Source organism: Astatotilapia calliptera, chromosome 17 (genome assembly GCF_964374335.1).
Source record: "Astatotilapia calliptera chromosome 17, fAstCal68.1, whole genome shotgun sequence".
NCBI classification, from domain to species: Eukaryota; Metazoa; Chordata; class Actinopteri; order Cichliformes; family Cichlidae; genus Astatotilapia; species Astatotilapia calliptera.
The window spans coordinates 11,471,082-11,615,260 of NC_137438.1; the positions used below are offsets into that span (position 1 = coordinate 11,471,082).

Below are 144,179 nucleotides of genomic sequence, written 5' to 3' on the forward strand. Positions count from 1 at the left end.
GAACGAGGGAAAAAATATGTGGTGAATGTTACGCCATGCATGATGTGATGTTGCTTTTAAATAAGGCGACAGGCTAATGGTTAGCCTGTCGCCTTATTGCATTATGAGAAGAACAGGAAAATCATTTGAAAAACACAAATGAGTGGCAGTTATTTAGATTGCAGATGCATTCATTTGTAAGTCTGATTTTTTTGTGTGTGTGCAGTATCAATGTGTAAATGATTGTCGAGTTGAAGTGATTGGCTTTTGCTCTCTGGCCAAAATGTTCTAATCCATTCTCCTAAGCTCCACTGTAATTGAAGTATTTAATTTGGGAAGATAGATAGGCCTATAAGGGTATTATGGTAATATAAAAAAATCGATTTCTCTGCATAAAGTTGGCAGTGCTGATTTTTGTAATATCGCCAGGGGGAAACGCCAGGTTATAGTTATTAATTTGTAATTTAATTTGTTTGTTTAATCAGGGGTCATAGACCACAGAAGAAAATTCATCAGTTCTACCCATGGTTTTGTGCACACTCTGTGATCGCAGAACCTCCTGTGAACACTTCTTTCTTTCTGCTTGCTGATTTTGGATACTTTTGTAGAATAACAATTGTTTTTCATTTAAAACACTGGAGTAGTTCAGCTCATATCAAGTGTCCATCCATCTATCTATCTATCTATCTATCTATCTATCTATCTATCTATCTATCTATCTATCTATCTATCTATCTATCTATCTATCCATCCATCCATCCATCCATCCATCCATCCATCCATCCATCCATCCATCCATCCATCCATCCATCCATCCATCCATCCATCCATCCATCCATCCCTTTGTCTATCCTTTAAACGGATAGACAAACATGCAGGAAAGCTTCCCCTTTGATTTTCCTGAAAACGTGCAAGCTGGAGATGGAGATTTTGAGATCTTTAATGACAGAGAGCTGGACAGACAGTACACCAGCCAGCTCAGCTCTGATGAATTAACTGTGGACAACCGAGTGCCAAACCCATCACTGCTCAGACAGTTTAAGTAGTGGTAGGTGTAAAATATGATTCAGAAGTCCCAAGAACTGGGGTGTCAATTTGTCCTCCAAACGCCCAACCAGCTCTCCCTACAGCCACCGAGCTTACAGATTTGTCTGAAACCAGCTGTAAATTTAATTTTAATGGTGCAACACCTTTCGCTGAGTCATGCACTTTCCCCTCCCCATCTCTCCTTTCCCCCACTCCTCTCTGCTTTTCCCAATGCTGTCACAAAACCGTCTTTCTCTCTGCCTTGTATTATCTCTGTCAGCAGAGAGCCCATGGATCTATCAGGGCAAGCTGGGAAATACAGATAGTGACAGGGGTAATGTGGACCAGGTCACTTCACATGCCTTAACTTGTCCCCTCTTTCAGTGCTCAATCTTCCGCAAACCACAGGTTGAGAATTTATCTGTATGACTTCCACTCAGCTTTGTGTCATTTGTTTACTCTTCTACCCAAAGCAAAAGGTGAGATTAGAAGAATGTACCATAAAAAAAAAGAGAACCACTTTATTTTCCAGCAGTCCTTTTTCTAACACCCAGAGCAGCCTTAAATCTCAAAGCAGAGCAGGGATAAGACGGTAGATTCATTCTGTCTGTCCAAATATACTGTACCTCAACAAAGGGAGTCAAAGGGAACCAAATATCTGCTCTCAGAAACTGATGAATCAAATACTTTTTTTCTTCTCATCTCTAAGACTGGCCCAAGGCATTCTGGTGGCATAACTAGACTCAATTCCCAACACCACATTAGGTATGTTATTACAGCGATGCAGGCCTAAGTATATGTCTTAAAAGAATGGAAACATTAAAAACTGAGATTTCTGGGAGTGTGAAAGTATTTCTGACACATTCACACATACCTCCTGACTATTTTAATGATTGCAATTTAACTATCTTTGTCTCTTATGCACCACTGTGGGTTTCAGTATCTTGCTGAAACACAAACAATAAACTGGATGGATGACCTAATCGACCTCCTCCATAGCCACCCACAAAGCTAAGCAGCTAATTGTAAAGAAGGACTCTGATATTTAGTGCAGGTTACGACCTATATATAATATCTGTAAACATATATCTGTATGTGAACATGAGTATCTGCAGATGTGAGAGCACAAGACTTTTGGCACTGGCAACTTTGAGATGCTGTGCACAAGGTAAATAATAACAAATTATAATGTTATGCAAATTCCTGCAGTTATCCAGCAGCAGCCCAAGTAACTGCTATCCCATGTTAGTCAGCGGTGTAACTATCGCTCAGTCTAGATCTTGTGTGAAAACTTACCTGCTTTTTCCTGTCTTCATAGTCGGCTCCTGGAGTGGGGTTCTCGCCTCAGTCGTCCCCATTCAGAGCAACATTCAGAAATGTGAACCCAGGAGTCAAATGGAAATCAGAGAACACATCCAACAGGTTTGGTATAACTTCTCAAATGGCATACAAGTTTCTTCTCTGTTACAGAAAGCCAGCGTCTTTTGGATCAATTGGCCTGAGTACACTTTTAGCAGTGGAGCTAGCTAACCTTGCTAAGCTGCTTGCACCAGCTGTTTCAAGCATACAACCATTGCAAAGTGCCCTTGCTAGCCCAGGCATGGAGCCATCAAATTCAGCCTTGATCCACATATCAGAGGCTCCTCCAGCAACCAGTGCAGAGACATGTTGTCTTTCTTTGTGTATTTGAAAATAGCACACGGCTTGACAACACCTTAATATAAAGGAGACGATGTTTTCAATTGCAAAGATCTAAAACAAGTTAAAAACAGAGAGAAATCCAAACTTTTCACCATTGCTCCTCCAGATACACCTTACAAAACTCAAACCTTTCCATGGTCTTCCATAGAAAGCAGTTGCATTGTTTGAAGGGCAGCTCAAAGGTCATTTATAGACAGAAGCCGAGTCAGCCTAGAACATCTGATCTCATCTGAGACTCTTGGCAGACCAATGAAGAAGTCCTCTTGCGATTCTTTACTTTCTTTGTACCCATTTTAAAACAATGAAGAATAAAAGCTTGCTCTCTTCCTTAACAAGGCTGGCTCTGTCAACTCCTGCCCTGTATCTGACAAGGGAGAGTAGATGATCTTTCTCTGCCCTTGTTTCTTCTCCAGGCCCCAAAAAATAAAGCGAGAGTGAACAAGAGCACCCTGTACTTTTGTGTCAGACTTTCTTCATTTTAAGGAGTTTAACATATCCTTGACTTCCTGTGGATTCACTCAATCGCTCAAGTTCCACAATATCAGACTCCAGATCTCCAACAGATCTGATGATGTTACGAGTAACAGTAAGCGTGTGCTGTTGACACAGGAGTTGACTGAACCTTCCTATGGTCACACCACTCACTCAAAGAAGAGAAGTCACTTTTTCTCTGTTTAAAACATGACCAATAAAACATAAAAGTCTCTCTAAAACATCTGTTAGCAGTCATAGTTGAATTAAAATGCCAGTAGGTACTTTTAGGTGAAATATTTGTAAAAGAAACATTGCATTCAACCAAAGAATGATCCATAAAACCAGCAGGTAGGAACTTGATCTTGAATGTTTTGGTGAGCCAAAGAAATTCTACTGTCTTTATGTTGAGACCATGTGTACTGTCTGCAGCCTGCGAGCATCCTTCTCCATACATCCAGGCGCTCCAGAGCACACTGGCAAATTAAAAGAGGTTCTGCATGATGATCTAAAAGCTCACTCTCAGTATAGTTAAATTCTAAAAAAATAAATAAGCAGTAACACTGCAATCTTTCAGTTTTTCATTAGGAAACATGTCTGCTCTGCTCCACCATTAGGAGCATAGAGATTTAAAAAAACAAACAACAACAACAATAACAACAATCAAACAAAAAACATTAAAAAGCTCAAAAACAGCAGTGACTAATAAAGTTCTGTGTTGGGCCACTGTCTCCACTCTTACAGATACTGGGGCAAATGCCTTGGAAAATAAAATCCCCACTCCTACACTAAGTGTTGTACCATGTTTTAAAAAGACCTTCCCTGCCCACTCTCTATTTCAGTCCACTTCATTGTTCAAATCACTGTGGGTTTCCTATACAAACAGGACATCTGTTTAAGGTTTGCAGTTTTAAAGAACACTGCTCTCTTTTTCTGTTTCATAGCGCCATTTACATTCAAACTGCCCACTTTGAAAATATTTACAAAGCCTTAAATATTAAAAAAAAAACCAGAAACAGTCAATAAACTAAGAAACAAAAGCCTAACTAGAACGGTGTCCATCATTGTCAAATCTGTTTCTTTATTTTGGCCAAAGTTTCCTTAACCTGTAAACTTCCTGGCTTGTTAGACCAGACTGAACTTTAGACAACCTGTATATCCTGAAAAAATGACTCTGAGTTCATCCTCTTTATGTTTTTGTTTCCTGTAATAACTTTTTAACAGCCACAGCAGGATACAACTTGTCTTTGGTTTCTGACCTCTGAGTACAAAACAAGTCACTCTGATCAGACAACATGCTCTCACTGTCACTGTCATCAGAAAGCCTGGTTCTTCTACCCAGCTGGCTGATTCTCTGTCTTCTAGTCTTAGCGCCAACTTCTGCACCAGCTTTATCCACATTTGTTTTCTTACTGTGCCGTTTTAATGGAGGTGCAGGATCCTCGTAGCATGGTCCACCTCACCAATCTGAACAACTCAAGCATCAATAATTTCATCATTTGGACTCACTTTTATCATATTTCCCTCTTCCTCACAGCCAAAGCACTTCATAACAGTGGACACTGCAAAAAAAATGTAATCATAATCTTCCAGTCTGACACGAAAGTGCAGCTTAAGCTCATCTGATTCATTGTGAAGAATCATAAACACCTGGTGTCTATAAGAGATGGAATGACTAAGTAAGGGTGATTTGCAACCAGACAAAACTTTCTTAATGGAAGACAAAACTTTCAACACAACACAAACGTCTTGAAAGCTCGCATCTCTGAAATTCATCGCTTATAAATGGGGGCACATTAGAAAGAGTGATCAAGTAGCAGGCTGTCCCAGCAGAACAACTGACACAAAAGCTCCCCCAACAGCGACCCCTTCCTCGACTAGCCTATTAATCCGATCTACCTTCTCAACAAACAGGACCACAGCTCTGTTCAGCGCCCACAGTCAAAGCAACCTCCTCCACCACACGCAGAAAACATTAACCCTGATGTCATGCTTTCGTGTCAGCATGGAAAAGCAACCTGTACTAACCATGGTGTTTAGACACCAAGTGGCCAAAAACTTTACTAAAAAACCCACAAAATAATGAAACAAAACCAACTGATGAGGAAAAAAAACAAATAAAAAAACTAGGAAAGAAGGAAGTATGGAAAAATACAGCTACACAGATCAGACACCCTCTTGCAGTTCAGACCTTTCAAAGTCAAAGTCAAAGTCAGCTTTACTGTCAAAAACCATATATACAGTTCATACACAGGAATCTGATATTGCAGTGCTCACATGGCCCTCAGTGTTACAGGCCATGAGATGTAAGATGTAAATAAGGTAGTCCAACAAGTGCCACTCTAGAAGTCTCCAGAAGTTTACTGGCTGGTCATAAAATGTCGGGGGAATGTCACAGTTGTAAATATGGTTCTATCACAACTTTTTTTGTTTTCCTGCAATCAAATTTAAAGTGACTTTACATTTTTTATATAAACTAAAGGTAGATTTTTTTCCCTTTTAATATTTGATGTGTTTTCTATGTTCAGTTGTGAATAAAACATTATTTTATGACATTTCCAGTTCATTGCATTCTGATTTAATTATTTTACACAGCATCCCCATTTTTTGGAATTGTGGTTGTATCAACCAATTCAGGCACCTGCAAGTAAACAGTCCTTGTGGATAATAAAAAGAGAGATTGAACTTTTTTGTAAATGCAATCTGGAATCTGCAGCTCTGCTGTTGATTGTGTTTTATTTATTTATTATTTATTTATTATATATTTATTATAAGCAACAACTGGGGAAAAGAACAAGACCACTTGGACCTAACTGTCACTTGCAGACTTGCTTCCATCCCATTCTTATAAAAGCGATCTCTGTGAGCAAATTTCCTAAAATCTGGCATAGTTCACTTAGAAGAAGAACCTATTAAAATTTGATGGTTGAAATTTAAAGTCACTGTGACCTCCAGAAAGCTGTTTTTCTCCCCCAAGGATAAGAAGCTCTAGATGACAAGATTTCAAACAAATATCTAATAGGATAAAACAATGATCTGATAACATTCTATATAATGTCAGTGGCTGACTTCACTGTGACATCATTACTCTCCACAGAAAGAAGAATCTGTGTCTGTTTTAATATTTTACATTTGATTGAATACTGGATTGGTGAGATTAATCTCTGATGCCAAGAGATCAAATTCCTTTAAAGTTTTCTTTAGGGTTGCCTGTGCTGACATGGATGCAGACTGCAACCCAAGGATTTGTTGGAGGCACACAACCCTAGGGAATAATTATTTAGTCAGACAACTGGTGTACAGAGTGGGGATACAATACCCAGGGCATATAAAGCAAATTTTGAAATAAACACACTGTGTCATAAGGAAAGGGAAAAAGCTTTAGTTATGACAGGCAGATATTAAAGAGAAAAAAATAAAGTACAATTAACATTTGATTCATAACTTCAACAATGGATTTAATAACCTAATCTAGGAAATATTATTTCCCAGGAAACCATTTACACCCTATGTTTATTTGAAAATAGTACATAGAGAACATATCAAATCCTTTTGTTACCTAGCCTGCAACACAGTGCCAAACATGCCCCAATTTCAACCTCACACCTATAATTTCAAGATCAGATCATTTAAGCCAATAAATAAGGTGTTGATTGCAACTTAAGGCAACTATTGGAAACAAAATCATTGGATGACACAACAGCAGCCACAAATGAAAACTATAAAACTGTCTCTGTAGTTTGGAAGAAAAAAAAATAGGAGCTTTTTGATCAGCAAGTGAAATTTTCAAAGGCCAAAAATCACACAATCTATTCTATTGTATTCTATTCTATATCACTAAGAGTTAAGGTAAGGGTCACTTACAGCTCAGAGTAATCTATGTGGAATCTATGCGATCACCTACAACAGAAGAGCAAAATTAGTGTTGATCAAATGACACTTTCTGGGATGCCACTACAGTTCACTTGGCTGAGCAGGCAATCCATGTGCCCAAAGGCTGTAGGGCCCGAGTTCAAATCTGCCTTGGCCCATTTCCTTTGTGTCATTCCCTCCTGCTCTCTACTGCCCTTGTCTAAAACCAATAAAGGCTGAAATAATAACAAATAAAGCTCCAAAGAAGTGACATCTTCCACACAGGTGCCTAAAATTCTAACAAATGATAATTAATGATGATAAGCAAGATGAGAATGAGCAAATCCTGAAGCAGCTACAAAAAATTCAGACTGATGCCACGCCCCCTGTCACAGGACACTTTGATTAGAAAATGCAAATATTTCAACATTTTAATGTGGGAATCTTGGAGTGCAGACACCATGCTGCTGTCCTACAGTATAACGGGAAATGTAAATATTAGGTCTGCCTCCTTCAGCACGCACTGTATTATGGCAGTGTGGGTTAAAAACGTAATTGGGGCATCGGTACTTCAGAGGGATCCGCTATTGCTGGGACATTAAGCAAAGTTTTTGCTGAGAGTCATGTTTTCCAGTGCGTTCTATTTCAAAAGACCAGCCACCTCTTGGAAAAGCCTTTTTCACCCACCGACTCGGCTTGACAATGCATCGCTTCATTGGTGCCACTGATTCCTGGATTTTTAAGTCCTCGAAATATGTCAAAAGATTTTACAAGACCTCGTGCTCATCGTTTATTTTCACTTAACTCAAAATACGGGCTCAGCTGCAGTCTGTTTACACGAGCCTGTGTGAAATAAAACCAGACGCTCTAGCGAAGATTCACCTCAGCGCTGTAGAGCGAGAACAGCCTTTTGACTTAACCTTCAAGCACTGATGTAGAGGCATGGGCCTTTCCATCCCAAGTGCGGAGACAAATTGTGAGTTTGTTCAGTTCTGTCAGTATACACACACCAACCCCCAACAAGTAATAGCGTTGATATGAATTCCCTTGTACAGAGACAAGCTCTGACTGTTGTATTGAAAAGAGGGGGCTGTGTACTCCGCGATGGCCATGGGGGAGTTTTTCGCTTTCATCAATGAGGTCAGCCTCTCAGCAAAAGCTTGTTGCTGCCTAGTAGTTTATCTGCAATACATCATAGGTGATGGATGGGTAATGGAGAAGCCATAGCTTTCTCATTCACAGCACTATATCATTTCAGATAAATCTTCAAGCTATCTGTTCATTGGGTTTCGGTGATATCCTCCACGGCACAGCCTAGTCCTGGTATAAAGGCGCACTGATCTATCCATATCTCTCAATTTTTCCAGCTTTCTTTCTTGAAATCTCTGTATTGCTAAGAATAAATATGACTACACAGATGGATTTAGCTGTGCTGCGGATCATGATGATTATTTTTGAGTCTTTTAATATTTCACCCTTGTTATTAAGTTTATTAGAAAAGAAAACATTACAGCAAAATCAAAGAGAAGCAGTGGGAGTTCTTTGTCAAATGTTTATTACAGCTCTGCTTTGCTGGCTAATGATTAGCTTAGCAGGGGTAGTGGTTCAGTTTTTAGCTAACCTAAGGGCACTCTGAGTGTGGGTTGGTTTGTTTTTTGTTTTTTGACCTTGTAGAGGGTTTTTTTTCATACAACTTTTCAAGTTTACGTCATTAACAGTGAACGGAAATACAATTTACATTTCATTTGCAATTTGTCTTTACTAAAGTCTCCAGTGTTTCTAGTAAGATGGCTGTCAGAAAAGAGCATTATCTGTATGAGATTATGAATGTGATCTGTGTTCACTAAAGGACAGAGAAAGCAGCTTACCTTAGTCCACAGCTTTATCAATCCCACAATCCAAACGAATTAGCAGCCACACAGTTGAGCACTGCCGCTGTCGTACAGTGATAAATATCTCCAATGCGAACACAGATCACTATCAGAGTGTTACTGTTCACAAGGTTATCTCACCTTTATTATACTACCTCTGGTGTCAGGTTAATTTCTCTCCTCACAGGGGTCAGCATTAACGCCTATGCCGGCCACTACACAGAGTGTTGCTAATTGCACAATAAGTCCAACAGAAAGAGAGATTTCATTGTCGCGCACTAAAAGCTAAACAACAATGATTCCAACTTACCTCCTTAAAAAGTCAAGGGGAAAAGCAGCAGTTTTCCTTTTGCGGAGAGAAGAAATGTTAAATATTCTCTCTGAGCCGTTTTAAAAGTTCCTTCTGTTCACGAACCTTTTGTCCTGGGTATGCAAAGATAAGCACATACCATAATAAACAGGGTATGATACTGCTGCCACTGGCTTATATTCTAATACCAAATCTGTAGTGCAGCAATAGATAGAAGGTAACACAAGATAGCTTGGGGTAATCTGTATGAAGCATGAGGTATATTCATGCCCCCTGCACCAAATAATCCTAGCTGTTTTAAATATAGAATAGATAACTGCTGCTCTGGTGGTATTCTGGGGGAGATGATAGACGGTGAAATGGAGCCAAAATGAATGGGCCCTTAGTTGAACAGGCCTAAATTCATTTCACAGACCCAGTGGAATGGAGTTATCTGAATCAACTGTCCTCCATGGCTGCCTGAGGGATATTGGAGACTGCTAAGGTCAAATTACAAGCGAGGATTCGACTTGTGTGTGACTGTGGAGAAATTACCTTAAGAGTTTGCAGGAGCCTGACAGGAGCCTGACAGTCAGCGTGTCTGCTACACTAAGATCCACTAAAACAAAAAGAAAGAAAAAACAACCCTTCCTGTTGTGTATTGAAGTCCCTATTGACAAAAGATGTAAAATCAAACAAGCGTTCACGCAAATTTAAAGGTTACATCTCTGATTCAGGAATGACTAAGCACTGACATGGATGTGAACCCCTTTTCTGAAGCGATCGCTGGCATTAGAAGATGAAGAATGACAGCGAAAAAGGCCAAATATCACACTCCTCTTCCTGCTAGAGGGACATCATCCAGACAGCAGTGGAGCTCGGATGAAATGTGACGCTCTCCAGACACCTCCAGGTCCTCTAATGAGATTGTGCTTAAGGTGTAAATTAGTTACACAGTCTTGCTCATCACAGACACTGGAGCAGCAAATCCACTGGGTTGTTCCAGTTCCACCAGCCATGATGGAGATCCATTTCATGAACATCGCTCATTAATATGGTAATGGAAGTCATTAATGCTTGATAGCGAAATTAATATAATTATAGTACTTGGTGGGTCATAGCCAGGAACAGTGAAAAGGAAGGGGCTTTGTTTCCAGTAGGAGCCATTTGCAGGAAGAAACATGTTTCTAGTGAGAGTGTTTAAACATCCAAAAATCAGTGAATATGTTTTGTATTTAACACTCACAGATACGAAATGACTAATCCAGTGAAATGTGGACGTGGTTTGTGTTTCAGCACTGGTGAGTGAGCAGAAGCAGAGAATTTTGAGCATCAGCCTCCTGGTAGCAGTCACCTTTGACCACTGCAATCATCTGCTTCTCATACGCACATGCACGTTGTCACGGTGGTTTATATATGCATCTAGTGTGTGATTATTTGAAAACCGATGCCACCAAGGGAGTGTGCTCTGTCTTAAATCTTCAGTTGACCAGTCGGCACGCATTAGAGATGAATGCACCAATCTAAATACTGATACTATTGATACCAGCACTGGTATTGGCATTGGATCGATACTAGTGCGATAGGATCGATACTTTGTTTCTATCCTCCAAGTAGAGCATGTAGCCCACTGCTTTATTTTGGACATGTTGATACAGTTTCTGCGAACACTAAAAATGATGAGGGAAATTCATTTGCAATTATTTTAGCCATTTAGCTTTACCTTTTCATCGAGGACAACCTTGTGAGCTGGACTACTGAATTACAGCTATCTCCCATAAAATGGGTAGTATAAAATTGAAGATCGCCTCTGGCTGAGTCTTTAAGTCTAGAAATGAGTGAGTGACGTCATGGTGTATGCAACAATATTGACTTCAGCACACAACAAAACATTTGAACTTTTATATACTGTCTAGCCCAGTGGTTTTCAAACATTTTACACAATAGGCACAACCTTCACATATGCACCCTGGCTTCTCTGCCAAGTGAGCTGCCATTGGCCTTTCTTTTAACTGTCTTGTTAGTTAAACAGCATCATCTGCATATTTATAAATATTTCTTTATAATTTTCCCTTCATTACCTTGTCCAACCTTTTCACATAGTCTAACACATAACCCTACTGTTTCTTGCATTCTTCGGCATTCTTTTGAGTTAAGCTGAAGGCCATACAACCTTTTACAAAGCTTTCCTTTTCTTTTTCCTTTACTTTGTGTTTTAGTTTGACCAGATGGACTTGCCCGTCATACGAGATTTGTCAGAAGACAAATCAGGATTATCAGAGTCTTGGTTGGTAAATAAATACTAACAGTTGTGGGCAGTAAATATATTGCATCCATTGTTTTTTGTTTGTTTGTTTGTTTGTTTGTTTGTTTGTTTGTTTGATGCAGCTGTATAATGTAATAATTGACTCAAAGTGCAAACTGTGTCTGCCTTCCTTCGGGATCTACTTGTTTACCCAACCAAGCATTGAAAGTTTTTAGCTGATCAGGAAGTTTAACCTCCACGATCCCTGTCATGGTCCTGGGTCGTGCGACCCAGTGTTTTGTGTTTAGTCTATTTTGATGTTTATTGATTGTTTAGGTTCTTTAAGGTAGTCCAGTCCTTTTGTAGTTATGTTACCCTTGTATCAAGCCTCCCTTGCCCTTCGTGTGTTTATGTCTGTGTGTCTTGTATTGTCAAGTTCATGCTGTCGCGTCTGTCACCTCCCCCTGTACTACGTCTCCCCGGTTCATGTCCCATGTTTCCTGTTTTACTTTGAAGGCCTGCATTCACTGTCAGTGTATTCAGTCTCACTCCTCCTGTCCTGTCGTTAAGTTCATGTATATCAGCTGCGTTCCCATGTGTGGCCACTTCCCCTGATCATCCCTCATGTGTATTTAGTCTCTGTGTTTCTTACAGTCTGTGTCGCGTTGTCTGTGTTCCCACCCTCCATGTTTCCATGCCCGGTCTGTTGTATTCATAGCCTTACCTTGGTTCATTCCCAGTTTAGGTTTCTGTTTAGTTATTGCTTTTGAGCTGCCCTTATTCTTGTTTGTTTCTCTTGCGTTACCAGCCACAATAAAAGGCTCGCTTTTGTTTAAAGTTTACTCCCGTGTCACTCGTGTCCGCACCTGAGTCCTCCACGCACTCTCCACACGGTCTGTCACAGCGGACCGTGACAATCCCAGGAGCTCAAAAGATCGTGGTTATTCTGCCCAAGGTCGGCACCCCACCCACAAGCTTATCACCAGTAACAACTACGCAGCCAGAGGCCTTTAATATGAATGACAAATGAGCCTGATAGTGGGACAACGCTGTCATCTTTGTACTTGCAGCATACAGATGGATGCACGCACTTAAGGAAATGCTTACATTAGACGCATTTTTCTAACAAGTTGTCACATTTTGCAGCACCGGTCTGATCGGAATTGACAGTTGGGGATATAAAAAAAATCAGAGTCTGTGTCACGCTGAATCTGCCACAAATCTCTGCTGGGACGCGACATAAATCAACTTCAGAACCACGGACAGCTCCAGTACGGTACGGCATACTAAAAGGAGGCTGGAACGCACGGGGAAACTGGGTTAATTAGCACCACACCGAGGATACTGTGCCCACAGAATTCCACACCCCGATTGCTCCCACGGATTAATTTCTGCTGTTTCTGGGTAGATTCGGGTGCCGACAGAATTATGAGATGGGGAACGGCCCGGGCACCCCCCGCTCCCCCAACACACACACACAAACACACACACAGAGACACACACAGAATTGTATATGTTGCAGTCTCATCATCAGCGTTTATCAGTGCATGCAATATGAAATCTCTGCAGTGAAGTATTTAGCATTCACTTTTTTTTGTTCTTGATGTTTTAGGAATTATGGGCTGCTCTCTGAGAGGATTCAAATTGCATTTCAGATGTAATTCGGGCACAGTGCGCACGCTTTCCCACCAGCCTGCATGTTAATTATTTCTGCAAAGTAGTAAGAGCCAATAAAAAGGAAACGGAATCCGCCTCCCTGACCAATTCACATCCTGCACGCTCTGGCGCCGCTTTTGATCAATGCAATCTGAAATGAAATCAGGTGCCCAGGCAGCATACAGTTGAACAGCGCTGATCCCTGTTGCTATAATGTGTGCTGTCACAGTCATTATGAAAATGCCAGCATCTATTCATTCACTCAGTTGCTGTATCTCTGCTGCATGGTGATTTTTATTTTTATTTTATTTTATTTTGAAGCAGAGCCGCCTTTGCAGTGCCATTTAATGACTCATGGTTCATGCATAGGCATGCTCCACAAGACAAAACCAAAGAGGATTAGGCATTATGCTCAACACCTTCTCCTCCTCTAACTAATGTGACAGCTCAGACACATAAGGACTTAAACACTGACGTCCTCTCTAGAGGGGCTTTTTTCTGGAGTTTGCAGCCAAGCAGTTATGAGGGATATTCAATGACTTCCGATGCTCGTGTCTTTAGAAATAGCTGCAGCATTAAAACAAGTATATTGGGGCATAAAGTTAATGGCAGGAATGCCATTTCGAGCATTTTGCGAAAAGGGCTTTTCATCTGAAGTGAGCGGGGGGAGAAAGCCACGCATTATTATTCTCGCCACGTCGGCTACCTTAGTCTACCCTCCTTTGGCAGCTATTACAGAGGGCTACTTGTGTCTTAAACATGTGACTAAGTGAGAGAGGGGCACAGGGGAGAGCCGAAGCGCCCATGCCTGTTATCTGCTGAGCGCCTATACCTTCAGTTTCCACAGGATCTGCGCTCCTCCACACAGCGCTGCGGAGTAGGCGGGTCAAGTAGGTGGAACAAAAAAAAAAGAAAAAAGAAAAAAGAAAAACGGTGCCGGGGCGGAATTCACAACGGGATATTTAACAATCTTCGTGGGGTGGCAGGTAGCCGCATTCCGTCGCATCTGTCCGAGGCTGGACCCCGCCGCTTTCTGGTAACTGCGCTAAGACAGCTTTTAATCTCCTGAACGTTAGCTCCTCTGCGCTCCTGGAGTCTTTCTCCTCCTCCTCCTCCTCCTGCTCGTTTCTCCGATTGACTACATCTCCTGCTGGATGATTTCATTTTGTAAAGTCATTATCCCCAGAAAGGTCAGAGCCTCTGCTTCCAGGAACGTTGAATTAACTGTGGGATAAGCCGGTTGTCAACCCCAAGCGCACCCCCGACTGCTTTTCTCAAAGTTTCTCACTGGTGTAGAACCGACCGTCGGATTTGTCCGGAGCAGCTTTACCTCTTTTTTTCTCGGAGTGTTTTTCTTTCTTTTTTTTTTTTTGAGTGGTGTTTTTTTTCCCTCCGTGGAGTTGCAGTTGAACCCTGACAAACTGTGAAATGAGTTTCTCCACAATCTGGGCAGCTGAGAGCCACCGGGATTCGGCGAGAGCATGGGACACACTGAGTTAAACTTTCTCTGTCGTCCTAAACCGCGGTGAGTTCTTGCAATTTAGCTTAATTTGTCGAATTTGTGCGAGTATAAAGTAAAAGAAAAACCCCACGCTACCTGTGGATGTTCACCCTCAGCACCGTGTTTGACCCGAATAGCTCTTTGCATCTGCTGTGACTGTGACATCAGTGAATTTCTTTGTTGCTTGACCACAGTACACTGTGAAACTCTCACGCACAGACGCATACACACAGTCTCACCCCTGCATGCATGCACACAAACTCCCGAACTGTATCTGCTGGCACTTTCAGGAGAGCATACACAATATTACTTTTCATGCCTTGTCAGTTTATACATGAGCACAATCAGACTCATCTCCTCCTCCTCATTTCTCATTGCCTGTCTCCTCCACCCACACACCCCCCCTCCTTCACCCACACTGCCACTCTTTATCTGCCTTAACAACAAACATTTCTAATCTATATTCCTCAGGGGTGTATTGGCATTCGCTCCTGTGGAGGATCAGATCTCTTACACTGATGTGTGGACAGAGTACTGCTCGCCAAGCTCCCAGCTCTGCTCTCAGGCTGGAAGAGTGAAAAAAATAAATAGTCCCACTGATTTCATAATTATACATTGCACCCTCAAGCCTCACCCTCAAAAAAGGCACATGAGTCAAAGGCAGCCTTATGGGATCAGTGGAGGCTGCGATAATGAGCCAAATACCCTCCAAGAAAACAAATAACATTTAAAATGCTATCATAGTGGCCCGAGGGCATGCTGGCATAGGTGCTATTTGCAGTATTTTAAATGTAACTTCATGTGAAAACCCCCAACTGCAGTGGCAGGAAGGTTTGTTTTATTGCAAAGCTTCACGGTAGGAAAAAAAAAGTCAGTGAATCACTGCTGTAATTCTCATTGCCACTTGCCAGTGTTAGGCACAAGTGCCAAAGCCTCAGACTGTTTATAGGGCCACAACAGGGCCACTGTTCAGCAGTGTCCTCATCTATCCTGGGAGACTGGTGAACTCAACCGTGTCCAGGCCTGAAAGGCACACTGTCTCCTCCTATGAAAAGAGAGATTTCTCTCCTTGCATCGGTCATCTGAGCAACAAAAACGGAAGGAGCTCAAAACCTTGTCTGATTCTTTTTTTTCTCTACTTCACTGCTGCGATGCCAATCGAGGCTGTATATGGCATGTAAGTCTAATTTTCTGTGTTCGTGTCTGTTTGCTTGTCCGTCAGAGTGACGATGACAGGACCATCTGTCTGTGATTGACGTGTACTTGAGAGGAAACAAATCGAGCTTGAACAGAACTTTTACAGGGCAACTGTGACTGAGCAGGAAACCAGCTATAGGCTTTTTAGACTGAGGCTAACAGGAGGCACTACATGCCTGAGAGGGCTCCTTGTTCTTACAGTTTAGTGGTGGGCAGGAGGCAGCTTCATTTGAAGGTGTGATGGCTGAAGAAGGGCGGATGTGGTGGGAGGAAGTGGGGGAAAAAAGAGCAGAAAGCACAGGAAAAAGGACGAGAAAAGCTCTGCGCAGAACATTAAGTTAATGCAACGTAAAGTAGTTTTCTGTTGCTGACTTCAGGAGGATCGGTGGATGAGGTTTAGAGGGTGGTACCAAGTGTTCAGCTTAAGAAACCCTGTAATTGATCATAATTGTTATTTTTAGGGGGCAAATTACAGTTGGCATGATGACACAATGACATAAGGAAGTAAAGTCATAAGCTAAAGAAGAAACGAGAAGAAGAAGAAAAACAAGAAGATCACCCCATCTTGGTTTAGGTGGTATTTCGAGGGTCGAGTTTTGCCGGGATCTGCTCAACATCTTCAGCCCATTAATTTATGATAATGAGCAAACTGACAAAGTTTCACTTCAGACAGAGAAGAGCCGCTGCAAGGAGAAGAGGGAAAAGTGGGAGAGATGAGAAGATGAGAGAAAAGCTAAAGAGGAGAAAATCAAAAAGTTTCATTGAGGGATTTGAGGCTGACTTTGGCGCTAAAGTAGAATCTCTCAGATTAAGACCGACGGGGGCATTAAGCCAAAAATCTCTCTCTGAGGCAACTGGTAATTGAATGTTGAGTCTGAGCATATTCTGTAGAGGCGCACAAACGGATGGACACAGGGCTGCTTTGAGAGCAAAATTGTACCATATTGCACATAATTCTTTACAGATCAAGGACAGACTTCCTGTCATTAAAACAGGCAGGTGTCACGCTGTCACCCTGCCCATAAATATGCACTGACAGAGGTGGCTGAGCATGTGACTGGATGACACATGAGGGGGGTTGCTTTTCAAATTTTAACTAGCTTACCTGATCAGTAGTGGAAGAATCATGCAGTGAATTTCCATTTACAGATATTCACAGAGTCAGAGTTGCAGCAGAATACCAGAAGAAAAAAGAGCCCAGAGTAAATAGTGAGGGAGGAATGTGTGCCTTTAATTTAAGAGCAACCTTTGAGTCTGTGTGTACAAGGCCACCAGCAGAAGAGGCCTATTTGTGTTCTCCAGTGATTTATAGAAGCTTCCTCTCTGTATGTTCTTGGCCACTCAGTGATATGCAGCCATATAAATGCTAGAAAGTGAGAAGTTTACAGTCTGAGGAGCAATCATTAAGACAGCTTTCCCCCTGTTTGCTTTCAGCTGAACTTTTACGCACGGCACCTTATAATGATTTACAATATTCTCGCGGATTAATCCTCACAGAGTTTTACTCGTTAAAACCTCCAACCTGCTTCACACGCCATCGATTGAGCTAAACGATTGATCTCACGTTGCCTCCACAGACAGCCACCGCAAGGAAAAGACGTATGCAGATACTGTACGCTGCCGGAGAAACACTCAGAATTTTTTCTGCCTGTGCTAACATAATTATATTGATAGTCAACACTCGGAAATCAAAGTTTGCTGTGGATTGATTTGGAGGAGCTTGAAGTGTTGCGAGCTAACTTTCTTTGCATAGTGATGTGAAATGTTGATGTCAGTGTGTGAGCTGACTGGGCGCGCCGCTATTCATCTTTCATAATGAATTGTCGCTGTAGTAAATGAATGGTGCTGGGGGGGTGCTGTTTTTTGTTATCAGTTTATTGCTTCCTCCAGCCAAATTTTCCGTCCTGCGTTTGCGAGGAGAAGGATTTGTCGGACTGATCTATTTCCATGTTGGCCTAGAAGACGTCTGCTGTCGAGTCTCTCCGCCTTAATAAGCTACTGTCTCATTTTGTAAATAGTCACAGAAAGATTAAATTGGATTTTTTTTAATACAAAGACATAGAGTCTTATGTGGCACATGCCTATGCCTGTTAAACAGAACTACACACTGTTTCACTGTAAAGTCCCACCGTGCATTTGTGACAATAACACGGGCTGGGTTATTGGGTTATATGCTGCCTGGCTCCACTGTTGCACAGCTGCATTCATTTCATATGGAGAACAAAGAGTTTTTGTTTTTGCTGTATGACAGTAGCATCCACACTGAGCAAATGCATCATTAGTACACAGTATATTGCCTTCGCCATACTTAACTCTAATGCATTGTTTTTGGGGTCTAGTTGCTCCAGACCCTCGTAGAGGTAGGAGATACCAACCAAACAAACAAAAAACATTGTCTTTCAAAAAAAATCATCTTAATGTTTGCTGAGTTTTAGACATGTTGTTACAATTGCTGTTTAGCGAGATTTGATTTGAATAAATTCACCTGATTTCTTGTGTGTCACAGATCCATGACTTGCACGGTTACATGATCTGTTTTTTAAAATATATAAATTGCTTACTCTAGTAGCACCATTCCAAAATAAGTAAATATTTCTGCTTAAACATGCTCGTAATATGTTTAATCTTCAGTTCGAGGATCTATCCATATCAAAAACAACAAATAATTATCAACATTTATAGGATATATTGTACTTTTTTGTCACCTCATTTATGAAACCAGCTGTATATTAAACTATATACTCTTATTCTTCTGCTATATTGTTTTTATTATCATATATATTATAAATTTTAATCATGAAAATGTTTCCTGAGTGTCATGAATCTACATAAAAGAAGCATGGAAGTAAGTAAGATTAAACATGAGCCTGACTATGATGCTATTGTGTTTTGTTGATGATTAAAGTATCACAGGGTCACAATTTTGTCTCTATTTTGGTCTTGAAATGATACTAGTGTGCTGTAATACACAATTCAATCAAACAAACAGAAGTTTTAACATGTATTTGTCCTTCTGTATTGTTGAAAAATAAATGTTTCGTAAGCCACAGAAAAAGATTGGCTGAGTAAATGTCATTTTGTTTGCATGATTTGTTTGTTGCACTCCTTTTTACGTAAAATGATTGGAAAACACAACTATTACGTTGGAGCATTTGTCATAAATAAAGAAAGCAGCCTAGGTATGATAATCAGAGCCATTAATAGAGTAATTTAAAATAGAATGGGGCCATAAATCATCCCACTCTGTCATTTTATTTGCTAAAATAGCTTGGTTGCTTTAGAGTTAAAAATACATGAATATACAGTAGTATATATGATTATAGCAGCACCAGCCAGTTTAAATAGGAAATGTAAATAAGTTTCCATTTTTTCTATGAGTAGACCGGAATGTATTTGCATACAAAGAGGATTAGTAAAGATAAAGAAAACTGCAGAAAATCACAAAGTCTGATAGCTTTACAGGGATAAAATGAGTTTAAAAGAGCAGTTTAATGTAAAACATGAAATTAGGGCTCGTTGTCTTCTCTTATTAATTCAGATTTTAGTATCCGAGAGCATCCTGGTGGGTGTTTTTTTTTTTAAACATTCCATCATTAAATTGGATCACCAGCATCTTCAGAAGTCTCAGAAGTAAATTTGAGAGTCCACAGAAAAACACCTACACAACAGTTTGTACAGGGAAAAAAAGCACTCAGTCACACACCCACACTGCCTACACACTTCCACTGACCTTCCCCGCAGCAGCTTAGCGTTGCTATTCATGTATTATTGTTTTGGGTTTTCATGTCTAAAGTTTTTAAATGCATGTTTGTAGATCTGTAAATATGTGTGTTCATGGCTGGGCATGTAAGCACTTTGATAGTGACATTTTTATTTATTTATTTATTTATTTGTTTATTTATTTTTTGGTCTTTGATGTCTTTTTCCCAGGACACCATGGGAGCTGATCCTTTTTATTTGTTTGTAAGACAGCCGGATGAGTGCAACTGGCAGTCATATTATAATTTCACAAAGGCTGTGTTTTACCCGTGGCACTGGTATGAGAGGCATTGTTGACAGTTGTAGCGGGGAAGATAACTAGGTTAATTAGGGCCAAAAACCTCATTAGTCAGCACGGAGGGGAAGATGTAAAGTTTATCAGTTCCTGTTTCCCTACTTTGAGGATGGTTTCAGGGTTGGCTTGCAGACAAGTTACAAAGTGGATCCTGTTGAAGAAATTCTAATGAAATGTTTTAATCAAATCCTCCCCCCTGCAAAGCGCATGCCTCCCCTCCATCTATTTTTCTACTATTGTTTTCCTTCAAATGTGTTCAAATTGTGAGATATCACAAAAAGAGACTTGTTTCAATTTGCATATTTGCTGTGCCAAGAAAGTAGATCTGCTGTGTGTGTGTGTTCCAGACATGGATATGGGGACACTTTGTGAGAACACACATACATACATTTACACTTAAACACACACATACACACACAGCTCAGGCAGGTGACCATTACAGCTCTGGCATTCTTCAATAAGTGAGCAGATGTTCGGGGGCTGGAAGCTCAGTTCTGTCCCAATCTCCGACTAGAACGGCTGCTGAAATTCTCAAGAAAGATTAGGCTTGGGAGTTCCCTCGTCTCATCAAGCTTACTGTATCCTCCAAAAGACGGGGTGAGAGTCAAGATCCAACACTGCAGTCGGTAGCCAGCCCTATATCTCTGGAGGAAACATGTAATTTTGGCTGTTACACAAAGTTACTGGAAGAGCTGCAGCGCAGCCTGAAAGAAAAAAAAAATTGTGCAGACAGATACATCTATTCATCACAAATGGAGCAGATTGGTAGGCAAGGCGAAATAAATGAGCTGTTTAGAATATTCTGTTTAACAAAATCAATTGAGATATTAACTCAAAGTGGAACACTGCTAATTTTGTTAATTTAGCTCAAGAAGCCTGTGAATCAATCACCCGCTTTCAAAACGAGCAACGAATAATGTCGAGGATATCGGCAATCAGGCTTCTATGAAATCATTTCTTTGACCGAATGAGGAATTTGCAAACATTTTATTTCATCCCAGGGCTGCTAATCTGTGAGATTTTACAGCTGTACCATCTGAGGGCATTACAAATAATGGTTTTTATTGAATCTTTCAGTGTTTTCTGGGAAAAACGGGAAAAACAAAACAAAGAGAGCTGTCGTTTTCACGCAGATGCTCCAAATAGCTGGAGGAAATGCTGGCTCCGCACTGTGCACGTCATACCTTTAATGTAACCACCAGTAGTTCTTGTGATGAAAAATGCTTTGACTCAGTGTCTCATCTTTTCATTGACTTTTTTGCCTCAGGGAAGAACATTTTGAGAGATGACTAAGTTATGGACATGTGTTTCATTTTTGCTTGACTGGTGTTCTCGCAAAAATAAAAATAAAACAGCCAACCCTGCTTTCCAATCTGAAGTTATGTTCCGAGAAAAAACGGTAATTCTTTCATTGTGAAATGACTGCACGTCCCGCAGCGTGTCATTATTGCAGTTGAGATATGGCATTTAATAGTCCGATAAATGTAATATCTAACAGAAGTCCACAGTAATACACATGCAATTTAGAATGGATGATACACCTGCATTAGAAGTGTTAGGGACTGAAATCACTGATTTGAATCTGAAAATTCATTCAAAAGATTAAATGGCTCTACTTGTGTTGGGCTCTCAATATTTGTAAGTCACTAATTTATCGTTAGGAGCTCAAATTCTTGACCCACATTAAGGAAATAAAAATATCTAAACAGCAAATTAAATATTTGCTTTTTTGGGTATTTTAAAGAAAACCCTACGGCAATACTGGATGAGACCTGCAAGGGATTTTGTAGAGCTTTTTTTTCTGCCATCCAACTGCTATCAACTTAATGGCTAATAACGTCGTGGCTCAGACACGGCTGTATATGTGGAGACAGGAAGAGAGATTGAGAGACAGTTAGGGAGGAACAGAGAGAGAGACTGGGGAGTTTATTTCTCAATTCCACCATTAAGCAAAAGTAATGCATTAACATTATACACATTCCAGAGCACACAGAATCATATTTAGCCTCAGCAAGCCTGTCTTGGTTGATGGTATCAAATCATAAAAGTCTTCAGGTTCTTCCCTTTGTCATATTTCTTTTTTCCAAATTACCTTTAATACGCTTGATGAGATACAGCAGCAAACCCAACGGTTGTATCTTTAGCCTGAAAAGAAGAAAATAGTGTGGTCTTTTATATCACCGCCATATGCTGAAGGTTAAGGATTCTGATCATATAATTGCATTTTTGTTCATTTATAGGACACAAGGTTTTCTTTAGTGCTGCACATACAAGCACTTTTATAGATGTTGGCAGTCGATGTCAATAAGTACAATCTGTACCTTAGTGTGACTACCTGGATTTTAAGATTAAGAAAGAAAAAACTAGAAGGAAACCTGAGTTTTGAGATGATATTTTACAAATCCAGATGAGAAAATGTTGTCTGAAAGTATACTGCAGAAACTCTTTGCTCCTTTCAGACTTTATTGAGCACACACCATGTTGTCTGTGTTTTTATGTTCCTTCTACCTGCGTACTCCTCAACCGGTCGCAGCAGATGCCGACCCTTCCCTGAGCTTGCTTCTGCCAGATGCCCTTCCTTCCTGTTAAAAGGGAGTTCCTCCTCCCCCTTGTTGCCAGGTGCTTTCTCAGAGGGGATTATTGCAACATTGGGGTTCTCTGTGCAGCAGTGTAGGGTCTTTATCTTAGATTATCAAGTGCCTTAGAATGAATGTTTGAATGTTGTTGTGATCTAACTCTATATAAATGAAAATGAGGCGAAGGGAATTTTCTGTGATTGCAGAGAATGGTTTAAACCCCAAGAGATGAAATGTATTTGGAAATAACTTGACAAATGTTTTATTCAGAATTTGAATAAGATGAGAAAGATGTATCACAGAGTTACGCATCACTTTTTTCTTTTTTTTTTTGCTGTGCCATCGACGTACGTGGCCTTTAGGTCACGTAATGACAAGAAATTAAACCTTGCATATGATGAGAGTCATCAAAGATGACTTGTTAAGTATTTTTTCAGCTGAAATATTTGATGTTCAGCGGTGCTTACTGAATATAGCCTGCCATTATGATGAGCAGTGGGCGTAAAAATGTTGTAGTTTGATCCACTGTTGGCTGTGCTTCAGTGGAATGGCCATTTGTTTAACACCCTCCTCTCTCTATTGAAGTAGCAGGACAAAAAAAGGAAAGCATTTCCAAATGGATATTTCTTCCCCACAGAAATAAACAGGACCTTGTCATAGGTGTCATTTCAAAGATAAATTGCAATCTCTGAGTGTTCCCGCTGCTCAAAGAAACATTATGTTTCCTCTGCAAATGTCTTGGACAATTTTTTTTCTTTTACATGAAAAACAATCATGTGTCACATGACAAGGCTGAAGTGATTGTGCATGGGGGCACGTGCTGACTGTCCATTTCGTCAGAGAGCTGCTGGAAACCTTGAGAGCACAATGACAGGTGTTTACAAATCTAGGAAAAAAGGTTTATGGAATATTATGTTTTACTTTTTTCAGATTGTAAATTGAAATTATAATTACCTCAGTCCTCATAGAATAAGCCCAGCAGCCTTTTTTGAGACTTACAAAAAGATTATGAAAAGAGTGGAACAACAATAGTCACTTGATTGTTCACATAAACATGGATTTGCTATATGATGCCACATCTCGCCTCCTTTCAATATTGTTCTTGGTATTTGCCAATCCGGAGGACGCAACTCTTCATTAAATTCATGTGTGGGAAAATGTGGTCCCCCATCATTTGCACTCCCGTCACAATTCCGCTGAGAGGACCTCACATGAACAAACAGTGCTTTTATTTTATACAGAGGTTCCAAACAGCCTCGAGCTAACTGCTGGCCCACGTCGTGCAAAATCATATTGGAGTGGATCTGCTGGAGCTCCGGTTGCTTCCTTACTGCTTCACATGAAAATTCCTTCCATCTTCTATCTCCCATTTGTTTTGTTGTTTCTAGATTATACAGGGGACTCAAGGACGAGTGCTTTTAACACGGCTTCATGAAATGCACTGAGTGCACAAGTTGAATATTATAGCATAATCTAGAGGTAAAGTAAGAAAAAAAAAGAGAAAAGCATTTGTCTGAAAATAGCAAATGTCCGTATGTCATTAGCGATTTGATGCAAAGTTGGCTTTTAGAGGTAATTGAGGCAGATGAGGATGAGAGTGGGTTGTGTGAGGAAGGTGAGACAAAAGAAGTATGGTGGGGTGAAAAAGAGAGAAAGCGAGGCGAAGAGATTCGAGAGAGGCCCATGTTCTCCTGCATCAGCGTTTTGGACAGCTGCCTGTTAGATGATAGGATTAAAAAGTCTTTAAATGTGACCTCTGAGCTGTATTTTGATATTAACATGCCAGAAACTGCCCTCTGAGCAAGGTCACTTTATACACAACATGCACAATGTAAAGTAGAAAAAAACAAAGCATTTCATCTGTGTTATGAGAGGCTGGAGGTAGGTGTGGATTCATCTAACGGAGCTGCACTAGCAGCTTATTTTTGGGGCCATTTTACTGCAGCAGAGGCACACTGTCAGTACAAAGCAACTTGTTCTCAAACTTCACACTATAGGATAGTAACCCGTAACTTTGGTGTCAGATTTTTGACAAAACACACACAAAGCATAACTGCTCACTGTGTGGCAGCGTCTCTGCTGAAGGAATAGGGACGGAGAAAGAAAAGTGAAACGCTCAAGCTCAAACGGAGAGCGTGGCAGACGATAACAGAAATGCTGGGAAGACAGAGGTCTCTCTGTCACAGTCCAATAAACTATTCAGCGCTGCTGGAATGTGAGGAGAAATTGCTGAAGGAAACACTCACAGTTTAACTGCATCAACAACAAAGAAGTTGAAAGAGATACGGGGGAGGATTTGCCCTGTTTCAGCACCGGGTAACACCGTTCTCGGCCCTGTTTCATTAAAATTGTACCACGTTTCTGCCTACTGCATGTTATACAAGACCTTAAGGTAATGTGTACTTATCAAAACTGCAGACTTGTGGGTGTAGTCTTTGACCTGACCTGATCAGTTAGTTTTTCCATTTGATCAAGTCTTTCCCAGTTAGATTATCATAAAGATGATTTTTCAACAATCGGCAAAAAAAAATAATAATAAAAATGTTATGCAAATGATAAAGCAGTGGGCTGCTATGAGAGCAAATAATTTTTCCGATCCAGTTCATCAGGTTTCAGTGCAGGGTCACAGCTGGGCAAAGTTCACCTCAGTCTCATAAAGCGCTGTCTCCATCGGCTGTCCCTGCAGAGTTCTTCCCCTCCCACATCCAGCTTTTCATCGCCTCATCCAAGTCTGGCTTTCCCCTTTGTGTCTGTGGCTCTACAATGTAAAGCTGTAACATACATTAGCAGTACATCTTTTTCTTTCTGTTTGTCTGTCTTTTTTTGTAAAAGGTGGGATTTCAGGGGCTGGATGCATCCCAACTCCAGTCACTGAGTCAGATGTCCCACCCTTCAGCTGTTAACACCGAGGAACCCTGGCATGTTAGGAGGAGTCTAACAGACAGGGAGTCTGCTCTTTGCAGGTTTTAATAAACTTAAGGTCTATTCCCAGCGGTAGAATCAAAGACTTGACTGCTCCGGACTGCTCTGAAATGTGACTTTTTGACTCACCTCCCTGAAGTCTTGAGCTCACAGAAGATTTGAAAGTAAAATAACTCAAGACCCAAGTCAGGCTAGAGACTAATTTCTTCAATTTTGGCAATGTACTTTAAGCACCATGCAGCAGCTGTGAAAGAAAAATGTTCCACAAAATACTCGAACAGCTTGGATTATGACTCAGTTTAATACTTATAACCCAACTTGGACATTTGAGTTTAGATTTGAGACCTGCATTGGTGCAATTGAGACTTAACTGCCTGTTGGAGATCTGAATATACATGTCTTTTAAAAAACAACAACACATTTTGCATAGTTCAATGATGTCATGCAAAAACCAAATTGCATGTACAGGCATTAGCATGTGCTTTCTGTTAATTAAAAGCACACTAAACCATAAAGCTGGTTATACAGATGTTTACATAAACACAAGTGAGAATGGACACACACACCAGGGCTTGACAAACTGAGTCTGGGGAGTGCTGACAGCGATGTCAGACTGAAATCAATTTCCAAATTGCCAGCTCATCTCATCTCATTAAAATGACTAAATGAAAGTCCTCCTGCATGTTTAACTTTCAATAATTAACCCTGTAGATGAATATATCATCGTATTTGATAGCAATTTTGTTCTTTTTCTTTCTTCCCTTTACCCACCTCAAGCTGTGGTGTGTTCTTCCAGTGCTATCGCCTGCATTGTCTGAGAGCAGTGGGGGTTTTTTTAAACCTTCACACCCCCGGTCATATGGCTGACTTAACTTGACAGATTGTCATCACAATACTGTAATGGGACTGACCCCCCCACCCCCAATACCCCAACACACATACATGCACACACACTGCAGGGGAGATGATTGACAGAACTCAAAATGGTGATAGAGACTAATGCGAGCTCTGGACAACAGTCTGAACAGCAGGTAGTCTGATAAATCACAGCAGCCAAGACTTTTTATCTTAAAGTGTGTCTGTGCATGAAACTGCAGCTCTTAATAGATGTGTTGCGGTGTGACAGTAAAGTGTTCGAGTATGACGGGGATAGTTTTAAAAACAGCAGCAAAGCAATTATTCACCAAGTTAAAGAGATGAATTTATAATTAAAATCATGCCAGTTTAGACTTTTTTCTTCCTGGTGGAACTTCTACATCCGAATATTTCTGCAAATCACAGCACCAGGCTGCAGTAGAAGTGTGTAAAATTAGTAATCAAGTCTTTTCAGTTCAAATTATTTTCTTTTGGATGGAAATCCCAGCTCACATGGAGCAGTGAATGCGGCGAATTGTAACAAAAGTTAAATACACTTTTTTTGGGTGGGGGGCTAAATGGTTTTGTGTCTCTCTAAAGTAAGATGGATTCACAGCACTTTATTGCTAGAGATGGCACGATACCACTTTTTTTATGTCCGATACCAATACTGATATCATAAATTTGGATATTTGCAGATACCGATATGAATATGAATATGTATTTTTTAATGAATAAAACTGTTTTTTTTTAAAAATACATCTTGCTGCATTTTGTATAAGTTCACACTCGAGTTTTAAAACACAAAACACCAAAGATATTCTGTTATACCTGTAGGCAAAAAATACACTGCACCCAAAATATTACATAGTTCAGCAATACTGATCTATCTAATTTACTCAAACCTACACCATCCTCCCTATTCCGGTATTTTAAAGAGTACTTAGCAGAAATATTAAGCAACCTAAATAATAGGGCTGCCAACTCCCAGCAAAAAAAAAAAAAGGCAACCACCCCCCACCCTGTGATGCTTGATCAACGCAATCAACTTAAATTCAATGCATGTGTAAAAAAATCAATTATTTTTCTACAATAATTAAATAGATTCAACATCTTTCTTCGACAGAATTGCAGACTGCACAGATGGTACCTTCCCAAAGGAAAAAGTACTATAGCTTACTAGGGTATATTAGACTTAATAGTTACTATATACAGTAATGGATTTCTATACATTTTACATCCGATTAAAACTTTGGGTGTAAGATTAAGATAATTATTTATGAAAATCTAGACATTTTAAATGAGAATAAGAAAGAAAAGTATGTCTTTGTGCCCCCTTTTCCCTGTTAATGCCTGTTATAGCCCCCTGGCTAAACTTTGCTAGATCCGGCCCTGCACAGTTACCAGCTGTCAGCTACGTAGAAAAGGATCCTGGTGTAGAAAGTAATATTAAATAAATTTTAATTGTTGTTTCTGTTGTTTAGCTGCTGATTTCCTCTTTCTGGTGCAAAGTGGGCCAAAAACAAACAAGAGAGACGGCAGTCGCAACAGAAAAGCCGTTGTTAAGCTTAACATGGGATATATATATATATATATATATATATATATATATATATATATATATATATTTTTTTTTTTTTTTTTTTTTTTTTTTTTTTTCCCAGCACGCCCCTGCGGGCGGTTTATCCTTCAAGCTCGGGTCCTCTACCAGAGGCCTGGGAGCTTGAGGGTCCTGCGCAGTATCTTAGCTGTTCCCAGGACTGCGCTCTTCTGGACAGAGATCTCCGATGTTATTCCCGGGATCTGCTGGAGCCACTCGCCTAGCTTGGGAGTCACCGCACCTAGTGTATATATATATATATATATATATATATATATATATATATGCTTTACAAACATTCAGAGATGAACTTACACACTTGCTTTACTTCTCTTTGGGATAACTTTCTCAGAGATGAAATGCCGGTTTGGTAGAGCGTGGCTCCAAATGCTGAACCACACCGCCGACAGGTCTGGCACACCACATCCGCTCTATCACGTGTCGCATACTGCTCCGACGTGCTAAGGTTGTGAGCCGAGTTACGCCATGTCGCAAGTTTTGGGAGATGCTGTCGTGATATTTAATGGATCGGATTACATTTTTTATTTCCCTCCGATATCTGATCCAGTAATTTAGTTCAGTATCAGACCGATGCGGATACATAATATCGGATCGGTCCATCCCTAATTATTGCTGGGTGTTTTTGCTTTCAAATACTGCAATTAAACTATGTTACTGCTTTCTCATCATGCTCCAGAAAAATTATTTTTCTTTATTTGTGTAAAGTAGGGTTATAATTAATGATTGGGTGTGTTTAATTATTGGCAATCTCTTTTTTTTGTGTGCATTTGCATTATCAAAGTAATCATGTCTGAAAAAACCTGTAAAACACAGAATGGATATTTTGTAGCTGCTTTTGATTTTAGTTTTAGTTTGTTGACCATTTTATTTATTTATTTAAAATAGCATGACATTTTGAAGTCCCTTGTTTTGTACAGTTTTTTATAGTCTGATGTTTTCAGTATTTTCAGATATATTGCAGACATTTTAACAGTTTGCTGTAAAATGCATAATAATTATACAGTAACGTTTATTTTTTTCACTTTAAGACAGCAAACTACTGTTACATTTAAATTCAGATTTCATTTAGAGATGCTGTAATGGTTCCTTCGGATTAGGCTTTGGTTGCTGTGGATCAGTGATGTGTTTTCCTGTGCTTCTGGGAGTGAGAAGGTTTGAACTAGAACTGGGACACCACGATAGAGGCTTTAGTGGCTACTTCCATTAGGCCAGGTTTCATAATGTTCCATATCTGTGTGATAAAAGAAGAATGGAAACTTGGAGGAAAAAGAAAATGCTTAAATAGGGCACAGGTGTAGACATTTTACAGTAAAACAATGAAGCAACAGTATAATGGCAACCAAACAGTTGACAGTATTCTACTGCAGATCTTATATTCTATACATTACAGTGCATCATTTCTTTTACAGTAAGAAACTGTTTTTATAGATTACAGTAAACACACTGTAAAATGACTTGTCATTATTTTACAGTAAAGTAACATGAAATTTTACTGAAGCAGCACCATTAAAGCAACAGGCGCTCACAAGCTGAAATTAGCAGGTGTCATTTTTACATTTATTAATTCAAGTTCCACATAATGAACCTGATTCAAACAGCATTCCCACACCGTACTTATTACTCTGCATTATCACAGAATCCCTGGAGAGGCTTCTGTCAGCTGCAACATATTCTGAGGATTTATTTTTTGTTTATTTCTGTCTTTGTAGCCAAGTTTCTTCCTTGCTGGTTGTGGGTGTTTGTTTGTTTGCTGAACTGTGTGTTTGTGCTTTTGCCTTAGGTGTTCGGGGGGCATTGAGGCGATGCAGGTCCCTCGGTCATCCCAGTGGAGGAGCCAGCTAATGACAAGTATCTTTGGCTGCTGAACGTCCCCCACCACCACCACCATCACCACCACCCTCATCCCTCCTACCCTCCATCCATCTCTGATGGCTCTATGGGGCATTCTCAGCCTCAGCCTTCACTGCTGGGTGTGTTTATGGTCCAGTGTAACAGCAACAGCAACATCAGCCAGCCTCCCAAATGACAAACCCGGGGGACCCCTGGACTGGCTCCTGTCTGATAAGGGGCCCTTCCACCACTCCCCAGAGTACATCGACTTTGTGGAAAAGAACCGACAAGGTTTCTCCACCAGATACAAGATATACAGGTGAGTTGTGACTGCAGCACGAGGAGATGCTTTTACACTGTATTTACTACTGCCAAATCGCTACCCTATTATATGCATGACAGATCTCACAGCAGTCGCATCAAATAGTCTCTGTGGTTGTCCTTTGAAAGATCAGCTGTGTGTAAATAAGGCCACATGATATCGATGTTAATGTGTTTACATTTTGAGGTTAGTCACAGTCTCAGCATTTTGTTAACTCCAGGCTTCTGTGTACAGTCAGTATGCACATGCTAAACACTTTAACCGCTAACAGAGAAAGGCTGACACCAAACTTATTTAGCTTGTGAATATATTGCACCTATTATTACAATTTAAAAGTCTTAAAATATATTAAAAAATCAGCTTATTTTGATTCAATGCAGTTAGCAACCAACAATCTAGCAAAAGACACAGTTACAGTAGGCAATACATTCATTGTGTGGCCTATGCACTGATTTTGGGACTGTTCAAAGAAAGAGACATTGACAGTGACTATTTCCTGTAGGTACCACCGGGCGATTATCAGTCTGCTGTTTGTGGTGTGTAATAAGAAAGATTTACACATGTACTCTTCATAATTAATGTGAAATGTGAATTTCGGCAACCTGAGAGCTAAATAAAAGTCCTTTACTGACCCACATAAAGCACTGTAGTGAAAATGATAATGCTTGCAATGAAATGAAGCCGCTTCATGTAAATGAAGTGATGGAGATGAGGAAGGAAAGGAGTAAACATTTATCTGCCATGGTTGGAAAAGCTTTTAAAAGCATGCTCATACATCTGTTGTAGAATGCACGTAAGGGACAAGTCAAAGTTAAAGAGAAAGATATTGCAGGGGGATTTTATTCTGAAAATACACGTTTCAGGGTACCAAGGGTTTTTAGGGCATCTTCCATTCCTTGTTTTCTATTTTTACAACGTGTATGGGAGGAGAGAGAATTTAACATAACTGTAGAGCATTTGGTGGGCAGTATGCTTTATGAAATCCCTGTTCATGGCTCTTTAATACACAGACTGTATTATTTGGCTTGCATTGTCATGCATTAAAGCATCCTCACAGCACAGTGCTCACAGGATAATTGACACGCCTAGACAGAATCATGATGTATTACATGCACGCACGCTGCTATCAGCTGGTTCTATATCACATTCTGCTGCTCTCCAAACCCTCGGGGAGTCACCTGATCAGGTGGTCAAATGAGATCTGTTGATTAGCACTGTAAAAGAAGAAAGATTTGTCATGACAGCACAGTCAGAGGTATCGCCACGCGACCAAATTAGTGGAGATTGTGTCATGAATCATATCCGTCGTCGTTTAGGAGGATGTTGTCCAGGCTTCTGGAAATGGACAGACGGGATTCCTGTCATCTACGGATCGTTGTAAGGATGCTTTATGGCTTCTGTGATCGGTTGCTGCGTTCGAGCTTTTTAATATTTCCTTCCCCGGCAAAAGGCAGTGGTCTGCTGGAGCTGAGCTGCATGGGCGGCAAGATTAATAGTCTTATCATGTGGCCAAGTGATTAGTGAGCTCTTAGTACTTATTACTCTGCATTATCACAGAATCCCTGGAGAGGCTTCTGTCAGCTGCAAGGTTGTGTTTGAGGCCCTCTAGATTACTACAATGCGGCATTGATTAATAGTGATTATATTAAAAGGAAAAACCAACCTAAAAAGTAAATAGCCTGTAAATCTTCCCAAATTGAATTCACTTGGATTCAGTCCCATTTGATTTCAGTAACCGACACAGACATTGGCGGATACAGCTGCGTGTTTTTGTTCTAGCAAAAAAACCCCAAAAAAACAACAACTTCCTTTTCAGTCCCAGTGTTGGGGGGGTGAAGTGTAGTGATGAGTTTGGGCACACACACCTGGACATAGCTCATAAAAAATTCAGGGAGGATTGTTTTATTAAAGAAATGTGGGCCCGCTGCAGTTTTCTCCCAAGGGGGTCAAACCACATGGTTATGCCCCTGTTGTGTTACAAATGTCCTTAAATTTCCAGTCAGGCTATTTCTGTACTACAAGAACAGATCGCTATGCACTGTTAAGGTAGTCACTGACCCTTTTTTGGCCTGCGAAAGATTAAATGAATCCTACTTACTACTCCTCAAAACCAAAAGATAGCGAGCACATCTTCAAAGACTGATGTTTGCATTTATTTAAATAAAAGGGACCTAAATAGGTGTGGTGTTGATTGGTTGATTGGTTTTGATTCAGCTTTTTTATTAGTAATTGAGCTGGGTATTTCCTCAAAAGTTACAATCCTGTCTAAACTTTAAATTGCATTTAAACAGAATACAATTATTGAAATTTCATGAACCCATATTTTATTCATAATAGAACATTGAAAATTTATTAAGTGCTTTCACTGAGAAAATGTACCATTTAAGAAATAATAAGCTTGTTTTGAATTCAGCATCTCAGAAAGGTTCGGTTATGGCAACAAAAAAATTGAGAAAAGTCAATGGTATAGGTCAGTAACATGATTGGGGGTAAAAGGAGCATCTTAGTGAGACAGTTTCTCAGATGTAAAGATGGGCAGAGGTTCACCAATGTGCAAAAATCTCCCTAAAGACTTGTTTAAAAAAAGAGGGGATGCTACACAGTGGTAAACATGGTCCTGTTCCAATCTTTTGAGACATGTTCCTGCCATCACGTTCATGATCGTATTTTCTTTTTCAGTTCTTATTTTTTTGCACTATGTCACTAAAACATGTTTTTATTTACATTTTACACAATGTTTTTGGAACTGTGGCTGTATAATAGTAATTTACTTTATTTCTTATATCCATAATGCAATGTTGGAATATTGTCCACTAGCAGCTACACAAGGTAATGTTTAATTTGTATGGCAACATAGTTTTGTGATTTAGAAAAATCTGACCACATTATATATACAATCAATCTAATAAAAATTTACTGAGGAATTACAGATTTCTTTATTTTATTTTTAAATTAGACTGTATTTAAAAGTTGGAACTACCACCCTGCGGTTAGAGATTTACCACTGTGTAGCCTAGAGTATTAAACTTTTTGTTATTGTGACTCGTAGGAGGGAAAACCTGACTATTAAATTGCTTACTGGCTGTAGAAGTATAACTGGCCAATCCTTAGTATTTTCATTATGACTTTAAGTGATAATTGAACCAGTAACCAGTATAAATTTGGTCAGCTGGTCATTCCTTCTTCTATATGAAGTCATTTTGTAACCTGAAGAGTCATCATTGCTGACAATTAAATATAATACAAGTTTAAGCACATGGTTTCACTCTTCAGACACACCACCACCAAGCAGTTACATATTTTGCCAGTATACATTGGTGTTTTCTGGTTCAGTATATATATATATATATATTTCGGAACTGCTCGGCATTATTTTGCTACCCCATTAGTGTTTGTTCTGGAAGTTGCTGAGCTGAAGCTCTGGTCATCCTACACCGCCTTGTCACTTGAATACATTTAAATGACTTTTGTGTGGAGATAAATATTCCTGGCTTATCTAACACAAACCTTGCAGTACCTCTCACGATGAGACAAGCCCAAAGGTGCTTTTACTGTAATATTTGTCACTACAAGCAAATTGCCTTTCAGCTCAATCATTATCTGCTGCCTATTATCATTATTATTAGTAGCATTAGCAGATAAAACCAATGGATTCCTTATAGCGTATTATATTATAGCTGTGTTTATTCAATGCTCATTGTTTTAAGAATTGCACTAAATTCCAGATAAAATCCTTTTTGCTGTATGAAGGGATTTGGGAGCTATTAAAACTGTTTTGCACTAAGTTTGCCATCGACATGCAAAAACATTTTTTTTTAATATTCTGTAATATGCTCAGTGATATGTGAAGTGATCTTGGTGATCCCATAGTGTGCAGATTAAATAATATTGTTGTTCCTCCTTTTATTTGGTGCGAGATTTTGTAGATGTGTCTTGGTAGTAGGATGCTTCATTTTGATGAACGTTTTTATTTTATTAAATGTCACATGTAACTCATCTGTCTGCCTATGCAGAGAGCAGTTCTGCATAAGCCCTTTAAATTGGGTTGTGGTGGGTTACCAGATTTTGTGACAGATGAGTTCAAAGTATGCGTATTATGTGGAGTGTGTTAGATTAGAAAGGTTAGCTGGCAATTACACACACACACAAAATAGAATTCGACTTAAGTTGTGAAAGTAATAACAGATAGTTTTGAAATAATAGAGAACCTCTGGAAACACAGAGGTGTTGGCAAGTATTACCAGAACATTATGTATGCTGTGATTTCTGATTGAATCCCAGTATTAAAAGATCCATTCCTTAGTCTCTTCCTCAAAATGAGGACTTTATGCATAAATTAATAAGCTAGAGTAACATCAAACCTACCATAAACATCTCTCTCTTACTCCGTAAAATAAAATGTAGCTAATAAACACATCCAAGAATATAATCTGCTCCCAGTTTGAGTGCATCTCTCTCACATACACAAACATGCCACATGTGGAAGTTAGCTGAACAAAAGACAGGTGGAGTAAAATAGGAGCATCAACATCACCGACTTACTGACATGTTATGTTACAGTAAGCAATAGACCGAACACCAAGAGCTGGAGTGAGAGAGAGAGAGAGAGAGAGAAATGCATTGTCATCATAGGATGATTTCAGGCGTGTCAACTCACTTGACTTGAAATTTGCTGTTAAATGAAAAACTTTTGCAACATACAAAATAAAGTTGCTGGTGTAGCCTGAATATCCTGACTGCTGACTAATAATAGGTGCAATATATTCACTTTCTGTTCTTCTAGTATGTTGCAAGCTACTGCTAACATGTAGGGGCCCTTAGATTGATTTGCTCATGAGTCCGGATTGGACCAACATTTGATCCAAAGATGTGTGTCCATATTACGCATAGGTTTCCTGTACATGTCGAGGACCAAGATGTTTGACAAAAGCGGAAGAAGAAAATTAATGGACAGGATTTTTGTTCCTAATAACAACAGTAGAAAAAGGTTTTAGTTAACCATTTTAACAGTGATAAGTATGAGGCTGCTTAGTTTTCAGTTAAGTTAACAGTGCTCACCAGGTGGTTGCCAATTTATAGTTACATACCCAGCTTATTATACCAGCTGGGTGTCTGATGACAAGTAGAGTGTATGTATTCTATTTTATTTTATTATTATTATTATTTTATTCTATTCTTACTACTGAGCTGGGTGACCTTCCTGCATCCTCATTTTCTAGCATTTGTCCCCCTTCAGTGTGGGTTATTCCTTTCTTTTTTCATTCAACTACATTTATTCACTCCAACACATCCCGATTCCCTTGCTGTGGATCCTGGTGATGTGGATCAGTGAGTAAATTTTTTTAGTCACTCTTGACTTAACTTGATGTCTCCAATGTGCAGGTGGTGGCTGATCATCATTCCACTTGTAATTATATCCACTCTTTGTGATGAGCTGGTTTAGAGGATTAAGGCCTATGCAGAACAGCAGTGGGAACAGTGCATCACTTTGATCTTTTTTGCACTTGGTGATCACTGACTTGGAGTTGGTCTACAGCTCCTCTCCTTTCCCACTGAGTTGCTGATGAAGGTAATGGTCATCTGTGACACTCCCCATGTGCATTAATAAGCCTTGGTCGCCCGTGACCCCGTCACTGGTCACTGTTCGTTCTTTGGATCACGTTTGATAGATACTGACCACTGCAGACCGGGCATGCACCACAAGAGCTGCCATTTTGGAGAATCTCTGAGCCAGTCGTCTGGCCATCATGCTTTTGCTTTTGTCAAAGTTGCCCAAATTCGTATGATTGCCCAGTTTTCCTGCTTCTAAGACATCAACTTTCTCATATTTCAGCTGTGATAGACTTATGGGTCTGTTTCTGTGCTGCCACAATCAGAGCCTCTCTGCTGTCATTTAAGTGGGCCTTTTCTAGCCACTGGCAAGATTTCTTGATGTCAGCCCCTTCCTCTATTTGTTGATCGTACATCCCAGGTGCATTGGTCACTCAGTCTGTCTTCAGCTAGCTTGGGCATTCTTGAAGCAGCTCATCTCAGGGTAGGGGGCATCTTCCTGATCTATTTTTTCGGATTGTTGATTGTCACGCTGACACTCACTAAACCTTGCACTCCCTCTTTCTGTTGCTCATAGAGCCTCAGGGTCCTGGACTTTCTGTGGCCTGCTTGTTATTCCAACAAGGTATCCGATGACTGGTACACTGCAAAACATCAAAATCTTACCAAGTATATTTGTCTTATTTCTAGTCAAAATGATCTCATTACACTTAAAATAAGACACAGTCAGCTACAGGGCAACATTTCAGTAAGCTAAAGGAATTTGTTTCAAGACAGTGAATCTTGAAACTAGAGAAAATTAGAGATTTTTCACTTGTTCCACTGGCAGATTTTTTTCACTTATTTCAAGCTAAAATACCTCGTATTAAGTAAAAAAAAATCTGCCAGTGGAACAAGTGAAAAATCTCTAGTTTTAAGATTCACTGTCTTGAAACAAGTTCCTTTAGTTTACTGAAATGTTGCCCTGTAGCTCACTGTCTTATTTTAAGTGTAATGAGATAATTCTGACTAGAAATAAGACAAATATACTGGGTAAGATTTTGAGTTTTTGCAGTGTAGGGTGTATGTATTGATGGCTTGGATCTTATTCTTATTGTTGAGATGGCTTACCTTTTTAGAGGTGTTTTGCTGGCTGACCTTCTTGTGTCTTTATCATGGTTCCCATTGGCCTGTGGGATATCAGGTACTTTCCTGTTTGTCTCCTATTCTGCCATCTGGCAACTCCAACTCAATCCCAGTCCGGATCACCTTCCCTCTCTTTCGTCTGTCTTTCTGTCTGCTGCTCTCTCTTTATATGTATGTGTGTGTTTATGTGTTTTTGTTTTATATCAGAGATTAGATGTAACAGGACTCAAACCTTCCAAAAACCTCAACTCTTGAGTGATCAATCCACAGACAATTTTCCCAAATGTCTCATGGATCATCAAGACATTTTTGGCTAATGCGAAATTAACCTTTGTTGTTCATATAGGCTCAGACAGATTTAGAAAGCTTTTTTTCTTTTCTGTAATAAGTGAATCATCATTTAAAAATTTCATTTTTGGTTATTATGGGTATCTTTGTCTAATAAAAAAGTAGGCAATCTGAAACATGTAAATGTGACATGTTAAAAGATCAAACCTTTAAAAATAAACTCCAGTCTTTCAACATGCTGAAGTCAATTTAGTCTACCACTCCTAAAGCTGCTGTCAACATAGATATTGAAGTCATCAACAACACATAATTGCTTCACACTTTAAATTAAGGACACATAATTAAACTACTACAACAGTTTTCAGTGGAATTAATTAGAGCACAGATAGCATCAATGTGTCTTTGAGCGCCACTGTATATTAACGAATAGTAGACTAAAACAATGGGATTCTTCTAATTATTCCTAATTTATTTATTCAACATGCCAGAGTACTTATGATGCACCCATTCTTTGTGTTCAACTTGATCACAACAAAGCGGCTTACGGTTTGATATAAGAGGCACTTCAGCTACAATGAACAACAGCAGAGTTCCTAAACCACAAGGGAGACTGCAGGTGCTCTGAAGAGGGTTGAGGTGAGTGTTTTAGAGCAAACTCCCTCAGCGCTGCTTCTCAACATCCCACTGCTACATTCTAACTGATGTTCTCTGTCTTATCTCCTCTCCTGAAATCCCCTTAGAGGTTTTGACAACTCCAAGTTCTCCCATGAGGTAAATAATCTGGTAAAAGAACCATAATAAATAGTAGGCCTTTAAAGACTCTTCCCTTTGATTGTCTTGGAAAAAGTGTTGCTCTCTTGGCACTTGGTTGTTTTGGAAGTGAAATAAAAAACATTTCACAATTATATAAATCAGTAGAAATCGTAAAAGTATTAAAGAGACAATGATCCCACTGTAAATGGACAAAATACAGGCTCATTTGCTTTAATTCTTTTTCTCATTGTCATTGTCATTCCTTTAGTGCCATCATGACTTTGACGTTTACAGTTTCGAGTGAAATATCTCTGTGACTTACAGCTGGCTTGTCAGATATTTTATTCAGATTGCTTGGTTCCAGCCGCAGTTTGTTTTAGGCTAATTTGCAATGAACACACAGCACTGTGGCACTTGACATGTGTTACACCTGCTAAATAGAAACGTAGGTTATTAGCATCAGCGCTGACATTACCATTTAGCTCAAAGCAGTGTGAGAACAGCACAGCCTCACCCAACCATTGCAGTCACAGCATCAGACTATAAGTCCTGTTGAAATAAATTCACCCTGATTGTGTTGCTATGTCACATTAAAGTTATGTTTTCTTGGATGCATTTAAAAAATTATAGAAGATAGTGAAGAGCCACAGTATGTTCTAATGTATTGATACATTAATCACAATACAACACTGTCTCACCTGTTTCTCTTTTGAATATTGGAAACTGTCCTCTATCATGTGAGAAGCTTTCACCAGTAAGTGTTTTTCACCATCGTGCTACATTCGTAAGTAAATGTGGCTTTCGCTTGTGTTTGTTGCCAGTGATAATTTTTGACAGTCCTTTTTTAGTTGAAAGACACGCTGCTTAGCGCCGACTGCTGGGCAGAGGTGATTGAAAGTGACAATATTATTTTCTGGTCTGCTCTTCCACATGTGTAGTTCAGATTTCTGCTAAATCCTAATAAATGCTCAATGACAGGAGAAGATGAATTACCAGAATCGGTGGCTCGAGTTACAGTGTTTGAGCTGGCTCAGCAGTGATGGAGTAATGAATTCACACCACGTTATGCCTCTACTCAATTTCCCACTTTTCTTACTGATTGAATTTGAAAGATTTTTTAACAAGTTCTGCAAAGGAAATGAAAGAGGCTTTGTGTTTTTGTGGGTGTGCAAGTGTGTGTGATTGTTTGCTTTGGGGATTCACTGGAGAGCATCCCCACTGCTTCCAATGCAAACACAATGTGGGCCTTCTGCCTTAGCCACCTGTTCATGGCGAACACTGCCAAGAGGAAAGCTGCCAAATTCACCAGGGTGAAGGTAGGAGTGCTGACATGCATTTGGCCTTACTCTGAACCTCTTGCGTCTAGAAAATCCATGCGGTTATTTTTTGTGTTTTAAGATTTCAATAAAATTACAATTTAACTGTGAATTGATTGAATTGATTATGCTGATTAAAGGTTGTAAAACCACTTACACTCATGAAAAAAGCCCACCTTTCTTAAATCCTAAAGGTTTATGTTTCAGGACAATAAAAACAGTCTGGTCCTTTCGGCAGCTTCCTGGTCTGGAGTATTCAGGTGTTTGTTAGCTCAATGCCACAGACAAAAGCAATTGTCGCCGGCCATCAAGGCGAGGGATATAGGATCATTTTCAAACAGTTGGAAGTCCATTATTCTATAGAGAGGAAGATTATCCAGAAGTGGAAAACTTTCAAAACAGTTGGCAATCTTCCCAGAAGTGAACATTCTAACAAATTCACCCCAAGGTCAGACTTTATAATGCTGAGAGAAACTGCAAAAACCCAAGAGCTACAGCTCAGACTCTGCAGACCTCAGTTAGCATGTTTATGACAGTGATATTAGAACAAGACTGAACAAGTATGGCTTGTTTGGAAGGGTTGCAGGAGAAAGCCTCTTCTTACTAAAAAGCCTCTTCTTACTGGCAGCACAGCTTATGTTAAGTTGTTAACAAACCACAAGGCTTCTAGAACAATGTCCTCCGAAAAGATGAGACAAAAGTGGAGCTGTTTTGCTAAAATGCACAGTATAACATTTGACAAAAACCAAACACCACATGATCTTGGCACCTTTCAGTCATTGGGGCAACAGTGTAAACCAAAATATTCAGTAGTCTAATGTAATACAAGGTCAACTCTCTAAAAGCTAAAGCTTGGTCAAAAAAAAAGCAAACCTACAATAGAATGACCGAAAAAGAAAATATTCAAGGTGCTGCAATGGTCAAAGTAAAGACCTGAAACTGATTGAAATGCTGTGGCTGTTTCTTAAGAGAGCTGTGCATAAATGAATGCTTGCACACCTCAAAGAACCTAACACTGAAAGATGAGTGGCCCAAAATTACTCCACACTACTGTGAGAAACTGATAAATTCATATGGGAACGTTATTGCAGTTATTAGTTATTATTACTAGACCTATTGCTGCTGAAGGTGCCTCTATAAACTATTAAATGATGGGGTATATTAAGCTTCACACAATGCTTCTGGATTTTGGCTTAGGGTTTTTTTTTTTTTGTGTGTGTGAAGTAATGACATGGTGTGATATGTCATGTTAGGCTGTTCGTCTCAGGTTGTATTTACCTAATTGTAAGACCTGGTAGGGATGTTACTGAACTGCAGTTTTGTGTAGCTGATATTTGACATTTTTGTGTTCTTTTTAAGTCTGGGGTGGTTTAGAAGTTGGAGTGCAATCATCCCTCTAATTTGTAGTTGAGCAGTACAAAATTAACAACACATGGAAGTATTTTAGTTAGAGATGGACCGATCCGATATTACGTATCGGTATCGGTCCGATACTGACCTAAATTACTGGATCGGATATCGGAGAAAAATAAAAAATGTAATCCGATCCATTAAATATCACGAAAGCACCTCACAAAACTTGCAACACGCCGTAACTCACCTCAGAACGTATGCATCACGTGATAGAGCGGCTGTGGCATGCGGGACCTGTCGGTGGTCTGGATAGCATGTGGAGCTTCGCTAGCAACCCGGCATTTCATCTCCGACAAAGTTATCCCCGAGAGAAGTAAAGCAAGTGTGTAAGTCCATCTCTGAATGTTTGTAAAGCATTCCCACGTTAAGCTTAACAAACGACTGCCTCTTGCTCTCCGGCTGCTACTTCAATCTGAAACTGCTTAAATCAGCTGATCGGCTTTTCTGTCGCGAGTCTGTCTCTCGTTTGCTTTTGGCCCACTTTGCACCAGAAAGAGCAAACCAGCGGCTGAACAACAGCAGCACGTTTAAGCTTGATAAGCTGTTGTTAGAATTTATTTAATATTACTTTCTACACCAGGATCTTTTTCTACGTAGCTGACGCTGGTAACTGTGCAGGGGCGGATCTAGCAAAGTTTAGCCAGGGGGGCCGATAGGGCATTAACTGGGAAAAGGGGGCACAAAGACATACTTTTCTTTCTTATTCTCATTTAAAATGTCTAGCTTTTAATAAATAATTATCTGACACCCAAAGTTTTAATTTGATGTAAAATGAATAGAAGTCAATTACTGTATATAGTAACTATTAAGTCTAATATATATACCCTAGTAAGCTATAGTACTTTTTACTTTGGGAAGGTACCATCTGTGCAGTCTGCAATTTTGTTGAAGAAAGATGTTGAATCTATTTAATATTTCTTGAAAAATAATTGATTTCTGTGCATTTTTTTTCACACTGCATCAAATTAAGGTTGATTACGTCGATTAAGCATCATGAGGTGGCGCGTGAGGGGTGGTTCCCTATTTTTTATTTATTAAATTTTGTTGTTGCTGGGAGTTGGAACCCTATTAGTTAGGTTGCTTAATATTTACACTAAGTACTCTTTAAAATACCAGAATAGGGAGGATGGTGTAGGTCTAAGTTTATTAGATTGATCAGTATTGCTGAACTATGAAATATTTTTTTTGTATACAGGTATAACAGAATAGCTTTAGTGTAGTTGTTGTTTTAAACTTGAGTATGAACTTGCAGACTTGCAAAATGCAGCAAGATATTTTAAAAAACAGTTTTGTTGATTAAAAAACACTATATCGGATACATATCGGTATCGGCAGATATCCAAATTTATGATATCGGTATCGGTATCGGACATAAAAAAGTGGTATCGTGCCATCTCTAATTTTAGTTTAGTAAAAGTGCATCAGTTGTTGAGTCCTTTATATTTATCCAGGACTTCAGAGTAGACTGAATGTTTATGAACTCAAAATATCATTTTGGATTGCCTCATCAAATATCCTCACACAAAGACAACAAAAAAAAGAAAATATCAACAAAAACAGAAATGTACACATGCCCTGAGAAAAAACACACTTTAATTATTCCACTTACCCACTCAGTGGAGATAAAAGAGAGAATAATATTCATATGAAGGCAGAGTAATAATGATTCTTCTAGTTTAAACAGCTAATAGCTGAAGGGACAAAAGATCTCAAGTATTGGTTAACTGTAGGCATGCATATCCTGCATGCTGATTAAAGTAAAAGAAATATCATGTGCAAAGGCAGTAGCGGCTTGTATAAAGTTATCTTAGTGGCTTTTACCCTAAAACGATGGTCAGGAACATTCAGATTACTGCCAGTGATCTTCTGACAGACTCACTGTCCATTTTGTTAACCATACTAAGGCTATTGAGGCAACAGACGAGCACAAAGGAATGTAGCACAATGGTGAAAAACACTTACTGGTGAAAGCTCCTGACATGATAGAGGACAGTTTCCAATATTCAAAAGAGAAACAGGTGAGACAGTGTTGTATTGTGATTATTGTATCAATACATTAGAACATACTGTGGCTCTTCACTATCTTCTATAATTTTTTAAATGCATCCAAGAAAACATAACTTTAATGTGACATAGCAACACAATCAGGGTGAATTTATTTCAACAGGACTTATAGTCTGATGCTGTGACTGCAATGGTTGGGTGAGGCTGTGCTGTTCTCACACTGCTTTGAGCTAAATGGTAATGTCAGCGCTGATGCTAATAACCTACGTTTCTATTTAGCAGGTGTAACGCATGTCAAGTGCCACAGTGCTGTGTGTTCATTGCAAATTAGCCTAAAACAAACTGCGGCTGGAACCAAGCAATCTGAATAAAATATCTGACAAGCCAGCTGTAAGTCACAGAGATATTTCACTCGAAACTGTAAACGTCAAAGTCATGATGGCACTAAAGGAATGACAATGAGAAAAAAATTAAAGCAACACTTAACTCACAGCCTTTCCACAGCAGCTAACAATATCATCTACAACCGGACAATGTTTCATCGCCATATCACTGAAGATCTACGGTATCCATACGAACATCAGAATGCAGAGATGGTCCAGCTGAAACAGGACCTTTTGGCGTTTGAAAGGAGGAAAAAAAAATCAACAACTTGGCAGTAATGGTGTTAAGAGAGTTGAAACTGATGAAACTGATGTACCCCTGCAAAAAGAAGAAATGAAATTGATAATAATAATGACTTAGCTGGGTGTAGAGAGGACTGCAGCCCCTAAAATCAACTCTGTAGTGAAACCCATTTCATTTTATCCTTTCCCTGCAGGATGAACCATTTGGCCTATTGGGGGTTTAAGATAAGACAGGCCTAGCTTATCACAGTCAACGATAACTGAAGAAACGAATAACAGCGGGGGATTTTCGAATACTCTTCCTGTACCTGTAACTCCCCCCGCCTCCCCCCTTTCTATTTCTCTTTTTTTTGGTCCCACAGAACGTGCTGTGGCTTTGAAGTAGTGCTTTCACACTGCAAAGTGGAACTCAAGAGACATAGTGTCCCATTTGAAGAGGTCATTTATTTGTACGGCATGAAATGAGGTGAAGATTAATAGCTACACTAGATATATCTGAGCAAGAGATTAGTCAAAGCCTTTGTCTGAATACTACAGTGTCAGCAAAAAGGTCAACTGGTACCACATATCCATTTAACATCATTATGTTTACTTCGCACACTGCCCTCAATTTCTGCTTAATTTTGTGCGAATCAGTCTCGCTTTATAGTTCTATAACAGAAAAGGAAAATGATATGAGTTGTTTATAATCTGTGTCACCAGCTTGCTCTAACTTTTGTATGCAGCAGCCTGAGTTCTTGGCGATTTACTCTTTGTATCATTTAAACATCTGTGTGTTGGAGCTTTCCTCATTACTCCTGGTTTAATGTGATATATACCCTTTCAAAAGGCCACACTCCCTCCATCCATCATCTGCAGCCAAGGTTGTTCAACCCATTCTGATTACAGCAGTCAAGCTTTTACTCAGAAGACAGAAAAGTGCAACATTTGACTGATTGGACAATGCAGCTCACAAACATTTACTAAATGTTTGTTATTTCCTGCCACACAGTGAAGTCTGACAAAAATAATCCATCACTCGGGACAGTCGCATTCATTTCTGCATGGCTCATTTGTGCTTTTGATGCTCACGCTGCATCAGGATGTAACCCATCATAAAAAAGTTTTAAATGAATAGAGTGCTCTCCAAAACAGGCAGAAGGGTTTTTTTGAAGAACATTTTTCCCGTTACTTTCTTCTCACATGAGCGTGATTATGTGAGTAAATTGGGAGCAGCGCCAAGCAGAAATTGGCACCACACTCTGGTACCCTCCAAGAGAAATTTCAAAGTAATCATAGTCTATCTGTTATAATTACAGCTGTGATATCTGTCTGTGACTTCATAAATGTCTCTTTAGAAATTCATTGCAATGTAGATTTGCAAGGAAAGAGCGAAAAAAATCTATCTTCAGCAGTTCTTGGCTTAATAACTAAGTTTTACATTTTTTTTAAACATCAAAAACATTGAACGGCTTTAAAAAGGAAACAGCCTTAATTTAGCAAAATGGCAAACTAGGTTATTTCTCTGTAGGCGGGATGTCTTTTTCATGTTTATCTGTTCTTTTTTTATCTATGTCATGATAATATTAATACAAGTCCAATCATAAATTAAATATCTGTGTTTTATACTTAATCTAACTGTCAGGAAAACTGTAACAGAAAAAAGTTTTTGTTTTTTTTAAAAAGCCTTCAAATTGAAAATGTCAAAATGCTGCTCTGCTTCCTGAAGCTGATTTGTTTGTCATAAACAGAAAGTAAAAGATAAAGTAAATTAAAGTAATATTGATTTTGTGAAGTTATGGAAAAATATATTAATGTGGGGTGGACAGCAATTGAACAAGAAAAAGCATCCATCCATTTTCTTCCGCTTATCCGGGGCTGGGTCACAGTTGCAGCAGCCTAAGCAGCCTCCTCCAGCTTGTTTTGGGGACCACCAAGGCGTTCCCAGGCCAGCCGAGAGATATAATCTCTTCAGCCTGTCCTGGGTCTGCTCTGGTGCCTCCTCCAGGTAGGACATGCCCAGAACACCTGACCCAGGAGGCGCCCAGGAGGTATCCTTGTCAGATGCCTTGACCATCTCAACTGGCTCCTTTTGATGTGAAGGAGCAGCGGCTCTACTCTGAGCCCTTCCCGGATGGCCATACTTCTCACCCTATCTCTAAGGGAGAGGCCAGCCACCCTTCGGAGGAAGCCCATTTCCGCCGCTGGTATCCGCGATTTCGTTCTTTCGGTCACTATAGGTGAGGGTAGGGACGTAGATCGACTGGTAAATTCATTCAAAAAGTCATGCATGTTGCTGTTGATGTTAACCCCACAACTGCCACTGCTTTTAAAGAAAACAATGAAGGAGCATCCACTGCAGTTTAATCTCTCTGATTAGACAGTTTCCACAATAAAAGAAGAACAACATAACAGCAAAATCAAATCAACAACAGCTAACAAAACAGCTGTCAGGTATTGTTGGATAGATTTTATAGTAACACCTTTTTCAACATTTAGCTTGTTGAGTTGTCAGTGGATTTTATAAGCAGTTCTCTTAAAAAATCCCAACACAAAATGAAAGGTAACTAAGATTATCATCTAAATTTTACAAAATCTGATTGGTAGGTGGAAAGAAATAATAATAATTTTCATGAAGTCCCAGAACATTTAATGTGAGCAGCACCAGCATAGATACTGAAGTTGGTTGAAGTAACTGTTGCCACCCTCGTGTTATATCTTTTGGGCCTTTAAACATCGATACAGATTAGGAATCCCTGAGCTCAGCACTCACTTCTAAGCGCTTCTTTCCTGTATAGTGACCCTGTGTTTTGATCTTCGGCTACCTTAGTCGCATGGAGTTAGGCCACGGGTTCTCTTATCCTGTTTGTTATGACAGCAGGGTAGCAATGGTCAGAGTACAACTTGAAGCCTTGCCTGAAAGTCTGCAAGTAGCAGTGCTTTTATCAAAGTTAGCAGACTTTTTTCTCCCTGTTGGAGATACTGAAATAAAAAACCTTCCACCTGAGCTCAGTGGGTACACAGCATATGTTGCAACAGTACCCTATAGGTTTGAGAGCGTGAACCCGCAGACACACTTTTCTATTGATACTTTGAACAAAAGACCGAGTCAATATATGGTGAATGAGTGCGTATAAGCAAAGTTTTTTATTTGTTGTTCACCCATGTGTGCAGTCAGCTTTTCAGTCATTTCCTGTGCCATGCTTTAGTTTACGAGCCGTGAATGTTGTGTATTGTAGGCTTTGGGCTTTTTATGTCAGAGCACAAGCCTGTGAGGAGCCTCAGAAGTTATTTAGTTTTATCTCTTTGGTTTCTTTGGTGATTAACTTCACATTTGTGAGGCTTTTTCAAAGCAGTAAATAGTGTCTTGGGTCAAAACCACACTGATAAGAAAAACTTTGTGCTATCAGTTAGACTGATATTGGCAGCCGACATTTGTATTTCAGTTTTGGCAGTTGCCATCATGTTGATGAGGGGGAAAAAAAGAAATAGTGGATTACAAATTTTACATACTGCATTTGTATGTGCTTTAGTGACTTGATTGATATATTTCTTTATTCTTACTGCTTTTTACACTTCTATACAAGGTGACCGTGAGTACTTTGAAAGGTGCCTAAAATAAAATGCATGATTATTATCACTTTATGTTTTGTTATGACTTGGTTCTTAATCAAAACAAATATATTGGGTAGCAAAATTAAAATGCATTATAGCAAAACTCCAAGGAGATCTTTTTACACGAAGGATACCATGCGAAGTTCTCTTCTCACAACACAGTGTTCTCAGCCAGTACTTTTTTGCCACATGCTAGACAAACAAAGCACACAAGAGGCTACATTTGATTCACTGAGGCTCACTCTGTTGAGAAAAGTGTGTAAGTGCAACTAACGTAAACAGTACTATGTGTGAAGGACGCTTCATGTGGAAATTTATCATCCTTGAACTTTATGGTAACAGAATAACTTTGTGTGAAGTCAAAGCACTGCCAAATGGAATCCCAGTACAAAGAGCTGTGCCTCGGGCAAATGTTGCACACAAATACTTGGAAAATGCATGCAGGGTGCAAGGTTGGTCTTTATTGATTGAACATCTGTATCCTTTAGTTGGTTGCGTCTCACTCCGCTTCAGTTTATCGTGCTGTCTTTGACATACGGTATCTATTTTTCCTCTCGTGATGTCCTTGCTGTGTTTTCACATGGAAGTCGATGAAGTCTCTGCAGCATATAGGCTGTATGGAGGAGAGAGGTGGTAAGATGGTTCTGCTTTATAGTATTATTCATTTTTCTTTCTTGAATTATTATCGTCTGTCAAGTGCAATCCTACACGAATATGTTCATACATATTCTAGTAAATAACAAGTATTAATGTACAGTAAATGCATCACATAAGCTACACTTGACGTGAAAATAAATTGAAGGAAATGACAGGGAGGAAGAATCTGAAGACGTAACAAAGGCTCAGAGTCTTTTCTTTAGGCTCATCTCACTTTGTTTTCTTTTTCAATATAGAAAACATCCATTATTGTTTCTTTTACTGCCTTGTACCTTGTCCATTTTGATGTATATCTCTGTAATGATAGGGTTATTAAAGAAAACAGCTGGAAGCTGCGTAGTTGGAGCACATTTTTATCCCATGTGGCAGTCGTGGTTTCAGTTGATAGCAGATTTTTCTCTGGATGTTATTTCTAAAGAAATTCTTGTGAATTCATTCATTCTTTTGTTTCTCACTCTTTCTCTGAGCTGCACCTTAATTCAGGCTGCGTCAGCATGGTCGAGAGGTTTTGAACACTGTCATAGCACACAACATAATAACGTAAATGCAATGCACTACTCTTTCTTTCACTATTTCTCTGTCTTTGCTGTTTCTGTCTCTTCGTGTAATTTATTCAGCTCAGTTTTAGGCAGAAGATCTATCTGTATGATGTCACTGTATCTCTAATATGCAAACGTGGTCAACTCTTTTACCTTAGAAGAAGTGATGCCATAATGACTACTTTAAGCCATGTTTTTCCACTCCTAATTGTTTATTCTATAATGTTGCTGTGACGTTTTGGATCAACTGAAGGCTTTTCAAGGAGTTTTATAGCATGAAGTTTCCATATATCACATTGCTAAGTGTAGCAACAGTTCAAATCAAAGCAATTCAATTTGCCATTATGTAAAAAGGCCAGAATACAGAGAAAATACTAAAGAACCTGTAATAAGTGATTATGACATATTTTAGCTGCATAAATGATTGAAAGTCATGTGAACTTTTCTTTTAAATGAAGATTACTTTTACATGTAGTGTTAATCAACAAAATATAATCTGTCTATACTCTTCTATATGTGCTTTTTTCTTTCTCTTTGCTAAGCTGCTGTCTTCTTCTTTGCTGGTGCATTTCTGCATATCTTGGCACATTATTTTCATCTGTTAATCGGTGTGAACCAGTGAGCACGTCTGCTTCAGAACTACAAGCTGTTTGCTATAAGTCTAAAGTTGCGCAAATCTTGTTTTCATTTGTTTTCAGGTAATCTTATTTTCTCTTATCACTTAGAAACCCTAATCTAGTGGATATTAATAATAATCACTTCTCATTTTCCAGGGAGTTTGGAAGATGGAAGGTGAACAACTTGGCGGTGGAAAGGAGAGATTTTCTGGAGTCTCCGTTACCTCTTACTCCTGAGTTCATCAGGAACATCCGACTCTTGGGCCGCAGGCCCACCACCCAGATGATCACTGACAGCCTGATCAGGAAGTATGGGACTCACTTCCTGTTGTCAGCTACCCTGGGAGGTAACAATTATTAACCATCCTCTATCGATTGTTTTACGATTCACTGTTGTTTCCTTGGGCAGTTCAGGACCACCATGTAGCTGCTGTTTTTAGATTAGATCACACTTTGGAAGAACTGTTGAAACTATGTGTATGTGCACATTTCCATTTTTGCCATGAACTTCAGACAAAATAAGAAATAAAATTGAAGTTGAAGGGTCAAAATGACACACTGGAGCAAAACAGATTTAACAGATGAAATTACAGTTTTTGGTAAGCGTTCTTCTATGAAATCTGTTGCTGGCAGATCTTATCAGCAGTAACTACCTATTTAGATATTCAGCTAGGCAGTTTTGCTCAAGTCACAGCTCTGATCCTGATTTTCATATCTCTGACATGCTTTCAGAGCTAAATAATGAATGATGCAAAAAGACTTTGGTCCCAGGTCAGCACCTGCAAATGACTAACAGAAATAAAAGAGCAATGTTGCTACTCCAGCGTAGAACTACTTAGCCCATATATTACAGCTTAGAATAAACAGGGAAATGTGCTTTAAGGAACTAGTTCTCACTCAGGTGATCTGGGGTTAAATAAAGTATGCAATTTGTGGTAAAAGCTTTTAAAATTTGGTTTTCCAGGTGGTCTGTATGGAAAACAGATGGACGGGACATAATAATGCAATACACTCAGAGTAACCGAAAAACACATCACAGTGGAATTATATGCCACTAGCAGCTCAGAAAATTGGTCTCCAGAGATGTATGAATACATGTAAAAGCCTGTGTATCGTGAACCTGCCACTCCCACTCCCAGTCACAGCCACGGTACTTTTGATTTTCTACCGGCTGATGAATGGATAAGCACTAATAGTTCTCTGACTCAAGAGACGAAAAAAAAAAAAGTCATTTAAGATGCTGGAGAGTCCCGGGCAAGTCTTGAAAAGCACATTTGCTTTTTACAAAACAACACATGTCAATTACTTTAGACGCAACTCCTGGCTTTGAAAAGGTCGCTGTTGTGAGTAGATGCATAAAATGCAACCCTCCCAGCTACCAGAGCTGATGCAGCCCTGCACTCTGGCTCTCAGCCAGGACTGAGTGGTATGAAGAGAGGAGAATGAGGAGTTTGCCTTGGATCTTTGCCAGTGATATGCCTCTGTGGTTCTGAATGGATAGCCTCTGTGTTCGGAAACATATGGACTTAATGAAATTAATAAATAGATTGCAATATTAAGAGCTTGCCCTTCAGCAGCTGAGTAAGAAAGGCAGTGGGCAGAAAATGGCCCTGAAGCATTAGCACTGCATTATGATGAGAAATATGATGTGCAGTGTCTTGGGAACTCTCAGAGCTCCAAGTGTGCTGCATCACAGCTCCTAGACTTATGAAGTCCTGATTGCAGTGATCAGTGCCGTCTGATTCGGGGTGACGTGACTTATCCTAATTATGGTCAAGTGTCTTTATGCTTCAGAGGCGCCTGCTGTCGCTGTGCTCACAACCACCTGGAGTTTGGTGCATGTATCTCTCAGCAGGTTTTAAAGTACCCTATCAATTGAAAGACCATTTGCATCAATGCTAGCTAATAAAGCAATCATGAAAGGATTAGCTGAGGTACAAGATCAGCTCCTAAAGTTTGAATGAAGTAGTTGACCTCAGTGACACTTAATGCATTTAGCTACATATGTGGAAGAGCTTGCACATGATCTTCATCTGTATTTGCAGGCATGCTTGCTTTAGCTTACATGCGCTTGAAGAAAGGCAGCACTGGGTGGATTTTATTCAAACAATCATTTATTCTTGGTGTTTTTGATAATATTTGTCCAGAGTTCTTTACACAGAGGTTATTAGAGGCAACAGAGAGGTTTGGGGAAGGTCTCATTTTGAAGCTCTGCTGCAAAATATTGTGACACTAGAAATAAATGCCTTCGGGAAAAGTTGAATCCTAGAATGCATTTATTTATTTCATGTTCTAAGTGTCTTTTAAAGACCACCTATGTAACATCTATAACATTCTAGTTCTATATGCTTCAAATGCTGCTGACATTTTCCCCTTTTCAAAATTTCAAATAATGTCAACTTTAGGTTGTTTAGTGGTGCTGGTTTAGCTCACCTGGTGGATGTGTGTTCTTTCTGTCTACCGAGCCTGTCCTGTCCTAATGAAGGCTAAAAATCCCTCAAAATACTTTATGGGAAATTTTCTTTTTTCAGTTAATTAAAAAAAATCTATTAACATGCATAATGAGCTTTGGTCAGGTATGACAAAATGCAAGTGAAAAGATCTGAGCTCCACGATAAAGAAAAGCAACTAAAAAAAAAAACCCAAACAAGTAAGGGTCAGAGCTACTGACCCTGACTTTATGTTAAAAAAAAAATTGAAGGGCCTTAATTTCAATAAGCAATGTGAACTCTCTATTCCCTTTTCTAAAACTCCGAGCGCCATTTGAAAACAATTAAATTTGATTATCTTTTAATTGCAGGAGAAGAGGCCTTAACCATATTTGTGGATAAGCGAAAACTGAGTAAGAAAGCAGAGGTGAGCGATTACTCGGGCAACTCTTCCACTGTGACTCTGGAAGCTCTGCACCAGCTGGCTGCCTCCTACTTCATCGACAGGGAGAGCACTCTGCGCAAGCTGCACCACATCCAGATCGCCTCCACTGCAATCAAGGTATCTTTGTGTGCTTGTTATGAGTTATATAGGGACATATTTAACTTTACACATTATTAAAGCTTCTATCTAGTTCAGTTTTTATCCATCAGTCAAATCACAATGACAGTAAACTGACATGGTTATACTATAATCTAAGGCTAGAACACTTGTGCTCTCAGTAGATCACTCTCTCTCCTTCTCAACTTGGAACATTATTTCACTTCTGCTGCATACTTGGAGCTAAATCAGACTCCTCTTATATATAGTGCCTAAAAATGTATTAGAGCCCCACCCAATGTAAGATTTATGCCAAAGCTGCACTAAAATAACACACTTGGTAATTACCAAAATAATATTTCTCGTGTCTGTAATGGTTCATCCATTAGCATGAGTAAGTTCTTTAATCAAAATAATATTTCTGATGCTAAACTACAATTAGTGTTGTTATTCATGAATTTTCAAGTTTTGCAAACAATGAGAAACAATACTAAAGTACATCATCATTTTGTGATAAACCTGTCAAATTACAGTTATTTATTTTCAACAGATAAAAAAAAATCACCAGTTGAATGATTTCATTTTTTATATCAAATTTGGGTATAAAAATATGAATTCAGTTCAGTGAATTGAGTAATTTTTGTGTTAATACTACGACAGACAGACAGACAGACAAGGATTGTTTTCTCATTGCATCAAACTATGTCCAACAAACCTTCCTTTGTATTGCTTCTGCATTACAAGGTTCATTTTCATGAAAACACAGGTAGAAGTGGGTGGGAATACTGTTGCCATTTAGCACTAGAACCCACTGGAACCACCATGGGGGTCATTTTAACCACCTGCCGCAGCAGTGTCAAAACTGGACATAAAAGGAATTTAAGATTCATTTCATGTGATTGAATTATGTTGCAGTTGCTTTAGACTTTCATGAGGAATGGGAAATGCAGAAATTCAAAACTTCTACTTCAACAAACAAGATAATTAACACATACCAGTCTTTTAATTGTTGTAACTGATGAGTGTGTAAAACTTTAAAATGAAAATGGGTTTTTAGCAATGAGTGCTAGCTTTTTACTGAATAGACTGAACATGACACACATATTAAAATTCATCAAGAAAGTAACTAATGCTTTCTAATTGTTTGAAGAAGAACACTAAGAGTTGCACCACTGCCACACACTTTCCCATCCACAGCTTCCAGCTCTTCAGCTTTGCTCCTCATGGCTATGATTCCCACACAAATCAACTACACTATATGTTTCCACCCTCTGGGAACTATGCTTGGGTCAGCTATAGCTTTGCCCTGAAACTTGACACTGATTCAAAACTCACCAGCAAGACTATCTCTGAATGGCTCAAAAAAAAAAAAAAAAAAACTAGCCTAATCAAATACCAGAAAAAAATCTGAGATGTTTTGACATAAACTTAACCACACTCAACAGCCCTCCAATGCAGCTGAATTAAAACAAACACTTTTTCATAGCTCCGTATTATCTATTAATCAAATCAAGCTCTTTTTGGCTCATAGTTTTAAATTGTGTCTAAACAACTACAGTTGCTAGGCAACAAGACAAGACAATTGTTAACATAGGAAATGATTATACATGATAATACATCTAATATGCGCGATAGCAAAAAGTAGGTTTATTCCTGCAATTCTCAAAAAGATAAACATAAAAACATCTCGTAAATTTTAAAGACCAGTACTTAATGAAAAGCATTAAAAATATATTGCCTAGTTGCATATAACTGTTATTATTCTATAAATGATGAATAAAAGTTTTCCTCTTATGAGCTATCAGAGATCTATAATTTTTAATTTCAACCTTTTAGCTTTTGAAAACTGGTAAAAATGGTTGTGGGTGCAGTACTGTTTCCTTTGTTAACGCTTTCCCTTGTTAAAACACGGCGATAACGCCAATGAAAATAAAGCAGAAGATTATACTTTTTATCCTCCCGCTTGTGATGAGATACGATCTTCAGCTGCAAGCACATCCGAGTCTGGAGGAAGCTCCGTGATGAGCACATATGGTGAGGGAAAGATAAATGAGCCTTGTGAAACACGCCTCACGACAGTTTTCTGCCTCCAGTTGTCACCTTCAGGTAGCATGGGGTTAATAGGGTGACAGAGGGAGGGATGACCCTTCTTTTCTACCTTTTTCATTTCTCGGTACACAGCGGCGGTGGTCCTGTGAAGTGACGCTTTCTTTGCTGTAGCAGAACATGAATCAGATCCCCCCTACTTATATCAAAGCTCTGTCCTCTCGCTACATTGTGTTCGGGGAGGATTGGATATTTCTTTCTGCAGATCAGGCAGGCACATGTGAGTTGGAGAGGCAGAAACTTTTGTCTGTTTCATTTCTTGGGAATCAGGGCTTTTTTCAGTTTTTTTTTTCTTCTGAAGCTACAGACGCGAAGAGAAGACGAGAGAGTGTTGCTTTCATGCTCCAAAGGCAGTCATCTGGTGTAACTGACAGGTGGGAAGTAGTATGAGGAGACATTCACCTCCAACGCTGGTGGGAAGAGAGTCAAAGGAGCGACAGATTCCTCCACACTTGCGCATCATTTCCACAGGGTGTTGACCCGTACAGTAGCAGAACAGACCTGCATGAATTGAACTTGAGGAATGAATGAGAGGGTTGCAGGTGAGGCAAAGGCCCCCTCCGGCGGTCTCCATGCAAAGAGAAATTTGAAGCTCATTTCGAAGAAAAAGCACTTTGCTGTGGTTTGCCGGGGGGGACGACTTTGGAAATCTGGGCTTTATTCAAGAAGTCACAGTGCAGAGGAGAGTCTGATTGGACCAGCTTGTTTGTACAATGAGTAATGACTGCAGTTGTTAGAGAACAGAGGGGAGCAGTTTTGCTACAATTTGAGAATTTCCTAGACTGAATCAATGGTCAGTTCCCCACCTGACTCACACCATATTTGCCAGCCCATCTAAACACAGTGTGCCGGTCACGAAGTAGAAAACAGCAGGATCGTCTGGTTTTGATATTTCCTTCTTGTGGACAGTCAATTTATTGGGCTTTGTGGCTCACATTTGAGTGCGCCCAGTCTTGTGACTCGATCGATTGGTGGCTGAACTATCACAGAGCAGATAGGCAGCTGCTGTGGTCATTTATGATTTCCTTCAAACTAGTTTTTTCTCACAGGATATGTCTAGCATGAAGATACCAAGGAGAAAAATAATAAATCAGTCATAGACATACTGCACACACAGAGCCACAAATTGACACACTCATAAGGGCAGTTGGAGGCAATTGAGAAGGCTGGTTTTTGTTGTTTTTTAGCCCGCACATTTCTGCTGTCTGCAGCGCAGCGGTCACTTCTCTCTCTCTCTCTCTCTCTTGTTAGGAAAATTTGCATGTATCTCTATTCCTGTTAGGGAATGGATCAATTTATGAAGAGTAGCTTTAGAAAACAGAATTTCTGAGATAAAGTTTGTAATTTTTTAGGATTTGTCAAAAACTAAACAGGAAGTGAGAATGGACCTGAAATCCATCAGGTTAACAGAAACAGCAACTATGAAACAGAGACATCATTTCATAACAGCCAGTCACTAATGCTAACTTAGTCAGATATTAGCTCAGGTTCATGTCATATGTGTGAGTCAGAGTTTTCACACTTTTATTATAATTATTGCCAATAATTATGTGGTAACTGTCATTTTACATCTTAATCAAAAATAATAATTTGCTTTATTATTTTTCTGCTTTTTTTTTAAAATAAAACTGACATTTGAAAAATGATGAATAACACCAATAATTATATTTTATGAAAAAGTATGCTTGCGTTTACTAATGGATTAACAATGACAGAAACATACGAAATGATTTTGATTATTACTAATGCCGGTCATTTAGGACAGCTTTGGCACAAACCTTGATCTAAGAAATGTGTTAAGCACTGTGTGTGAGGCGGTCCGTCACCGGTCCACGCTGAGAACACTGAAAATTGGCCAATTCAGTTTCCCGGCTGGTCGATCTCCACCATAAATAGCCCTTAAGTGAGCTAAAAACTGGGAAGTCACAGAGATCGGTTCGATGAAATGACAACACTACAGATTAGATCATGCACGGTTAGTGTTTGTGGCCCATGTCACGGAAAATACATAAAACAAATATCAGGATTTGAAAAGGATACTGCAAAAGCAGCATTTTTTAATGCATCCTGCACAGCCGTGTGCAGCTATGTGGCAGAATGTAAGTAGCTACTAGAGGAATCTGAATGCACATGTATTGTTTCCGTTATATTGTTCTGTTTTTCTGGCACACGCCCAAACTCCCACACTCCCTCACTCCTCCACAGACACCTTGCATAAAAGATAAAAACAAAAATGGAAGGCCTGTTCCTTTTTTTACGTTTGCAGAGACGGTGTCTGCAGCATGCTCACACAACACACACACGCTTATCATTACCTCTCGCGTCTCATGTATCTATTGTAATTGACTTTAGTGGAAGCATTCGTGTACCTGTGGGGTGTCAATTTTCCTCATCTTTAAAAGCGTGTGCCAGCCTGGTCAGCCAGACCACTGCACTAAGGTTATAATTTTAGTTCCTCGCTCCCCCAAAGACGTTTTTGTCAATCACTCCTAAGCTCACACTTCTTGCTGGACGCTTTAAGGCTAAATGAACAGTTTTCTGGGAGGGTTTTGCAGAATGTTTGTGAATACTGCCACTGGACTATAATTTGAGATGGTAAAGAAAATGGCCAGACAAAGACACACATTTTCCACTTTCATCTTCCACATTTGCTTCCATCCCTCATGTAGTCTTGCGCTGAGGTACAGGTGGCCAATAATGTCCTATTAAGTATTTTTAATATACCAGAATGTATCTACAGTGAATAGCAGCTGCTAAGCAAAGCGGAAATTGAATGCTCTGCTCATCACTCAGTGTTTTGCCATATGGCATATCATATGGCATATCAAATAATTCCTTATATGGATTCAATATTCATGGGGTCTGAAAGCCAGCATTGTATCTCATTTCCTCACAGTCATATCGGCATTAAAATCCCTCATAAGGGAAACAAGGGATTTATAATGTGATATAAATATTATAGTCAGAGAATTGCACTCAAATTATCTTCCATTTTCCTTTTCCCATTCACAGAGGATATTTATTCTTCCTTCCGAATCTTTCTTCTGGATTAGGCTTTTGATTAAAGAGCCCCGTACTGAGTTTTCACTTCTCTCCAGCACCGGCCTGATATTAGTTCCCAAGCCCTTCAGCCCTCTGTGATGGCGCTACCGATCGTCTGACCCTTATTGTCTTGCCTCATCCATCTGTCACTTTACACCAACTGTCCTCTGACAAGCCTGACCAGGACAAATCACTGAACAAAATATGGTGTCCCGCAACCACAAAGAGAGAAAAATGAGAAAGTGTTAGGTGCTCCTCACTATGTCATGGAAAGAAAAAAGGAGAGAGCTGAAATAGGATCTTGTCTTGCAAATGAAGTGAAAACAGAGTCTCTGTTGGAGAGGCTTTGTGACAAAGGTCAATCGAAACATCTTCAATCAGTGGCTGGGGTTGGGGAAAAAAAGGAAAAGTCGACTTCTTGCATAGAAATAAGTGCAACAAAGCACTCTTACAGCAATTTAGAGGAATCAAAATGAGCTTAACCTCGTTTCCATTCCTTTCACATTCACTAGTGCAATCGATTATGGAGGAACTACTTTATTTAATCAGAGGCGAGACAGCCATTTATGTTGCATAAGGTACATTTTCTGTGACCTACTATGCCCCATTTGTGCCTGAAATGTAGAAGTACCTTTAAGCATATTTTTCTATAAAGAAATCTAACTTAATCATGCACTTGTCCTAAAATGGATGCAGTTGGGAATTTATAAATGAGCCTTTTATTTGTTGTTGCCCAGGTGACAGAGACCCGCACAGGTCCTCTTGGATGCAGTAACTATGACAACCTTGATTCTGTGAGCTCGGTGCTGGTTCAGAGCCCTGAAAATAAAGTCCAGCTGCAAGGTTTGTTGAATTTCTACCACTTTTATTGTGACTGTCATGACATTATATATTTTATCTGAAAAGACAGAAATATGGGGATTTCTAGATTGCATTAAGTGTGTTACACACTCTGGCAGCAGACTGACTCTCCAAGGTCTCAGTTTGATGACAAAACTAAACCCAGCTTTGTTTTACAGGCTTGCAAGTGATCCTTCCAGACTACTTGAGAGAGAGTTTTGTACAGGCGGCTCTCAGCTACATAGCCTGCAATGGAGAGGGTGAGTTTGTCTGCAAGGACAGTGACTGCTGGTGCAGCTGTGACCCCAAGTTCCCAGAGTGCAACTGCCCCTACATGGACATTCAAGCCATGGAGGAGAGCCTGGAAAGAGTCACCGAGACATGGGGCATGCTGTATAAGGAATTTGAAGAATCAGGTGAGGAGGGCCTCTTGATAAAAATGCATTATTGGAGCCTTTCACGTCGCAATCCTCATTTAAATTCAGGAAAATCAGACAGTTTGAATATAAATCATTTATACGAGTGAAAGTAGGGATGATTTCAGCTGTTTTATCTGCACCATTAAATCTGAGTGAGAATTCTCTATGTATGTCCCTCCCTATTCTATGATTTATAGGTAAACTATTATAGTTGACTGAGCACTGGGGATCCTGGCATCCTGTCTGGATATAGCAAATTAACAACGCAACATGACCAGATTAGAAAAAAAAAAAAATCAACAGCTTTCGGCTCAGGTAGTTTACAATATGTCTGGAGCAGATTAAGCAGCTATAAAACCCATTTATTCTCCGTCCAGCTTTTCATATCACCAGTGAAACAGAGTTTGAATGGAACCTCTAAGCATAATGTTTGGTTATTATTGCTGTGCTCGGTCACCAAGCCTTGGTGATTATTACTCAGATGAAATCAAAATTGATGGGTTTTTTTTTTCTTCCAGTCTTGAGATTTGCCTGAAATATCCCTAAGTGCAATTACTTTCAAACTTTATGTTCTAGTAGCTGGCTGTGAAGCTAGGGCAGGAGCGTGCCCAGAATATAGACACCCACAGGTGTCATAAATGTGTCCTTTAGCAGGGGAAAGTGCCGATTTTTAGCTCGCTGCTTTATCAGCAGAAGCAGAAGTCATAAAGGCTGGCTGTGGCACAGGTGGAAGAGCGGGTTGTCCAATAATTGCAGGTTTGGCAGATTGATCCCCAGCCTCTTCATTTGCTGAAGTGTCCTTCAAAAAGACTGAATGCCAAGAGGAGCACATTGCATGGCAGCTGAGTATATGAAGCGTAACTGACAGGCATTGTAACGAGCTTTAGAACATGCCTAAATAACTATATAAGTGCAGAACATTTACCATCTAAATCCAACCAAGAATAAAGACTCCTAATTCTGAAACAACAGGTGATAAAAGGATACATTATATATCTATTCTTCTATAACTGCTGGCCTCAGATGATCTTAATTCACATAGTATATGTGCAATTTTGCTGATAACGAGACATTTCTTAACACCAATAAGGCTGTTTACATCATAATTGTTTAATTACAATGCTTTCAGCATCAAATAAAAACTGTTTTTGTCGCAATGCTTTTTCAGATTTTGCTTTCTCAAATTTGAGCCATGATCCACAGAGAGAGAAATATATCTTTCTGCTCCAAAGTGCACCCAATTTTTTTTTGGGCTTTACTGAAAATGATGAAAGGGTGAGAAGTGACTCTGCATAGCACCAGCTGCCAGATGCCGTCCCTATTCAGGTACTCCAAAGTCTACATTTGTAGTCAAAACAGACAAGGCCGCCAAAATGTGTCGACATTAAAAGGCTCCTTGTTTGTTTGCCTCAAACTGCGGAACCAATAGATAAATATCCTACACGAACTAGCCACTGCAGGAAGTCAATTATGGCAGGAAGCCATAAAGGTTTTCCTTGTTAGCATCCTACACATTATGGACAGAAAACTCACAGTAAGGTCATGCAGAATTTTTTTCATCCAAGCTGTTAATCTGTGTGAAAGTAAAATCCCACAGCTGATACCATACAGTTTTTAGACTTCTCCCACTTAATGGCAACATATCCTTATATTACAGTTTAGGTAAGGCTAACATACAGCCCTGTTTAATACATAGAACCTATATCCATTTAATATAGTCATGATTCTCTAGTAGAAGTCAGTGAGTATACTTAGAAGTACTTCCAAAAGTAGCTGTTAGCAAACACGGTTTGCAGCATCTACAAATGCAAGTTTAAAAAAAACAAACAGACAAAACTAACATAGAAGATAAATATACACACATTCCAGAAATTCTGCTAGCAAGATCTCACTCACAGAGTCTGAAGAAAATTACTGCAGTCTGATCAATACAAGTATGAAATTACTTTTGGAAATCGTGGATGTAATTGTGGATGTGTATTCATTACACAAAAGAGGACAGAGGAAACTAACTTTAAGCATATGCTTTAAATTTCAGTATCCATGATGGCATAGGGATGCATTATAAATGGTAACTGGAACGGTACTAGTTTTTTTCTCTTTTAAACATGTTTTGGCCAACAAATTATATATCTCTAAAATAACCAAAACAAAACAAAAAAACAATAAAATGTCAAAGGTAAAGACAATATGCACCATCTCATTTTTTTCCCCATTTTTCACAGTTGTAATAGATGCACGACAGACCGGACCACGTTTCCATGCTCTTCAGCATACTTTTATTCACCAGTTGCTGTTGTCACACACACACACACACATACACACACACACACACGCACACACACACACACAGACAGAGCAGCAGGTTTTCAGCTCTCAGCTGAACTCTTCCACAACAACAACAACAACAGTACAGGATCTAGTTCAGCCTTTAAGCCGACGAGGCATGAGTGCGGATGCCACTCAGGTGCGTCCGCCTCCCCTGCAGCGGCACCGCAGACCACACCCCGCCACAACAGTCTTGACACAATTTTTTGAAAAGAAGAGTGTAAATGAAAAGTTACTTTCAAATACATAATGATTTGATCTACTACTGACCATCTTAGTACAATAAAATATAAATCAGATATCTAGCAGTGTAGCAATAAACTTAGTAAAATGTGTTTTAATGGGTGGCTGTAGCTCAGGTGGCAGAGCAGGTCAGCCACTAATCAGAAGGTCGGTGGTTCGATCCCAGGTCGGTGGTTCGATCCCATGCCATATATCCTTGGGCAAGATACTAACCCCATGTTTGCCTACTGGTGGTGGTCAGAGGGCCCGTTGGCGCCAGTGTCCGGCAGCCTCGCCTCTGTCAGTGCGCCCCAGGGCAGCTGTGGCTACAATGTAGCTTGCCATCACCAGTGTGTGTGAATGACTGAATGTAGTGTGAAGCACTTTGGGGTCCTTAGGGACTAGAAAAGCACTATACAAATACAGGCCATTTAATGTGACTGGTTTTGTCTTTCGCTTCATCTCTTGATTTGTTTTTGTACGACACTTTGGGCAAACTTAAAAATTAAATGCACTAAAAATTGAATTCAATTCATTTTTAGTTATCTAGCCCTAATTCACAACAACAGTCATCTCAAGGCACTTTATATATTGTAAAAAAACCAAAAAAAAAAACAGCATACAATATTAGTGAGAAAACCCCAACAATCAGACAAACCCCTGTGAACAAGCACTTGAGCAGCACAGTGGGAAGGAAAAACTCCCTTTTAACAGGAAGAAACCTCCTGCAGAACCAGGCTCAGGGAGGGGTGGCCATCTGCTGCATTCGGGTGGGGGGTGAGGACACAGAGAACAAGTGAGGGAGACAGGAGAAAATACAAACGATGGTAGAGCGAAGACACAGTTTAATGACATGCATTAATTGTCAAGGAACCAAACCAGATCTGGACTCGTGAGACCATGACAGTAATGGTGTATAATCACATGGGGATGGAAGAGACGGGAGTGTAGCACAAGCAAGCCTGCAGTCTGAGAGCAAGATGCTCTGTTGGGATGATAATAATGCTCAATGTCTTAAAGATATGATGTGGCCTGATGTTTTCTGAAATAAAATTAAATATTAATTTGCATGTATAAGGTTTAATTTTATTATATTTTCCACATTCTCCTTTTATTTCAGTGTATTGCTTGTAATGTGCAATTTATTTATGTTTTGATTTTGGGAGAAAAGTCTCATGAAGTCTCACGAATACGATACTCTTGGAGTTACAGGGTCACCAAAGGTATTGCAGGATTGTTTCAAAGATCTTTTTAATACATTTTGACTAAAATAACTTAAATACATGGATGGTTTTACTTTTCCCAACAGTGGTGCCTCCTAAATAAATAATTGCACTACATAGGGTACAGTTAACACCTTTATTATGGACTGCTGTGAACACTGGCTAGGTCTTTGATTTTCTGATTTGGCCCATTTCTTTTGTCTGTACACTTGACTAAAATCTTCAATATATACTGAAATAACTTGGTCATGTTTCATGTTGAAGTAGCAGCTTTTGTTGTTCTTTTCATTTTGCTGTCTTTGTCCTTAATAGTTGAGCTGCATGGCTTAAAAAAAAGGGAGGGGCCTGTCAACCACTAGTGTGGGTCTGTTATCATAACCAAAATATTGTGATCATGTGCTGTCCAACAGTCAATGATTGGTTGTGGATGAAATGAGGATTGAGAGATTTAAATTTTGTGTGTTAAGATAAGCCAGCTTCATAGCGGGCTGACTGCATAATTCAGTCATGACAGTTTTGCTCATTGACCTGAACAAAACTGGTTATTATTTCAGTTATATTTTCATATCCCAGTCCTATTGCCAAGATAAATTCTTAATATTTCTACTTACTTAGTAAGACTGCAATAGTGGTGATGAGTTATGCCTTTTACCTCTTTCTCCTATGTCTGTTGTTGCAGATGAATTCAAGGCCTTCTATGCAAGGCTGCCCCAAAACTATTTCCTGAACATGTCAACCATACAGCACATGTGGTCCCTGGATAGCCTGTTCCAGTGGCGATATGAGCAGCTGGAGAACAGCATGCGGGTCCTCTCCAGACGTGCTGAGAGAGTCATCTTCAAACTCTTCAGTCTCAGTAAAAGATGTCACAGACAGCCCCAAGTACGCATACCAAGAGAACGGTGAGCACAACCACAGTAACACGCATTCTCATGCTCACCATTATTATGTTCACATTAAATCTCAATAATTCTGCACAGCTTCAAAATGTTCTCATAACACAACTCTATATACTGTGGCCTTTTACATTAAAGCGGTGTCTTTTGGTGCAGTGTTCTTGTTTGAGGTTTTCCTCATAGAGGTTGCACATCACAAGTTTACCCTATAGACTAATCCAGACACATTGATTAAAGTAAACAAGTTGCCATTGTAGTTCTGGCATTTAGCCTGTGTACCCTTGCAATTACGTTTTGAATAGGGGGAGATTATGGAATAGATTTTTCTGTGGAATCACTCTTGCACCTGCATTTGCTAAGAATTTTTGTACATCTTGTTGCAGTCATTGAAATGTTGTTAAAACAGATCAGGCATTTTTAAATAGCTTAAATTTTTTATCCAAGGTTTTTACAGCTGCATTTCAAAAGAAAGGAGTTCACATAGCATACATTACTGTAGCATTAAGCTCCTAACTCTGAATCCCCCTGCAATGTTTTTGAAACCAGAGTTTCTTGACTTGTTTCATGTCTGAATGTTGAAAATCTTCATAAAAAATGAATAAAAATCCCTAATTTGTCTAAATACAAAGACAGAATTATGAGGTATAAAGCCTTTTGTTAATTAAAACTTAATTAATGAATTGATTAATTAGCAAGTTAAGCTAATTAAGTGACAACATTACACTTACACATCAGTGTTAAATTTGGTTTTAGGCAAATTAAGTAACACATTCCAAGACTTATTAACGCATTTATTATACATAAATGCTTGTGTGGCAATATTTCGTTAAAAATATAACTATCACTACATTTGTTCCAGAATGTTTTCTGATGTGTGACTTCTGTGGTTCAGTTTAACCTACTTGAATTATTGAGTGATGTGCAAAAGGCACCTGCATTTTTTGAAACAATTACAGACACACACACATAGGTGGATAGCTATGACAACCTAGCATCCACCATCTATGTAGAGATGGGCAAGTAAATGTATATTCCTGTATCCACTATTTGCTTTCAGAGTTGTTTGAGAGTTGTCTTATTTTTGGAGGGAAGCACTTTTTTTTAATTACGTAATATTTTGATGTTTTAATTGTCCAGATTTAGTCACCTAGCTCAGAAGAATGCTATAATGTGTGTTGATTTGACTGTCACTAGCTAATATTTGCTGCGGAGATGCTGTTTTTTGTCTCCTTAATATGAGTTACTTTATAGTTGAAGACTTGGAAGGACAAGCACAGTACACACATAATATATATGTACTTTTGTAGCACAAATACCAAAGTCCCTTTATTCCCTTTAGTTTTTTGAAGCTATGAAGATTTCCCACTCACACAACCACATATTCAGTCATTTAATAGCATGTTTTTCCAAGCAGTTTGTAAAAATCTAAAAGTTTGTTAAAAAATTAATCCTTTAATTTAAAAAAATAACGCATTGGCAAACCCTAACATCATGCACCTTAACCATTTGCTGCTGAGAGAGGAAGGTTTTTATTTCTATGGCTTGAGTGTGACAGTCACGGGGGACGAGGCACCAAGCGCAGGACACACAGAGGTAGGATAAGATCCAAAATCTAGTCTTCAGTTCAGACAGCTAGTGAAGGCAGGCAAAAGGTCTCTACAGAGAAAAGTAACAGCAAACACAATTTAATACAAAAGGAAAAAGTACACAGGAAAATATAGATCCACCCAGCGAACACCAGAAGGCTAGAGTACAAGTCATAATGAGGCAGTAACAAGCCACTCAACACTTTTCAAAAAATACAGAGGTGTGTGATTGGCTAATTGGAAACAGGTGTGAGAGATATCACAGGGGAGACCAATTAGGGCAGGGCATATAGTCACAGAGGAGGGAAAACTAACACAGGCTGGAAGTTAAACTGATAATGGTGTAAACAGACCAAAAATTACAAAAGGAAACAGGAAGTTACTCAACAGAAACCCAAAATGAGAATAAAAAGGTAATTTGTCAGTAAAACGTACAGATCTGCCCTTGTAAGTGTTTGAGCTTTTTCTTGGAGGAGACAAATCACACACTAGTCTTTTAAGATTGAAAGAAATCCACATTTGTAATGGGTACCTTTTACCTGCCAGAAGAGGCAATTGGAGAAGGTGACGAATCTAGCAATCACTGTCAGTCACACTACGCTCACCTCGATTCAACCGCCACGGTAATGCTGCAGAAATGGCGACATAAATCAACACATAAATCAACTTTCAGATTAATCTATTAGAGTTTGCTCTGTTTAATGTCCAGCCCATGTCTCTGTTGTTCTTTCTTTTCTGTTTCTCAGTGCACCCTCTTCTTAATCAATGTTATTCTCTTCACCACATTGCCAAAACACACATTAATCACTGATCTATGCAGCTGATATTCCCACAAGTTTGCCAGGAAGTGTCATCGCACTCGTCCAGGCACTGTTTATCTACGTTATTATTGGCACATCAACTGTGAAGCCTTCCCTTTCTTTTCTGTCTTCATAGAAATCTCCATACTTAGTAGAAAGAGACTTGGAAAGGGGTGTGCGTCAGCTGGCTTTGGAGAGAAAGGGAAGCTCTTGAAAACCACCCTTAGTCTCTCTTTAACATCCTGTTCGTAGGACTTGCGATAGAAGGGAGATGTGTGATTGATTTTGCTTCCTGCGGGCTAGTTTTCCACTGCGCTGACAATTATGAGCAAATAAGCCAGTGGAAGCAGCAGTCGGCTCAGCTTTTGTTCAGCAGCTAATGATGAGACAGCACAGTACTCTTTGTGCTCAAACTTTGGCCATTATGAATAATGCTCCACATTGCCATTCAAGTGATGCTTTTAGTACTTATGCTTTAATCAGGTTAGAAAATACCTTTCTTATGCATAGATCTCTCCCATATAAAGGTGCTGATTTTTCCTTTTCTATGTACACTTTTGAATGTTTCTCTGGTGGAGTCCTCTCCTCTTTGACTTCTTCCAGAGTGTAATTAAGATTTGACTTGAAAAGTGTTGAATAGCTTTTTAATGACCCTTTCAAGGCATTTGGTAGATTTGACAACTTTGTCTTTAAAATCATAGTGTTTAATGGACATTCATTTGTACAGATAAAAAAAATGGCCCAAGTGCAATTATTGCACTTCATGACTCTGGTGACTTCTTTATGTTCTTCATATTGATTGTTCTTGATGGCTTGGTCTGTTACTGGCTGACTAATAATATACAGTGCCTCTAGCAGAAGATAAATATGATGAAATGTTCTGAAAATAAGTAGCACTGTGCTCCTCTGAGGAGCCTGTACTGCAAATCCAACAATAGAACATTAGCAGTAGAAATAGTATTTCAAGCGCAGTGTTATTATTGTAAAATACCACAGTGATAATAATGATTTGATTCAGTCTTGGGGTACCTGCAGAACCCAGAGGTTTTTTTTGTTTTTTTTATAAATCCGTTTTATGCTACTATTACAATTCACCATTATTTTGTTCTTATGTTTGTTCCCTAAAGACTCAATATATAATCTCCTCCTGCTTTTGTTTTCAGTGCATTTTAAAAAAATTCACTGTACACAACCCAATGTACAGGGATGATCAGTGACATCAGCTAAATCCGCCAAATCCCATGTGTACATCTTGTGCAAATACATACACGGTTTACTGATTTCTTGCTTGCACAAAGTTCTGACCTCAGCTCCATCCAACACCTTTGAGATAAATTGGAACTGAGCCGGTCCTTATCGTCTAAAATCATTATTGAATCTCACTAATGCTCTTATGACTGAAAGGTAGCAAATCCCTGCACCCATGTTCCAAAACCTTCCTTCCTTCCCAGAAGACTAGAAATCTGATTAATGGCAATGGAATCAGAATAATAAGTTCAATTATCACATTTGTATATAATGTGCAAGTCACCATATGTTGCACAGTATTTTACTTGAAGCTTGACTATAATATTTTATGTACTTTATCTATAGAATTAAATGACTCACACAGCTCTGCATTTGCTTGATTGTATTATCAAAGCTCAGTGTTGCTGGCTCCTCGCAGCGCAAAACTCTGCGATTTACAGCAGCGGTTTGGAGAAAGAGTTGTGGGGAGCACAAAGCCTGTACATAATCACAACCGCAATCTTCTATTGGTGACTGCTTTGCTGTGCTGAAGCTGTCAGAGGTGAAATGCCTTACCCACAGGTAGCGGTTGATGGAAAGGAAGAGTCCTTTCGGTTCATTTCCCATGACCGCATTTTCCATTAGAGGGTTTTGATATTCAAATCAGTGATTTTCCGAGCTCCGGCTTGCTTGCCACTGTCAAGCACACAATAACAGCAGAGTACAGAGGAAAATACCCTAAATGTAATCCAGCAAACATTTTCAGATTAGCATAAAGTTTCCTTCAATGCATCCTCATCAAAGAAGCCTTTTTTCTACAAGTGAAGCCAGCGGTATAGAGTGAGCATTGCATTCATAAAGCAAAGAGGATAAAAGCCATAAAGTCCTACAGAAGGGAATCAAACTCAAGTGCTCATGGGGGAATTATATGTATGTCTGAGATTAAACTCCCCCTACAACTGCTGTGCACTTCCAGTATTTATGTCACTAACTCATCAAAGACAGTTTCTCTTGCTCTCTATTCAGGTTCTCACGCTTTACCTTCCAGAACTGCTTGTACCCGCAGTCTCCGCATGCATAACCTACATCATAAAATATTAAAGTGTAGTAAAGCAAACTAATACGAGCGACTCAGGTACTTCTATAAGTATTTTGTTTAAGTGTTAACATGTCTACATATCTACACATTACCAAAGAAAATATAAAAATATCATTATTTTGTGTGCTTTATACTAGAAAACATAGAACAACAAATCTTTTCAGTATAAAGCACAAAAATATCAAACTATTGGGACATGGAGATTTTATAACTAGCCGAGATATTTATTTTGATTCAGTCAACACAGGTAAAGTTTCACAGTTTTGCTGGCTACTGACCAAATGGCATTATGTAAGAATGCTCAGAATGATAATCTCTCTCTGGAACAATGATGGGTTGTAAACTCACGGGCATGTGATTATTGCCTTATTGGTGAATTTTATGCTTTTAAGAGCTTTTATCTACATGCCAAAAAAGTTAAAAGAGTTAATGGTCGTTATACGCCTACTATAAGTGTTAACCTATTGTTAGATCCAGTAGTGTTTGGTCTAACAGTTCGGGATTCTGTACCCTTCAGTACAAAATACCAGTTCTTAGTGTTGTTTGCTCAGGAATGAATTCATTTTCATATTTGTCTTTTTATGTACCATATTTGTGTTACGAAAATTCTTTGTCATCCTCAGGCTGTCAAACAAGCTGGAACTTTCATATTGACCTTAAGAAACCCTTATGAATTGTTCTGTTTTAGTTTACCATCCCATTGGGGAAAATAATGAAAAGGACTGACAAAGAACCGACAGTCCTTTGGTGACACTGGGACGACTGTGTTGTACTCATTTTAGTCAAACAGTAGTTGGTTCCACTTGATCTAGGTTAGAACAAAGTTAAATCAAAATATTCCACAACTTTCAGCCATCTCTTGTGAACCTTTCTTTTGGCTGATGGAGTTTGATCATTTGTCACTATCGCATAACCTAATTAATGAAAAAAAAAGTCTTTGGACGTTTTGCTTTTCTAAGTAGTAAATACAAAGTCAGTGACAACAAAGTGTCAAAACCTCTTGAAATAAAGATTTCGTAAAAAAATAAACTTTTTGCACAAGTCTTTTGACCTGTAAATGACCTAAATGATCACTAAAATTATGTCAGGTCTTTCTTTCTTTTATTTTTTAACAAGCAAGCTGTCTGCAGACCCAGACAAGTGTCCTGGGCTTAATAAAACACTTCCCTATTAAAATGGCTCATCCTTAAAGCTAGTTCAATAACCAGTCCCTCTTTGCCTTTATCTCTTTGTCTTCTTTTTTTCCCCACCAGGCCTCAGTCCTACTGGCTGAGTCATTTCCAGTCACTCCTATATTGCTCAGAGAACAACCAGCTTGGTGCATTCTCAGAGGAGCTCCACAGCTGCAGCTGCCGATATGAACACAGCTCCTGTCAGCTGCCTCCACCCTGCTCTGTTGGAGAAGGCTTGGCCTGTGCGGCCTGTGCACCAGACAACCAAACCCGCTGTGGGAGCTGCAACCCAGGCTTTGCCCTGACACAAGGGACCTGCAGGCCTATGGTGGCAGACTCTACAGAGAACTATCTGGGGTTCGAGACAGACCTTCAGGATTTGGAGCTGGGCTACCTACTGCAGAGAGCTGACCGCAGGCTTGAGGTAGTTTTCTTTTGGCCTTTGTGTAATCATGTCAGGCTCAGTGAGAGCTGAGCTGTCTTTTCCCAGCAGTAGTCTTGGAAAGACACATGTAAAAAAATCTCACCCTCTTGGTGACTGAAACCCTTTAGTTTCACCACTTTTTCTTTTATACCATTTATTGTCCTACCACACAGAAAGTTTGTGGTTTCTTTTTATTTTACTTACTTTTGCTAGAAATGGGAATGAAAAAGTGACCTGGAGGAGTCACTCTAGAACAGGGTCTCAAACTTAAATGAGCTGTGGGCCACTGCTGGCACTGTCATCTCATGTGAGGGCCGCTTTAGCGTTCAAGTAGTACAAAAATCAAACAAGAAAACACCCACAAATATTTCTGAAAATGTAATGTTTTGTTTGTTTTTTAAAACAAGATATTGTATAACAAGTCAAAACTGCAAACATGAACACATTTTTTTCTTCTCACTCTTAACTAACTGAAGCCTTTCATTGAACTACCACATAAACAAATTGGTGCTCTCTTTCTGGCCAGACATGTGGCAGCACTCCTGCTATAATTTTGTTCATATTTAACAAAATATAAATGCAGACATAAGTGTACACATTAGTTTTTGGCTGCTAGTGAAAATTGTTTTCTTTACAAATAACTCTCTGACTGAACTAACACAGCCAATCCCTCAACATGTTTGTACTCTCTGCTTCCTACTCTTGCCATCCTATTAATGTTATATTAAACTTAATTTAACATTGCACTCAACAACAAACACATCCTCCATCCCCGAGAAAAAAAAAGTAACTTCAAGGGCCAAATTGCATTATATTCCCTCATGTCAATATAGGAAGTGGCGTGGGCTGCAGATGGCCCCCGGACCACAAGTTTGAGACCCCTGCTCTAGAAACTACAGTATGATGCCCTTCACGGCCTTCCTTTGTGATGTTGATGTTGTCAAAAAGGATTGCAGACTGACTCTATCCAAAGGCCACGGTATAGTTTTAACCCATCCTTTATGCCCTAATCGGGTTCATTCAGCTCTATTAAATGACAGTGGACAGTGGATTAAATGACAGATTTTGGCATGTGGATGCGTAAAAAACAAACAAACAACATTTTCCAAGATGGTTTCCATAGTGCCAAAAAAAGTCCATGAAGGATCTTACATTTTGGTCTTAAGATACAGTGAAAACAGAGGACAATTTTCCATCTGAGCATGTCACAATTTCTAATATCTTAATATCATGTGTAAACCATAAATACATTGTGCCTTCTTCAATTCAAACCAGGCTCTTTTGCCTTGTAATATGCCTTTTATAAAGTTGCCTAAAAAGGCAGCTCATAGTTTTTAGAATACTCCACACCTTATTTGGCTATCACTTTAAAAGTAATGCACATAAAGTCATGTTGTTCTCCAATAAATATAGAATTTCTCCAGTAGACATGGAGGTGAAGTGAAAGCCTCGCCTCCACAGATTACCAGAACGTATGAGTAACATTAGTACCATCAAAAATCTGTTTTAATCGAATTTTTATTTTTAGCACTGCATCTTATTTTACTGAAAGTATGTATTTACTTTGTCTGACAGGTCCATGCAATCTTCATCAGCAATGACATGCGACTCAACAGCTGGTTTGATCCATCATGGAGGAAGAGGATGCTGCTGACGCTTAAGAGCAACAAGTATAAGACCAACATGGTCCACATGCTGCTGGGAATATCCCTTCAGATCTGCCTTACAAAGAATAGCACCCTGGAGCCTGCCCTTACACTCTATATCAATCCTTTTGGCGGGAGCCACTCAGAGAGCTGGTACATCACTGTCAACGAGAATAATTTTCCAGACTGGCAGGCCACCAAACTGGACCTGCCCTTTGACTGCTACAACTGGACTCTGACATTGGGCAACAAGTGGAAGACATTCTTTGAAACCATCCACATCTACCTTCGTAGCAGGATAAAGACTCAGGATGGACTGAATGACAGCATTTATTATGAGCCTTTAGAAATGGCAGATCCTGCTCGGAACCTGGGCTACATGAAGATAAACAGTATCCAGGTCTTTGGCTACAGCATGCATTTTGACCCGGAGGCAATCCGTGACTTGATTCTGCAACTGGACTACCCATACACTCAAGGGTCCCAGGACACAGCTATGCTCCAGCTCTTGGAAATACGAGACCGGGTCAACCGGCTGTCCCCTCCCGGTCAACAGAGATTGGACCTGTTTGCCTGCCTTCTCCGGCACAGACTCAAACTGACTGCCAGCGAGGTGGTTCGCATCCATGCTTCCTTACAGGCCTTCAGCTCACGTCTGCCCAATTCAGTGGATTACGAGACCACCAAGCTGTGCAGTTAACAGCTGCTTGAAAGGAAATACAGTCTGTAAATGGCTAGAAGGAGAACTCATGGACATAGGATTTGTGCCCATTGTGATACAGATGCTTATATTTGTGCTCATTGTCTATGGATTACCAGACTCTACAATTAATCAGGAGTTGATTGGCTGTGGACAGCTGAAGAATGTACTGTACTGGTTGTTCTGGGTTTTTTTTGTGGCAACTACCTTCAGTGCTATAGTATAATGAATGGGAAGGATCAGTAAGGAAATACACAACTCTCCAGAACAAAAACTCTTTACAAAAGATGTCTACAGTAGAAATTCAGATATCGCTTCATAAAGTTGAACCATCCTGTTTCGAAATGACTCTGCTCATTTATACTGTAAGTACCAATGACAAATGATTTATGTTAAAAATGGTACAGTCTGTTTGTTTGTAATTTTTATATGTTCCTTTGCTTTAGTGACAGTGCACTTTCCATGGAAACCAGAACACAGTGGTGTCAGTCAAGATTTTGTAGATAAATTGATATTAAAACATCACGTTATAACACATTCCAGCTGTCAGAAGAATTCTTGGGTCCCTTTCGTATTAAGGAATTGCATCACAGACTTTTTGTAAGCATGGTTCAAATTTTCGGGGGGTGATCAGGATGACAGTCAAGAGTACAGAGTACCATGTATTTAGGGATTTGTACAACCAGTTTGACCAGACAGTTGTTAGTCTGCACCAAGAACCTTAGTCAGTTAAATTAATCATTACTTTTTTCATAATGCACAACACCAGTTAAATGTTGATTTCTATGATATTACAGACAACAGTCGCCATCCATTTAGGCAAATTGTAAGTAAGCAGGTTAAAAAGTACAGCTAATGACAGGTGCACTAACCAGCGCAACTCTGCAGTACTTGGATTACAAAATTAAGTGTTGTTTAGGCTGTTACTTGATATTAAGGAGAATGGAAGAATACATTACAGCAGGTCCTGTCTGAAGTTCAAATCTTACACTGGGCTTCATAAATGACTTTCTATGTCAGCTTTCCAGATAAGGAAACACAGCATGTCTATGCCATATCTACAAGCAGGTGGGCTGCAGGTGGGCTGTCCTTGTGGTCCACTGTACAAACCATTCAGCAGTCTCAGTAGACTTACCTTTGTTCAGGCTGTTTCTCAGGTGAGTGAGACCTCATTAAACAGAGCGGTTAACCCCAAGAACTCGATTACAGTGCATAACGTCGTCCTACACAAGATGTTAATTTGTAAGGACACAAGGTGGTACTAGCACTGGATATGTCAGTAACACTCAGCAAATTAATTTGACATTGTGTGCAATGTTATGCATGGTGCAATGTGCCACACCTGTGATATGTTTATATTAGAATGTTATTTACTCTTTCAAGGGGCTCTTAAATATACTTGTAAAAATGTTCCATTTGTCTCAGATATTCTTTCCTCTTTAAAAATAATTCATGCAGGGCATGCTGTGGGGATAACGTTATGTGAATTAAGGGTAGCCCCCTTAGCACCCACAGCTGTGTATTTGGTATAGCCTGTAAAAATAATTTTATAATTCTTTCACCTATATTGTGACCTATAACCTGTAAAATTCAATTGAAAAACAGATTAAAACCTTGAGAGTGTATCAACATGGAGCAATTTGGATTAGGGCAGTGTTATTTATAAAAACATCCCAAATATCTCAAATTTGGGTCATCTTGGTACAGTCCTCAGGTCACCTCAACCCTGGATTCAGGTCTGTGCAATTGCCAAGTTATTCCAAAACTTGTTCTGGTGGAGCCTTTGGGTTTTTTGGTTAGTTGATGTGCTGATAGGTGAAACATCTCTTTGTCTTAAGTTTTTCAGCAGATTTTGTCTCAGAACTAACTATGACTTGGAACTGTCAGCAAATGTCAGAAAAATCTAACTAATTAAACTAGAACATCTGAAATATATTTGATTTAAATCTGTAACTTTGACTGATTGGTTACATGTCGTAACTAGTGGATTTGAATGGGACTGGTTAGTTTTGACAAACACTGACATATGAGGGATATGCAAACATTATTCAACACCATAAAAGATGATTATAAAACTGAATTATACAAGTTATAGGTAAGATGAAAGAAGTTCTGAAAAGTGTGCAGAAGTGTTATGTCCATTGTAGTAGTTTAAAAAGTAATAATGTAAGAACATATACAGAAAATACAATCTACACACAAACAAAAGAGCTGGCCAGTGGCTCACAGGAAACAACATTTATGCATTAAATTATCTGTTACCTCTGAAAAATTCCCTTTGTGTTTGCTTGTTTGCAAATCATATCTAGTGGATGTTATTGCTACAAAGTACATGCATATTATATAAATACAGTATTACACAACAGCAGCTCTTTACTTTTTTGCCAGCGGCTGTGGGTTGAGACGTTGATTCTGATGATGCACTGATTTTGCTATCTGTGAATTAAATGAGAAACTTAATAATCACCTTTGGCATTTCTAGTACACTTAAGTGCCTGCTTACAACTGAGGACACTTTGGTCAGGGACGTTACTTGAACTAAACAACCCATGATCCACCATTAAAGAATAAAGACTCACTCACTTATAATTAAATAAATACATGCAATATATCCATCCATTTTCTCCCACTTATCCAATTCAGAGTCATGGGAAGGGGCTGGAGCCTATCCCAGCTGCCATAGGTCAAGTGGCAGACTGACAACCAGGACTGGTCGCCAGTCTGTTGCAGGGCTAACACTGAAAGATAGATAGCGATTCACACCTAAGGCCAATTTAGAATCAACACTTAATCTAACCCCACTAACTGCGTGTCTTTGGACTGTGAGAGGAAGCTGCAGTACCAGGAGAGAACCCACAAAGACATGGAAAAAAAATGCAAAAGCCACATAGACAGGCAAGATGGCGGATTCGAATCCAGGCCCTTCTTGCTAAAACACAACTGAAAATGTAAAAAGAGAGAAAAAAAAACTGCAATTTTTCTTTCAGCTGTCAATTAGTAGAGATGCAGGCCCTCAATAATTCCCCCAGAGTGTGCTGCATGGACTTCAGCACCTGTGATTCCCACGGTTTTGGGTTTAAATGTCTAGGAACACTTGTTAAGCCTTCAATTGTGATTAGAACACCCAAGCTACTTGCCAAGGTGGTTTGTAAATGCTAATGTATTTTTGCCAAAATGAAAGTAGTCAATAATAATAATAATAATAATAATACATTTTATTTATAGACGCCTTTCAGACCCTCAAGGTCACCTTACAGTAGCATGTAAACATACCATAAAAAACATAAGAAAAATGACAGAGCATGAGCAGAGAGTGACAAGAGCATTGACAAGTATGGCGGTACTGTGTGGTGTGAGTGAGGGATGAAGATGGTTAATATTACGGAGATGAAAGTAGGAAGACCGAGTGATATTATTTATATGTGCTGTGAAGGACAGAGTGCTATCGAGAATGACACCAAGAGTCTTAACCTGAGGGGAGGGTGTGACAACAGAGTTATCAATGGATAACGAAAGACTGGTTGGAATTGTAGTCAGTTTTGATCTGGTGCCTATTAAAATGAATTATGTTTTATTGCCACTAAGTTTAAGAAAGTTATGAGTAAACCAGAGCTTGATTTCACTTAAACAGTCAGAAATGGATGTGGGTGGGAGAGTAGCTGTGGGTTTGGAGGAGAGCTGGGTGTCATCTGCGTAGCAGTGAAACTGGATGTTATGCTTCCTAAAAATATTACATAGGGGTAGGAGATAGATGATAAAAAGTAAAGGACCCAGGACAGAGCCTTGGGGTACACCGGAATTAACTGGAGTAGATACTGATCTGTGAGGGAGTAATTGAACAAACTGTGAGCGGCCAGAGAGATGACCATCACCCGGGAACCTTAGCGTGACGCATAGTAGCAGGGCTGAACGGTGACATGTGACTTGAGCACCAGAACACAAGAAAGAAAGTAGAAAGCCAAGAGTGTGCCACACATTTATGTCTGTTTATTTATTTCAAGGTTTTGAAACCACTTCATTTAACAGAAAACTAAAGCTCAGAGACATGAGAAATGCGCTCCACATCTGATTACATCTGCTGCATTTACTAGCATTATAGTATTATTTCAAACAAATAAGTTAAAAGGTGATACATATAGTTACTTTGTTTTTTAGATTGCTTGCTGTCACTTGTCTAGTAGGGTTTTCCAAGACCATGCTGGATGTGTTCCCTTTTATTTTATTTGTGTAGGTAAATCTGCAGAAGTTAAACAGTACATTTTCTCTGAACAATATTTGGTTGGTTTGGAAGAAAATCCCTTATTTACTTTCTCTTTAAACAACAGCGTGTGTTAAAAAAACACAAAACAAGGGGGAACAGTGTGAAATTGAAATGAAGAGGTTCAAGTTGCAGAAAGGAATTGTGTGTTTAGTCACTCGCAATTTTGTGCACGTAGACCTGCTGAGCTGATTTCCTGAAAAACAGGAGTGGTAGATGCAGAGACGCACAATCAACACTGGAACTCACAGGTGAGTCAAGGGCAGAGGGCCACTGCAGTATTTGACTAAAGCCCGAGGGCCAGATATATAAACAATGCATGTGCCTTTCCATGTGCATAAACTGCTATTTACAAGTGTGATAAAAATGTGCCGGCCGCACATATATTTCAGTACACATATACGCTCGTTAACATAAACAGAAGTTAAAACAGAACAAATGATTTATACTGAGACAGTTATTACTGTGATATTATCCCTATTTTCCTGCTTTTCAACCTACAATTTTTTTACCAGGTCGTGTTGTATCAATTCTTATAAGGTGACTAATTATGGGTCTATATTTTATCTGTATTTTCTGCTGAAATGGAAATGATGATCATTTTTTGGCTAAAGGGAAGAGTAGCAATGATGTGCATATGTGTAAAACAATGACTAAGCTTTATAAAGAGTGGATTCGTAGCTTTGTTTAATCATCCAGTGTCAGGTGCCGGGTTTAGGAACATAAATATTTCAGTGTGTTTGGTTTTTCAGAAATATGTCAATCTCTCTCTCGCCTGTAGAAGATAACATCCCATCAGCAATGGATGTGTGAGTTTAACGTTCCAGTCTCTCCTCCTGTCTCTGTGATTGATATGGATGGATGGGTGGATGGATGGGATGTGAGGTACACTATACCTATGCAGCTGGCTACACCAGCTGTGTAGTGGCCTCCCTCCTGCTTTACACATTTAACTGCAAGCTGAAGCCTTTGTCAACACTTTCAGGCCTCTTAAACAAACAGATATGCTTGTGTGTTGGGCTTTGAGCTCTGTCAAATAAGTCTTGAGTGCACAGCGGTGCACTGTTGTCGAACAGATCCAGTGTAGACCCTAACAGAGGATAGCAGATGCTGCTATTGTGATGTTGACATGCTGCTTCCGCTGTGTGGCCGCTTTAGACAAGGTGATGGGACGAAATACCAATTAGCTCAGGCAGCAGACAGCACTTTCTGTTCAACTAAAGTGCATAGCAAAACCATCATTAAAATGGTGCCTGCAAGAAATGCCTGTGTGGGGTTGTGTCAGTGTGTCAGGGCAAAGGGGGAGAAAACAAGAGCTTTACTTTTAACATCAGGGGCCATTTTGTACAGACAGCGCTCAAAAATATTTAAGTACAACCTCAATCTTTTCATGACCTTTAGTGAATTAGAGGTACACTCGTCAAAGTGAAATGTACTCATCATCATCTGCTCTTTTCAGTTCAAAAGAGAATTGCAGAATCCCAGTGCTGCCTGATGAGACAAAGCAAACCACTATGCTGGGTACATTCTGGTCTAAGCAACTAATAGCTGGAATTAAAGGGGTGGCCGCTCTGATGCAAAATTAGAACCTGTCTATTTAAACACCGAATGCAATCTTGCTAGTGAGCAAGTGAACTATCCGGCTGGCAGTTTACTGTTGCTCAATGAGAGACTGTCTCTTTAGAGCATGTGTAAAATGATGGTAGGAGGCTGTCAACACGACAGCAGCAGGTAGCCATTTGTGTTTTAATCAACAAAAGTTCAGTTAAGCTGGGAACACTCTACCGGAAACAGTCTAAGATTTCACACATTTACTACAACATGTTTTTTTCTACATGGTCTTTGCTAGTATTTTCTCCTCTGTGAGAGAGGAGGACAAACTTATAATAAATCACACCTAAAACGACTGTTAGCAATGACCTGATGTTAAAAAACAAAAAGAAAGAAGATTCTATTCAGATCAGTTCATAGATAGATAGATAGATAGATAGATAGATAGATAGATAGATAGATAGATAGATAGTGCCAGCCACCAGCAGCCAAGGCAAAATTTTGTGTTATATTTTTGCCACACGCTCAGTGTTGGAGGGCCTTCAGTCTGGGCATCTTTGTTTTTCAATACCAGACATCACAGATGTGGGGGAAGATTTGACTATGAAACAGTGGACACTGCACGCTGAATGACAAGTAGCTAAGTGACCATGCCATTTATTTCTCTCTATTTTGACACTAATTGGGGATTATAATTCGCAAAATTAGTATGAATATGAAACTACCTATTGAGTGCACATATAAATATGCCATAGAAGCGTTTCCCATAAACCTTTCACAACTCCCTTCAACAGTTTTCCAACCAGGAATCTGCATCATTTATATGCGCTGCACACAAAACTAACTGGACCCAGAGGCACTGAACATTAATCCTGGAATAATGCACAAATAGTAAAACTCTTCTGGCTTTTAAAAAACCGAGGCCATAATTTGCAGACACTATATAGTGCATGACCTCATTTGGTTCAGTCAACCGTCACCTGTCAGGTTAATAGTAAATGCTGAACTACACCTGCTTCTGAAAAAATGCGTACATGCAGACAGTGAGCATGAAAAAAAACTACAGAGTTAAGAAAGTCAAATATCACTTGATGTGTGATGAAAGCATGCTGTAAATTTAATGTTACATTAGCTATGAGTTTAAACTTTAATTGTAGGCAGCCAAGCTTCACTGTGTAGGTTGTGTTTCACACATGAGTGGACTCGGGCTTTTTACTTTTCCTCACATTAATTAATTACTAATGTCTCCCGTTTAGGTGGGATTAAATAATGCTAAAGAGATAAATAAACATATGAGCTTTACGTTTAGCTGCTGATTAAATCCTGTTATGCGTCTGTAGTCTAGGTCAAAGATCCTGCCTGCATTATTAATCTCAGGTGCAAGATGTCATCTCTGATCTGTTCAAATGTACGTGCGTCAGTGACACCGCACACCAAAGGGAAGTCAAGCACCTGTGAAGGTTAACAGTCATCACCTCAATTTGTCTGCTCCTCCCATCAACTCCAACTCGTGTCAAAAGCTACGGTGGATGAGGACTACATGGATGAGTAGCGTTTGATGAGATGTGAGTGGTGGAATGTATTACCAAATGTCAGCATGTCTTTTCCTGGATACAGCCGTGTCAATTACACACAGGAAATGAGCGCTTACCACTGCACGGAATATGCAGCTCGGAAAGATTGAAAGACATCACCTCTGGTTATGACATAGTTTCAACTTTGAGGTCGTTGAATGTCCAAAAACCGACTCAACTGAGTAGGCAATCCTGAAGTTGTTAAATAGGTTGTAACCCAGTGTACAGGAGGGAAAGGCATTACAACATTTCCCCCATCTTCACCAAACTAAAGAAAAAGAAATACATAAAATAGCAACAAGATATTCACACAGCCTGAGTAATTAGGGATTTGGAGGGTGATTTTCAAAGAAAAATGGAAATGGAGGAGTGAAAATAATTCTGCCCTACGGTACATATTCCTCCTCCAGCAAAATGAAAAGATCCCAAGGTAGTACGCCCATAATTATGATGTTTAACAGCACTCTGCTCATTGTGCAATTACTACACTCGGTTCTAAAAACTCATCCAGCAGAGGCAGCTATAGCCATAATTCATTACCTCAAGCTTGTAAATAGCTCTCTCTCTCTCTTTTTTTTTTCATTCCACAGATGACTCTAGCCTCCCATGTGACAGTGTGAGTGGGTGGCAAGAAGAGCGCTTTGATTAGAGAAGCTTTGACCTTTAGTAATCTGTCAGTCAGAGGCATCAGAGGCTAGAAAAGCGTGTCTAATTCACTGTAAAGCGTCTTGATTAAAGCCTCCATCTGAAGTTTCCTGAAGATGTTTGCTTCACCTTTATTTGTGCATTCATTTTCTGTTTTGAATTTGAAGAGAAATTTGCCCAAAGGCAGAACAGTTATGCAGATGATGACCTTGGACATTTAAAATAAACCTTTAAAAAAATAAATCACTCAAAACAAGAAACCAGACAAGACGGGTAAGGTAATTTGTAGAGGCTTTCAGTTGACTAAAAGCAATTGCAAACACATTTTGAGCATACTGAATGGATAAAAGAGAACTTTTTTTCTTACCATATGTGTTGCTGTACTTCTCTGGACACCTGAGAGATCTCTGCTATCTATCCTCAGAGGTCTGGTGGGTCAATATCCCTGTGCAATGTCTGATTTGTATTTCCTTGCCTAAACCACTTAGAGTAGTGATTTATAAGGAGCGGTTTTATTTTAAAATCAATTTTTGACAGAATGAACCCCAGAGCAAATATTTGAGAACTGGAGCGATGAGAACTTTATTAGAGACACGGTGCTCTTATTGAGCTACATCTGAGGTGTCTGAGTTGATTTTCACAAAGATGTGAGAAAATCTCATTACTATAGATAAAAGTTTTTAGTATATTTCAGTAGTTTTTCTACAAAATCTGCTTCTACAAAATTGCTTGATTCTGGCTATAAACTGAAGTGGTTATTTGTGAGGTGAATTTTAGGTATGAAGTCAGGACTACACTAAATCTCAGATTCTATCAACGTGATGAGCAAACATTGTTAAATAATTTTTCTAGGCTGAAAAATGAAAAATCAGAACTCTAAAAAGTTCTGATCAACATCATTATTTTTGTGTTTTTGCTACTATTAAAATAAACTCTAGCAGCAGTGGCAGAATAAAATTAACTACAAGGGAAGATCATGGTCTCGGTTAAGGGTACCTTGTTGAGTTTTGTTGTAAACAAACCAAATTTATGCTAGCATTCAGGGTTCTTTGGTAAACATCCTTGAGCTTTAACAAACACATTGAATAGATTTCCATCTATTCATCTAAAGGTTTTTACAAAAACACAGTTAAGCCTTTTTTGTTTGCATGCTTGTTTACTCCAAAGAGCAACCTCTGGTTAATGTGAAACACAGTTCCTCTAATGGCCACTTGAGGCTGACTTCAAAATCAAGTCAGGCCCCACTGGCGTTTTACATGCCCATTCAAGTTTCAAATCCCAACTTCTGACTTATTCAGGGGTGCACATTATATTCCAGAAAAAGTGATAGGAATATTGCTTAATACTTATAGACAGAGCTCTCCGTATGACTTAATGAGTCAATAGTGGAAGTATAGATTAAAGGTTTACAGTTTTACTGCTGCTTACTTTTGGTATGTTGGACTTTCCGAGCGGAAAATCCGACTTGAGGGAGCGGTCCCTAAAAAAAATCTGATAGGGAACTTGAAATTTCCGACTCCCACTGTATTTACAAACCCACCATAAGATGGCTAACTACAGAGGTGCAAAAACCAGTTTGTTTCCTCCCTTCATAACAACTACATGATGGCTGTGGGAAATGCAAATACCCATTCTGGAGTTATACTAGAATGAATTTAAGTTATTGTGTTGTGTGGTAGTGACCATCCAAGAAATAGTTTCAGCTTTTGAGAGTGAATGTCATGTACTGAGCTGGTTATACAGTACTAATATATGTATGTGTCCACAGTTAGATCCGTACGTTTTTTTCCTTGAGTTTTACTGTACACCAGTTTTGTTCTGTACACCAGCACAGATGATTTAAAATATTTTTTATACACCCATTATTAAGACAAAACCTATAGATGGGAAGTTGTGACACTATAGTTTTATTAATGATTAAGACATGCATATTGTAATATAATGTTCCCTTTCTCATCTACAAATTCAAATAAACCTTTAAAAAGTAAAAAGTTGTGCAACTAATTGACGTATTATCCCCCCCCCCCCCTTTTTTTTAAATCCCTGCTAGAGCAGATCACCTGAATAGAGAATCCTATGGTATGTGATTTATCATTTGAGAGACTCAGAATCAACAAACATATTTGTACACTTCTGTCTAACATCCTTTCCAGAAAAATCTACTTGTTCAAATCAATATCCCTTCCATTGTATTTTTGCAGACTTTAAATCTCAATGTCAGTGTGGATGTGCATTTACTGTAGCATAGTGTAAGACTTCAGCTTCTGTAAAGACCAAACTTTTCCTCCCTGGAGATCCGACACTGGAATGAAACAGAGAACAGGAGGAGAAGGCAAAAGGTAACTGTCGCCCGCCAATAAATCAATACGCTGCTTTATTACTTCAGAGAACAAAAGGCTCTGCACTGAGATCGATTGCACCTCTGAGGAGCCTCCGATAAGAAAAAAATATAAATAAATAAAACTCTCCTGGCATTTGGCTGCTCCGTCCCTACGACCAGATCAGCATCAATTTATTACTGATGTGATGGTTTCCGCCTGATGTGTTTTTGTATAAGCACAAATCAATCCCGAGTTTATTAGCCACTATGATGCATTGTAAAATGACATTACTCAGGGTGCTAGATGAATGCCATTCATTAGGAGGTGAGGCTGCATCGACCGTGGATGTGCAGAGAATGAGAGCGAGTGAGTGAAAGACATAGGCAAGTGAAAGAAAACAGTTCTGGAGTTTGGGCTGAATTTATCTGTACTGGGGATGAAATAAGTGTTAAGCTAGATTACAAGGCGTAGAAGAGGACAATATTAATTTGAAGATTAACCCCTTAACTGGTATTTGATCAGTTTTTTAGACTTTTACATCATCATTGCAATTCTCCCCTAATTATATGCAAATTAATAAAAAAAAATTACTCCAGTTTCGAAAATCTGAATTTTTCGTGATTCAGGCTTTTAAGTTTAACATTTAAGCTGGACAGAAGAAAATCAATGTAGTGTAACATACCGGTATATGTTTCAAAGAAAGATTGTCATAACGCATTCTGCAGGGTTTATGCAGCAGGAGGGAAATAACTTATTTATGACTATTCATGTAGGCTTATTAAAAGTCAATCAGGTGCTTTCATTTTAGAATTTGAGCCTTTGAGCAGTACTACTTTACTACACTGGGTTATGTAAAAAAGCTACATTCAAAATTTCACTAAAAAGTGTTTAATCCAATATGTAATTCATGTATATGATTAAAATACTGTACTTAGGGATCACGCGTAAAAGCACTGGGCGGCACAACACACGATATGAGAAGAACGACTTGGCTGGTTATTGGAATCATTAACAGCAGTCCAAGAAGACGGAGCTCAAGGAGTCAGACACAGCTGTAGGAATGGCCTATTCAAAATGTTATGGCATTATATGCACCCTACACAGTATATATTGTACTACAGCACTATTTCTGACACATTAATAATAAATTGAATTGGCATAGTCACACTGCAAACAAGGCAGAAACAGTCCACAACTGCAAAAAAATGCTGTTAATTATTCAGCTCGGCTCAAAATCAATTATTTATTTATTTATTTATTTTTTGGTCCAGTATATTAACACATTTCTTTTCCCAAAGTAAGCTGGATACTGTGTGTACTCGAGAAATCACCAGAATGATGTGTCCTTGTCACATCACACAGAGTGGAGAAAACAGCATGAAATCGTCAGCATGGAGGATGAGAGACAGGGCCGGACGTTGCTTCTACTTTTATTATGGAAATATTCTTTCAAACGTCACACGCAGCACCACAGCAACTGTGCAGATGCACCCAACAGAACACAAATGTACTATGCTTGAATAGAAATGCTGCTCGCACGGCACCAAAAGCACATTGTGAACTCATTTTAGGGTGTTATCATAATTGTCAGATTGTTGCAGCATATGTTGCATAGTGCTGCTTGTAAGGACCACTGGTTTTAGTGCTGTATTCATACAGGCTTTATCATAATCTCTATTTTTTGCACAGTAAGCTAATATTAGGCATGTGGTGGCTGCAACGCCCGTGCAGAATGCAGCCGCATGTTTCGCAGGATTATACGTCTGCGTATACAAACAAATATACGTTTGCTTGTTTCTCTGCATCTGTTGAGATGAAGGGGAATCAACAGAGCACGCATCTGATTAGGCTTGATGAACCCTGTTGGATTGAAGAGAAAGTGGAACACCAGTCCCCGGAGTCTGCATGGCATCGAATGCAAAAAAATAAAATAAAACAACAGAGATGAGACGGAAAGCCGAAGATAAAAAGAGACAAAAAGAAGGACTGCTCTCACCAATACCCTAATACGCTCCCATAAATTCCAGCAACTTGTTTGTGTTTGTTTTCACTGCTGTTCATTATTCCAGGTGATCAGACTTCAGAATGAACACGCGTATCGTTCTGGTCAGCAAAGCGCACATTTACAGATGAGATGAAAGAAACACGGCGGGACACACAAGAATGCGATCGGCTTTAATGGGATAATTGGATGTGAAACTGTCATTCCACCTGGTGAGGGACTGCTTGTGTGAGGCAAGCGGCTAGACGGCAACAAAAAACCAACCTAATCAGCCAGGCCCACTGAGAGCCATTTTATGCTGCAACATCAATTACAAAAGAATTGCTTTAGGGATACTCTGTCCAGGCTTTCCAATGCATCACTTATTAGACAATCCTTTGCTCTGACATGTACTCATCAGAGGATTGAGGCACCAGTGCTAGACAAGGTCATTTATGAATTATTTGGATTTGTGTCACTGTTTTTTCTTGTGTGTGTGTGGTTTGTTTTTTACAAATAGACTGCTCCACAGTCAATGTCTGAGTCTGTCTGTGTGTAAAGGGACCAGGGTGTGTAATCAGTACTATTTCTTCCCTGGATAACTGAGACACTGTAGTCTGACAGTTAAAATATTTCTTACTTATTTCTTTAACGTTAGACTGGCCCTTATAATTATGTCTAATTGGGGTCATTTAAATTGGGATTCATTTTGTAGTTTTTCCTGGAGGTACTGCAAATGGATAGAAGTACCATAAGAGAAAATCAGCTGTGAAAAAAGCTTTGGTGAAAATGAAAAGGGTTCTTTTGTGATACCTCTACATTAGCTATAGCTCCTACAGAGTGCTTCACTGCCATTGATAATTGGATGTCTTTAAATTTCTTCCATCTCAATCCAGGCAAAAAGGGGGTTCATGTCTTCAGGTCCCATTAACTTCTCTAAGGAGGTCAGTCATTACACAGGCAACTCTTCCTTCTCCTCCCCAAAGTCAAAACACCTGCTAAGAATCTTGGCATTATTTCTCACCAACATTTACATTTTGAAACTCGCATCCCTAAAGCTCATCCATCGCAAAACTTTTATTGGCTCCCGATAACTTTAACTTTCTCCAGTCTTGATTGTTGTAGCTCACTTTTCACATCTATCTCCCAGTCCTCCATAGTCTGTCTTCAGATGGTTAAGAATGTAGCAGCTAGGCTGTTCACACATCGCCCTTATTCCTGATGCCCTTCACTGGCTTTCAATGAAATTCAAAATACATTAAAAAAAAGATTAATGGCATATAAAGCCCTCTATGGCTGGCCTTCTGTATATATGGCAGACCTGCTCAGACCTGATTTCAGCAGTTGGAGTCTCTGATCACCTGACTGGTGTGGTCCATGTGGTTATTTTGAAACAACTGCTGAGTTTTTTTTTCTTTAATTTTTTTGACTTCTTGTATACAGAAGTGTGCATGCAGGAATGAATGTAAAACTGTATGTATGTGTTTATATATTTTGACATGTACACTTATCTTTAACGTGTGGTTTTATGCAAACTGTAACAGTGTGTTTAGAACATGTTATACAAATAAAGTTATCGTTCATGAAAAAGGTGCTTTTTATATGGAATGGCCCAATGTGGGTAGTCAGTTGATACATTATATTGAAAAAGTCATGAAAGTTGTAAGACAATTATTTGTCCAGTGGATTGTTAGCATGGGTCGGGGTCCCATTAATTGTGGAGTACTTCAGAAGTGCTCACTTTGAGATGAGAAGTTCAGAGAATGGAGGACAAAGGAGCTTGGAAAGAAAACGACTGGACATCTTTAAGTTTCGTGAAGATCTTTCAGTTCTCATCCAAGAGGCTTTGTCAGTTCCAAGTATGATAATTTACCTAATTAAGAATTTTCAGGTGTTACCCACATGCTAGCATTCATGCTTTCTTGTGTATAAAAATCATTACTGTGATAGCTACTGTATCTAGGAAACAATTGGTATTATGATTCTTATAGAGATGCTGCTTTGCTTATGAACTATGACGGCTAATGCTGTATGTGATTACAACATTAGAAGAGTTATCTCTCCTATGCTCTTCATTTGGCACTGATTTAATTGAAGACCTATAAAAATCAGTAGCATAAGTTCCAAGAATAAATAAGATGACTGTATCATTGCATTAGGTTTTGTTTTCCTTGCATCATAAATCTAATGAAGTAAAATAATATCAGCCACTATTTTTGTTTTAGTGAGTGTATTATATCTCTCAGTTGCTGTATATTTGACATGTAAATGGCCTGTATTTGTATAGTGCTTTACTTAGTCCCTAAGGACCCCAAAGCGCTTTACACAGGTAAGGTTTTGTTTATTACTTCACAACATAATGTAAATAAAAAACGGGTAATTCAATCACTTCACACTCAAAAAAGGAGCTCATCATCTTTAAGAATAATGATTCAAGAAAAGGCGCGTTCAAGAAACTGCGTGACTTGTGTTCGTTAAAAAAGAAAAGAAGCTTCCATTACACACAGACACACACACAGACACACACACACTCCAAATCAAATTCTGAGCAGCCTGAAGTGCTGGGAAATGATCATTAGGAGCCTCAGTGGCACTTGAGACGTTGCAGTTGACGTGCGGAGGATGCTGCTCCCCGCAACCTCATGGTGATATGCGTCAGCAATCAGAGGGAGAAGATGTGTACCAAACAGCCGGGATAATTAAGGTTGAGCCAACAAACATAATCAACGCCGAATCAGGCTGCATTGTGGCAAGCTACGTTGCCTGAAGAAGCCCATGTTAATTTTCTGCTTCTACATAAAGTGGCTGCTGGTGAGAACATAAGATATCTCTGTTTGAATAGGCATTTATTACCAGAGAAAAAAACAAGTTTAAAGGTTTTACCATGAAATTTACTAAATGAAGCAATTTTCTTATTGCATACCTGGTGCTGTGTATGTTGTGGCGTTTGCATGTTCTCTTTGTTCCTGTGTCAGTTACTACCGTCTAAAGACATCCACGTAAGGTTAACTGGTGATTCTAATGTTTGTATGTGTTTGCCAAATCACAAGTTGGTTTCTGTTGTGACATTACACTTACTGTAATGCAAGGAGACCATTTCCTACTTTACAGAAGTTTACTTTTACTATAAATCGTCTGATTAGCAGTTGTTACACCTACAGCGGCTGTCACTGGGTCTGTTACAAGCCTGTGTGGGCAGCCAAGGTTGTATGCCTGCATATGGCCCACAGCGGTTTTTGCCTTTTTGAGTGAATGTTTTATTGTGGGCTACTTTAACCCCATAGTAATTTTAACAATTTTCTGTGGGCAAGTTATATTGAGTTTACCAAATGAAGTTAACAGGCTTGGCGGAAAAAAAAAGTAAACTTTTTGTTTAGTTGTTACTGAAGTTTACATCAGCACAGAGTACTCTGTAGTTAAAGCAAAGAACAAATACTGGTGATCTTAAATTTCTAAATTAAATGAAATTAAAAAGACTTTACATGTCTGTGATAATACTTAGATAAATTATTATTTATAGATAAATAATCAGTGGTAGCTGAAGCCTCTAGTTTGTCCAGAGAAATGTGCACTATAACTATACCAGCTTTCCTCACTTAAGAAAATGAGTGAAGTGGCTGTTAATTTTTAGAAGTTCACTGATTTTTTTTGAAGTGATGTTAAAAGAATAAACACGAAAGAAAGCAATGACATCATTCTATCAGTAGGAGAAAGCAATGCACTAAACCATGCCTAGGCTGCCAAAGAGAGGAAGAACAACAGCCACTTGTGTGTGAACATGAACGTTTCAACTATTTGTGCTCTGCTTTTTTTATGGCTGAACATTGTTATGCAGTCAGTGTAGCATACTGGTTAAAGATCATCAGACTGCTTGGATTTTAGACACTTTTTAGAGACTCGTTTTCTCTTTTGAAGAATAAGAAGGTCGGTACCATATAATATAAATATAAACTATTACTCCTGTAAGACCTAAATTGCTATTTTGAAGTAATGTTTGAAATTAACTGTTTTGTCAGAAGCCCATTAATGTTGATGCCTATGGATTTTCCCCACAACAGATAGTAACTGTTGGCTGTCCTGTCAAATATGGTGGTGTTTTTATTGTTTTTGAGAGTTTGTTTGTGTTATTTTGAAGATAAGATAAGATAAGATAAAATAAGACTTTATTGATCCCACGACGGGGAAATTTTTACGTTGCCTCAGCTCAGGTACAGATATTAGAAGGAAAATACAAATAAAATACAAACAAAAAAATAATAATAAGTAAGATAATACACTATATACAAGGTTTCACAATTTTCTCTTTTTTCATTGTTCTTGATTGTCAGAACAGAAAGAAGAATTCTGGAGTAAGTTGGATGAAGTGTTAGAGAGTGTCCTTAGGAGCTTCCTGGAAAGTGGTTATTGGAGCAGATTTCAGTGCACATGTGGGTGAAGGGAAGAGAGGTGATGAGGAAGTGCTGGCCAGGTAAGGTCTCAAGGAGAGAATTGTATAAGGACAGATGGTAATGGGCATATTAGAAAAGGGATGATGAATATGGAATTGGCACGCTGGAGGAAAAGAGGATGCAGCGAAGGAGGACATGTGGTTTGCTGTGACAGAGGAGGATGCTAGGGATAGGATGAGATGAAGGCAGACTATGCACTGTGGCGACTCCTAAAGACAGTCTTTTTTTGTTGTTCAGTACTACTTTGTACTGCAAGGCCTCCTATCCAGCAAGGCCACAGAGGGCTCAAGTTAGCAGGCCTGCCACATCAGATGGTGGTCCCAACGCTCACAGGTGGCTTCCTATTTGGGACCCACAGTGCATTGCTCCACTAGGCTCCCAAATGGGCTCCACAATGAAGGGCCGAGGGGCTTTACCTTATTTATAATCAAGTTTACAACAAATTTTAATTTTATTAATTAATCCTAAATTACCATATTAATGCTACTTGTAACTCATTTTTGTTAAAAAAGTACTACTTTATTTATTATAATTACTTACTGTAGAAAGTAATTCATTACATTACTTTTTACATTTTGGTCTTAGCTACATTGTCAGTTAATTACTAGATATTACTTTCTTAATGAGTACAAACAAAAGGCTTTCTTTTTAAATTATAACACAAGACTGACAACAAAGTTGAAAACCATCTGTAGCAAGTCTCCCAGTATAGCCCAGGCTCACCAAACAGGAACCAGTCGTGATAAAGCGATGTGAATATCTGAAACAAATACACTGATCTCATTATTTCAAACTTTGGCAATGTTTAGTTTGAGCATTCAACACTATAACTAATATAAACACAGATTCACATTAGTTTATAGAATTCTGATGTTCAGACTCTTCTTTGTGCACTTTGCCTCACTGTTATTTGAGTGAGATTATTCTTGTTCCCTATTTCAGTTTACTTCTAGCATGAATTCAAAGGTTAGATCCTTTTGTATCATTCTGTTTTTGTTTTGCTTTATTTCCCGCACTTCTGTTTCTTTTTCTGCCCTTTCTGTTGTCTTGGGTTTATCTGTTCCTTTTCATCGCTCTAACTGATGTTTGTATTTTGTTTGCCCTTTTGTCATCTAATCTTGCCCCTGTTCTTCAAGCTTTACTTTTTGTTTTAATCATTTTTTTCCTCACTATTTATTTTTTTACTATAACTTAAAATATAACATACTTACTATCACTGCATCCTTCAGTCTTGTGTTGGGTTGTCAGCTGTTGGGTTCATGCATAAACGTCCCCTGAATTTTGACACCCACACATGGATGTAATTTTCATCAGTATGTGACATCAGGGAAAGGACTTTAAAAAGCCTAGCATTTGAATTTTTATTAAAATGTGGTTAGGACAGCAGCAGCAAACTCTCTCCCCCCCCCCCCTGCTTTCACTTGAAATGAATCAAACTGTAAATTAGGTACAAACACATTTGCATTGTGAGTTCACACAAGGACATTTCTCCAACTCCTACTGTTTCTTTTAGCTTTAATGACTTTTTTTTTCCTCTAATAGAGGCATGAAATTCTCCAAAATAATGACGAGACAGGGAAGCTGTGGCTTTAATTAAGGAATGCTATCATTGTGATCATTTTTATTCATAAACACGAGTTAAAAGCGGCAAAAAATGCTGTGGAGAGAGGGATATATTATTGATTGAAGGGAAAGATTAGAAATTAATGACCCATATGTCCCAGATTGAATAATCAATTTCAATTAATATCAATTTCACACTGCAGCTGCTTGGTAACAGTTCTGAGATCTGCTTTGGTGCCGTTCATTTTTCAGCCTCGTGGGGAGAGTGTGCCAATGGCGTGAGAGTGGGGACCGTGCAGGGTGGAACAATGGGCAGAAGGCATGGTCATATACGTCTTTTATGCTGTTCCTTCACAGGAAGTTAATGTGATTCCCACTGACCCCCTAGAGCTACCATCTCTTGCATTTTTCTTTATATGAGGAAAACATCAACAGTACATATTGATGTTGCATTTTTGCTCCTCTACCTGGCAAAGCAGAGAGCAAAAAATTGGAAAACTGGTTGGGAGAGCACAGTGTTCCCGTTTGGCCTTGAATACAATACAAAACCATCCATCATTCAAGTCTTATTTGAGGTGACAGTGATGAGGTGCTTGAGTGTGTGTGCATGCATTGCATCTGCGCATGTACCTACATGCTGTGGAGAGGTAACAATCTCCCCCGAGGAGTGCAAGTGATATTTTGAATCCAAATTGAATGGATGGGGTGATTGCTCCAGGAGAACATAATAGTGACATCTCAATAGGCATGCCCTTATCAGGGAAATAATAAGACTATTTTCATGACCAAAATTAGGCATGCAGACTGTCAGAAAGAAAAAAAAAGAAAGGGAGGGAGAGCGAGAGGGAAAAAAGAAAGGTCTGAACCAAATGAACCAAAGAAGATGCTTATTAGAGAAGTTCAATTTGCATATATTGTATGTCAGACATATTGGCAAAAATGTCAAAAACTAAATCAAAAAAAGCCCTTCTAGTGTATCTGCTGAAATTGCTCCTTGATCAGAGTGAATGGATTTGACAGAATGGTGACGTTGTGGCTATCTTGCGGAAATAAATCATTGCTGAGACATTTATGAGACATAGCAGGAGTGCAAGCTTCCCCCTCAGTGTTGTTAGATCAGAAAGAAGAAAAAAAAACCTCCCTCCCCACTGTTAAGATTCAAGAATTGAGAAAGGGTACAAGAGGTGATCGAAAAATAACCACACTGGTCCGGCCGGGTGAAGTCAAACGAAGATTTTAATTCACATGTGGGAAGATCACTGAACACAGCAATTGATCTTCGACTTACTAAAGCACAAACAATTATTTTATAACATCAGGGTTTATTTACTGACGCCCCTTCATGCGTCACAGATACATTTTATACATAGATCAGATCAACATCATCATGACTTTTCACCTAGAAAATCATCTTCTATTTTCATGGCTAGCCCTTCCTGTCTACCTTTCAGTTCTTGTCTTGTTCCTCTTTCTTGCCGAGACACCAAGAAACGGTTCCTCTTTTACCAAGACAATTTTGCAGTTACAGCCAAACATAACTAACCTCTCCTCTAAATAAATCTAATTCAAGTGTGTGTGTGTGTGTGTGTGTGTTGACCTCACATGCTCTTTGTGTCACCTCTTCACCTACTGTCTGTGTCTCGTCCTCAAATGCTCTTTCTCAATTCACCTGTTACACTTCTGACCTTTTACCAGACCAGAAGCTCACTGAGACTATGTGTATGTCTTCTACTAAATAAATGTTTTAACCAAGAACCTCTACTAAAACCTTAATATAAAATGACCTGATATAAGTGTTTTGTAAGCATGTATTGCAATTCCTTCTATGTTCTAGTTTTCCCTCAACATGTATCACCTGAACAGTCACGTCAGTGAGGCTTACGACCTTTAAAGAACCTGAACATCAACTCAAATAAGCACAGATATGCAATATGTATAAAATAATTATAACTGCCCCTGAAACACAAAGTTAGCATCATCATAAACATCTTAAGGCCATCTTAAAGCTATCTATTACATTGTTAAAGCAATGATCATACTGCAGATTATATTATGCTGGTAAAATACTTTTTGTTCATCCCCACACCACCCATTTCCGTGCATTGCAAACCATTTCTTTTTTTCCTAAAACCAATGTAAATGGTAAATGGCCTGCATTTGTATAGCGCTTTTCTAGTCCATAGGACCCCAAAGCGCTTTACACTACATTCAGTCATTCACCCATTCACACACACATTCACACACTGGCGATGGCAAGCTACATTGTAGCCACAGCTGCCCTGGGGCGCACTGACAGAGGCGAGGCTGCCGGACACAGGCGCCACCGGGCCCTCTGACCACCACCAGTAGGCAAACACGGGGTTAGTATCTTGCCCAAGGATATTTGGCATGCAGCCAGGATGCAGCCTGGGATCGAACCACCGACCTTCTGATTAGTGGCTGACCTGCTCTGCCACCTGAGCTACACCCACCCATTTAATGTGGATACATTAAATTCTGGAATTTTTTCAGTGCAAAAATGCCCTTCAAATCATTTTTTCGTTCTTTGAGGCGAGAGCGGGACTGCAGACTGATGCAGTCCTGTCACCACAGCAGATTTCTGGAGGTATCTGAGTGAACTGTTATGCAGCAACCTGCATAAATATAACACACACACAAAAATGTGGAGGAAAAAAAATCATATGACTCATAAAAACAGTTTTACACAGAATGAGTTTAAAGGCCTCTGTGCCTCTTACTATCCTCCATCCCACCACTTAACGAGCTTTGGTTAAATTGCAAAATGGCCTAAAGCCCATCATGCTGCAGTAGTCAGTGTATAATCTAGTCATTTTCTCTTGCATCATGCTGCACCCTAGCAAATGGTGTCCCTCTACCACTGTAGTTTCAAACCTGAGAGCTGGATTTCCAGAAGTCATACTGTGTTACATTGGATGTCCATCAATGTTATTTTCTGCAAGAAAAAGAAGATCATCCACTTATTGATGTTTACCCACTGAAATTTTCTGTTGAAGAGAGGTCTAAAAGATGTCTAAAAGGTGCACACCCATTGCAAAAGGCCAAAGCATCACACTGCTTCCACTGGCTTACGTTCTTCCAATGCATCCGGCTATCAACGTGATGTAAAAGAAAACAGAAGAAAACAGATTCATCAGATTAGGCCACCTTCTTCTATTGTGCTGTGGTCCTGTTCTGATGCTCATGATGCTCTTGTAACCATTGTTGGTACTTTTCAGCAGTATGGATCTTGTATACAAAACACAAGATCCATAGAGGCTGGGGTCTATCACACCAGGCAAGATCCCAGGTGCAGGCTGTGTAAAGATGCCCCTGAGACATAACTGCAGGGTGCAAGATGCAAGCATGCAGGACATACATGGAACGCCATAACCAAGTGGCCGGCATAGTATGTAGGAACATCTGTGCATCTGTGCATCTGTACATCCCGAGAGGGGAGAGGTTTCTGGTGGATTTCCTCTGTGCTGGTCAGAGTGTGCTACTGGCTTAGGTGTGGAACAGCCTGCTGCGTATGACCAGCCTTCTGGTGTGTGGCTCTGGTATGTGAGTAGTGCTTAACTGAGCAGTGATTGCCCATGAGTGACGGCAGCCTTCATTGGTTTGTGTGGCCTGCCTGGATATTGTTTGTTAGCAGCGTTGCTGTCTCTTTCTGTTGAAGCCTTGTTGTTGCTTTCTTTGTTGAGTGGTCATTACCATTGTGGGTTGACCTCCTTGATTTCTCGTTAAAGCAGCGGTGCTGTCTCCTTTTGTTGTTGCCATTTATAATTATTGAGGTGTTTTCTTATAATAAATATACATATATATATATATATACATATATATATATATATATATATATATATATATATATATATATATATATATATACACTTCGTATGTGCCATGGGTCATGGGTCTGTTCACCTCTCAACTACATGTAGACATTAAGGGAGGTCTTTTCAACAGGCTTGAAGAACACATTTTCACCTTTCACTTTTCAACCAAGTCTCTGTGTTTAAACATCTTGCAAAGTTGTCTTTGATGTCTTTTCACCAGGTTTTTACTGGGTGAGTGCACGAAGAGGGCATTTCTGACAGTCGAGCCCTGTCTTATATGGTCCCAAATCGCCTGGCAAGATCCCTGTCAGCCTGTCTCTGAGAAGTGAGCCTGAGGGCCTGTAAAGTCAAGTGGCTTTGACACTCAAGACAAATGTCCTCAGCTTACGTTTGTGAATAGTGGATCACTACCCATGGCTGTATGGCACACTCATCTATGCACAGGCGCAGAGGAAACTAATTACTTATGTTATCATCACCATCATCATCATCAAGTTCACATGCGCTGTTTCCAAAAAGCAAATGTAGGGCAGTCAGCGAGCCTTATCGTTTGTGCAGGCACCGGCACCTTTCAAAACTTACAGGCATTAATTAAGAATCCATTATGTGCCTAAATCCATCAGAAACATGGACATTATGCAGAGTGGCATCACATTAGTCTAGCCTATGTTGTGTTTTGTATGCAAGTGTTGTAACAACTTCTTGTGGGTTTTTGTAAAAAGAGCAGCGAAGCCATCTGTTTCTTAGCGGTTCAGGATGCAGAGTGAATATTGATAAGGACACCAATGTTCTTGCTAATATGTCAGCTCACAGCTCTATCAGATAAACCAGAGCAGCGGGATAACATGTAACTTATGTCATAACTATCAATCTGACACAAACAGGAACAGCATTTGTATTTTCGCTGGTGCACCTGCAGATACCGACTTGACAAATCGAGCCAAATTACAGCCGATTTACCACAAAAAAATATTTTTTTTCAGAGGCTTTTGTTGCCTTTAAGCCCTGGAATTTCCATGTAAGGGTTTACAATGCAAAATTCACAAATGATATTGATTTTTCAATGCCTGGGTGAGCATACAGTTCATATTCTTGTCTCATTCTGGCAGTGAGATACGTATGTAAGTAAGTCAAAGTGTGAACCCAGGCCTCAGATATACATTTGGAGACCAATGAATCTTGTCCAGCTTTGACCTTTTATTGGAATGACATCCACTTTTTTTTTAGGAAACTTTTTCATTTGAGCATTTAGACAATTTGTAATTTATTCAGGTTTTCATGATTCAAAGCTTTCCTTTCAAGCTGGACACACTAAAGGAAGCCACCAGGATAACGCCAAATAAAGGACCACCCAGACATGCTACAAGGCACCAGCGTCAGGCCTTGATAGAATTTTATTCCTCAAGGACAAGATAATTTGGAGTGATTACAGATACATCACCTTTTAATCTGAATATTTACAGCATCAGATTGAGTCATACATAAATCAGCCAAGAGGTCACATGAAAGGCGCGTGCCTCTGAGATAGTCCCAACACATTCTTTGAAGGTCGCACAGCTCTAATCGTTATCTTCAGCCCTCGTACTAAAATCAAAGAGGGAACAGAAAACGACAGAGAAACAAGATTCATCTTAAATCCCTGTAAGCCTTTATTGAATAAACGCTCACTCACAATGAACCCAGCATACTGGAACAAATGTAAACAAGGAACTGACACACATTCATGCACAAATACACACTCTCAAACCTGAGATACAAAGGAAAACAAAATGAAAGTCCATCCATCCATCCATCTTCATCCGCTTTATCCGGGGCCGGGTCGCGGGGGCAGCAGCCTAAGCAAAGAGGCCCAAACCTCCCTCTCCCCAGCCAACTCCTCCAGCTTATCCAGGGGAACACCAAGGTGTTCCCAGGCCAGCCGAGAGATATAATCTCCTGGGTCTGCCCTGGGGCCTCCTCCCGGTGGGACATGCCTGGAACACCTCACCCAGGAGGCGCCCAGGGGGCATCCTTGTCAGATGCCCGAACCACCTCAACTGGCTCCTTTCAATGTGGAGCAGCAGCTGCTCTACTCTGAGCCCCTCCCGGATGGCCGAACTTCTCACCCTATCTCTAAGGGAGAGGCCAGCCACCCTTCGGAGGAAGCTCATTTCTGCCGCTTGTATCCGCGATCTCGTTCTTTCGGTCACTACCCACAGCTCGTGGCCATAGGTGAGGGTAGGGACGTAGATCGACTGGTAAATTGAGTAAAATGAAAGTAAAAAAGAAAACACTACTGTAGCCGGCCAGAGCTACATAGACTATTGCAGTTCACTGCAGGGCTGCAAATCAAGGAAGTCACTAGTTCTGGATAACACTGAAGTTTTGCTTGTACACTTCTGATGGGCAAGCAATTTGTGTTTGTGTTTCCAGGATTTTTAAATTTAAATTCAGTGACACCTAGGAGGACCAGAAATGAGCCAGCAAGGGTTCATGGAAAAAAAATCCCCATATTTTGTTTGAAATAAATTCTGTTGCAAACCACATGAAAATGGACTGACTTGTAATAGATAATATTATAATATAAGACCTCCTGCCTTAACAATACAAAAGCTGTAATAAAGAAAACGATTGAACCTTGGTGGTAATGAAGATAACAAAAGTCTGGTTGCAGCCACATGAAGGCTATTTGAGTACTAGTGTTCATTGTCATATTTAGGAAACCAGTTTGAGATGGTCTGAGCTTTGTGATATGATGCTCTACCCTGCAGGAAGCAGACATAAGAAGATGTGTACACTGGTCATAAAAGGATGGACACAGTCAGCAACAAGATGCCACATAGGCCGTGGCGTTTAAATGATGCTCAGTTGGTACAAAGGGGCTCAAAGTACATCAAGAAAATATCCCTGACATCATTACACCACCACTAGCCTGAACCTTTGATAGCAGGCAGGATGGATCCTGGCTTTTATAAGTGTTGTTTATACTGTTGTTTCTACCATTGAAATGGCACAACAGAAATTGAGACTCTTTTGAACAGGCAAAACATTTTCCAATCCTTAGAATTGAATAGAATTGTAGGCCCAGTTTCCTGTTAATTGTTGACAGTAGTTGCACTTGGCATGGTCAACCTCTGTAGACCATTTGCTTCAAGGTTTATGTTGTAAGTTCAGAGATGCTCTTCTGCATACCTTGGTTGCAATGAGTGGTTATTCTGTTATTATTGCCTTTCTATAAACTCAAAGCAGTCTAGCTATTCTCTGTCATCAGCAAGGCTTTTTTGCCGCTCACTGGATATGTTCTCTTTTTTTTTGTCATTCTCTGTAAACGCTGTGGGAAGTAAATTATCAGTTTCTGAAATATTCAGAACAATCCGTCTGGTACCAAAAACCATAACATGTCCAAAGTCACTGAAATTACCTTCTTCCCCATATTGATGCACAGTTTTAACTACAACAAGTCGTCTTCACCATATCTACAGTAGATGCCTAAATGAGTTGCAAGTGTTCAGTGAGTGCAATTAATTAAAATGATGAATTAGAGAGGAAACACTCCTTTTTTCTCAGACCCCCCCTCTGTATTTTTTATATGACACCTCTGTCTGAGAATAGGTGATATTGCCAACGCTATGATCTGCCATTCTTTTCAGCTACACCCCAGGCTTATTCACAGCACTCTAGTAAGTAACATCCAATTTTTTCAATGCATGTGTTCACGGTGGGTAGGATTACCTCAGTCTGCTGCCACAGCTCACAAAGACCACCCTACTTCAATCCTCTTCACCAAATGCAACCTTAGAACCATTTACATTACTTCAAAGCAGTTCTTCTGTTTGTAGCTACAAGTCCTATATGATAGTCAGCTTTTGAAGCTTGACCTGTACTAGTGATTAAAAGTTTAAAAATTAATCCCTATCGTCAGACAAGGACATGAATATTGAATAGGGTATTATGTCCAGTTCTTACTACAGCATATGTTTTATGTAAGTACTTTGTAGTTATGATAAGGTAGGGTCAGACAACTGAAGCAAAGGGTATGCTGGCAAAAGAGTAATTACAGGTCAAAGACTCCACGTCAAGTAAAGCCAAACAACAGCATCAGCATGCTTTACCATCCTATTCACAAGACAGAAAACCTCTATTTCAATAATTTGCAAAATTTTTTAATCATACCTCAACTTTATGTGGTCCTATTTTAGTAACTAAAAAGATATTCGTTTAGTTTTCAAATCAGTTTTGTCTTTCAGTTGTCTCTAAACTGGTATTTGAAATGATTTTAAAGTCAAATGAATGTTAGCAAATAAAGCCTCTGTGGACACTTTGATCGGATGAAACAAGCTTGGTGACAAGTCTACAGGGAGTGCAGAATTATTAGGCACAAGTTGTATTTTTGAGGAATAATTTTATTATTGAACAACAACCATGTTCTCAATGAACCCAAAAAACTCATTAATATCAAAGCTGAATGTTTTGGAAGTAGTTTTTAGTTTGTTTGTAGTTTTAGCTATTTTAGGGGGATATCTGTGTGTGCAGGTGACTATTACTGTGCATAATTATTAGGCAACTTAACAAAAAACAAATATATACCCATTTCAATTATTTATTTTTACCAGTGAAACCAATATAACATCTCCACATTCACAAATATACATTTCTGACATTCAAAAACAAAACAAAAACAAATCAGCGACCAATATAGCCACCTTTCTTTGCAAGGACACTCAAAAGCCTGCCATCCATGGATTCTGTCAGTGTTTTGATCTGTTCACCATCAACATTGCATGCAGCACCAACCACAGCCTCCCAGACACTGTTCAGAGAGGTGTACTGTTTTCCCTCCTTGTAAATCTCACATTTGATGATGGACCACAGGTTCTCAATGGGGTTCAGATCAGGTGAACAAGGAGGCCATGTCATTAGTTTTTCTTCTTTTATACCCTTTCTTGCCAGCCACGCTGTGGAGTACTTGGACGTGTGTGATGGAGCATTGTCCTGCATGAAAATCATGTTTTTCTTGAAGGATGCAGACTTCTTCCTGTACCACTGCTTGAAGAAGGTGTCTTCCAGAAACTGGCAGTAGGACTGGGAGTTGAGCTTGACTCCATCCTCAACCCGAAAAGGCCCCACAAGCTCATCTTTGATGATACCAGCCCAAACCAGTACTCCACCTCCACCTTGCTGGCGTCTGAGTCGGACTGGAGCTCTCTGCCCTTTACCAATCCAGCCACGGGCCCATCCATCTGGCCCATCAAGACTCACTCTCATGTCATCAGTCCATAAAACCTTAGAAAAATCAGTCTTGAGATATTTCTTGGCCCAGTCTTGACGTTTCAGCTTGTGTGTCTTGTTCAGTGGTGGTCGTCTTTCAGCCTTTCTTACCTTGGCCATGTCTCTGAGTATTGCACACCTTGTGCTTTTGGGCACTCCAGTGATGTTGCAGCTCTGAAATATGGCCAAACTGGTGGCAAGTGGCATCTTGGCAGCTGCACGCTTGACTTTTCTCAGTTCATGGGCAGTTATTTTGCGCCTTGGTTTTTCCACACGCTTCTTGCGACCCTGTTGACTATTTTGAATGAAACGCTTGATTGTTCGATGATCACGCTTCAGAAGCTTTGCAATTTTGAGACTGCTGCATCCCTCTGCAAGATATCTCACTATTTTTGACTTTTCTGAGCCTGTCAAGTCCTTCTTTTGACCCATTTTGCCAAAGGAAAGGACGTTGCCTAATAATTATGCACACCTGATATAGTGTGTTGATGTCATTAGACCACACCCCTTCTCATTACAGAGATGCACATCACCTAATATGCTTAATTGGTAGTAGGCTTTCGAGCCTATACAGCTTGGAGTAAGACAACATGCATGAAGAGGATGATGTGGACAAAATACTCATTTTCCTAATAATTCTGCACTCCCTGTACATCTAACGTCAAGATGTCTGGAGAATTGTCATTACAATAGGAATTACTGACCCAGCCGAAGCCTGATTAAAGTTAATTGCTCCCCAGTGTGCTATGACCAAGCGTGACAGATTGCACGGCCATGTACGTCCACATTTACGCCCACACGACCGAGCTCGAATGAATACCTCTGTGGGTGCTGCCAAGTGGGACTGCAGTAGAGGGCTAATGTGAAAGCTATCCATCATGTTTTGATCACTATATTCTCGAAAGGTACTCAGATGGAACTGATGATAAACTGCTCAAAATACGCATAATAACTCATTGAGCCTGGAGGCATTCCAGTTCTCGTCTTTCTTAAGATGAGAAAAATTCTTTAAAGTTTAATTACTGACCCAAGAACATGGTACAGTAGAAGCTGGAGAAGGCATCTTTTAAGTCACACTCATCTCTCCAGCCCCTCCTGAGATGACGGAAAACATTCGCAGGTTCTGAAGAATGTCACACGCATTTCTCTTGCATAACATTTGTACATTATGCATAAACTGTGGGAATAAAAAAAAAAAACAAGTACAAATTTGACTATTTGATAAGAATGTGACAGTCGTTAAATATTCAAAAACTCTGCCCTCTGTTCTCAGCTCTGAATTCATGTGAATGTTCTCACTGCAGTAATATGTGTCTCATATCACTCTTAATTACCTCCCACGGTTCAAGATTGGAGCTGATGACCCATTTATTCATTTATTTTTCTTGAGACAATCTGTGCAATCTGTGATAACTGCTCCAGGGTTAATAGCAGAAAACAAAGTTTAAAAAAACAGGACAAAGACATTGTCAAAACATACAATTAAAATGTTTACAGAGAATTAGTCAAAAGACCAGAGTATGAAAGTGAGAGGATACACTGTAAGTTATTTTTTCATCCATTTATTGTGGTTGTTTTGTTTTGTTCTTGTTAATGCAAACTGTTTTTTTCTCTTTAATTGTACAACTTTCTCTGACATAGCATTCATGCGCAACAAAAACAACACCTTCCTCAACTTGCAAACAATCAGGGTAAACGAAGAAATGCAGTTAGAGGTAAACAGTTTCTCAAGGGGAACAAAACCAGCTCCAGCGTGGCTTTGCTGGCTTAAAAAAGATAATGAAGAAGAATACCGCTAAAATGCTCATAAGCTACTCTGAGATTTATTTAATTGGTCTTTTCTTATACTTCATTGTCCTCCAATTTTATATCCAGGAAGTTGCTACTACGTTTTAGACAGGGTGTTGAAATGAATGGGATGAAGCACAGGCAGCTTAAGTTAATATGACTTTTAATTAAACCTTTCTGAAACACGTTATAGGCTGAACAATATCATATTGAGTCTTTTTTATGCACAGTCAGAGCTGACATTGTTGTACTGTCGTAACTGAACAAAGACAAATGTCTGCAATTAACAGTTATGAGGCTGCAACAGAAGTGTGTCATACCATAGTCCCATCTCTCCACTGCTGCTCTGACTTTTTCTTTCGTTCCTTGGCCTCCATCCCACGCTCAACATTTATTGTTTTGCTTTTCTGTTAAAAAAAATCTCAAGTTCTAACAGCTTTCCCCCGATCCTCCTCATATGACAAGCAGCTCACCGCGTGCTTCATTCTGCAAGCCTTCCAATCCCATTCACCTGCCTACCTGTCTACTCCTCACTGGTAATTCCTCCCCTCATATGTGCTGCTTCACCAGCTCAAGACCTTCTCATCTGCCAACGTCATTCACACAACCTCCTTTTTGACAATAAACCTTTTAAATAGACCCACATTGTGCATTTGTGTCTGCCAGCGTTTCTTACCTTTCTTGATACTCGTAGTATAGTAACACAATATAAAACTAGCTTTTAATCATGTGTTTCTTATGGCAAACTACATAGTAACACAGACCAAGGGCAGGAAAAAAAATTATATTTTCTGATGCAAGGACTAAATCTTCAGACAATGACAGGCTTCTCTTGCCTTTAACATCCCTCCAAGTCCCTTTCTTTGGATGAAACCTGACAGCTGACTTGGAACTCATGAATCATCAAGAGAGAATTAATAATTCCAGCATATAAACATCGACTCTGTGTGGAACAGCTGTCTTGTCAGATGTGTAAAAGAAAACAGAACAGTATTTATAGTCAGATACATTTTATGAAGTTACTGTTGCAGTGTGTTAAGGTGCACATCAGACACAGTTTAGATGTGATGCTGCAGGTATTTATTAAATCAAAGAAATGACACTGCAGCGTGTTATATATTAGATCTGATACTAGAGACAAGTAAAGGAAGCAAAAAGAAAAGAAACCCAAAAAACATGGAAGCTTATTTGTGATCTTTTTGCTTTCTATCTATACTGCTTACTACAGACACAAGCTGAGGCATTTTTGGCTTTCATTATGCAGAAATGTGAAGAAAAACTGAAACACTAAAAGAACAACCACTTTCCTCTCTTAAAAGAACTTTCATGGCTTGCAAAACAACAATTGTCTTTAATATGTAATAAGATTGCGTGCAAAAAATCCTGTATCAACAATTCTTAATTAACTAGCTTGCCACTGTGGCCCCTTACTGAATCCCATTAGTAGTTTTTTTTTTTAATGTAACAAATAACTAAAACACACACAAAGGTTGCTGTGTTAGGAAACTGACAATAATAAAAAAGCAAGACATAGAATTTAAAGAGGAGTAGTTTTATATCTCTCGGCTGGCCTGGGAACGCCTTGGTGTTCCCCTGGATAAGCTGGAGGAGGTGGCTGGGGAGAGGGAGGTCTGGGCCTCTTTGCTTAGGCTGCTGCCCCCGCGACCCGGCCTCGGATAAAGCGGATGAGGATGGATGGATGGATGGATGGATGGATGGATAGTTTTAAGACATAAGAACATGCATAATGGTATCATGAGTTGAAAGTTGTTGTATTTTTTTTTTTCTTTTTGCCTGTCCCGTTTGGCTCTTTTGCCATCAGAATTGTTGTCTAAAGGCAAACAAAGATGCCCAACGGATTTACTTTACCAAATTGACCATCCCAGCCTTGCCATAATGGTCCATTTGATTCACCTTTTATTGTTTATTTTATTTTCACTTACTGAACATGGGACAGACTTGACTGGGGGAAAGAAGGGGAGAAAGAAAGAGGGAAAGAGAAACAGCTGAGAAGAGGGACGGGGGAGAAGGGCAAAAACCAAAAACCAACAGAATGAGCAGAAAAAGAAAAAAAAGAAGAAAAAAGAAAAAAAAATGCATATATCAATCACCTGGATCACCTGCTGAGAAAGAAAAAAGAAAACAAGCAGAATAGAACAAGAGTAATAGAATAAACAACATCACAATGATATATGGGAATATGACAGTAAATACTAAATATTAAACATTATTGTGCAGCACATAAGATCAACAGAACACAGTGTGCTTTGAGGTAGGAGCCAAAAAGGGTGTAGTTTGTGGGTGTGATCACCCGTGTGTACACCTGTGAGCATGGACGCGCTTGTTTTTTGTTTTTTAAAAGGTTCCTTCATGTAATGATCTGCTAGAGGGTGTGGGGGGGCCACAGCCCCATCCTCCAGGGCATGAAGCAGGTATGGAGGAGATCAAAACTCCAGACATCCAGAGGCCCCCAGAACACAAGAGACCAAGGAAGACCAACAGAGGGGCAGCCGCGCCACTGTCCCAGAAAGAGCTGAGGAGAGTCCCAGATGAGGGCTCACTCAGCAGCCGCGGAGCAGAAGCCAGGGGGAGTTGCAGTGACGCGCCCGTGAGCTCCGCCGGCAGCCAGCCGTGCCTGAGTGACCGAGCCTCAGGCCAAGAGGCCGGGGGCACCCCACCTCCGAAGTGGCCCGAGCAAGCCCCAGGCTCCAGGCCCCGATAAGCAGCCACCAAGGAGTGAGCCGGTGTGTACCTGGACGCCCATCCCCGGACACAAAGAACCACCAACGCACCGGCATCTGAGGGAGTCCGCCACTGGCAGGGGAAGTGGTGGTAGGGGGAGATAGGCCTCCATACCTTGGAGGGCCTAAGATGTCCCCAGAGAGGTGGCGCCTGACACCCCAGGGATCAATAAAGTATTCTGATTCTGATTCTGATTCTGATTCCAACCTGACATATAGACACAGAAATACAGGCACACACATATACAAACATCCATTCCCACCCTCATGCTCTCATATACACTTACTCCACACTCAACCAACGTGGAGACAGACATAAAGAGACGCTGTACACACGATCACACTCCCCAAGCGTACTCTAAGCCCCGGGTCTAGGTACCCTTGCCCCTGGAGGGGGGGGAACTGCACCCAGACCCAGGTGGTGTTACCCTTTTCCCTGCGGTGGGGGGAGGCAGACCGCCCCGACTCCGCAGCAGCAGGGAGGCCCCACACTCCAGACCGCAGTCGGACGGCCAACTCCTCCTCCTAGCCCCCCCGCTCCAGCAGGTCGCAGAGAATGGGGGTGAGAGAAGACTCCAAACCTCCCTCCACCCGCTCATTGTAGTGTTGATGCATGTGTGTTCTGAGGTGCATTTAAAACCCAGGAGGGCATGGAGCTACCTGCCAGAGAGCAGCAGGTAAGCGCATGGTCCCTCCTGCTGGCCCTCAATGTCTACGTGTATTTAACATTGAGAGGTGGGCAACGACGCCAGGGGTGGGGTGTACACCCTGATGGTACTTTGGATTCCGTGTATCGTGCCCACCCCCAAGATCCTATATGCATGTGTAATGAGAGTGTGAGTAATGTGAATGTCTAAGTTGTGGGATAAAATTGAGGCAGGGGCAGCCAGAAGGGGACGGGGGGGGGGGGGGGGGTGGCCTCCTCTGCACCCTGGTGGCATACCCCTACTCCAAGGTCCTGCATGTGTGGGTGGTTGTGATGGAGCGGGAAGAGGGAGGCAGCTGGAGATGGGGAGGGAAGGAAGGGAGGGGCAAGTGACCCCTCCCTGGGGCCAGCTCCCCCGCTGACCCCAGTAGGCACCCCCATACTCCGCGACCCACCAGGGAAAGGGGGCCCAGGCCCATCCAGACCGGGGCCCAGCGCAGCAGCGCCTCCCGGCCCCACAGAGCCCAGGACAGTCCACCCAACCCCACCACAGAGAAAACTGCACCCACCCAACCATCCACTCTTCTTCCAGACTACATAAGACAATAAACACCCAGGCTGAGATCTTCCTCCACCTCTCCTGTATCTCCCCCTCCTGTAGAGAGAGCCCCTGAGGAGAGGAAAGCTCCTGCAAGATGTGACAATCTTCCCCACCAGTTGAAGAGCCCCCCAGGTGGCTCGATGCACCGGCAGCACCCTGCTCCAGGGCTGGGCCCCCATGCACCCACCCGCCCACAACCCCGGCAACACACCAACCAGGACCCAAGCCCCCGAGGCCCGGCCCGGGCCCCAGCCCAGAGACGGAGCGCCCCCAGAACCTCACGCCCATCCCGGACCCACCCAGGGGCAGCCAGGCTACCAGGTCAGTAACCCACGTCCGTCAGCACAGACCCTCCCCTAGCCCCGCTGCACGCAGCCGCGAGGAAACAGTCACCTGAGAGCCAACAGAGCCCCCACCCGGACATGACCGCTACCCCGGGTTGAGCCCCCCAAGGAAAATTCCTCCGGGGAACCCCCCGACGCCCTAAGCCTGTCCCTACCCCCACACCAATCACAACAGTGAAGGCGGGACCAAACTATGACCCCCCACCCCCACTAGGTGATGGAGCTGATCAAAGGAGCCCAGAGCAATTGATCTGATGTGGTGGCAGAGGCTGTATCAAGACTAATGTAATCTAATAGATAATTTCTATATTGGTTAGAATTAAGATTATTTTTATTTTTCCAGTTCATGAGGACTGTTTTCTTGGCTATGCATAGGGCAGTGAAAACCATATGGGCGATATTCTTTTCTGAAGTGACATTATCTAAGCTGCCCAACAAACACACTAAGGGGGAAGTTGGAATGTTACATTTCAGACACTTCGATAAGTCTTCACATATCTCGCGCCAAAACTTCTGAACTGGTGGACAGAACCAAAGAGCGTGGATATAATTGTCCGGTGAATTGGTTTGGCAGTGTGAGCAGTTGTTGGTAGACGTAAAGCCCATCTTGAACATCCGATGACCTGTATAGTGCACTCTATGTAATATTTTGTATTGAATTAATTGAAGACTGGGATTTCTAATTAGATGAAAGGTTTTTAAGCAAATCTGAGACCAGAAGTTTAGGTCTAAGTTAACTGATAAATCCGCTTCCCATTTTGCAATAGGAAGGGATATTGATTCATCTGTTTTAGAAAGCATTCTGTATATTTTGGATAGTAATTTGGGGGTTTTAAGAGTAAGAAATTGAACCACACTTGGTGGTGTTTGTAGTTCAACTTGACCCGGTTTAAATTTCTTTTTTACTATGGATTTAATTTGTTGATATTCTAAAAATCTTTTCTTGTTGATCCCATATTGTGTAACTAGTCTGTCAAATGAAATAAATTCTGTTCCTTCTAGTATATGTTCTAAATATTTGATTCCTTTACCACTCCAATCTGAAAAGTTTATCATATTATTGTTTTGTAATATGTCAGGGTTGTTCCAGATAGGTGTACGTTTGCATGGGATTAATGAAGACGCTGTCAATTTTAGAAACTCCCACCATGCTGTCAGAGAAGCGCTGATGTTGATGCTTTTAAAGCATTCATGTCGTTGGATGTTTGAGCTGATAAATGGTAGGTCTGAGATCTCTAGATTATTGCAAAGTGCTTGTTCTACATCTAGCCAAGGTTCATCTAAGAGGGTATGTTTTAGCCATCCTGAGATAAACTGAAGCCTGTTGGCTAAGAAGTAGTGCTGAAAGTTAGGCAGTTCTAGTCCTCCTTTATCCTTGGTCTTTTGTAGTGTTTTTAAGCTTATACGTGGGGGTTTATTTTTCCAGAGGAATTTGGACATACATGAATCTAGAGATCTAGAGATCATTGAGAATAAATAATTTATTTTTGGTAAGACCATCATTTTTATAGCGGCAACCCTTCCCATGAGTGATATGGGTAGACATTTTCATCTAGCCAGATCATCTTCTACCTTCTTTAAAAGTGGGATATGGTTTAATTTAGTTAGATCTGCAAGCTTGGGAGAAACATTAATACCTAAATATTTTATATTTCCCGATTGCAGTGGTGTAGAAGAGGAATTATGGAGGGAGCAATTAATCGGTAGAACTGTAGATTTTGACCAGTTAATTGAGTAATCTGATATTCTTGCAAAAGAGTTTATCAATTCAATCACCCCAGAGATATTGGTTTGTGAATTTTGGAGAAAGAGTAACACATCATCCGCATAAAGGCTGATTTTATGTTCCACGTTCTTGCATTTTATGCCCTTAATTACTGAATTCTGTGTAATTGCTGCTGCTAGTGGTTCAGTAAAAATTGCAAACAGTGAAGGGGAGAGTGGGCATCCCTGCCTGGTGCCCCTCAAGAGACAGAAGCTGGAGGATGTCTGGTCATTTGTTCTAACACAAGCTGTTGGGGAATTATATAATATTTTTAACCAGTTTATGAAAGAGGATCCAAAACCAAATTTGTGTAAAGTTGCAAATAGAAATTTCCAGTTAACTCTGTCGAATGCTTTTTCTGCGTCTAAAGAGAATATTGTAGTTTCTAGGTTTTTACTGTATGAGTAGTCTATCAAATTAAGTAATCTACGTGTATTTGTTGATGAGTGCCTACCTTTTATGAAACCAGTTTGGTCAGGATGAATTAAGAGGGGGGTTATTTTCTCCAGTCTCTTTGAGAGAGCTTTGCAGATTATTTTAAGGTCTACGTTTATAAGGGATATTGGACGATAGCTTGAGGGATATACAGGGTCTTTGCCTGGTTTTAGCAGGAGATTAATGTTTGCAGAATTCATATTTGATGGAAGTCTGCCCTTTTCTTTAATTTCCAACAATGTTCTGTAGAAAACTGGTGCTAGAATCGACCAGAATTCTTTGTAGAATTCTGCAGGAAAGCCGTCTGGACCTGGAGCCTTATTATTGGGCATACTTATCAGGGCTTCCTGGAGTTCACCTGGTGTCAATGGTGAATCCAGTGCCATTGCTTGAGTGTCCAATAATTTTGGAAGAGTTATGTTGTCCAAAAACTGATCAATTTCTTTTTTAGATGGGTTTATTTGTGGTGAATACAACGTTTTATAGAAATCCCTGAAAATGTTGTTTATTTGTATCGGATCATATATTGTGTTCCCAGATGAATCTTGAACAGCACATATAGTTGTATTTTCTTTATTTATTTTTAGCTGGTTTGCTAGAAATTGACCGGATTTATTACCATGTTCATAATTTTGTAGGCGTAGTCTTTGTACTAAGAATTTTGTTTTTTTTATCAATTATCTCATTTAATTCTAGTTTTGTTTTGCGTATTTTGTTCAATGTTTCCTGATCTTGGTGGGACGCGTAGGCTTCTTCTAGTGAATTGATGTTTTTTTCTAATTCCTGAATATTTTTGTTTTCTTTTTTCTTTTTATGTGATGAGAAAGAAATTATTTTACCTCTCATCACAGCTTTCCCTGCTTCCCATAGAACAGAAGCTGATGTTTCGGGAGTGTCATTATAGTCCAAATATGAAGTCCACTCTTTTTTAAAATATTTAATAAAGTCTTCATCTTTAAGTAGTGATATATTAAATCTCCAGTTTTTTCTTGGCGTAGTATTATTCTTGTGCATTAGTGTTAAAGATACAGGAGCATGATCGCTGACAGCTATAGGATGAATCTCAGTGTCTGAAATGTCGTTCAGCAGTGAGCTGCTGACCAAAAAATAATCCAGACGAGAGTAGGAGTGATGGACATGTGAGAAAAAAGTATATTCCTTACTGGTGGGGTGAAGGGAGCGCCATGCATCGCAAAGACCAAAGTCGCTCATATACTGTTTGATTATATTTGTGGACTGCCAATTACGCTGAGTTCCCGCTGTATTGAGCCTATCCATGTCTTCATTTAGTCCAAGGTTGAGGTCGCCTCCAAGAACAAGTGTGCCATCTAAGTGTTCAGAGAGTGCACTGAAAAAACCTTGAAAGAATGAGGGATCATCAACATTTGGACCATATACACTTACAATACATAGTTGTTGTTGAAAGTTGTTGTAGAATATTTTGTAACCCAGTTTGTCCTCTCTTCAAAGTCAAAAGATTCTCCACACACTCAAACTTATCCAATTAATATTTTCTGTTCTGATTATTTTCTTGCAGACTGAACGATGGGTCTAACAAATGTAAATTGCATCAGTGCCCTCATTGTGAGTGACTGTCACAATGATTCCAGTGCACCTAGTCTCTCCTGAGTCTCAGTTGGAAGTGCTCCATTCTTTAATTAGACATGAGAAAGAGAAAAGGGCTGAATATATGTTGGCGATGGACTCTTCAGTAATTCAGTTCACTAAACAATGCCACTGCACTTTGATTATTAATGACAAAGTCATTTCATTTTCCTCTCCCTAACCTTGTTAATGGTATTTGAGTCTTGTGGTGAGCAAGGATGCAGCGGAGTGTCCTCAGCAAAAGCACGAATGCCTATCCAGCTCAGGGATGTCTTTTTAATCATTGCTTTCATCTCATACAGCTTCTTTGTCCATTCAATTCAGTTCAGTTGTATTTATATAGTACCAGATCAGAACAACAGTTGCCTCATGGTGCTTGATATTGTAAGGTAAAGACCAATAGTAGAGAGAAATCCCCCGAGCCAGAGCTTGGTGACAGTGGGAAGGAAAAACTCCTTTTAACAGGAATAAAACTACAGCAGAACCAGGCTCAGGGAGGGGTGTCTATTGTATTATTGCAGGGTCTTTCTTTCAATAGAAAGTGGCTTAGGGCTGCTGTTGTTGTGATTTGGAGCTATATGAATAAAACTGAACTGAACTGAATCTGCCACAACTGGTACAACAAATTGGGGATATAAAGTGATATAAGGATATTACCTTCTCTCTACTTGAAATCAACAAGCTATAAAAATAGAAGTTATATATATGACTGAGTGAGAAAACTAGGTAATGCTAAAGGAGGGGAAAAAATACAAGTAAATCTATTTCTTGTTTAGCCAGCAAAATGTCCCCCCTCCCCAAAAACCCCCTCCCTTTTTTCTTCTTTTTTTTTTAAGTAGACTGTGCAAAGCAAGAGCTTGCAAATGTTAACATTTTTGCTGTCTGTAGCTATTTATTATCTGGAGATCTAAAAATAAATAAATAAATAAAAGTAATAAGATGGTTCATGTTATGTGATATAGCAATAACAGCCCTATTAAAAGGTACTGCACAAGAATTAAGTTTCAGACCTCCAATACAGAAGCTCTAGCTCCATCAAATGAAAAGACGCCCTGAGGAAACACAACTCTAATGAAAGCCAAGATTAATTGATGCAAAGTATAAAATACAGATGCCACGGATGCTGAACACAAATTGGATGGTGAATTTTTCCTTTTTGTCCCCAGTAGTAATCTGTGCCAGCATCCTTAATCCAAAAGAGAATACCCTGAATTGCAAAAACCTTCTCACATTTGGCCAAGTAATTTGACTGTGGTAGAGGCATTCTGCGAGGGTTGTTATAAAGTATAACATCACTTGGATTTCTAACTAACATCATTCAGCATTTCAGGTCAGTGCAAATTTGGAAAATTCTGTAATTTCACTCTGGGTATTCAGTTTCCTCCCACTGTCTAACTGACACTGGGCGTGAATGTAAGCATAAATGGTTGTCGATCTTTGTTTGTTAGACTTGCCATAGACTGTCGAACTGCCCAGGATGTACCCCCCGATGTCCCATGATAGCTGGGATATCCAGTTCAAGGTTGTCCGTATGTAACCTCGAACTGGTTATGCTGGGACAGATCTAAAATGAATGAGAAAACCATATAGCAACCCTAAAGGGCTAAAGATAATCATGTAGAAAAACAATATTTCAGTCGGATTTAGTCTCTTTAGTCAGCTCTCCTCTTCAAAAAAAACTGTTCAATAGGTGTTTTTTTTTAATAACTCATCCTGAAAATTGAAGTTGGACACTTGGTAGCTGTGATAATGTGTGGTCAGAATAATCTCTGCTAACAGGACTGAATCACTAAATTAGATCTCTCTGCAGCTGCTGGTGCCCTTTGGAGATTTCTAACAGAATTACCAGTGTTAGTCTCTTACCTTGCACTAATTAAAGGATATTCGCTGTATGTGTCACATACAGCTTCCTAATCAAACCTATACTAGTGTTAACCGACAACTAACACCACCCTTTCTCCCACATATGTAACTTTATCCCAAGAAATGAACACGGCAGCAGCCCGAACTCAAACACTGACACTTAAAAACAGAGTCCAAAATCAGTGAAGGGCAACACCTTTTACAGTCTTTGGTCCACCTTGAAGAAACCACAAACCAAATGTTAATCAGGTAAGGTTTGTGCTTTTTTATGGTTAACGATTTTAACTAGTAATATTGTCATACCACAAAATAATTATATAATAATCATAATAATTAACTATTTGCTTGTTAAATTGTTTTCAAGCGTGAGACAGATTCATGGAGAGCAAATGACAACCTGAGAAGATGAACCTTGCCGCAATTTTTATTTTAGCTGCAGTCGATGTGAAATCAATTTCAAGTAGCTGCCATAGCTGTAGAGAGATACTCTAGTATAGGCCAAATAAGGCCACTCTACAGTATGTCTCACTATTCCATTTATTTATTTTTTATTGATATGACTGATAGCTGAACAACAAGGAAGATCAAATTTGAAAATGAGGAAAATGATATGATATAATGGTTCATAGATTTAAAAAAGTGGCCAAAAAAAGAAACGAGTGAAAGCAATGGAAATGGTGCCACCTATTATCCCTCCTTGTGTACTTTTTCCTTTTTTGTTTTGTGGAAAAACTTATTATTACTGTTCATAAAAGCAGCATGACCACCATTAATCGCAGTGAGTTGTCTACTGGTGATATCTGTGGGAGTGTTATCAACTGATAAGGGTTATCCATTGGGGTGATTCATTAAAACTGATGTGTTTGTTTTGTTTATACTATAGTTGAAAGTGTGCACTTTACAAATTTTGGGGGGTTTCTTTGCTCTCTCTTTCTCTCACGTACTCATGGTCCTGTTACACATGCTACCAAAAACATTAATTCGACCATTTGTTCTTCATATTCTCAAGGTAAATCCAGGTGTAAAGTTGTTAATTCAAACAAATCCTTCTTGGGTAGGTATGTTCTTGGACTCTCAGAGATCAGTCAGTTGTGTACTTATGACATAGTCCTGTCTGTTTATTTAAATTACTTTAGTCACAGTCAGCTTTAGACCCCCCAAAATCAAATGTGCAAACAATTGTAATCATAGGTATTAATGGATTGCTCTTTTACTTAACACACAGCAGGGGTTTGTGTCCTGGAGCCTGACATTTAAGCATGGCCATTGTTTTGTTATTTTTTAACATTAGTACTGTTTTGTCTGTCAAACATTTTTTCGTACAGAGCTCAGCAGGTATCAGGGGTAGCATGTTTCTTAATTAGGAAAAGTAACTGCAAACGACTCATTTGTGTGCAAGTTGTGAATTTATACGCATGAGTAATTAATTTTGTGGCACAAATTAGCAATACATACTGTCTAATATGCAATTTGTTTTCTCGAATGAATTAATTTCATCCCTCAAATGAGTGGAATAACAATTTCATAACAACAGCAGCTGAAGTCAGAGGTTGTTTTGGCTCTGTTCAGCATCTTCATTGTCATTTCGTTCTTAGGTCTTTTTGGACCACTTAGGTTGGATGCTACTGACAATCTTAGTATGAAGAGAGTGCGTTTCTTATTGCACTGTGACTCTCCAGCCTTCCAGTCTGAACAAGCAATGGTGATCAATGCAATCTATGAAAATCTCATAAGTCAAGTCACAGTGGAATTCTCTTAGTATTGTAAAAGACACAATATCAGCTGCTTCATATGGAAATACGTTAGCCTTCAGGCTGCAGGGTTCAAACAGAAAGCTTTGCTGTGTTCAGCACAAACTCTGAAAAAATTTAGGCAAAGGAATCAAACAGGGACACCACAAAAAAAGAGAAAATACAAGGAGATATGGCAAGAAGACTATTTATACTAATGCACAACTTTGAACTGCTTTTTAGTAGACTGTTGCTGAAATAAATGCTCATCATCAAAGTTCCTATGAACATATTAACTGTTTGATTTGATGGGACCTACATTCAAGCAGTGCACCTGCTTATTAAAACAGTGCACATCTAGTATGTGCCCATACTGACGCCCCCATGGAAGCTTTCTGCTGGGCTACATTTTCTGAGTCATTAAATCTGTGCCACTGCAGAGTGGGTCACCAGTTCTCATCAGTGGGGTCAACCAGGAACAAAAGTAACTGAGTTTTTCTCGGCGCCTAGCATGAATACACGGTAAGCTTTTTTCACCTCTTTGTCACTATCTCTTCATGTACTAAAGCTGTGTGTTTTCATCATAGTCTTACTTATCACAAGTGGACCACTGCCAATACTTTCCAAATAACAGCAGAGTACAGCCTCATATGCATTGCCATATCTAAAGCCTCATCACAATGTATTTTAACTGTGAGGACAAGAAGTGGTTGGTTCAATCTGCAGATTATCCTGTTCTAATTCATTAAAATCAATTTTAGAATACACCACCCCACCCCACCGCATCAACCAGCACACACACACATATTTGCTGATTGGTTTTGGTTTGTGTTTAATTATGAGCATGCGGATCACTGAACAATTGCTTTTATGCAGTTAATGCATGCTTGCCAACATTCTTTCCCCCAGGTGCACAGTGAGACAGTTTTACCAGATCCTTATCCTCTCCTAAGCAACAATAATATAATATGTTTAAACAAAGATTTTACATGTCAATGATGATGACTTGGACTGCCCAGCAATAGGTCGAGTCCTTCTGTAATTTTTTCCCTTCCACAGAAACAGCATGTATTTAGTGATGGTAATGATGGTCTCTCACCAATCTATTAATTTTCTTAACTGCATAACCTAGTCCTAGGGCTACCGTCCATGGAAACTCGTGGATTTTAGGGACTTAGAATGATTTTAATGTCCACTGACTCATAGAGTTTGACAATTACGTGGTTGAAATGTATGGGTTTCAATGACAGGAGTCCAATCCATATTCATGAGATTGTAATCACCACCACCAGCATATGCTGAATTTGACGTATGACACAAACTGAGAATGTAAAATTACCTTTCCAATGGGATGATGAATGTGAAAATCAAAAGAACTGAGATATTGAAAAGAATGTTATAAACATATAGATGATAATAATCGTTGTATTTGTGACTATATTTGTCCAAAGTTGTGTTGTGATTGGCCTGCCAGTTAATGAGAAGATAGTGTGCACAGAGACGTATGTATATAAATATTCTATGATGATTATAGTAAGAAGGTGAGGATCCAACAATTTTTTGCCATGCTATTTGATAAATGGCCAAGTGCAAGCACAGGCTATAATAAAATTACAGTCAATTTGCACTGCAGTTTGTGTTAACTGATATTGTATTGTAGTGATATTTAAGCAGGCTAACAGACAAAAAACCATAATGTTAATGGTAAACAAAAAAAATGGATTAGCATGTTTTTAACCAGTTCTGAGGAGTTTTCATTGGTTAGATCATCACCACAATCTGATGCCCCTTACACAAAAAAGTTCAACTTTAAAGTGTTCTATCTATGCTGCTGTTCACTGGTAATGTGTCTGTTTTTGTAAAAGAAAGCATGGACAAAAAACAAACAAACAAAAAATGATGCTGACTTTGAGTCAAATGAATCAGAAGAATAAAAAATGCAAAGTGATTTTCCAGGCCTAAGGATTCTTTCAGGCAGCACTACTGGTGCCTATTTCCAGCGTCATTTAGTTAGCACTCATGGGTAGAAACACATTTACCTTCAAACTTGATCTTTTAATGACAGGCCTGTACAGTAACAATGCTGTACTAAGAAAATCTTTCCACAAACATACAGACATGTGGGAAAATGTTTTGCAGACGTTTTTACTGTACAAAGTGTCTCAAGGGATCACATTTTGCCATAAATGACAAACACAGAAAACAACACCAGCTATTCGGTTGCACCTTGCACAGTGACGTTAAAAGCAAGCTGCTCTGAAGTGGTACACACACACACACACACACACACAAACACACACACACACACACACACACACACACACACACACACACACACACTGTAATAACCCTGAAGGCAGGTTTTTTTTCAGGACACAATTTTTTTAAACAATGGTTGAGGGTTGGAGTTCAAACCTGCAGTCCAGGGCCTAGGGATACTGGAGTCTGTTTCGGGCTGACTCTAGATACAGAGAGGTTGATTACTCAGGAGAACAGGCAAAAAGTCTTTATCTAGCAATGATCTTCATTCTTAGGAAAAAAAATGACCCCAATAGGCAGGCCTTGCATTATGGGGGAAAAAACGTCGACTCTATTTTCTGGGAGCACAAATATTAGTCCACTTCTAACTAAGATTCCATCATTCTACCTGACACACATTATAAACGATTCATAGTTTTTTTCCAGGAGAGAAAAAAAACCCTGATTCTTGGCCTTCTCAAAAACATAAGGTTAACGTTAGCGAAAGGCTGACCATGTTCTGATGCAAAAAAAATGCAAAAACTGAAATATATGAAATGAAAGTTGTATTTATTCAAATAATTAACCGCTCATGTAAACAATATATACCAATCAAGTAAATTTCATTCAACCAGATCGCATTACTTTTAATATTTTACATTATAAAATCCATTTATTCATCCTTATGCTGATTAGAGTCATGGGGGTCTGGAGCCTATCCCAGCAACCACAGGGTGGGAAGCAGGGTAAGTTTTCATGTAATCTAATTACGTACAGTCAGCATTTATTTTGAGTGTAATAGAGGGATCCATCAAAGACATTTTATCCAGTCCTTAAGAACTCTGTTCTTCTCATCACTTTGCTACTAGTAAACTAAAGAAAAGGAAAACATAAACCGGAACATTAAAAATCTTTAAAACCTACTTCAAAAAAACAAACAAATTCCCTCCACAGGATTAAGTGCTCATTTTAAATTCAGATTCATAAGGCTTCTTCCTCTCACTGTTGTGCTTGGCATGTTTTATAGAAATGGACTCTGACCACCCAAAATGATGAGTTTACTTATGTAAAATCGGAATCAAAACAGCTGGCTGGGCATGGGGGAAGAAGGGGAAAAAACCCAGAACCCAGTGCCAAGTGTGTAAACTCCCTCTCTTAATCATCAATCAAGTTGTATAAAAATAACATCTCTTTATTGTATGGAATGAGCATCTATTATTTATTTATCATCTTTTATTGATTAGAAAGTAATTTGCTTTGCTTCTTTTCACAACAATAAAGCTGGCAATATGCTGGGGATAGAGTAAAGGAAAATAGCTCACACTGTTCAGGTCAGCCTGATTGATTTGTTGTGTGTTGTATTTGCTAGAAGGTCCAGTTTTTGCACTTCACGGGATGAATTAGTTTCTTGCAGAGTTACTACGCTATCATAAGTGATCAGTAATCCTGTATATTATAGTACATTACAAGTGTTGTTTTCAGAATGGTCCACAGTAATATTTGCCCCTGGCATATTTTAACCAGAGCAAGGGAAATTTAAAGCAGTTCAGACCAGCTCTTGACAACTCTGATTTCAGCACCTCTCAACTTAGAGTGTTTTCTCACCTTTCACAGAATAATAATGAGTTTGGCAGGAGCTTCCTCCTGGGCTGGCACAGGGCTCCAGAATAGCTGAGGTTAGTCTGGCAATGTGAGATAAAAGTTGATTTATCCAAAGAGATCAGAAAGTCTTTTAAGTTTTTGTATAATAAATATTAGGATCATCACCAATAATTCACACATGCTCAGCACAGTTAATGATGGGGGCTGGAAAGAAACACTGTTCCAAGTTATGTTAATTATCACAGGCATTAAAAGTGTGACCCAATTATACGTGTTGCCATTAATGAGGCCTGAATGAGGTCTGGCGTGGCCTTGGCCTATGTGGGCCTCATACCTGGCACGGCAGAGCATTGGACAGTGGTGAGATCAGCTTTCATTCCCTCTGCTCTGAGATATTGCACTGACCTCTACAGCCCGCATCCCAAGATTACCTTGACATCTGCTGGGTGGGTTTCAAAAAGCTAATTAATCCCTGCTGACCTAAAGTTTGGCTGTCTGTTCTAAAAGCAGCTCTAGTCTTGGGGTAAAGACCCACTATAGGTCAGCCCACAGCTCCCAAATGACTCATTCATAGAAAAGGGTGCGTGTAAAGCTTTTCTTGGACAGCTCTTTGGCAAGTCAGAGAAAATTATGTCAAATATTTGAGTGGAAAACGCCTGCTCGGCCTTTCCCCCCCTATTTATTCATGTGTTTAAAAAAAAAACGTCAAATGACTCTGCGGTTATTTCAGTGACTGATCCACTGCACTGGAAGCCCACAACTCCCACTTCACATTAGCGAGTATGATTTTTCTCAGCTTTGTTTCATGGCCTCTTTCAGCCCACTGAGTACTGCAAACAGTTCCCACCATGAGGCGACATTAATATTCATGAATTATGTTACGCAAAGAAAAGAGAAAATTAATAAATAAACAGCCAACACATTTGGCATTGTCACCCCCTAAAAAGTGCTACGGGGTTCCTGATGGAGCTTGTGATTTCTCTTCCATGACATTTGCAATTTTTACCATCAGAAAAAAATAAAAACTAAAGGCTTCAATGATATTTCCCCAAAGTCCTCAAGGGAAAGTGATATGCCCCTGTGGAAGTATAGTTACTACAGGTTGAGAAAAGCAGGGAATTCTTGGAGATTTTTGCAAATTTATTGCTCTACTTTTCAAGCAGGTGAAGAGAGCCTTGGGCAAAATTAGGTTTATCTGAGCGATGTTTGCGAGGTATTCTGAAGGGACCAGATAACCCTTTCCGTTTGTCATCGCACAGACGTGTGCTCAGCTGCTGCGTCGAGGGAAATTACTAGGTTGTTGTCTACATACAAAATCCACCTTTGAAATGGGATGGTCCTCAGGCAAACATGTCAGATTGTTTTTGTCTGTGTGATGGAGAAAAAAGTGGTCTTCGTGTGCCAACGAAGGTCAGACAGAAAGCAAGTATGATTAGAATTTTCAAAAAAAAACAAAAAAAAACCTCTGCTCTGTTTTCATGTGAACAGCCTTGTTTACATAAAAGATTTTTCACGCTTGTTTTTCAAAATGTATAAATAATGAATATTCAGAGTTTTGCTTTTTCTGCGAAAGGCACAGAAGTAATTATAACAAATATTGCTTTATCAGAGCCTACAATTTTGTTTGTGAACACAAACAAATAAAAGAAGCATAATAAAACGAAACAAATTAATTAACTTTCTAACAACACTGCTCTGGTGTCTGGCAGAAGCTGACTTTATGCTTTCAACCAGATGCGTTTGTCTTAACTATCCTTTTCAAGTTACAGTTTACATTCACGTGTGTCTGAATTCATATATTATAATTACATGTGCATAACTATAAGAGTATAAGTGCAAAATTCATTATTTCTTTAACCAGTAAATTTGAATCAGTTCAGGCTTGAGTCCAAAAGTTTGTTCCATAGTGTAACATATACACTACATGTATTAATCCTAATTTACACTGTGGACACCTATTCTGATCATTTTTACAGACTGAACACTGTCTGAGAAACTGGATTTAATCACAGTTTTAAGAGGAAGTGTAACGCCATCGACTACATGACTGCTAAAACAAAAAATTGATCTGAGGGAGTCACTTTTATACTGCTCCTGGCTTCAGCAAAACATTTTGTATTAAAAAGAAGAAGAAAAGATTGATTGATACTCTTTGTAGTAAGTGTAGCAAGTAGCCAGCACGGTGGTCCATTGCTGGCTAGCTTCACTGAAACGCAGAATTCACCAGCTGACCTTAATGCTAGGGTTTTTGGAGCACTTTATACATGAGGACTGTGGAGGAGAGGCTGTTTGAGACCAACAAGCTTAAGTCTGTGTGAGATTTTTTCCTCATCCGCTGTGTTACCGAGGATGCTGGCAAAGAAGTAGCTGTATGCTGTAAAGAGAGGGGCCAAGCTGCACAATCAGTTGGTGTAGTGAATGTCCAAAGGATGCAATCAACACTATTTTATGCGAAATTGAGATAGAAAGAAAAAATAAATCTGACCCCAAGCTATCTTGGGGTTAAGTCTTTTTTTTTCCGAAGCACACCCAACCTACCATTATTAGAATGATTAGATGATAGGTGATAGGCCACACCACACCACATTCTCTCTAAGTTTAGTTAAGCAGCCCTTCTCAAACAAATCAAAGTGCTGACAGAATTGTGTAAGCCTAAAAGCCTAAAAGTAAAAAATGTGTATTATGAATAAATACTCAAAACCTTGTTAGGACAGGAAATTTTGATTTAAATAAAATGCAATGGTAAAACACTGACAAAGCTAAACATAATAAAACAGCTAACTTTTCCTACCTTACTGGAGAATAAGTTACAACCTCTGTGAATGACTATTTGCTTAGACAATTTGCACTACATAGCATAAGAAGGTAGATGTGTACATCAAACAGCTTCCAATCTAAGGATTTCATTTAGGGCTATTACACAGTGAAAATCCTTAGATTGAAAACTCCCTGGTCTGCATCTATCTTATCTTCCATTTTTTAAATCCTACATCTGTCCTATACAGTTTTGAAATGCTTCCTTATGGTATGGCATATGCCACACATAGTTTGAACTGTGCTTGATTCTTACGGACCATATTCACACAGGCACAAATTATCATTATTAAAAGAATATCCTTTAAAAAAAATTATTATTACTATTATGCAAAGAAATCCACAAGATCCAGGAGGAAGGAATACACTTAGTGTCAGCTGGTGATCAGCTGATCACGGGGCCGGGTTTAAAAGAGAGACACCACCCACCTGTTCGCCACTCAGACATCGTTCTCTTCATGTCAGGAGCTCCGAAACCTTGCCGACGTCAGTCTCCGCCTGATTCAGCAACTGTGAGTGTTTTCAAATCAAATCAAATCACTTTTATTGTCACATCACATGTGCAGGTACATTGGTACAGTACATGTGAGTGAAATTCTTGTGTGCGAGCTTCACAAGCAACAGAGTTGTGCAAAATACAATAACATAAACAGGCAAAATATACGAATGGCTAAATCTGAAACTAATAAATATATGTACAATATATAATAGTATATGCAAAAAAAATTTCTGGATGTGTATACTAAGTGTTTTTCTACATGTGTGTGTGTGTGTGTGTGTACACATATTTTACAGATTAAATAGAGTAAACAATAAATAAAATATATAAAGATATACAGAGTTGAGACATGTGCAAAACAGTGGCATTACTGTACAGTATGGAGTGCAAAATGTTGAAGTTCCAGTAGTGAAGGTAAGGTGTCTATGACGTGTTCAGCAGTCTGATGGCCTGATGGAAAAAGCTGTCTCTCAGTCTGCTGGTACGGGACCGGATGCTGCAGACCCTCCTTCCCTCTCGATTCATTTTCTCCGTCTGTAACGCCAGTTCCGAAGCCACACTTCGTGCACTGATCGTTATTAGAATAACTGCGTGTCTGTTCCAACCTATCGTTAGCCTTCGCCGCATTTGGGTCTAGCCAGCACGCCACACGGGCACGCCGAATTACTGTGTGTACTTCGCCCGATCGTGACAGGATGTCTGAGCCGCTTATAGACCCAGCAGAATTCGAACGGCTGAAAGCCGAAGTACTATATCTTCCCGGTGTGGTAGATTGGATGAGCACAAAAATGGAGTCTCTCACCGAAACTGTCCTCCAACTTTCCACTTCCATCACCGCGCTGCACCGACAGCCAACGCCGGTGAGCGCAGAGCCCCGGATCGGACCAGATAAGTGGAACGGAGTTGATGGCCGGCCTGATGGTTTGCTCGCCACTTTAGACATGCTGTTTGAATGTCAGCCCACTAAATACGCCACCACCCGTGCAAAAGTTGCAATGTTAACCTCTCTCTTGTCTGGCCAGGCTCAGGAATGGGCCGCGGCTCTCTACAACAATAAATCCGCAGCTTGCAATGACTATGCCCTGTTTGTGGAGGAATTAAAAAAGACATTTGTTCCCCCGAGCAGTGAAGTGCAAGTGGAGTCACAGCTGCTTCATTTACGCCAGGGCAGTCGACCCGTCTGTCACTTTTCCTCCCAATTTCGTACCCTGGCCGCTAAGCTAAAGTGGGGAGATGCTTCTCTACGCTCCATTTTTCTGGAGGGACTGGCTGATTGCATCCGAGATGAGATGACCGGCCGTGAGGCCCCCAAAACTCTGCATGAGGCCGTGGACTTCGCGCTGAAGATCGACCAACGAGTGATGTGATCGCCACACCCCTCTGGCCTTCAAACCCTTCCAGCCTCAGAGGGCCATGTCTTCGCAGCCTCCTCCCCCTCTGAAGGAGAAGCTGCTAGCCCAAGCAGTACATCCAGCGACGAGCCCATGCATCTGGGTAGACTCTCTAAAGAAGAGAGAGAGAGACGCTGGCGTGAGGGTCTCTGCACCTACTGTGGATCAGCTCGACACAGTCGTCCCCAGTGCCCGCTACGTCTGGGAAACGACGACGCCAGGTAGACTGCGGGGGAGTCCCACCTGACCCTTCACACTCCTCTGACCCCTCTCGTTTTCTGTTACCAGTAATATTTCACCTGAAACACCAACAGTTCTCATCTGAACCCCTCCTGGACACCGGAGCCGCTGAGAACTTCATCGACCAAAAACTAGCCTCTCGCCTTCGCATTCCGTCAACTCCTGTTGATCGATTTCTCCCGGCGACCTCAGTAGATGGGCGACCCCTCCAACCCTACCAGATCCAGTTCCAGACCCAGCCGGTTCGCATGTCTTTCGGGGATCATCAGGAGGAGATCCGGTTTCTAGTAGTCTTGGCCACTTCCTCTCCTCTCATCCTTGGATACCCCTGCTTCCGTCAACATGACCCCCACATCTCCTGGTCTTCCTGCCAGATCCTGGATTGGGGTCCCCAGTGTCCACGCCTTCTCTCTCGGACCAAAAAAAACTCAAAGTCAGAAGAGGCCTCTCACCCGGAGCCCATTGATCTGGATAAGATCCCTCCGGCTTACCACAACCTATCTGAGGTCTTCAGTAAGAGGCGAGCCTCTACTCTACCTCCTCATCGCTCCTACGTCATGGCCATTGAGCTCCTCCCAGGAGCGGTCCCCCCTCGTGGTCGCCTGTTCTCTCTGTCTCCTGCAGAGAATAAGGCCATGGAGGAGTATGTTGCTGAGGCTCTCCAACAGGGCTTTATTCGCCCTTCTACCTCTCCTGCTGCTGCTGGATTCTTCTTTGTCAAGAAGAAAAAGATTATCGGGGCTTGAATAAAGTCACTATCAAGAACCGCCATCCTCTTCTTCTGCTATCCACCGCACTTGATTCCCTCTCCCAGGCCTGCATCTTTACCAAACTGGACCTACACAGCGCCTACAATTTGGTGCGCATTAGGGAAGGGGACGAATGGAAGACGGCCTTCATCACCCCTAACGGGCACTGGGAGTGCCTGGTGATGCCCTTCGGCCTCTGCAACAGCCCTGCTGTCTTCCAACATCTGATCAACGATGTCTTGCGGGATATGTTAGGCCGGTGGGTGTTTGCTTATCTAGACGACATCTTGACCTACTCCCGCACTGAAGTGGACCATATTCGCCATGTGAGGGCCGTGCTGAACAGGCTGCCAGTACCAGCTGTTCTGCAAACTGGAGAAGTGTGCTTTCCATCAGCGGTCCACCACCTTCCTAGGCTTCACCATCTCCTCCGATGGCCTGACCATGGACCCGCAAAAGGTCCAAGCCGTGACCCAGTGGCCTCAGCCCTACAGCCTTAAGCAGCTACAGAGCTTCCTGGGCTTTGCCAATTTCTATCGGCACTTTATTCGTAATTTCAGCACCATTGTCGCCCCGCTGACATCCCTCACCAAACCAGCTAACCTGCCTAAACCCTTCTGCCTCTCCCCAGGCACAAAACAGGCATTCCGAGACCTTATCCACCGGTTCACTACGGCCCCCGTCCTGCTTCACCCGGATCCTGCCAGAGATTTTGTGGTGGAGGTGGATGCCTCCGATGTTGCCGCTGGCGTCGTCCTTTCTCAACATGGCCCGGACAGAAAACTTCACCCATGCTGCTATTTCTCTAGGAAATTTTCTCCCACGCAGCAACGGTACGGTGTCGGAGACCGAGAACTCCTGGCCATCAAGTGGGCCTTAGAAGAGTGGCGGCATTAGTTCCTGGGAGCGAAAGACCCTTTTCTGATCTGGACTGACCATCAGAACCTGATCCATATTTGGACTGCCAAGCAGCTCAACCCAAGTTCTTTGAGCCTTACAATTTCCACCTCGCCTACCGCCCTGGTTCCAAGAACGCTAACGCAGACGCTCTCTCCAGACAGTTTGCCCAGGACGGCCTCACATCAGACCCCGGACCTATCCTACCTTCTCATCGCTTCGCTGCCCCCCTTCGGTGGCCCCTGGAGGACTCTATCCGGGATGCCCTGACCGCTGAACCACCTCCGCCTGACACCCCTGCTGGGATGCTCTATGTACCATCCCGGTGCCGTCAGGAGGCCTTGCTCTGGGCTCACTACTCCCCGCTCTCTGGTCACCCGGGGCCTGACAGGACCCTCCAACTCTTCCATCGTGCCTTCTGGTGGCCCTCCATGACTCGTGACGTCCGTGAATTCGTTTCTGCCTTTGACACCTGTGCTCGGGCCAAGTCCTCCACTCAGCCTTCCGCTGGCGACCTTCGCCCTCTCCCTGTGCCGGGACGTCCCTGGTCCCATGTCAGCCTTGACTTTGTTACCGGCCTCCCATCCGTGGACGGTCTTGACACCATCCTCACCTTTGTAGACCGGTTTTGGAAGGCGGTGCACCTGGTCGCTCTGGCCGGCCTCCCTTCCGCCAAACGGATGGCCGAGCTCTTCTTGGACCATGTCGTCCGGCTTCACGGGTTCCCCAAGGACATAGTCTCCGACAGGGGGCCCCAGTTCACCGCCAGGTTCTGGAAAGCCTTTTGCCGCCTGATTTGAGCCTCTTCCAGCCTCTCGTCCGGCTATCACCCTCAGACCAATGGGCAGGTTGAACGGACCAATCAACAGCTGGGGCACTTTTTGAGGTGCTTCATCTCCGCCCAACCGTCGCTTTGGCCTCGTTACCTGCTGTGGGCTGAGCTGTCTCATAACCTTCACGTCTCTTCTGTCACCGGTCTCTCGCCCTTTGAAATCTGTCATGGTTTCCATCCTCCTATCTTCAGTCATCAGAAGGTGGAGGTTGACGTGCCTGCTGCTGAACGGATGGTCCGCCGCTGTCGTCAGGCCTGGATCAAGGCGCGGGCTGCCATTTCCCGAGCCAATGCTCTGTACCCCAAGCAGCATCATCGCCGCCACCGCCCGGGTCATCCTTTTCAGCCGGGGGATCGCGTCTGGCTCTCCACAAGGCACCTGAGGCTCCACACCGAGTCCAAGAAGCTCACTCCCAGGTTCGTTGGGCCGTACGAGGTCACTGCCCAGCTCAACCCCGTGACTTATCATCTCCGGCTTCCATCCGCCATGAAGGTCCATCCGGTTTTCCACGTCTTGCAGCTTAAACGGCACGTTACTTCCTCGCTGGTGCCCCCCTCCCCGGCCCCGCCCCCGCCCAGGTGCGTCGATGGGGGTCCTGTCTACACTGTCAGGCGGATCTTGGACTCCCGTCCCCGGGGTCGAGGGGTCCAGTATCTTGTGGACTGGCCTGGCTAGGGTCCTGAGGAGCGCTCCTGGGTACCGTCCTGCTTCGTCTTGGATCCCTCCCTCATCTCGGATTTCCATCGCCGCCGTCCTGGACCATCGGGTGCCGTTCTTCGGGGGGAGGGGGTCCTGTCAGCTGGTAATCAGCTGATCACGGGGCCGGGTTTAAAAGAGAGACACCACCCACCTGTTCGCTGCTCAGACATTGTTCTCTTCATGTCAGGAGCTCCAAAACCTTGCCGACGTCAGTCCCCGCCTGATTCAGCAACTGTGAGTGTTTTCCCATTTGTAACGCCAGTTCCGAAGCCACGCTTCGTGCACTGATCGTTACTAGAATAACTGCGTGTCTGTTCCAACCCATCACTAGCCTTCGCCGCGTTTGGGTCTAGCCAGCACGCCACACGGGCACGCCGAATTACTGTGTGTAATTTGCCCGATCGTGACACTTTATGGTAAAAAGAGAACAGAAGATAAATATTAATGCAGTAATGCTGTCAGAAGTGCTCTTCACTTACACATGTGAGAAAAGGAAATCAGTGAATTTGCCTCATTCATATGCCAATCTATACCGTTTGCTCTTTTGTTATGGAACCTGCTGTATTGCAGCCAGCTTCTAACACTGCCCTCCTGCTGGTATAGCATCTGAAGTGTGTTCAACTGTGTACAAAACACATTAAACACATTACAGTAGCAGCAGCATGAGTAGACAGCTGTCTGTATGCAGTTAACATGAACAGAGAAAACAGACCTGCACACTTGTCATTAGCTATAAAATAACCCAAGTGAAAATATAAGTGAAAATATAACCAAGTTGCAAACAAGGATACGTTTTGTTAACCCCCCCCCCAAAAAAAAAAAAAAAACGAAAACAAAACTGTAATACGATGCATTTTTACACTAAACAAACTCATGCTAGCTAGCAAAGTAGCTTGCTGGCTAACTAACAGGCATACTAGGTTTGAAGTCTTATCATTCAATGTATTTAAATATAGATATGAATGCTATTTAAATTAGTGACTTGCTTAAATTACATAGTTTCATTTAATCTTTCAAATATCACTCTGTCTTATTGGAGACGCAAAGAAGATATTCTTAAGCTATCATTAGCAAAAGTTTACCTGCTGTCAATGGGCTGCACACGGATTATGTTAAGGGAGAGCACTGCAACTTCCAAAATTTCCCCCTCACAGACAAGATTCTTTGTTGCTTGGAGTATCTAATAACCTACCTACTGACATAGTCAGTAACAGAATGACAATACAGCAGGGAGTCAGAAAATTGGAAAAAAAGACACACTCTTATTTAATGTGTCATGATTTTTATTCCAAAATGTTTGTTTTTTTAAATAAATGACAACCCACCACTTTAATCACACTCTAGATCTTGTTTTAACATATGGCATCGAACCTGAACATTTAACAGTGTTTCCTGAAAACCCTCTCCTGTCTGATCATTTCCTGATAACATTTACTTTTACAATAATTGATTACACAGCGGTGAAGAGTAGACTTTATCAAAGTAGATGTCTTTCTGAAAGCACTGTAACTAAGTTTAAGAATATAATCCACCCACTGTTATCATCTCCAATGCCCTGTACCAACACAGAGCAAAGCAGCTATCTGAACGCTACCCCAACAGAGGTCGATTATCTTGTTAATAATTTCACCTCCTCACTACGTACGACTCTGGATAGTGTAGCTCCTGTGAAAACGAAGGCCTCAAATCAGAAGTACCTGACTCCGTGGTATAATTCTGAAAGACGTACCCTAAAGCAGATGACTCGTAATCTGGAGAGGAAATGGCGTGTCACAAATCTAGAGGATCATCATTTAGCCTGGAGAAATAGTTTGCTGCTTTATAAGAAAGCCCTCCGCAAAGCCAGAACATCTTACTATTCATCACTGATTGAAGTAAATAAGAACAACCCTAGGTTTCTCTTCAGCACTGTAGCCAGGCTGACAAAAAGTCAGAGCTCTTTTGAGCCAACCATCCCTTTAACGTTAACTAGTAATGACTTCATGAACTTCTTCACAAATAAAATTTTTATCATTAGAGAAAAAATTACCAATAATCATCCCACAGATGTAATATTATCTACAGCTACTCTTAGTACCATTGATATTAAGTTAGACTCTTTTTCTCCAATTGATCTTTCTGAGTTAACTTCAATAATTACTTCCTCCAAACCATCAACGTGTCTTTTAGACCCCATTCCTACAAAACTGCTCAAAGAAGTCCTGCCATTAATTAATTCTTCGATCTTAAATATGATCAACCTATCTCTAATAATCGGCTATGTACCACAGGCCTTCAAGCTGGCTGTAGTTAAACCTTTACTCAAAAAGCCATCTCTAGACCCAGCAGTCTTAGCTAATTATAGGCCAATCTCCAACCTTCCTTTCATATCAAAAATCCTTGAAAGAGAAGTTGTCAAACAGCTAACAGATCATCTGCAGAGGAATGGTTTATTTGAAGAGTTTCAGTCAGGTTTCAGAGCTCAGCACAGCACAGAAACAGCTTTAGTGAAGGTTACAAATGATCTTCTTATGGCCTCTGACAGTGGACTCATCTCTGTGCTTGTCCTGCTAGACCTTAGTGCAGCGTTCGATACTGTTGATCATAATATCCTATTAGAGCGATTAGAACATGCTGTAGGTATTACAAGTACTGCGCTGCAGTGGTTTGTATCATATCTATCTAATAGACTCCAATTCGTGCATGTAAATGGAGAGTCCTCTTCACACACTGAGGTTAATTATGGAGTTCCACAGGGCTCAGTGCTAGGACCAATTCTGTTTACATTATACATGCTTCCCTTAGGCAGTATCATTAGAAGACATAGCATACATTTTCACTGCTATGCAGATGACACCCAGCTCTATCTGTCCATGAAGCCAGATGACACACACCAATTAGTTAAACTGCAGGAATGTCTTAAAGACATAAAGACCTGGATGGCCGCTAACTTTCTGCTTCTTAATTCAGATAAAACTGAGGTTATTGTACTCGGCCCTGAAAATCTTAGAAATATGGTATCTAATCAGATTCTTACTCTGGATGGCATTACCTTGGCCTCCAGTAACGCGGTGAGGAACCTTGGAGTCATTTTTGACCAGGACATGTCCTTCAACGCACATATTAAACAAATATGTAAGACTGCTTTCTTCCATTTGCGCAACATCTCTAAAATTAGAAATATCCTGTCTCAGAGTGACGCTGAAAAACTAGTTCATGCATTTATTACTTCCAGGCTGGACTACTGTAATTCATTATTATCAGGATGTCCAAAAAACTCACTGAAAAGCCTTCAGCTGATCCAAAATGCTGCAGCAAGAGTCCTGACAGGGACTAGAAAGAGAGAGCATATTTCTCCTGTTTTGGCTTCCCTTCATTGGCTTCCTGTTAAATCCAGAATTGAATTCAAAATCCTGCTCCTCACATACAAGGTCTTAAATAATCAGGCCCCATCTTATCTTAATGACCTTGTAGTACCATATCACCCTATTAGAGCGCTCCGCTCTCGCTCTGCAGGCCTACTTGTTGTTCCTAGAGTATTTAAAAGTAGAATGGGAGGGAGAGCCTTCAGTTTTCAGGCCCCTCTTCTGTGGAACCAGCTTCCAGTTTGGATTCGGGAGACAGACACTATCTCTACTTTTAAGATTAGGCTTAAAACTTTCCTTTTTTCTAAAGCATATAGTTAGGGCTGGACCAGGTGACCCTGAATCCTCCCTTAGTTATGCTGCAATAGACGTAGGCTGCCGGGGGATTCCCATGATGCATTGAGTTTTTCCTTTCCAGTCACCTTTCTCACTCACTATGTATTAATAGACCTCTCTGCATTGAATCATATCTGTTATTAACCTCTGTCTCTCTTCCACAGCATGTCTTTATCCTGTCTTCCTTCTCTCACCCCAACCGGTCGCAGCAGATGGCCGCCCCTCCCTGAGCCTGGTTCTGCCGGAGGTTTCTTCCTGTTAAAAGGGAGTTTTTCCTTCCCACTGTCGCCAAAGTGCTTGCTCATAGGGGGTCATATGATTGTTGGGTTTTTCTCTGTATCTATGAAGCGCCTTGAGGCGACTTTTGTTGTGATTTGGCGCTATATAAATAAAATTGAATTGAATTGAATTGAACACATAATTTTATATAAAATCTGACTGCACATGATTAAGTGATTATCAGCAAGTGTGAACGCCTGTTTAAATCCAAAAGCAAATTGCTGGTCAGGAGCATTTAAGTATTTATTAAGACAATGCCACAATCTTGAATAGATGAGAGTACAATAGAGATGTTGGCCAAAATTCAAATTTTGGCCAAATTTCAATTCAGCAGCAAATATGCTACAGATTAGCTGAAAAAGATAAGACTCAAAACCTTGCAATAGCCCAGTCAAAGTCCAGACTTTTTCAGTCCCGACTGAAAATCTGTCGTGGGACTTCAAGAGAGCTGTGCATAAACAAATGCTTGCAAATCTCAGTGAACTGAAGTAACACTGTCAAGAAGATAAAATCACACAGAAAACAATTGCTTCAGGATATTGCTGCTAAAGGCAGATCTACAATTAACTGAAGCATGGAGTGCACTTAGTTTTTCACAGAACTGCAAAGTAAATATGAGCAGACCTTCGAGAATGATCTCATTCACAGTAAAAGCACAGGTGAGGTCACAGTGACCTTGAATGTAGCCTACTAAAAGCGTCTTGAGATTAAATACATGTTTGTTAAAGAAATCCCAGTTCATTACATTCTTCATTTGCACAAATATGAGGACTATAAAGACAGGCTCATAAAAAGTTACAGAGAACTGTAAAAAAAAAAAAGTTTTGAAAAATGTCTATGCAGTGATAATTATTTGGCATTTCTAAATATTCTACATTATGTCTTTGTTATAATCAAACTTATGATTAATTCAGGAATGCCACGAAGTCAAGCTCAGTAAGTCAGCTGATCTCACTGCCAGCCCACATCAGCTAATACCCTTCAACAGATGGAACTGGCAAATAAAGGGCAATGGATTAACATTTTTTTGTAGCCTGCACATGTTTGCTTCACTTTGCAGGCCGCTTAGCAATCCACGTCCTCCTGTCCTCCTAATTTCTTGCTTCTAATATAATTGGCATCATATCTGTTTGTCATTGTTGCCTAGTCTTTTCTTTCTGGGGTCTTGCTTCTGCTTTTCCGCCAGCTTTTTTGTATCCACATGGATGTAGTGTGGAGGTCCCAGAACAGAGCAGTGTCATCAAGTTTAAATAGCTGCAGATGGAAACAATCTTATTTCAACTATAGTGGTTCTGAATGACCTGTTCATTTAATTTGTTTCTTCACAATTGCTTATGGTAAAAATCCCCAAATGCTCCCTCCTGTATTCATCTTTTATTGGAAATGTGGTTAAATCACTGACATGCATTCTTAACACAGACATACAGAGAAAGCCTTTGCCCAACTGTAGGAATTTAGCCAGGTAATGTTGCAAAAGTCATATTATTATTTACTATTATTTTGGGCTGTTATACATAATGTACACTCCTCGATTCGCACCAAACTAGATGCAAATCACAGACCACAGCATAGCCAGTGCAGTGGTTCTCGAGAGCTTTTTCACAACATTTCTCTGTATCCACCTCTTTGCTTGACATTTCCCTCAAAAAATAGGTTTTAAAAAAGCACAAAAGATTTCCAGTGATCAAAGTTGTCCTGCATTTAAAAAAATGCACCAATTTTTCTCAGCAGAATAGAAGGTTACGCTGAAATATAATAAATATAACATTTAAGTTCATTGTTTTAAGATCTAATATATTACACTTAATTGAAAATATTTGTTTTTATAATTGCACAAACTATGACTCATCCAGTTATCGTTGTATTCCTTTGAAAAAAATTATATTGGGTTGAAGATGAAAAATAATCCACTACACTGAGTTCTGAACTTTACTCATACTGACCTCACCTCTCTCCATTTCCCTGGGCTCCACATCTCTTGTTCTCTACTACCCTGCCTCCCACCTCCATTTCTCCTATGACTTTCCTTCTTCCTGGACCTATGAGGAACTCTTCTTGTGATCTCTTGTCTCCCGAGACTCCCCCATAACACTTGCCCATCCCTTATCAAGTTCTGTCATATTCCCAACAGATGACAGTAATCCTCTTGGTCATAGAAGCAGTTGGGGTCTAAGAACTATACAGGAGGAGAATCTTAAATTTAAATTTCATGCACACGCGTGCGCACACACACACACACACTCCTCCCTGCACATCCTTGAGCTTCTTAACGGAGATTTGGAAATATGACATCTGTGATAGTTCATCTAAGAAGGAGCAGAAGTGTCACCTTCAGATATATATATATATATATATATATATATATATATATATATATATATATATATATATATATATATATATATATATATATATATATATAGGAAGGACAGGCCCCTGCACGGTATGTACCACCGGCAGATAGAGGAGGTGGCTGATATCCAGAAATCCTACCAGTGGCTGGACAAAGCTGGACTGAAAGACAGCACAGAGGCACTAATCATGGCAGCACAAGAACAAGCTCTGAGTACAAGATCCATAGAGGCTGGGGTCTATCACACCAGGCAAGACCCCAGGTGCAGGCTGTGTAAAGATGCCCCAGAGACAATCCAGCACATAACAGCAGGGTGCAAGATGCTAGCAGGCAAGGCATACATGGAACGCCATAACCAAGTGGCCGGCATAGTGTACAGGAACATCTGTGCCGAGTATAACCTAGAAGTCCCGAGGTCAAAATGGGAGATGCCCCCAAGGGTGGTGGAGAATGACCGAGCTAAGATCCTGTGGGACTTCCAGATACAGACGGACAAAATGGTGGTGGCTAACCAACCGGACATAGTGGTGGTAGACAAACAGAAGAAGACGGCCGTAGTGATCGATGTAGCGGTTCCGAATGACAGCAATATCAGGAAGAAGGAACACGAGAAGCTGGAGAAATACCAAGGGCTCAGAGAAGAGCTCGAGAGGATGTGGAGGGTGAAGGTAACGGTGGTCCCCGTGGTAATCGGAGCACTAGGTGCGGTGACTCCCAAGCTAGGCGAGTGGCTCCAGCAGATCCCGGGAATAACATCGGAGATCTCTGTCCAGAAGAGCGCAGTCCTGGGAACAGCTAAGATACTGCGCAGGACCCTCAAGCTCCCAGGCCTCTGGTAGAGGACCCGAGCTTGAAGGATAAACCGCCCGCAGGGGCGTGCTGGGTGTTTTTTTATATATATATATATATATATATATATATACACATTTAAATAAAAAACATTACTATCCTCAGGTGAAAGATGTAGTGATCATGCCAGAGTAAGTATACTTCTGAAGGTGTTATTGACATGAAATCCCTGCTAGATTTTGGCACTTTGTTGCCACTCTCACTGACATTTATTTAATATTTGAATTGACAAGCATAACATGTCATATACTGAAAAACAACCCCACACCATGATGTTCCCACCTCCAACTTTACTGTTGGTGCGGTGTTTTTGGGGTGATATGAAATACCTTTTGAATTCTAAACATGTTCTGTATTATGGCATCCAAAGAGCTCAGTTTTGGTCTCATGTCACCAGACTATAGTCTGCCAGTATTTCACAGGCTTGTCTAAATGTTGTTCAACAAACTTTAAATAAGCTTCAACTTGCTTTTTCTTCAGCTGTGGAGTCTTGCCTGGTGAGTGTGGATACAGGCCATGGAGGTTGAGTCCATTACTTACGGTTTTCTTTGAAACTGTGGATTCCAGGTCTTTCTGTAGTTCTCCACAAGTGGTACTGGGCTCTTGGACAACTCTTCAGATTATTATTTTCACAACTCTGTCTGAAATCTTGCAGGCAGCCCCTGGGCATTGGTTTTTACCAATCATCATTTCTTGTGTGACATCTTGGTAATGACACACCAATTTTTAGGCCATCAGTTGGGACTGAATCAGCTGATAGTAATTTGCACTAAGTGGCAGGATTGTTGTCTAGTTACTGATAGGTTCCAGCTGGTGTCATGACTTTCCATGCATTTATTTGTGTCATTTCTCATTGTTACACTTAACTTAATTTCATTCATTAAAAATAATGGCTTGAGTTCTTTGCATGTGTGCATTGGATTTGTTGTTATCGAGATCTGGTGAGAATTTCATGTTAGTAGCACCTTTAGAGATACATTATATGTACTGGTGAACAGTGTTGGTCAAGTTAATTGAAAAAAGTAATTAGTTACTAATTACTTCTCCAAAAAGTAATCCCATTACCTTACTGATTACTTATTTTCAAAAGTAATTAGTTACTTAGTTACTTTTCAAAAACATGATACACAACCTGAATACGTAATAAAGCAATAGACTTTTCAGCCCGATTCTATTTTTTATGCATAATCCATCATATAAAATTGAATCAAATGGAAAGCCAGTTCCATTTGTTTGCTTTATTAGTTGTAATCTTTTAATTTTATCCACATTGCATTAAGCAAAAATTTAATTTTATGCAACAGTCTTTGACTTGAAGAAATTGTTTAATATTTAAACCTATTTTCTGCATATTCCAGCATATAAAATAAAATAATTTTTTGTGTTTACACTCACTCTTTCAAATAGATGCAAGTAAAACACAGCAAAAAGTAAATAAAATAAAATAAAATTCAGTGGCACTAACTCCTGTTGTTTTTAAGTCTGTTTTCACCTGTTTAGCATGAGTGGAGCAGGTGAAAGTTTGCTCGGTGCTGCAGTGATCATGTCAATGGGGGAACTGAGGGTTTCTCTGTGAATTTCACATTCCTGTGGCAGTGTGCTATAGGTACTTGCTCTGATTTCAAGTTTAATTTTTCGCGGTAGAAAGAAGTTTTCTTCTTCTTCTTGGGCGATCGTGGCTCAAGAGTTGGGAGTTCGCCTTGTAATCGGAAAGTTGCCGGTTCGAGCCCCGGCTTGGACAGTCTCGGTCATTGTGTCATTGGGCAAGACACTTCACCCGTTGCCTACTGGTGGTGGTCAGAGAGCCCGGTGGCGCCAGTGTCTGGCAGCCTCGCCTCTGTCAGTGCGCCCCAGGGTGGCTGTGGCTACATTGTAGCTTGCCATCACCAGTGTGTGAATGTGTGTGTGTGAATGGGTGGATGACTGGATATGTAAAGCGCTTTGGGGTCCTTAGGGACTAGTAAAGCGCTATATAAATACAGGCCATTCTTACCATGCAGAGTGTACAGCAGACGCTAATGTTTTTGTCACTTTTCACAGAATAAAACTTAAAGTAACGCAAGTACCTCCACGCTTCAAACATGGTTGTGCTCTCTCCTGCACTCCGTATTATCTATTGTTGATCTGCACACGTCTGTTGCTGCCACAGACGTCGCACACCCTTACATCATTGACATGAGACACTCTCACAAACAAAATCACGACGGTTTAGTGATGCAGTAATGCAGTATGCTTATGGGAAAGTAATCGTAATCTAATTACTTTTTTGCAATAGTAATCCCTTACATTACTCATTACTTGAAAAAAAATATTGGATTACAGTAACATGTTACTTGTAATGTGTTATGCCCATCTCTGCTGGTGAAGCGTTCATTACCCACTGTACTTTCAAATTTGTTTACATGTTGGATATTGTTAAATGTGTATAAACAGTTCCTTTCTGTCCATATTATATTGGCTAATATGGTTTGAAGACATATAAAAGACAATATTTTCTGTGTATCTTGCTTCTGCTGTAAGGAATCGTGTCGGTCACAATTGCCTCCTGTTACTATTGCCCGTAGTCTGGCTAATGTATCACAAAAATATTGGATTTACTGGTTCTCATAATCCTTGATCTGATTTCATAGATGAACAGATTAATATATGTTACACACAATGGGAGCTGTTTCTTTCCGGATGTAATAACTATAAATGTACCATGTTGACTTTTCAGACTTTGAATGCGGTCGGCCATCTAATAACATCAAGGAAATCATTAAGAGGAGACAAACTGCTTGTGTCATGTGAATGCTTGACATATTCCTGATCAAAATAGGAATCCAGTTCATGAGAATATAAACCCAAGTACAACTGAATGAAAGGAATTTAACTGTAAAACCCATCCTTTTGAACATAATAACATGATAATGAAATATCTCAGACTTGATTTTCTTCTCCAAGGAAGCTTATCAGTTCTAAAATGAAAAACATGGCCATTGCATTCATTTCTCTGCCCTCACCATAGGTGTAAATGGACAGCAAGGCGCCTGATTAAACACACTTCCTTATTATACTGAAAGTATTTCAAAAAAAGTGAAGGCACTGTTGAATGAAGCAACTAATTTTATGTTGATAATGTAAATTTAAAAAATCGTATTAAGTTATTTTACATTGTCTCTATTGAGAGGTAACCATTTATTATGTCTTTGCCATGTTTGGGAGAGGATCCACTGCACTCATACATGTGAAATTAGAGATTCATCGATGACCAGCCAGGAAATATAATTGCATTTCTAGCACTCTCAGCCCCAAATAGTGACTGGTCAGTCAGCCTTACATATGACCGACTATGAACTAGTCTGTTACATGCATGTGTACAGCAGTGCAGGCAACACTCATAGCCCCAGGTTAACATGTTATTAATCTGGAAGCTCGATTGACAGCACAAAGTTTGCCAAAGTAAACTGCAGGGAGACAATGAAAAGATCTCTAATGACAAATCTATCAGACCCCTAAATCAACACAGCTAACATGGACATCTTCAAGAAGCTGACAAAAGGAAAGTGAGTAAGAGCTGACAGCCAACTACAGGTCTTCAGCCTCAGTATGAGTGGTCAATATTCATGAGGAAAAATATGGAGACAATTAAAAAAGAGAAAATGGTCAATGCCCTTTTGTCTGGTGAAGTTATAAACACACTGGAAAATTATGTAAGTATCAGAAATGTGTTTTGGTATTCAAAACTGTTACTCCTCCATTTTTTTCACAAGGTAAAATATGTAAAATAAAGGTAGGTTTACAGCAACATATTTTAAGTTAATTATTTGTACCATTTCCAGTAGCAGGAAACTTAACTTTCAGTTGTTTAAGTAGGAAGATCCTTTAAAATAATGCAGTTTGATGAAAATTGTAAAGTTTAATCCTCTCTTTTATAATAAAAAATAATATTTCGCATTACTGGAAAAAATATCTTTTGTTTTTATATCCTGTCAGTTATAAAAAATTGGTATAGCAGGTCACACTGCTATCAGAAATATCAGGATTGGCTTTGACCAAGAAAATTGCCATCATTGCATCTCTACATGTTATGTGAGCATAGATTTTTGTTATACATTTTTTGTTCATTGAGCTCGAAACACACAACTACAACAAACTTTATTTATATAGCACATTTAAAAACCAGTGGTGTACCAAAGTGCTTAACGTGCAAGAGAGTAGGATGAAGTAACAGGGAAGGATGAGGGCTATGGCAAGGTACCAAAACATGCTAGCAGGTTGAATGGCATTAAAACACAAAAGCAAAAGAATTGCATATAAAAGCATAAGAGAAAACTAAGTGTAAAAGATAAAACAGTCAAAAAAATTAAAAATGATTAAAAGTAATTAAGAATAAGCCGAAGATAAGAATAAGCATTAAGCTAACTAACAAGCAAGCGTTAACTGGTAGAAAAGGCGAGGCTGAATAAGTGGGTTTTTAACCGCGATTTGAAGGAATGGATGGAATCAGACTCGTGTATAGCGATGGGGAGGTTATTCCATAAATCGGGTGCAGCCAAGGCAAACGCGCGGTCACCTCTAGTCTTCAGCCGGGATCTCAGCAGTACCAAGAGTGACTGGGTGTTATTTAGAGCAAACATAGTGTGTGACTGAGTGAGGGGCAATCTGAATGCAGCCAGCATTTTCTCTGCCAGTAAGTACCTTAAAAGAAGAACAGAACAGTTTTCCATAAAAAGATTCTACAAGGTCTGTTGGCTCTATTGCTAAATATGGATAGTTGTTAAATTGGATACAGTTGGTTCACAGTTGCTGGCATAAAATATAGCATAGCAATCAAAACACTTTTCAGATCAATGCTGTAAATGCAGTCACTTAATTATGGGTAATTTAAAACAGAAAGAAATCTGCATCATGTTCTTCTGTTTTATTTGTACAGTTTGGAGCTTGTTCATCTGAGTTCCTTTTGTTTTTCTGCTTTCAAGTCAAATGTAGAAACTAAATATCAGTGATATCAGATTTTGAGAAATTGTTGTGGTTTTCACTTCCTGTCTTATTTAAATAGTTCGTTGTCTCTTGTGCCTCGTGACACCCAGCTGCGTCTTGTCACCCCAAGTTAGCCCTCTGTATTTAAAGCCCTGTATTTCCTTTGTATTTTGTCATAAAGTTTATTATTCTTCCCTGGCTTCTGCATTTCCTTTGTGGACTTTGTTTTTTATTTGGACTGCTTTAAGTACTATTTATTGAAGCTTTCAAATTTAAATGTAAGCCTACAATTCTATTTTTTTTATGTCTGGTTTAAATTTAATTGTATTCAAATTAATCTGTCTGTGTTCAGCAGTGCATACTCTTACACCTAATTTACATCTTTATATTTTAAAAGCAATACAAAAAGGTTTTCTTGCCTAACTCTTCTCATGGCTCTGCACACACATCAATCCATAGTGAGCAACTTTGTTAGACTGTAATGCTCTTGTTTTGAAGTCGGATTGAAGAATGACAAAAACTGGCAAATGACCGAAGTTCTATAATATTAAAGTCTAATCATGCTACTGATAGAAATGCATATCTATCACGTGAGTCACTTCATCCAAAGCCTTTCAATATCACCCAAAGTTAGTGTCATTTGCATTACAGGAGTAAGAACTCCATTCACAGATTGTCTCCCTGCAGGCTGTCTCCATGAGGCTACAATGTCGTGACACACAGCAAGGGTAATGTCCCTGGCCTTGCTTGTACACTGCATGGTCTGATGCACAAATAGACCACCACAGCACACCTCTTAAAAGGCAGCAGGCATCCGAGTGTGTAATGATGCCAGGGGTGTGAGGCACTTTACAACCAACCCATACCTTCACCCGCAACTGAGATTAATTGCACTTGATTGACTATATCAGATGCGCTTCTGTTTCCTGCCTTCTCATTTGGAACACCCAAGAATTTATTGGAAGACCCATGCTTATTCAATATATATCGAGTCCTTATCAGAGAAGGCTCTAATTAAGCTCCATTTCCGTGTTTACTTCTCTCTTTCTTCAATTTCTGATATTTGAGCAGAGAAGGAAATAAAATCTATTGTCTTTCATGGCCCTCTCTTGCATATATCATTGCAATCTTTTATTACTTTGTCAGGTCGGTCCTAATGATGTCACGCTATTGATTTTTTAAACTTTTTTAAAGCACTAAAAGTACGGAAATTTGTGTTTGGTATACAAAAAGAATACTCTATTAATGTTTCTTGGTAATAAATCTTATACCACTGGAAAGCCTTGAATGGTGAATTCAGATTTTTTCTATGGCAGTTGGATCGTGTGGTCAAAGTCTGAAGAAGATGTGGAGAATGCTATGCTAATTGTAACAACAGTAACAACAATTAGTAACAGCAATTAGCAGTGTAACAGTTTTTGGTGGAGGCAGTGTAATGGTATGGGGTCCTCAGATGTCCTAGTTTCACATTAGTACCTGATTGCAGCTTACATTTGTGGATCTGTGCAAAAACTCATGTGGGCATGCAACGTGATCTGTGCATGTCAGGTCAGTGGTACATCTGCATTAAAGGTTCTGTGCATGTATGTTATCTGTAGTTTTAGACATTTGTGTACACTGGAAGGCTTTTGAAAGAGAAAACTATCCAGTTCACAAAGCTGAACTTAAATTGTGCGAAAATAATCACTACAGGGAGTGCAGAATTATTAGGCAAATGAGTATTTTGTCCACATCATACTCTTCATGCATGTTGTCTTACTCCAAGCTGTATAGGCTCGAAAGCCTACTACCAATTAAGCATATTAGGTGATGTGCATCTCTGTAATGAGAAGGGGTGTGGTTCAATGACATCAACACCCTATATCAGGTGTGCATAATTATTAGGCAACGTCCTTTCCTTTGGCAAAATGGGTCAAAAGAAGGACTTGACAGGCTCAGAAAAGTCAAAAATAGTGAGATGTCTTGCAGAGGGATGCAGCAGTCTCAAAATTGCAAAGGTTCTGAAGCGTGATCGTCGAACAATCAAGCGTTTCATTCAAAATGAACCGTACAAAGCCGCGTCATATAACGTGCGGAGGGCGGTGAAAGAGGCGAAGCAGCGCTACGGGAGGAAACTAGAGTCACAACTCCAACAGAGTGACTCTAGGAGCCTGTGGCGGGGACTAAGGACAATAACGGACTATAAAGCACCAACAACCGGTATGACGAACGCGGCCGTGACTCTGGCAGATGAGCTGAATACTTTCTATGCTCGCTTCGAGGCTGCAGCTAAGGTCTCCAACAATGCTAGTGTTGGCGGCGCTAACGGCTGCAGACAGGAAGATACTGCCAGCACCGGAAAGGTGCTCCTCATCTCCGAGCATGAAGTAAGGAGAGCCTTCAAAAGAGTGAACACCAGGAGAGCAGCAGGACCAGACGGCATCCCAGGTCGTATCCTAAGAGACTGCGCATACCAGCTAGCTCCTGTGTTCACTGAGATATTCAACATCTCTTTATCTCAGTCGGTGATCCCCACATGCTTCAAAGAGTCCATTATTGTTCCTGTCCCGAAGAAACCCCACCCTGCTTCTCTCAATGACTATCGCCCTGTAGCCCTCACCTCAGTAGTGATGAAGTGCTTTGAACGCCTGGTCAGAGACTTCATCATTTCTTCACTACCAGACACACTGGACCCACTACAGTTCGCTTACCGTCCAAATCGTTCCACAGACGATGCCATCTCTCATCTCCTCCACACATCACTCACTCACTTGGACACTAGAAGGGGGAATTATGTTAAAATGCTCTTCATAGACTACAGCTCTGCATTTAATACCAAAATTCCCTCCACACTCACCACCAAGCTGGAGCATCTGGGACTCAGCTCATCTATGTGTCAGTGGATCTCCAACTTCCTAACTGGCAGACCACAGGCAGTAAGGATGGGCGGACATGTCTCAGCCTCCACCACTCTCAGCACTGGAGCCCCCCAGGGGTGTGTTCTGAGCCCCCTGCTGTACTCTTTGTACACATATGACTGTGTGGCCACTACCAGCTCCACCACCATCATCAAGTTTGCTGACGACACCGTCGTGGTGGGCCTGATCTCTGATAACAACGAGACGGCCTACCTGAAGGAGATTAGGAATCTGGAGAACTGGTGCCAGAGGAACAACCTCCTTCTAAACGTCAGTAAGACAAAGGAGCTGATAGTGGACTTCAGCACTAAGCAGGAGAGGAACTACCAGACCCCCGTCATCAACGAGTGCCCAGTGGAGAGAGTGGACAGCTTCAAATACCTCGGAGTTCACATCACGCAGGACCTGTCATGGTCCTGTCACATCAACACCGTGGTGAAAAAGGCCCGACAGCGTCTCTACCACCTCAGACGCTTGAGAGACTTCCAACTGCCCTCCAAGGTGCTCAGGAACTTTTACTCGCGCACCATAGAGAGCATCCTGGCGGGAAACATCTTAACCTGGTTCGGGAACAGCACCATGCAGGACAGACGAGCTCTACAGAGGGTTGTGCGGTCAGCTGAGTGCACCATCCGCTCCGAGCTCCCTGACCTGCACTCAATCTACAACAGGCGGTGCTGGACCAAGGCCAGGAAGATCGTGAAGGACCTCAGCCATCCCAACAACAGACTGTTCTCTCTGCTGAGGTCAGGAAAGCGATTCCGCTCCCTGAAGACCAACACAGAGAGACTGAGGAGAAGCTTCTTCCTGCAGGCGATACGGTCTCTCAATCACACCACCACACAGTACTGACCCACACATATGGTTCTTACACACACACTGGACATTCTGGACTTTGGTTTTGCACAACACTGGTCACTATATTCTTCATTTCCGGTTAATACTTGTACAGCTGCTGTTATTGTGTATATATTTATTTATATTTAGATTTCTTCATACATTCTTATATAGTTCTATATTGTGTATTTTGTTGTACAGTTATTTTATTTTCAACTTTAATTTATATATTTTATCTTATTCCTTCCCAGTTAAATTTACCCTTCATTCTAATTTGTGTTGTACAGTTATTTCATTTTTAACCTTAATTTATATTTTATTCCTTCTTAGTTAAATTTACCCTTTTTAATTTTTCATATTTATTTCCTATCTTATTCATAGCCTTTTCCTTTTTTGTTTTCTTTAGGTCACGAGCAGTTGTCCAAGCATTTCACTACATATCGTACTGTGTATGACTGTGTACGTGACAAATAAAATTTGAATTTGAATTTGAATTTGAATTTGAAAATAGTCAACAGGGTCGCAAGAAGCGTGTGGAAAAACCAAGGCGCAGCTGCCAAGATGCCACTTGCCACCAGTTTGGCCATATTTCAGAGCTGCAACATCACTGGAGTGCCCAAAAGCACAAGGTGTGCAATACTCAGAGACATGGCCAAGGTAAGAAAGGCTGAAAGACGACCACCACTGAACAAGACACACAAGCTGAAACGTCAAGACTGGGCCAAGAAAGATGTCAAGACTGGTTTTTCTAAGGTTTTATGGACTGATGAAATGAGAGTGAGTCTTGATGGGCCAGATGGATGGGCCCGTGGCTGGATTGGTAAAGGGCAGAGAGCTCCAGTCCGACTCAGACGCCAGCAAGGTGGAGGTGGAGTACTGGTTTGGGCTGGTATCATCAAAGATGAGCTTGTGGGGCCTTTTCGGGTTGAGGATGGAGTCAAGCTCAACTCCCAGTCCTACTGCCAGTTTCTGGAAGACACCTTCTTCAAGCAGTGGTACAGGAAGAAGTCTGCATCCTTCAAGAAAAACATGATTTTCATGCAGGACAATGCTCCATCACACGCGTCCAAGTACTCCACAGCATGGCTGGCAAGAAAGGGTATAAAAGAAGAAAAACTAATGACATGGCCTCCTTGTTCACCTGATCTGAACCCCATTGAGAACCTGTGGTCCATCATCAAATGTGAGATTTACAAGGAGGGAAAACAGTACACCTCTCTGAACAGTGTCTGGGAGGCTGTGGTTGCTGCTGCACGCAATGTTGATGGTGAACAGATCAAAACACTGACAGAATCCATGGATGGCAGGCTTTTGAGTGTCCTTGCAAAGAAAGGTGGCTATATTGGTCGCTGATTTGTTTTTGTTTTGTTTTTGAATGTCAGAAATGTATATTTGTGAATGTGGAGATGTTATATTGGTTTCACTGGTAAAAATAAATAATTGAAATGGGTATATATTTGTTTTTTGTTAAGTTGCCTAATAATTGTGCACAGTAATAGTCACCTGCACACACAGATATCCCCCTAAAATAGTTAAAACTAAAAACAAACTAAAAACTACTTCCAAAAACATTCAGCTTTGATATTAATGAGTTTTTTTGGGTTCATTGAGAACATGGTTGTTGTTCAATAATAAAATTATTCCTCAAAAATACAACTTGCCTAATAATTCTGCGCTCTCTGTATTTATTTCAGTTTGAATGTATGCATTTGTAAAATGGTTTTTACATATGATCAAATTGCTTTGAGTTACACACAAATCACTTTAGACATTTGTAAATCTTTGTTTTGCTTGTGGATTATATCGTATGGCTTTGTATCTCTTGGTTAGTACGATCATGTCTTTATTTCAATTATTTTACAGTCGAGTGAAAAAGACCCTGACTGTATTCATCATAACTTGCAGAAATCTGATGATTAATTAAAATTACTGAAACCTTAATTAAAACCAGAATTGAAAGGTGATAAATAAACCTTTAAGTTATAAGAAATTCCTTTACTGGATAAAAGCTGCAAGTTGTATTAAAGCCCAAAGGGGATGTGTGTCTCCAGCTGGAAACACACATCCCCTTTGAGGTTATTATTATTAAGTATTATGATTTGTCTGGTTTAAACTTGATATGATTTTTGCAAAGTAATACATTTTTTTTGGATTACATTAATCACATAACTAATAATGATTTGCATGTTTTACGATAAGGGAATTCTTAGGGACTTCCAATCAGTAAAAGATCAATACCAGTTAAGCAAAACGGATTTTTTTAGGTTTCTTCAAATTAGGCATCACCTACATTAGGGCTGCTCGATTATGGCAAAATGATAATCACGATTATTTTCACTGAAATTGAGATCACGATTATTTGACGATATTTATTTAACCCTTTAAGACCTACCATAGAACCAAGTCCACCAGAGCTTATATTATTATTTTTTTTACATGTTGTAGTGCCATTTGTGGGAGCATTTCAAGTTGCTATACATCAATACAACTGTTATAGCCCATATTTTAATAATATGTATGCATTAAGTCCATAGTAATTACATAAATTGCAAAAAAGTGCAATAAACTACAAAAAAAATTGAAAATCGCTTTTGTTTTGTTTACATATATTTCTACTTGGAGAAATTTAAGAGGTTTATCCCTCAAAACTTTAAATACAATAAAGTTGCAAAAAAATAGTTTCCCACCACAGGAAATTTATTTTGAGTGTCTTCATAGTTTTATTTTGGAGATACAGCAATTTTTATATACTGCAGGAAAAACAAAAAACAATCCTATGATGCAAATTTGCAAAGAAAACAGCATGTGCATCATTTCACTGTGGGAAGTGTTACGAACAGCTGATAGGAACGGCAAAGCGTGTTTCTGGAATATTATGTTTTTGTTCCTGCAAGCGCTTTTTATGCAATTTTTGCAAAGCTATATGTGGAACGAAACCGTGACCTAGGACAAGCTGATGGCATCAGATGTAAGTACAACTCCTCCGGTTTCATATGCAAAACAAATTATTGCGCTAGCTTACACGGTTCAGATTCTACAGGGATTTAAAAATAGTTACGCAAAACGGAGCGTGCTGCTCTGACCGGCTTTAAAGGGTTAACAATAACTTTAAAAAAATAATATAAAATGATGTGCAACACCACTGAAGTTTTTTTTTTTTAAACTCTCTTTTCAACCAACGGCAGTCACTCTCCAAATAACTTCTGCTTAGCTTTTCTTAATTTTTCTTAATCAGCGGTCTCCAACCTTTTTTGCGCCACGGACCGGTTTATGCCCGACAATATTTTCACAGACGGCCTTTAAGGTGTCGCGGATAAATGAGGGAGGGGCTAATAATCGGCTCAGTCATTTTTAATGATTGTTGAAAGCCCAGATCGTAATCGTGATTAAAATTCGATTAATTGAGCAGCCCTAACCTACATAACTTTATACCTAAGAGAACAGATCTTTTCTCTTTACCTGTTTTGAGTATATTTGTCAAGGCTTACCAGGCAGATCCCGGCCTCAAGGTGATTTCTAGACTGTATAAGGGTATACAAGAGGTTAAGAAGCGGAATACTACCTACATTAAAAAAAAATGGGAAAGGAAAACAAATACAGCAATTTCAAATGACATTTGGTATCAGCAGTGTGCTTTTCAGTGAAGAATTTCTAGTTCTAATATATGGAGATGTTTTGGTTGGAAGAGTCTCTGAAGGTTTTTATTACTCCTGCACAAAGTAAACATTATTCTAATCACTCTAGCTGCTGGAGAAACTGTGGGGCCCAAGGAATAAAACACTTCCACCTGTTTTGGTCTTGCCCATTGATCAACATTTTTTGGGTATTGATTCACTCTGAGTTACAGATCATTTTTAGTATGCAACTTCCCTTTAATTGGGATGAACTTTTGTTTGGATATTTATACTCAGTGAATGTAGATAAAACGTCCAAGCTGTTGTATGGTATTCTGAGTCTGGCTGCCCGTAAGACTATTACCAAGAAATGGCTTAGTGTGAAAATTCCATCACTAAATGAGTGGTATGAGATTGTTTATGGGATGTTTAAAATCGAAAGAATTACCTTCATTAATAGACTCCAATTTGACATATTTAGTGATATTTGGGCTAAATGGAAACATTACATTTTGTCAAGGAGGCCCGATCTTGTTTGAATCTCTGTAATTATGTATGTCATATTTATGAATTGTTATGTGTATATATGTATATGTCAGTATGTATGAGTGTATAAGCGAATACATATGTATGTAGGTATGTGTGGAGTCTCGTGGA

At 40.0% G+C, this 144,179-nt stretch overlaps 1 protein-coding gene across 2 annotated transcripts; it reads left to right on the forward strand.

The window, feature by feature from the left end:
- Positions 1 to 13,245: 13,245 nt before the first annotated feature.
- On the forward strand, positions 13,246 to 71,687 carry LOC113008920 (BMP/retinoic acid-inducible neural-specific protein 3-like). Of its 2 annotated transcripts, none has more exons than XM_026146866.2 (9): positions 13,246 to 15,768; positions 29,597 to 29,965; positions 48,607 to 48,797; positions 51,251 to 51,441; positions 57,306 to 57,411; positions 57,588 to 57,824; positions 62,280 to 62,502; positions 68,462 to 68,804; positions 70,380 to 71,687. In XM_026146866.2, the coding sequence occupies exons 2-9, from the start codon at positions 29,745 to 29,747 to the stop codon at positions 71,148 to 71,150; spliced, it is 2,283 nt and encodes a 760-aa protein (XP_026002651.2). In that variant the 5' UTR covers positions 13,246 to 15,768; positions 29,597 to 29,744; the 3' UTR covers positions 71,151 to 71,687. The 2 variants fall into 2 exon arrangements, with proteins under 2 accessions (XP_026002651.2, XP_026002650.2); XM_026146865.2 differs by having other exon boundaries at positions 13,246 to 14,615.
- The last annotated feature ends 72,492 nt before the right edge of the window (positions 71,688 to 144,179 follow it).

Bases quoted from the DNA above. Each gene is read 5' to 3' on its own strand.
- LOC113008920 (XM_026146866.2), top strand. From the start codon at position 29,745: ATGGCTCTATGGGGCATTCTCAGCCTCAGCCTTCACTGCTGGGTGTGT. The intron at 48,798-51,250 runs GTAACAATTATT...TTTTAATTGCAG, and splicing joins GTTGTCAGCTACCCTGGGAG to GAGAAGAGGCCTTAACCATA. The intron at 51,442-57,305 runs GTATCTTTGTGT...GTTGTTGCCCAG, and splicing joins TCGCCTCCACTGCAATCAAG to GTGACAGAGACCCGCACAGG.